General features: G+C 36.2%; 1 protein-coding gene and 1 long non-coding RNA gene across 3 annotated transcripts; one reads left to right on the top strand and one right to left on the bottom strand.

The window, feature by feature from the left end:
* Positions 1 to 6,509: 6,509 nt before the first annotated feature.
* On the bottom strand, positions 6,510 to 7,450 carry LOC149569686 (uncharacterized). Its single transcript, XR_016361762.1, has 3 exons — positions 7,311 to 7,450; positions 7,131 to 7,227; positions 6,510 to 6,576 (listed from the first exon to the last, which is right to left on the bottom strand). It is a non-coding gene; the product is annotated as an uncharacterized LOC149569686 (long non-coding RNA).
* Positions 7,451 to 25,337: 17,887 nt separating this feature from the next.
* Positions 25,338 to 85,181, top strand: LOC149569687 (uncharacterized). Of its 2 annotated transcripts, none has more exons than XM_089822409.1 (4): positions 25,338 to 25,639; positions 83,022 to 83,080; positions 83,751 to 83,994; positions 84,082 to 85,181. In XM_089822409.1, exons 1-4 carry the CDS (start codon positions 25,400 to 25,402, stop codon positions 85,048 to 85,050), a joined length of 1,512 nt encoding a protein of 503 aa, XP_089678535.1. In that variant the 5' UTR covers positions 25,338 to 25,399; the 3' UTR covers positions 85,051 to 85,181. The 2 variants fall into 2 exon arrangements, with proteins under 2 accessions (XP_089678535.1, XP_089678536.1); XM_089822410.1 differs by having other exon boundaries at positions 84,091 to 85,181.
* The last annotated feature ends 58,998 nt before the right edge of the window (positions 85,182 to 144,179 follow it).

A 144,179-nucleotide genomic window follows, 5' to 3' on the forward strand; every position in this document is an offset into this window, starting at 1 on the left:
ATTCATGAAATCTAAATAATATAAAATAACGTTGAAATATACAATTATTTTTATTAAAAATAATTTTAAAATGAAAATATATAAAGAATTTAAAATCTTAAATAAGGGAAATGAGCTAGTTGTTGTCCATGCATGCAATGTCGCCACGTTAACCTTTACCTTTCCCCCTAATCACCACCTAAAAAAAACCTAGTTCCTGCACACAAACATGCCAAAATAAATCACCATGAATGTAATGAACCTTGCTCAAACTAGTCACAAATTACCCTAATTTTCTACTTGTAATAAATTGTTGCAAAATCCACAATGAATATAATTCTTTCTTTCATCTGTTAATGCACTAAGAGAATAGGATGCATCTACAACCAAGACATCTTTACAAGATTTGAATACAAACTAATATCAAATCCAAAACTCTGGTATCATATATATAAATAAATGCTTAATTTTGATAAAGACTGACACCTACAGTAGTAGCATATAATATGCATGAATAAACAAGAGAAACCTAGTTCTTGAAGTTGCTTTGAGTCTCCACTGACAATGCAATCAATATCTCCAAGTATTATGCCCTAATGACAAGGTAATACAGTGTTCCTGCAACGAGCTCCTATAGAAAATGCCCTATTTATACTTCCTCTTCACACCTAGCCCTTGGCCACAAATTCAACACAATGAAGTGGCTATAATACCACCCCCAATTGGCAATAATTCAGGTGATGTTTCACACCCTCAAAATTGCTATCATTGGGAGTTTTCGTTCCCAAAGACAAATTGATTATATGCAGGCCCTTGGCTCCACAAATACACATGCAAATGTTAATAACAAATTTGAATTCCTTCCCATGAGGCTCTCTCCTCTATTTAAATTATTCCTACCCCCCCCCCCCACTAATACATTTGGCATCGATTTGTGACAGCCAAGTGTCAGAATTGCGACTCAAATGTGTCGCCACTACGACGACAGCAGACGTCGTTGTTTTTAGTCGCAAATTATGACGTCTATTCTTGGATGTCGCAATTTTGATGCCTATCCGTCGCAAGCTCAACATTCTAACCCATCATTTCTCCCGTCGCAATGGATGTGGTTCTTGTTGCAATTCTGACATCTTCACCACGCATTGCGACGGGGTGGCATCGGCATCTGCCCGCGGGTTCGCTGAGGCGGGAGCCTTTACAGTTCTTCCGTGGGCGTCGCACTTGCGACGTCCATGGAAACTTGCGACGGTGCTAGCGACACGGTAGCACTGCTGTCGACGCCGCTGGCCATTGCAATGTTTGCGAATGTGTCACAACTGCAACGCAAAATCATCAATTGCGACAGCGTCGCTATGCACGCGACGCTTATTTCGTCGCAATGCACATGCGAATGTCACAATTGCGACGTTCATGGTTAGCAATATGGCGAGGCCGCTGTGGTGACGACGCCAACTGTCGTCGCCACCACAAGCATCATCTTTAGCTGCTAGCTCTAGCAATGTGTTCGCAGTCATGTCAAGCAGTTGTATTGCTCTTTCATCAAATGTGGTTGCCCATAGCTCCCCAGTGTGGTCTTGCAATTATAGGCGGACCATGTAGCTATAATTGCATTCTGTAAATTGCTTGTCGCATTTTTTACCGTATCATTCTTCATTTGCATTTTCAGACAACTTTTTCTTACATTAATTTCCTGCCACTTGGTTGGGGCAAGCCGGGTAGGATAGCTTGTTTGTGTTGACCTCTATAATGGTTGCTTTCACGATGCACTTTATAGCACAAGTAGAACACACAGTTTGACCATGCATGTCATGAATTGTCATTCTCAATACTGCAGGAGGTTGTGGGGCGTAGCTAATCGATGGCTAACCGTTGTCCTTAACATTGTCATTGAACCATGACTTTAACTCCGTTGTCTCTGGAATTTGGAGATTGATCATCAGTTGTGTATTACCTGTGGTGTTGAGTGCTCTTCCATTGAACTCAGTAACACAGCCTCCCTTAACCACTAGAACTATAGTGTCTTGCAAGTAGTAGCTTTGTTGCAATTCACTGCCCACTTGCTCGTCTGCTGAGCCCCAAAGCGTCAGATCAATGGGCCTATGAGTCATATCAAGCAATTGGATGGCGCACCGAGAAACTTCCATTCCATTTGCTCTTCTTATCGTGGAGGTTGGTTGTACACATATTGTTTGTCGGTGCCCTGTTGTTGCTCCCTCGGCTGGTGTTGGAGATGGTAACGACATCCTCTCGATCTTTTGATTCCATTATGCAACTAAATGAAATATATATTCTCGCCTTTTTGCTACCCATGCTTCTAGAATTTATACTTTTTACTATAACATTGTAATTCTCATAAGGTGTAGCTTGCTAAAGAATCACTGGTATGAGGATGAAGCTCCATGGGTTGTGCCAATAGAGATATATACAAGCTTGCTTTAATTTATATCAATAACCAAGTGTCAAATTAAATCATAGTAACAGGAATTAGACATTGAAGTTAGTGAATTACAGGACCATACTATCTTAAACAGAAGAACAGAACACACACATCATTATATGTAAAATCGAGCTTGTTACAATTAAAGAATAAAAATGGAATTTGAATAAGATGATGAGATGTTAATTAATTACAAAACACCTAAAGCAAATTTTACAATGCAAAATATGAAGTTCAATGAAGTGGCTCATACACCTGCCTATGTAGATGTAATTTATCCGAACTTTAATGGATCCTGTCAGAAAGACCCCAGTGTGAAACAATAGCTCGCTTGGAGGTCACGCAATCTGACACAGCCACCAGTAAAGATAGGCAAACTGAATTTCCCAACCATCACAAGCAGCAGTGTGAGGATTTCAGGGCAGAATGGTTTTGGTATAAGTTTTTAGAGGCTGACAACCTCAAGGATCCTGCAGAATAACGATGTAGAAGGGTGGATTGGTAGAACTAAACAATCCAAGAGACCAATACCTACAACAACTAAATTTAGGCCAGTGAAGGCATGGAACAATATTACACAGCCCTAACTGGATATTGTCAATGTTTTCATCATTTGACTGCTCAAGGTTAAAGAGCACAGAAGAGATAAGGAACACAAACTCAATAGTAAAATCAAGACTCCAAATCTATAACAAATTTGTACACCAGTATTAAATAGGGACGAAGGCTAAAAATCCAAATTTCACAACAGAAGAAGCTATCAAACCAAATCAGAACACCATAGAGCATGGAATCGCATAATGGCATTTTGCCTAAATCACCGAAGAGAACTCCAAACACTGTTGTCCACCTCTCCTACCGTTGTCCCAGTTCCTGTAAGAGGTAACAAAGAACGATGTAAGCAAAGTTATTGAGAAGCAGAAAACATGCATTCTTTCCAAACGACAGCAATCACACTTATCTATTCTAAATTTTATTAGTTCTTTAAATCCACTTGTTGCACAATCTTCGCAGAAGCAATTCCGTTTAGTAGTATGGATTGCAAGAACTTGCAATTTCTAAGAGAACTCTTTGGACAGATCCATAAAAATATTTAACATGAGTATGTTTGTGCAGGTTCTGAAGCTGAGTATCCCACAAATTTGATAATTTTTTGAAATGAGCCACTATTACTTTCCAATCAATACACTGCAGAAACCTGCAATGAAATGCAAGTTATCTAAAGCAGAAAAAATTCTTGTGGAAGAGCTACCTTAACAATTCAGACAAAATGGGTATTAGCAAAATTCTGATCCAACCGGAATCCAATACATTAATTACATAGTTACAAGCAAACCATCCAAACAGCCAGATATGTGGTTTTTAATATCCAATCTCAATTGCCAAATTATTTTTTGAGGCAGGTTATTAAGAGATTTAGTTTTCATTAAATCAAAACCAAGCACATGGATGAACTACTCGTTAACCCCAACAATGCACATTGTTATTTATAAATTAAATGTATTTTGTAGTATTTGGGGTTGATAGGCATGTAGCATCTTACATCCTCCCAAAATCAATAGCGTATTGGTTGCCCACATTTATGCTGACATGTCACAGAAACCAACCAATATCAATGTAGAAACAACCAAAGAAAACCATGCCCTTATTGGCACAATTTGTGTGGCAAGTGAAGGAATCGGGGATTAAGCTGCAAAAAATATGGCAAAATAAAAATACAATGTCCATGTAAGATTTGGGGTTTTGATGAAATAGTTCTTATTGCCAGGAGATGGGACCAAACTGACATGGAAGTAGCCATTGATGATGTTGAAAACAATTGTTGTTTAATTTGAGCAGCTGCCAAAGAATGTGGGCATACCAGCCAAAAATAAACTACACCCGACTTATAGATCTTAGACCACAAGAATGGATCCATTCACTGTTGTGATTGGTGGGGCGGAGCAGAATATTGTTGTATGTGTCGAGAGGGCTTCCATTGGTAAAACCTTATTCCGCCTTAGGCATATAGTACACACATTTGTTAGAAGAGTCTCATCCCTTTCGGCGGGGTGGTCTTCTTGGGAAGTTTAGTTGGGCAAACTTTAGAAAATTGCATCCTAAATTGAGCTTGCAGATTGATTAAGGTATGGATAGAGACAATGCTATGAGCCTAGGGCTTACCATAACACAATTTTTGTAATAATTTGAAGCCTGATTAAAAGGCCAGACCATCCAAGTAACATGTCAAACTGCAAGGAAGTGGAGGTTCAAGCTGGAAGGAATCACCAAATGTTTTGAATGGCCTGCAGGGGCAGTATAAGTGTGCCGCTTATAAACTTGAGGACTTGTTTGATCGCCTATATGTCATAATGCTCCAATTGAAGGCTTGGATGAAGATTGAATGGACAATTTTATTTGGCTTTTTTAAGGAAATGGTATTTGAACTCATAAGAAATCAGAGTGGTGATCTCTTATGAAGCGTTGGAGTTTATGAGTGTATCACAACCTATATGGAGAATTAACACACATTCATGTGTTTTGGGGTAGGGTGGTTATTTGAGTATATATCTTATGTTTCTTTTCTCCTCTTGTTTTCTCTTATGTCAACACTCTTCTTAATTTTTATAGATTTGGTTTTGTTGCATTATTATCTTCAACGGTCTAAGGAGGAGTTCATTATATTTTCTTCTAGTATCAATAAGGTAAATATCAAATGTCTTACATGAGGAAGTACAAACAACTTAGATAAGTATTACTTTCAACTAGCTAAAAACTATTGTTAGTGCATTAACAAGTTATAAGTTTTTTTAATGTTGTGATGTTGCTATCAGGATTCAATTGTGTATTTTTCGGTCAAACTCATTGGTCTATGTTTATGAGTAGTGTTTCACAATAACTTCTTTCTCATTAGAATGAATAGAACACTAACTACTCATTGCATCTAGGTTTGCTCATGGAGGTGAAGCATTGGGCTTTCTTGAGATGTTACCCACCCAAGCACCACTCCAACCCAAATGTTCTTAACCATGGAGTTTTTTAAAGGTTAATGTCATGCTCAAAAATCAAGGCTAAAGCACACAATTTTTTTTTAAAAGGTAATAACAAGTATCTTATTGAGCTTCACTTTGTTTCGAGAATAGTTTAATATTCTCTACTAAACAGGGCCAACCACGTGAAGGTGGAAGCTCATTTGGCCCCACCCCCCTCCCCCTAACATCACTCTACATTCCCCGTTAACATCTAACATTCATTCATTCTTTCAACCATTAATAAAATGTAAGATTCAATCAATATCACATGATAACATTCATTAACACATTAGATTCGTTAACATGCAACATTCATCAATATTCTGCATTAACACATAATTCATGAACATTCATTAGCACATAATTAAATTCATTGAGACATAAAATACAGTCATTATCAATTAAGGTATGTAGTGACAATCATTTCTTTTTTTTCTTTCTATTTCTTTTTTCTATGTAAGCTCTAAGAGGAGCATCAGTGTCATCATCAATTCCCCCCTCATCAGTTGTTCCGTTCTCTGTTCTTGATGATCTCAAATTCCTATGCTGTTGCAAAGGGGGGTCCTCTGTAATAACAAATAAAAGAGTTAAATTAAAAATAATTTATTATAATTGTTACAAGTATTTAATTATTTTAAATAACATAATTGTGTCTCTTTACCTAATCTGACCACATCATTTTGTCTGGACTCAACGTCAACACGGTCATGAATATCGACCCCTCGATCCTCTACAGCTGCTATACAAAATGTTACGTTAATCCAAACACCAATTGCAATTACATATAAAAAATTTAATAGCAAATGTATAGCTCCACCACTGGGATGCACATCATGCGAACCTTCAACATCCACATATTGTGTAGAAGGATTGTCAGGCTGCATTCCAACATCCTATGCATTGTTATCATTGCTTGCTTAAAACATATATACTCACTTTATATTGGAACTTAACATCAAATAGACTAATTGGTAAAGTATTCAATTTGAAATAAATTTCATTTAGCTTATTTACCCGTGGCTCAGATGCATCAGTATTAGAACCTTCCACACTAATTTCAGCTCATAGCCGTTCAGCCACGGCTCTATAGCCTTGTTGGAAGCCAATTCTCTTATCGTCTTCTGTGAGGCATCTCTTGAACTCTGAGCCCTGCATTTTTGCGTGGTATGGTGAATTTTACTTGCATTGTTTCATCAACCAATGGAGGGTAGTTAAAATATCAACAACAAATCATCTATATCCATCACAATATAATAGGAGAAAAATCGAGCAGTTTTGATGGAGCAATCTACTATATAAATGTTGCGTGTTTGTATGCTTTGCTTGTACCAACATATTTTCTCCAAATTCTTAAGTTGGGTAAGAGTTAGTTCAGCTCTTTGGAAATAAAAATGGCTGCAAGTGTTGCTGCATTCCCTCATTCTTTCAATCACTACCTTTATTCTCAACTATTGGAGGAAAATTCAGTCAAGGGTGAGATTTTAAATAATGTCATATTAGTGAATCACAAGTTTTCTTCACTAATCTAGATTGGAGAGTCTTGACTTCAATTGTTGAATTGTTTATATTGAATATGAAAATCCACTACTATTATTATATTCTATTGACCTATTTATAATTGATGAGCTAAATAAGGGAGTCATAGCATTTCCCTTCACATTATATAAAAAATTTGATACAATTTTTCATTTACTAATACTTACAACTCTTGCTTGAAGTTTCGAAAAACCACCAGAGCCGAGCTTGTGTGTCCCGTGCTTTTCTAGTCTTGCCTTTGTTGCCTTTGATGTGTCAGGCAATCTATGAAAAGTTTGAAATATGTTAGATAGTATAAATATGGAGGTTAATTAGTACATAATTAGATTCTCAACAGTATCACATACCTTGCTGTACTCTCCACTGGTGTAATATTATTTTTCTTGTCAGCTTTATACTTTCCATCCAAAATCAGAGCCTGCCACTCAGCCTCAGGAACATAGGGTGGACGCTCGTACCTGGGGTTATCCCATAAATTTTTTCAGTACTGGTCCCTAATATACTTCAAACATAAACAGCTTTTTCAAGGAGCTTGTTTCTCTCGAATGCACGAGGTCCAAAGAGTTGGGTCATGCTCTCTATAAGATCATCCTTCAACGGTTTGCGTTGGTGATTCCACCTTTTAAGTAAAAAAAAACATGTTAGACTCATAAATGAAGTGAAGCTACCTTTAATATAGTTCAAGAAATGGACGAAAAGGAAAACTATTATAGCAATGATATGAAATCAAAATAGTGGTTTGGGGTTTTAGTTAGGATATGATGTTCCACCAGGTACGCATGGTGGGCCCAAATATTCGCAAACACTCATCACCAAGTTTTCTCCAAAAAAGATCATTCCCTACAAAACAATCATGGGATCATTAGTTGATGAAGAGTGATCAAAAACTAAATTACTATTATATCACTATAGAATAATAATAACTTTAAAGTACTTGGAACTTTGGCTACTTTTAATGGAATGCCTTCATCGTCGCTTACGATCAATGTGACATCCTTCACCGTTCCCGTACTAGGAACATAGGAACATCCAGGAAATGATGTTGCAGGTCCTATTGCAAAAAGTTTCATAAGTTTCATAATTCTTTGTCATGATTGAAGTATAAAAGAACAAATGATAATTGATGTTATAAAGTTGTAAAAAAGAAACTGTTTGTTGCTGTCATAAGAGAGAAAAAGAGGGATTTGTGTACCAGCAGATGGTGCAACAGTCGATGCATGTAAGCTGTGTGTTGCTGACTCAGCAGTCATAAAGAGATTTGTGGTTGTCCTGGATGGAGGTGGCGTCATCATAGGATTCAATTGATGTGAAGCTGAAGAATAAAATTGTTAGAGCATGCATAAATATAGAACGCGTGGACTAGCATGGACAAGATTGTTAGAGCATTAAAAAAAAGGATTGTTCGAGCATGTATTGTCAATGATTATGATCATTCCTATATATATTCAGTGGAAAACAGAAGTGGGGAATGGAACATGCGATCTACCTGAACCACCTGCAGCACCCTCATCATGGGAACAGGGCTCGAAATCAAGCAAAAAACTCTGTAAAGACAACGCATCCATATTTTAATTAATGCCATAAAAGAGCATAACATAAAAACCATTATTGAACTCTTGTTATAATAAAAAATTTCATTAATACTTACTTTTAAGGACTCAGAGGTGTGCAACAATTCAGATGCCCTATCTTTTATTTGTTGAGTCATAGGCTTTATGGTTGCCAAACGTAGAATTTCTTTGCTAATTTTCTTTAAATTAATTTTAATCGAACCGATCGAGTCATCGGTCTTTGCTAAATCGATATAGAAAGGGTCCTCCTCAGGGGGGGGCTACTGAGGGACTGCAGGTTCCTTTCCCTCCCTCCGACCACTAGCCCTCTGTGACAACAATAGTGTTAGTATTATCAAAATTACTCCAAAACAATAAAGAAAACAACATTAAAAAAAAAACATTTTGCTTCTATCTAGTTTGCACAATTACAAATGAGTTTTACCTGCTCATGTGTAGATGAGCTGGGAGCATCGTCAGCATCCCCTCCGGGTGGTTGCTCCATATTGTGCCCCTATGTCAAAGATGAAGTATAAAAATGTTAGCCAAAAATTTATTGACTAAATGGTATGTTGGAGTCATTGATTAGAAGTTGGTTTAATAGTATGTACCACCCCCATGATAGTAGCCTTGTTTGTATCTATGCAGTTCAAATTGTAATCAATAAGAAGCTCTTCCCCTGCACGTATTGATTTTATCGCACAGATGAATACACGATTTCCCTCGCGCGCCTCAAATATGCAATTGGGTTGCTTTATAGTTGACCCAGGTCGTGTACTATTTATAAAACCCGCAATATTCCCTATTGCTTTTGGCCTTCCATCAATTTATATAGCCACACTTTTACTTTGATTATTGTCTTGTTGTTGTATATAATTTGCCGAGAGGGCATACCTACGCATACTTTTTTTTATATTTAACAATATGCATCCAACTTTTGTAATCGTAACATGGTCCAACATACTCCATCAATTTAGAAACTTTGTTGTAAGACACCTTTATGCCGTCCATAGAAAATAGGCCCAAACCATGTAGTGATGATGGTGCTATGCGATATATCCTCTCATTAACACAAAAATCAGTGTTTATTGGAGGAAGTTCCTTGGGTACCCAATGTTTCTGTAGATGTTGGTACCTCAAGGGCACCTCGATGTCACCTTCCGTCTCATCATCATAAGAACATGACCCCCCTTGAGCAAGGAAAAATTTCATGCGTTTATTGAATTTCCTTCTAGTCCTTTGACCTCTAGTTAATCTCCCTGTTCTAGATAAATTGCATGTCTCACTTTCCTCTTCTATTCCTATATTTCCCTCACTCGAGGAAGACACTTCTGACAAATACCTATTCGCTGGTACCTGCAAATGGGAGAGATCTTAGAAGACATCAATCTTACTATTAATAAGTGTATTAAATAGACTGTCTATAAGGAGTATTGACTTATACCTGTCGATCCACGAGACTGTGCGGGATGCTCCTGAAAGGGGTTCAATTTCCTGCAAATGTAATTCAATTATCGTGAGCATAATCACATCATAATCATAATCATATCCATCATTAGCATCACATAAAACTTAAAAACATTAAAAGGTACACAATAAAACACTTAAATCAGGCTCACATTATAAGCCTACTAGGGAAGTAGGCCTAGTGAAGGGCTAAAACTGGGTTTTTGTATCAGCTGATGAGTTGAGGGCTTAGTCACCTTGGGGACATGCTATTTGAAGTTGTTTGATGTGTGTGGAGGTGGAGGAAACACCTAGACTAAAGCCACTTGCATAACATTTTGAAATTCAGTTAGATATTTTATATTAATTAAGATAACTGTAATTTCTTCCAAAACCCATTATAATAATTTTAAAATGGATTACTGGTTTCTTTTTACTTATCGTGTAAATCCCATAGATCCAAATACATGTACTGAAATAAGTTTTCTAGTTTTAGTCTGTAAATCAACATACTGATACAATGTTATTCCTATTCTAAAATGAAATGTTAGAGATACTTGAATTATTAACCAACAAATTGGGTAAGCACTTATATTATGTTTTACCTATGAATTTTATTCTAGGTACAACTCCCTTTTATAGATATTTAATGAATTCCCTTTTCTAAACTAAACACTTGCAAATGCTTTTGACCTGAAAGAAAATAAGGCTCAATACATTCACGCATCAATATGTGTTTTAAATAGTTTTATTTAATTAATTTAGATTAATAGTTAATTTAGATTAGCAGTATTCTATTTGTAGTTGAAACTTGTAGCTTTTAAATAGATAATGAATAAACTATGTAACCATATATATAAGACAAATATATTTCTATCAAGAAATGAATATTAAATAGATTGAGGATTGATGGCATACCTCTAAATTCCATCATCATCATCCTCGTCGTCGTCATCATCCTCGTCGTCATCATCATCATCGTCCTCGTCATCATCATCGTCGTCGTCATCATCATCCTCCTCGCCATCATCGTCGTCGTCGTCATCATCAACATCATCATCAACATCAACATCATCTTCATCATCATCATCAATAGCAGCATCATCATCATCGTCTTCTTCTTCTTCTTCATGAAAATTTGTGTCAGGAACATCATCCAATAACTGTCGATCGTGATCACCATCTACATCATCTTCTACTTCTTCGGTATCTTCCTCTTCCATCGCATTATACTTTATTGGCCTTTCTCTCGGTTCATGTCTAACAACAAATGACCAACCCGGTTTATGTGGAACCTCTGAGTAAAATACCTGCTCACATTGGCTTGGAAGAACATAAGGCTCATCCCCAACTGGCTCAAACGACCTTGTATTAACCATTGTAAATCCATTATCATGTTCAATAACAGTTCTATCAGGATCATTTGGATTAAGTCATAGCCCGTACCATTTGACAATGAAGAGTACTAATTTGAAGGAACTAAAGTCACACTCAATTATCTCATCCAAAATGCCATAGTATCGATTTTCAGACTCTTGAGGATGTAAGTCGTTTCTAGATGAAATATTAGTCACTTGAAAGACTGCAGTTATTCCTGAATCACAATTTTTCTTCGTGTCATCCAACACTTTGACGCGAAATTTCTGACCATTACAGAACATAGCCTTGTGGTGTTTAACCTACAATAATATGTGAAACATATCAAAATTATTGTATTGTGAGTTGATAAACATACGGGTGATTAATAAATTTGTACGTACCTGGAAATCTCTTGAACCACGTGCTAAATCTATTTCCCTTTGCGTAACATTGGAATCTCCATTACGATGAGCTTCTTTAACCAATGAAGATACACCTTCCCATGTTAATGTGCGACCAGAATGTTGACATCGTTCAATCCATACCGTCATCCAATCAAGATTGTTTGCAATATACAAATGTAGTACATTCCACTCTCGAGCACTTGTACAAAAAAAAAAAAACTTACAACCAATTTATTTTGAAGATTAAGAAATAATTTATTACAATAACATCTTATAATTTATTACCTCTCACTTTCCTCAATGTACCTTTCCCCATCAAGTACTCCCCTTCTATTTTTTTAAAAGGCTCGAGATCCCAAATGGATCTACATGGATATTTGATGCAAACTTAGGAAGATATTCAGTAATTTACACCATAGTCTGGTATACCATATATCCCTCTACCATAGAACCCTCAGGATGTGCTCTTTGTCGAACCAAAGCCTTCAAATATTTCAAATGCCTCTCAACCATCCACATTGACCTAGTGTGTACAGGTCCACACAATTCAATCTCCTCAACTAGGTGTATGAGGTAGTGTTCCTGTGCATTGAAAAAAGTTGGAGGTAGAAACTTTTGCATTTCACACAGTAAATGAGGAATTCTTCTCTTTCAATAGTTTATATCTTCTTTATGGATTTCTTTAGATGACAACCACCTACATTAAGAGATTCAAGTCACAAAATAATATACAATAGATTACATAGCAAGAAAAACAAATCACGAATATAATAAATATATACAACAAATTGAACAGATATTACTGCTTACCTCATATATTTTCCAAGATCATATATCACTTGTTTGATGTTATTGTTGAAGTGCTCTAGGAGAGATAGAGGAAGCACGTACTGCAGTAATTATAAACCAATCATTTCATTGTTTTCTAACATAGCATAACGAACAATTCACGTAGTTTATGAATATATTGTAAATACAGAAGAACATAACTTACCTTGACGAAAGTATGCCAATCATGTGTTTTGAGCCTTGGCTCAAATTCACTTTTTTTTGATATGAGATTGTTTATGTTCGCAACAAATCCTGTGGGAAATCGAATTTTTCGTATGACTTCTTTTATGGCATCACTTTGTTGCTCCGTTAATAACCATGGAAGGGCACTTATATTAATTTGATCTCTGTTGCTATTTGAGTGAATGAAAATTTTCAATGCATGATTGGATTCATGTATGTCATTACAAATTTTGACAATTTTTTCTCTGTCACGCCTTCCATCCAATATTTTCCACAATGTCTCTGTTATATTCTTTCCAATATGCATAGTATCAAACAAATGCACAATTTGTAAGTGCTCGTAGTAGGGCAATCTACTAAATTGTTTGGGATAGCTTTTTAGTCCCTTTGGAAGGTTGTCAGTATTGCCTTGACGACCTTCACGATCATCAATTACACAATTAGTCAACAAAAATCACAATAGAAATATATAAATTACAAACATAAACCATTAGGTGGAACGACATTACCTCGACGATTAATTCTATTATATTCCAACTTCCATAGGCGAGGTGTCATTCTTCGTGGCTTTGATGTAGTCTCTTCTTTCCCATTGAAAAGATATTTTTCCGTACTTTGATACTTATGATTCCTGTGGAGGAAGTGTCTACACTCATCAAACACCTGCTTTCCTAAACTTTTTGAATGACGAGATTTCATCTTTGGACCACAAACTGGACATGCAAATTTTCCCTTTGTTTGAAGACCTACAAGATAATGATGTAATTGGATTATTAAATATGTTGATTTTTATAATTAGAATTATTGTGCGCAACTTGAATTCACTATAACATACCACAAAAATGTGTTAGCCCTGGGGCATCATGTATTGTCCATGCAAGTATTGCATGGAATTGAAATTGTCTTTGTCGTATTGGTCTAGACAAGTCATACATAGTGACACCGTTCCATAACTCCACCAACTCGTCGATAAGAGGCTCAATATATACATTCATATCTTTTACTTGATATTTACCTACTTGAATGAACAATAACATTACATAGTTATTGTGACCGTTTTACTGCAAGATTTGTAAGTACGTGTAAATTAATAACTATCAAATGATAAGATACCTGGAACAATCATTGCCAACATAATGTGCTCCCTCTTTATTGACATCCATGGAGGAATGTTATTGTTGATAACAAAAATAGGCCACACCGAGTAAACAGATCTCATCTCTCCAAATGGATTGACACCGTCTGCTGCTAATGAAAGCCTGAGATTACAAGGTTCTTCTTTGAAGTGTTGCCACTTTTCCTCTATGTGCATAAATGCCGAACCATTTGTAGGGATTCGAATAATGTCATCTCGACTTCTATTGCGTGCATGATAATCCATAAATTGAGCCAAGCTACTACACCTGAATAATTGTCGCATCCGTGGAATAATGGGGATGTAACGAAGAACCTTTTGAGGTACCTTTTTTGTTAGTCGATATGTTCGATATCTACTCGTATGACATACAGGGCATTGTGTTGCAAATTCATGTTCTTTATAATATATAATATGATCATTGGGACAAGCATGTATTGCTTCATACTCCATTCCAATATCTTTCATAACAGCAATTAATTCTCGATATGAGCGAGGTAGAATATTTGATGATGGTAACAGAAACTCGCCTACCAATCTACAACAAAAAATATAAGTTGTTAATATAGACAATATTAGTGGTACATTATTCACCCTTTGTTAACTATAAAGACATATATGACATACCTTAACATACGTGACATTGTTATGTTGGATAAACCATTCATAACCTTCAAGTTCAACAACAACAATACAGCAGAGAGAAGAGTTGTTTGGGAGTCTTTGTATAGGGGCTCGTATGCCTTCTGAAGTAGAGGTACATCGAGGCTATCATCATCATCATGATCAGATACGCTTGGACTAGATGTGTCATGGATCAATGTATTTATACCATCCTCTTCAATTGTGTTTTCTGGCGCATGATCGTCATCTTCCATGGGATCATTATCTTCACCTTGGATATTTGCACCTCCATGTTCCTCCACTTCGAAAACCATATTCTTCAGATTGTTGTGGTTCATATAATGTACTTCCCTAGGAAGATCAACCTATATAAAATTGATTAACATAAATAAACCATGATCATCAACTCATCATCAAGTGATTTCATATGTATATAAATTGTTAAAATGATATAATGAACGACTTACCAGTGGATCATAGTCATGCCCCCCTTCAATGTGACCATTCTCCCTACAATGTCTCTTAACTATTTTGATTAGCAGTCTTCTGCGGTTTAAGCCCTTACAAATATTGCAAGGACAATAACATTTTCCATCACCTTTTCTTTTCAAGTTAGACCACAATCTAGCGATTGTCTCCCTATTTTGTTCTTCACTTATATTATCTGACATGATCGTTCTTTGCAGGAAGCAAAAATCGGGCTATGAAAACTTTGGTCTACAACTTTCAAAAACTAAGTAAAACTGTCGAAAGTACACAAATCTTCTTAGACTTAGCTAAATACTTTAATATTTTAAAAATACTTTCTTTGACTTTATTCCTAAGATTATTTGTAAAACTTTGACCAACCGCTTGAAGGTCTTATTTCAAGAGACCTTACAACATTAAGCCACTAAAAGCAATTTCAAAACATATAAGCTAAAAGTCTAGTTAAAATATACATTAGAATTTAAAAAAAAAACAATTTTCATACCCGAGCGCGCGGCTATAACTCGTGCAACGACCTTCTTGCTTAGCTGTAGAAGCTCTCCAACAATCAAATTATACAAACTACAAGGCCTAACAAAAATTTCAAAACATATAAGCTACAAGTCTAGTTAAAATATACATTAGATTAGATTCAACAATAGCAAGCAATGTTATTCAGAATTAGATTCAACAAACCTTAGCAGTGTAAATAGCCATCTCCTCTAAACTGGACTCCAAACACGAGGGGGCATTCACATACTCTTCCCCTAAAGGTATCCTGAAGAACAAAAGCCACTATTCTTGAGTTTGTGAATTGCACCTCGAGATGAATGAAGCTTAAAAGGAATGAAAATTGTTTTCCTACATTTAAATTAGGATGTAATATTTATTCATAAGTATATACCTTGCAAGCACTTAAAATTGTTGTTATATGTGTTGCGGGAAAAGAAGAATTTTATACTTATGTGTATAGACGCACTTCATGTATGCGATCCAAAGCTCGAATGTTATCAAGTGTGTCCAATGATGGGGAGAGACCTCTGTGCAAGCAGAAGATCTACAATGAAACAAAAGAAAAGAAAATTTTCTTATAGTAAGAACAAGTTTGTTGTGCTGCACAGGGTACCAAAAAAATAGTGTATAATATCTTTTTCTTTACCTGGCTTTCAATTCAGCATGAGAGCCTTTAATAGAAAAGTCAAGTTGATAACATATTTAACAAGAGCTGCAGGGCAGCATAGTTCCTGCGTAAGTCCAAGAAAATGTGTGAGGATTGACATAGATTTGCGTAAGTCCAAGAAGATGTGTGAGCATTGACATAGATTTTGTGAACATTTTCTATGTAATGAAGATTTTACTGCAAATGGAATGAACCTAGGGGTGGATTGGTAAACTGATTATTTGTATCAAATGGTGTAAAATTGAAACTAAAACCATTTCAATTGGCCACGCCACTCATGGACTGTTCCTCCATATGTTATAATACTTTCATCATATATCACAAATATGAAATAGAATATGTAGCACACTGAAATAAAGCATTAAAAGATAGTGTCTAAATGTAATTAAATATATGGAACTGGTTATAAGAATCTGTACAAATCAATCAGAATGGGTTGAAATCAGTGCCCAACTTAAGAAGATCAACACTAATAATATGTCAAATATTTATTGTTAATTTTTGCTCGTAGCTGTAGGGAAATTAGGTAAGCGAGCAACAAAAGAGCTAATAGTTTGTAAGAGTATACCATTTAAACTGTGTATGCTCATTTAACAAGAGAGCCCATAATTTGGCATGAAATACTCAAGACAATATATTTGATATGCATCTTACTTCAGCATTTCATGTAAACGTGCATATCAACTCCAAGTGTCAAATGTCAGCTGTAAGTGCAACAATGCAAGTTTCCATCTGTGTAACTTGTTTTTCTACTACAGTCAATGCTGATACATCTTGCTTTAACATAAATAGATTCAAAAGGAAACATTGTCAACTTAAGAAAAACAGTAAAAATATACAGATGGATAAATGATGCATTTGTTTGGTATATTGTTAACTAGTTGAGCAATAACAGAAGCTACGCTGACTGCTTGAAACTTTTTGTATGGCTTTTCCTGCCCTTGTGAAGAAGATGAAAAAATGCCATAGATAGTAATCAAAAGGAATTAAGCCTACTAACAATAGCATGATTTGCATTGACAGAAAAAACCACAAATCCATACATTTAAAGAATGACTTGAATGATCTTTCAAACAATTTGAAAATGAGCTCTGAACAAATACTTTTAACCATATTTCCTTTTATTATGCTATGTCTCCCTGCAAGAAAAATAAATAGATCTACAAGAAAAATATTACACATGCTCATTTGCATGCCAAACTAAACATGCAATTAAACAAGTGTTACACCATTTGTAGAAATGGGAAGCTCAGGAGCACCCTCTGCAAGAATGATAGGCCCAACACTTTGGTACTTGCTCCCTCATGCCAAAACATGCCAGCAAGCACAGCAACCTTCTGCTCTCTAACATCTAGATGATAGATCATAGAGTGAGATCTGAAACATTGTGATTCAAAAAACATATACAATCTCTTCTAGAAACAACATCAAGTAAAATATTGGATAGCAAAAAAAATTGTTATGTATGATAGAAAGTTGTTTTTAAATAAACTTAAGAAATTTTTAATTTACCAAAGTTTTTGCTAAGCCCACATTTGCCAATTGTGTAAGGAACTTCATATGATGCTGCGAGGAATGTGTTGATGAAGCCAAAAAATGTGATTTTTTTATTAATCACTAATTGCCAACGTTCATGATTATGTAATTCTGAAGGACATGTCTGAATTGTATCTACTCTGATTTACAATCAATTTTCATCCTATCATTGTGAAAAATGGTTGAGAAATGTCAGGATAGCAAAAAAGTGAAAGCCCGACTTGGAAGGGAGACATAGTGGTGCATGTGAGGCTGAGCCCAATAACGATGGAGTGAGAGGTTGTTCTTAAAATTGGTTGATACTCTACCAGTTTTGGAGGCCGGTAAGAGTATTTTTGGGAGATTTAATATGCAAAAGCTGATGTGTAATGAGGGGAGAAACCCGATAGAGGGAGCTCGAGAATGGAAGAATGGAGAGCGGGTATGAAACCCGATAGTGGTAATTAGATAGTAGAAGGTAGTAGAAAACTTCGATAGCAAAGTGGGAGATTGCAGGAGCCCGCAAGCAAGGAGGAACCGAGACTTAGACTGAGGTAAAGAAAAACAAAGGAATATGTGTGATGACAAATTTCCTTACTGGAATTTTGACATTTAAACTAGCATTTCCCATTTTCCCTCCAAAGGAAGAACAAAAAAAAGTAAAATGAACTTAAATTAGTCAATCTACAAGATCAAACTTGGGAAAGGAAAAAAATTTAAAATTGCCATAAGGTGAATGTCTGTTTGTTTGTTTTGCACCTTGCCGATGCGGGTCTGTGCCTGGCCCTTTCAATGCGTCGAGTTCGCCTCGCTCAATGCCCCTCTTTTCCTTTCTGTCGAAGTGATCTCCCGCCTTTCCTTTCCGGAAGAACCCTGTGATCTCTCACGCGATTTCTTTCAAATGAGGGTTTTCGGTTTTCTTTTTCTCTTATATCCCGCGGCCATCGCAATTGCGACGCCTAACGTCGCAATTATGACGGCATCAGGCTAAAATTGAAAAAAAAAAGCCAAAAACACATTATCTTTTCCAACCGTCGCAAATTGACCTCTAATGTATTAGTGCCCCTTTTAGAAGAATCATAAGTGTTATCTTATCGCACTATTCTGGAAGCTTCCTCCTTCCCAACAATAGATGAGCTGTGCTTCTCGACAATTCCCTAATATTAAATTAATTAAATATAAAGTCATCTTTTTAATTTTTAAATTATTTAATGACTTTATAAGAAATCAATTTAATTATTTCCACTTAGCTTTCAAATGACAAAAGGCTAAGAAATCTATTGAGAGGCTAAAGAGATGGGGACATTACAGTCTGCCCCTCTAGAAATTGCTTGTCCCCAAGTAATCTCAGCTCTGGATGTTGCAGAATCTCTTCACTCTCCTATGTAGCATCCTCAATAGGTAGGCTCTTCCATTTAATCAAATATTCTCTAATGACACAACTTCTCAATTTCTTCTCTCTAAAATCTAGTATAGCCTCTGGTATCAAAATCAAATTACCCTCATCATCTAAGGGTGGTAGAACCGTAGAAGGAGCCACATGATGTCCCAATGCCTTCTTGAGGTGTGATACATGGAAAATATTGTGCACTTTGCTATCCATCGGCAACTCTAGCTCGTAGGCCACTTCACCCACACACCTAATGGCCCAAAAGGGTACATAGTATCGTGGCTTGAGCTTCTCTGCACCACTCTTCTTGAGAGTAGACTGTCTATAGGGATGCAACATCAAATACACCATGTCTCCAACCTCAAAAGAGCGTTCCACTCTCTTCTGATCTGCATATTATTTTTGTTGGTTCTATGCCTTCTGAATGTTTTCACGAAGAGCCCTCATGATATCTTGATTTTCGTGTAACATGTCTCCAGCACGGCCAACCTTAAACATCACATACTAAGGAAGAAATTAAGCTTGAAAAAGTAAGTCAAACTTTGACTATTTAACACTTTTGCACTAGGAATCAAGCCTTAATGTGTGATGTTTAAGCCGTTTGCTCCGGCACTAGGCACTCTACTATCACTTATCAACAAATCAAGAAAGCTAGGAGCCTCATAACCATACAAGGCCATGAATGGTGTCATCTGAATAGAAATATGGTAAGTGGTGTTGTAGCAGTACTCACAAAGGTATATCCACTTAACCCATCCTTTTTGCTGCCCAACAATATAATTTCTAAGGTACCCTTCCACCTATTTGTTGACTATCTCCGTCTGTCCATATGTTTAAGCGTGGTAACTAGTACTTAGAGAAAGCTTGGTCCCACACAATCTGAAAAGCTCCTTCTAGAAAATTGCTCATAAATCGACTGTCTCAGTCACTAACAATGTTTCGTGGTAATCCATGCAATCTAAACACGTCATGAAAAAATAGTTCGGCAACCTGTGTGGCTGAATATTAAATAGTGACAGGAAAAAAATGTGCAAACTTGGTCAAGCGATCAACCACCACATAAACACAATCCTTGCCTTGCACCTTTGGCAACCCTGTGATGAAGTCCATAGATATACATTCCCACTTCTTCTTTGGAATTGGAAGTGGCTGTAATAAACTAGTAGGATATGTATGGTTCTATTTGTTATGTTGACAAACAACACATTCTCTAACATATCGTGGAACATCAGATTTTAGACCCTTCCAAGTGAACCTCTCCTAAATCTGTCGATAGGTTTTGAAATACCCGGGATGGCCTGCCAATGGTGAATCATGAAAAGACCTCAATACTATGTTCTTCACTTTGGATCTTGGAGTCAAGAAAATCCTCCCCTTGTAAATGATAAGATCATTCACCACCGTGTACCTATTATCCTGTAGTGACCCATCAATAATACTTGAAGCCCAAGAATCCTTAGCATGTTCAGCCACAATCAAATGACTCCAATCCTCTGAAACCTTAGCCATAGAGCTGAAATGTGGTCGGCGAGACAAGGCATCAACGACTATATTCTGTGAAACTTTGACAAAAGAAATGTCAAAATCATAAGATTGCAACTTGCTTACCCACTTTTGCTAACAATCATTAAGATCTTGCTGCCCAAGGAAATGTCTCAAGCTATTATGGTCTGCTTTAACAATGAACTTACTGCCCACTAAGTATTGCCTGAACTTGGCCAATGCATGCATAATGGCCAACATTTCCTTGTCATATATATTGTAGCTCCTCTCAAGGCCCCTCAACTTCCTGCTTTCATATGCAATTGGATGTTTGTCTTGCATAAGGACAGCTCCAATCCCCTCACTTGAAGCGTCACACTACAACTCAAAGGGTTTAGTGAAATTGGGCAATGCAAGCACTGGGCAAGTAGTCATAAGTCGTTTGAAAATCTCAAAGCATTCATGTGCCTCACGAGTCCAAACAAAAGCCCCTTTCTTAGTCAAATCTATAAGTGGTGCTGCATGGCAAGAATACCCATTGACAAATCTATGATAGAATCCACACAAACCCAAAAATCCTCTAAGTTGTGTCAGATTCGTCGGAGTAGGCCACTCAATAATTGCCTTGACCTTATTTGGATCCATCTGAACTCCTACACTAATGATGTGACCTAAATACAATAATTCTATCATCCCCAAGTCACATTTTGATTCCTTGGCATATAGAGATACCTTACCAAGAATACCCAAAACTATGTCAAGATGTGCAAGATGCTCTTCCCATGTCCGGCTATAAACCAAGATATCATCAAAGAAGACTAACACAAATTGCCTCAACTATGAATGAAATACCCTATTCATAGTAGATTGGAATGTAGCAGGGGCATTGGTTAGCCCAAACGACATAACCACAAACTCAAAATGTCCACAATGGCAACGAATAGCTGTATTCTCAATATCTTATTCTCTCACACGAATTTGGTGGTAATATGATCTTAGATCGATTTTGGGGAAGTACTTGGCACCATGCAATTCATCAATCCTTGGAATGGGGTAAAGGTTCTTAATTGTTCTCTTGTTAAGCATTCTATAATCAATACACATCCGTAGAGTACCATCCTTCTTTTTAACCAATACTACTAATGAAGCAAAAGGTGACTTACTCGGTCTAATATGCCCCATAGCTAGCAACTCCTTCATAGTTTTGTCTATCTCATCTTTAAGCCGCTTGGGGTGCTTGTAGGGAGTGACTATAACAGGCTTAGCACCCTCCTCCAATTCGATGATGTGTTCTATCCCTCTATCTGAAGGTCTACCAGGTGGAATCTCGCTAAAGACCTTATCATGCTTGATCCTCAACTCTTGTATATCAGGATGATAAACATATTTTTGCTGCTCTTCCTATGTTAGCTTCAAAACACAACCTGCTACCCACTCAATCATGTCATGACGCAAGAGATGTTCCATTTTCCTGAGAGAAATAGTCTTTTAACTGGTGTCTCTAAGTGCTTTCAACACATGAGTTTTCCCATCCATCTCAAATCTCATTTCCATCTCACGAAGGTTGAGGGTGAATATTCCTATGTCATGTAACCATGTCATTCCCAAAACCATATCTGTATCTCCCATGCTCACCACGTAAAAATCTGCCTTGAACTCATAGTTATTCAAGCACATGGGCAATTTTGAAATCATTTTGTCACACCTAAGAGTGAAACCATCAGTAACCTTAACTCGAATTCCCTCAAACTTCTCAGTCTGTATACCACGCCTCTCAACAAGCCTAGTATCAATGAAATTGTGTGTCACACTTGTATCAAGAAGAGTAATAATCTTTTGACCAACAAGAACCCCTCGCATCCTAAAGGACCCTTCTTGCTGAATACTCGTGAGATGAGCCTCTTTAAGCTTCACTTCTTCCTCTAATTCTTCATCATGTTCTGATTTTTCTAATTCTAAATCATTAATTTTAGATTGCTGGTCTGAATCATAATCTTCAATTAGTGCCCACATTGCATGATTTGACTTCCCCTTAGGTTTCATAGGGCAGTCATGGTTAATATGATATGGTCCCTTACAATAGAAGCATAGTTTCTTCTTCTTCAAATCACTAAGAGTCTCACGGTCAAGTAGAAAAGTAGACTTATCTTTAGCTTTGTCCTCCTTCTTAGGAAACTTCTTGTTGTCATGATTGGAAAATGTTCCCTTTGATGTAAACTTGCTGGTAGGGGCAGCAAACTCCATGCTTCGTGCCTTCTTCATTGCTTCCTGTAGCGAGGGAGGATTGGAAGCTTTCAACCAATGCTTCAATGGCTCCATCAATCCTTCCATGAATAAGACCACCAATATTATTTCATTGACGTTAGGAACCATGATCGATAAGTGTTGGAAGTCATTCACATAAGTGTCAAGGGAACCATGCTGTTTTAGTTGTGCCAATTCACGAAAACTCACCTCAGGATCGTTGACATCAAACCTTTCAATCAGCCTATTAGTAAACTCCTCATATGTAGTGATAAGGTTGTGTCCAAGAGTGATTAACCCATGATACCACCACTCATGAGCAGCTCCTTCAAGATGTAGTGTGGCAAATCTTATGGCATCCTCTTCAGGCATTGGTCTCAAAGAAAGATAATTATCAAGTTTTTGAACCCAAGACCTAGCTATGCATTTGTTACTTCCATCATAGTGAGGCATAGAAATCTCACCAAGTGTTTGTTGATAGTCATTTCTTGGAGCATAATGATCATTCCTTCCTCCTCTCTTATTCCTTTGATTCATGAATTGATCAAACGTCCATATTTCTCTCATATCAGGAGGAAGAGTGGTATACTCCAAGTAGGCCTGTCTAGCTTCATCTCCAAATGAAATAGATGGAGTAGCATGTGGTTGTTCTTCTCTTGGTATAAAGGTGGGAAAAAGAGGCCCAGAGGCTGTTCCTCTAGTGTCTTCAGCACGATGTATAGACCTTCCCTCATTATCTCCACTATGTTTAGTTGTGTTTTGATTTTGAGTGGTTGTGTTATGATTTTGAGAGGCTTGCTGATCCATTTTTGCTAATAAGCATGACAACATATCAAGCATGGTATCAAATATCCTTTCAACTCTTGCATCCCTATTTTCTTCTTCTGCCATATTTTGAACTGTTTTGCTAGTATCTATTTCTCTTAATGCTTTTGAGGATGTATCCCCTTCAACCTGTGGATTCTGATATTGTTGTTTTCGTTGTTCCCTATTATAACATCTGATTTCTCTCTCACTCATCTGCTGTTTGACTGATCACAGGCTGGCAGGATGAAGGCTCTGATACCATTGTAATGAACCTTGATCGAATTGGTCACAAATTACCCTAATTTTCTACTTGTAATAAATGGTTGCAAAATCTACAATGAATACAATTCTTTCTTTCATTTATTAATGCACTAAGAGAATAGGATGCATCTACAACCAAGACATCTTTACAAGATTTGAATACAAACTAATATCAATTCCAAAACTTTGGTATCATATATATAAATAAATGCTTAATTATGATAAAGACTGACACCTACAGTAGTAGCATATAATATGCATGAATAAACAGGAGAAACCTGGTTCTTGAAGTCGCTTTGAGTCTCCATTGACAATGCAATCAATATCTCTAGGTATTATGCCCTAGTGACAAGGTAATACAATGTTTCTACAACAAGCTCATGTAGCAAATGCCCTACTTATTCTTCCTCTTCACACTTGGCCCTTGGCCACAAATTCGGCACAATGAAGTGACTATAATACCACCTCCAATCGACAATAATTCAAGTGATGTTTCACACCCTCAAAATTGCTATCATTGGGAGTTTTCGTTCCCAAAGACAAATTGATTATCTGTAGGCCCTTGGCTCCACAAATACACATGCAAATGTTAATAACAAATCCGAATGCCTTCCCATGAGGCTCTCTCCTCTATTTAAATTATTCCTGCCCCCCCCCCCCCCCCCCCCTTCTAGAAGAATCATAAGTGTTATCTTATCGCACTATTCTGGAAGCTTCCTCCTTCCCAACAATAGATGAGCTATGCTTCTCGACGATTCCCTAATATTAAATTAATTAAATATAAAGTCATATTTAAATTTTTCAATTATTTAATGACTTTATAAGAAATCAATTTAATTATTTCCACTTAGCCTTTGAAGGACAAAATGTTAAGAAATCTACTGAGAGGCTAAAGAGATGGGGCCATTACAATGAACACCAATAGTCATTCACTTTTTTTCAATTTTTAGTTTTCTTGATTGTTGATTGATCCATTCGTACAAAAAGTATTATAACTGCTATTGGGGGTCTTAGGTGGCGGGTATTGGGCGAATGTTTTAAAATGACACTTTTAGACCACCTCGCACTCTACAAGTTCTACAAAAAGCTCCTTAAATGTGGGAAAGCCAAAAGGTTAGCTTTAAGCTCTTCATTCACCTATGGAGGTTCGCTGAAAAAAGTGGCAAATTTGAACATATGAATTAAGAACCATAAGATTAAAAAAAGAACGACTAGTGGGTCGTTTATCCATAAGGTTAAAAAAATACATTTCCCCTACACCTGAAGGTTTACAAAGTAACATTTGATCAAAGAAATTTGATTCCAAGAGTTTGAAAACTTCCCGGGAAAAAGGTCGAACTGAAAGATAACCATTAAACAGTAAAATATTTAATTAATTGATTGTCAAAACCCAAAAAGCTGCCTTTAGCAGAGAAAGCTACGGCATCGTTCGGAGACTATATGCTCCAGATAAATGAATGTTATTATATCCGTTTGGTTCTAAAAAGTAAAAATCATTCATCAGAGGGAGAGAGATCGCGAGTTCTTTCTTCCGATACAATCGAGAGAAGGAACACGATGCTCCAAATTCGTCTGAGCAGGCCCACGAGCTCGGATGGCGGGGGATCGAAACCCGCGGGTTCAGTTTCGTGCCCCGATTATCTTGTATTGGCGGATCTGCCCGTTGCGAAAACCTTAGGCGGCGTATCCACTGCAAATGCCGTTAAGCTTGTTGGCAGAAGGTCGAGGAGACAGGTCGGCGCTAAAGTTCATTTCTGCGTGCGCTGCAATCTGCCAATTGCTATTTACGGTCGTCTGGTAAGTCTCCCCAAGTTATTTGATACAACCAGCTCGTGTTTTTGTTGGTTTTGAGTGTCTGTCTTTTAATTCGGGGTTTTGAAATACGCCCATTTTGTGATTTTGTGTTTTCCAAACAAATATAGTTTGTAGTTTCATAGTTGCGGAACACATGTATTTTGTAGAGCACACCCATTGTGGGCTTTGTAAGCTCATATTTTTCTCCAACCTGTGAAATGTTTGAGATGCAAATTTCTAGGAACAGGCACGGTTTAGATGTCGAGTTCATGGGTAGTAGACCGAGGGCTAGTTAAATATTGCTCTTCAATTCATACTGCATTGGCCGTGGGACTTCGTTATAGGATGATGAGGATGGCGAGATCCTTGTTTTAAAAATGGATATGTGGTTTTGAGGATCTTTCAGCTGTTTTCTTTAAGTGCTGGAAATTTCTGTATATTTTCGCGAAGTTTCGAACTTAGAGATGCTGTCAAGAAAACTTGTCATGTCTTCTAAAACTCTTGGCAGGATTTGTCGCCCAGAAATATTGTCGGGAAGAGAAAAACGTGTTTAGAGTGATCGGAAGCAGCTTCTTTGTTTTGGAAATTGTTTCCTTGTTTCTTGAGGAGATGGCGGAGGGATTTGTACACATTAACTTCATATTTCATTATAATGGGTATTCTAGCCATTAATTAGCAACTTCTGTAACTCTTATGAATTTTAACTAGATGAGCTTGGATCCGTGACTTGTTAACTTTGCATTATGATTAGGCTCTTGACTCTATGAGATGTCTCTTTTTGTTGTTGAACATAGCCGGGACAAAGAAATGTAATCTCCCGGCTTGCGAGCTTATTTTCCATTGTTTATTTACATGTCGACTTATTTCTGAAAGATTAATTATTTATATTAAGATATAATAGGCCAGTTAATACGGAGCAAGTGAAGCTCGTTAGCAATGTTATATCCTAAAATAAAAGTATAAAAATTGGATATTAGGGTTGATTTGAGGGCTGTTTAAGTTTACTTTCGTTTAGTTCTTGTGTACATGCACAATCTACTCTTTTGGGGTGTAAGTTTTGCTTGCTGTTAGAAATAAATTGAATTTCTGTATGTGGAATTTATTTGTACTGGACCTAAATAATTGTCTAAGTGGGTTTTACATTCTTAATCTTTATTCTAAGCATATGGGACTCCCTAGCTCCACCTCTGATTTTGATTGGCCCCTTTTATTCCAATGATATGCTATGGCATTTATAGTCAGCTAGGTGGATTTCCTTCTCTTGCACTGTTTTAAGGTATCATTATCTCAACTATGGTGGAAAATTTTCTGCTTTCCAAGAAATGTAACCTTAGCATAAAAATATTTGTCTCTCAAATTATTAGCCAAAAGAATCAAAGCTTTGCCAAGTTTTGCTTTTAACAACAAAGTTCACATCATTAATTTATTAGTATTGACAAATTTAAATTAGCAAGAAATGAACATTGCTGTTAGACTTGCCCATTGTTAGTGTGAACAAGGTTATGTTACTAACTAATTCTTTAGTGGGGACCTATTCACATTATAGCTTAGGTTCTATGTGTCTTTCTAGAAGTCTTAGTTGTCAATGGAATTATTTTCAATTTTTTCGCATTCTAGGTCATTTAATATTTGTTTTAAGTTATTTGTCTTATGGTATAAGATAAAGTCACATGTCAACATGATTTTAATTCATAGCTGGAAAACTAGTTCTCGAGCATTTTTCACCAAGCCCTCCCCTCTGCCCCCTTCCTCCCAAACTCAACAACTTTAAAAAAATGCTTTTTTTTTTTCAAAATTAAACAAGGAGATGCATCTAATGAGTCAATAAATGAGTAAACAAAAGAAAGAAGGTGAGTCTAAATATATTTAAATGTCAATTGGGTACAAAACGACATCCTCTTGTGGAATGCTGATGGATGGTAGCGTGAGTGTTTGAAGGAAAACTAAAATAGCAATTTGTCTATGTAGAACTACAAATAAATATAACATCAAAATAGTCTACATAATCCTCTTCCCCTTCCTAGTGGCTCTAGTAAAAGCCAGAGGAGGGGTAGGGAGTCTAATGCTAGGAGTGTGCTGTAGTTGCGCCTCCTCGCTCCGCATAATTGGCTGATTCGAGTTCCATCCTGGATGGAGATGGTATCGATACTGGCAATCACTCCTCATCACATCCTCCTTAATGTCATCTAGTCTTAATCCACCCCCTCCATAGCTTGTCTCTTCAAATCATAGTTCCCATCCTCTATAAATAATGGGCATTGACTCTGTGATGTCCAATCACTATAAGGATCCATGTCATTCAAATCATGAAGACCAGATGGTGTTTCCTCTACCTTCTTTTTGTGCAACCAGAGGTCATATTAGACAACGACAAGGTCATTGAGTCATTTCCATGCTAACTTGTTCCTATTCTTCATGTGGATGGCCTCAAGTAGGCTTCAGTTGTGCTCGCAATTGGATGAACTACAAGGCTGTCATAAGATTCAAAGGGCAGGTTTTTGTGGATTGGGACATTTTCACCTCAATTCCACAACACAACATTTGCAATATAAAATATTGAAGAAAAACATATTTTAATTTTTATCGACTTATCATGCATGTGAAAGACTCCGAAATTCCTAATATTATACCTTGGGTAAGAGTGGTTCTTCCTCTCTTGGCCAAGTCTGTAGAGAATAGCTTGCCCCTTGCATCTAGTAAAGTGTCCAATTTGGACACAATGAGGTCTCTCACCTCAAACTTAGATATTATCCTTTGCATGCATGTTGAGGCCCAAATTGGTTCTTCCTCTCTTGGTCAAGTCTGAAGAGAATAGCTTGCCCCTTGCATATAGGTTAAGTGTCCAATTTTGACACAATGAGGTCTCTCACCTCAACCTTGGGTATTATCCTCGGCATGCATGTCGAGGACCTCCACGACCTCTCCATTGAGATCCAAGTAGGATGGCAATAAGCTAAAACGAGAGTCTAGGAAGTTTCCTACCACATGAATGGGTTGTTGGAGCTGATTGTTTTGCCTCTTATAGATAATTTCCCATATGGGGTCAAATTTGAGGTTGTCACCTATTGTTTTTCTAGGGTTTATGTGATTATTAATGGGCAATAACTCTTATTGCCCTCTTAACCATAAACCATATATTCGTCTCCCCCAAGCTCTATGATATATTGGTTTGCATATTTTTTCAATTGGTATTATTATGTATTGAATGAGATCACACATCTATCTATCTCTATATATATATACATATATGTATACATATATACATATATGTATGTATACATATATCTATCTATATATACATATGTATACATATATACATGTATACATATATCTATATATACATGTATATATGTATACATATATACATATATATGTATACATATATGTATACATATATGTATACTATATGTATACATTTATGTATAACATATGTATATATACATATATATGTATGTATACATATATATGTATGTATACATATGTATACATATGTATATACATAAACGTATACATATATGTATACATATGTACATATGTATACATATATGTATACATATGTACATATGTATACATATATGTATACGTTTATGTATATACATATGTATACATATGTCGTACATATGTATACATATATGTATATACATATGTATACATATGTCTATTTACATATGTATACATATGTATATATGTATGTATACATATATGTATACATATGTATATGTATACATATATGTATACATATGTTATATGTATATATATATGTATACATATATACATACATATATGTATACATATACATATGTTATATGTATATATATATATGTATACATATATACATACATATATGTATACATACATACATATATACATACATACATACATACATATATGTATACATATGTACATATGTATATATGTATGTATACATATATGTATGTATACATACATATATACATATGTACATATGTATACATATATGTATGTATGTATGTATACATGTATGTATACATATATGTATACATGTATATATATATATGTATATACATGTATACATATATATATATGTATACATACATGTATACATGTATGTATACATATATACATATATATATGTATACATATATATATATATGTATATACATATGTATATGTATGTATACATGTATGTATACATGTATGTATACATACATGTATACATGTATGTATACATACATGTATACATACATACATACATATATGTATGTATGTATATATGTATGTATACATATGTATACATATGTATATACATATATATATATGTATATACATATATATATGTATACACATATGTATATATGTATACATATATGTATATATGTATACATATATGTATATACATATATATATGTATACACATATGTATATATGTATACATATATGTATATATGTATACATATATGTATATGTATATATATATGTATACATACATGTATACATACATACATACATATATGTATGTATGTATATATGTATGTATACATATATGTATGTATGTATGTATACATACATACATACATACATACATATATGTATACATACATATATACATATGTATGTATGTATACATATATGTATGTATATATGTATACATATGTATATATACATACATATATACATACATACATATATGTATATATATACATATATGTATGTATACATCTATGAATGTATACATATATGTATATATAGATATATGTATATATACATACATATATACATATATACATACATATATACACATACGCACATATATATACATATATACACACATATATATATACATATACTCACACACACACATATATATACATACACACACATATATACACACACACACACACACACATATGTATACATATATGTGTATATATACATACATACATACATGTGTATATATATGTATATACATATATATATGTATACATGTATACATGTATGTATACATATGTATACATGTATGTATACATATGTATACATGTATATACATACATGTATACATGTATACATATATATATGTATATACATATATATATATGTATATACATATATGTATATGTATATATATGTATACATATATGTATACATACATACATATGTATATATGTATGTATACATATATGTATGTATGTATGTATACATACATACATACATATATGTATACATACATATATACATATGTATGTATGTATACATATATGTATGTATATATGTATACATATGTATATATACATACATATATACATACATATATACATACATATGTACATAGTACATATGTATACATACATATATGTATATATATACATATATGTATGTATACATTTATGTATGTATACATATATGTATATATAGATATATGTATATATACATACATATATACATATATACATACATATATACACATATACGCACATATATACACATATACGCACATATATATACATATATACACACATATATATATACATATACACACACACACATATATATACATACACACACATATATACACACACACACACACACACATATATATGTATACATATATGTGTATATATACATACATACATACATACATACATATATATATATATTTGTGTGTGTGTGAGAGGTGACTTTTCCCCAAGGGGGCACTACTCTTTCAAGTGGCACCAATTAATATATTATATGATAATATAATGATTATTATATTATCATGTTAAAAGACGATTATGTATATGATAATATAGTTATATAATTTCACAATAATAATATAAATATAATCATAACCTATGATGGCTTGTGGAGTCCAACTACAACTACAATAAAATTGACATTCTTCTTGTAAATTTTGACGAAGTCCTTGGCCCTATTAATGGCCTCATAAAGATATCCCATTGGGATTTGATCTCCATCTACCAATTAGAGAACTCTGACTAGGGGTCCCAATACCTACAATTAAAAATACAAAAAAAATTAATCATTAAAGTCACAAATTAATAATAAAAGGCTCGAATACAAAAAATTAAATATTCAATTTTTCAATTTACCTTCACAATCTTTGTAACTCTTTGTGCAAATTGGTTGTCAAAGACAATGTATGCAATACTCCTTTTGTTAGTTTCTTCAAATAACTTCAGTCTAGCCATGCTTGACTCACAAACATTTGCTTCAAAGCCGTCAAAGAAGTAAGAATACTTTGCAACATTAAGAAAATAGCTGCAAACCTTGTGACACCTGTTCTTACCAAGTCCTTCCCTTAGGTGTGTTCCCTCATCAAGCAAAGTATGCTTGCATCCTCCACAATTGGTCTCACCAAATCTAGTTATCTATGTCCTCCAAAAGAAGGTCAAGGACATGTGTAGAACAAGGTGAGCAAAAAGTGTACTATATTTGTCTTGGAAAATCCTACCAGCTGCTGCATTTTCAGTTATGATTTGCACCACATTATTAATTCCCACCTCAATTATGACTTGATCTACCATTAGAGTCAAAGTTTTAGCAGTCTTCACCTTGTCGGAGGCATCCATGGATTTCAAAAACACCACATCATCCTTGCAAGAAATCAAAAAATTAATGATAATATGATTTTTGCCATTTGTCCCTCCATTGGAAAGAATGGTGCAACCAAATTGTTTTCACTACATCATTTTCTATTCCATCATTTTCTTTTGCCCTAATAACTGCATCATGTATGGAGTAAAATTAAAGTTAAGTACATAATTTTCATTAAGAAATTCAACAAAAAAAAAAAATTACTCTAAAAAATAAAGAACATAAATTTAGTCTACACTTAAAAAATCAAAACTCAACATAAGTTATCAAGAATTAAAATCTAAAGTAATCAGTTAATACATTTTAAAACTAGAACAAGTGAACTAATCTCCCACTTAAGTCTACACCAGAAGGCACTTTGTAGCCTTTTCCCGCCACAGTCATTGCAGTAACCAAATTCAACCAATATGGATTTTCTGCCAGATTGAAAGATATGTTGTTGAAGTACCAGAAATCAACACAAGCAATATCTACTTGCTAACACATCCCCCTATTCCACCCAGTTCCTTGTAATATGATTGTGCTCAAGTTTTGTTTTTGTGCACAAAATATCTATCTCTAGACTGTAGCTGTGGCATCTTTCCATTTGTAGTTTTTTCTCTTACTAGGCTGCAAACAAGACATTTATTTCTCTTTTTATTTCACCTAGGGTGTTGTCAGAAGCCTTCACATCATGCTTCATGATGCCTGCAAGGTGGTGTATTCCTCCATATCTAGATGGGCATGTGTTTACCGTGGTATTGGTAGACCCATAAGTTGACTCAATTGTAGAAGAATCTCTATTTTGCCATTATCAATCAAATTTCAACTTACATATCCAAATTGAAATGACAAATTAACTTTTTAATAGAAAATTTAGCAAACAAACTAGTTCAGTTAAAATAATTCTAGACAATTGAAACTTGAAAAAAACAAGAAAAAAGTGTTAAGAGTTTGATTTTTTTGGAAAGTCGTGATTCTTGATTATACAATGAAAAAAAACTGAAAAAGTTGCAAAAAATGTTGTTAAATCTTGTTCATTACACTCAAACAATTTGGATTACTTGGGAAATGCCATTATTGAGTTTCTATAAACCTAGATGTATCAAAGAGGAGATAAAATGTTTTAAAATAAGAAAGAAAATAAATCTAAAAATCTGCTTGAGAATTTGATATTTCTTCAAAATTTTCTTGAATTCCGCTTCAAATCCACTCCAAATCTGCCTAAACCTTTGCAGATCACTGTGCAATACTTTGGAATTTTTTTTGAATTTGACAACAAAATAGAAATCACAAAATGCAAAATGAACTTTTTGTTTGACGTTAAACAACAATATACATTTGGGCAAAAAAGCAATCACAGACTCGCTGATTTCTTGGGAGAAGTTTTGGTGAGAAAGTGTTGCAGTTACTTGTGACTTAAACTTTTTGCGAGGAAATAACTTCTTGCCAAGATTTCTACGAGTATTGTATCTATGGTTTAAACCTATCACTCACTTTGCCTATATAAGTAAGATTATTGTACACTTTCCAACATAAGTCAGAGATCTTAATATCAAACAAGGTCATGTCTTTGATACCAATTGTTAGAAATAGATAATACTGAGAGGGGGGCGGTGTGGTTGAATAAGTATTCTACAAACTTTTGCCCACAACTGGATATTGTTAATTATTTTGCAACATGCATAAGAAAGTAAACCAATAATGTTGAACAATAAATATAATCATACACAAAGAGAACTCATAACACCATTATTTGTTAACTAGGGAAACTCTGGCCAAGGGAAAACCCTAGTGGGGATGGCTCCCACAAAATGATCCACTAAACAAAAGACTCCTATATTAAGGATATTGACCTTGTTAGGAGTCTCTAAATTGCATATAGTGTCTCGGTCCTTGTTAGACGACTAGGCCTTGTTAGGAGTTACTTCAACCTTGTTAAGAGTTGGTACAACATTGTTAGGAGTTAGTACAACAATTACAACTGTATGCAAGAAGAGCCCACTGCCCTAACATGCAATTATACAATATAGTGCCTTTATACAAGAGAGGTAGATAGAAAAACCTCTTAATCGTTGATTGCATTTCTTCACATAGCTTGATTTGACATCAGAATTTGCTTCACAAATCTCTCATATAACTTCGCATGTCATATAGATAGTTTGCATATAAATCATAAACTTCGCATTCGCAGATATATCACATATCGCACAACTCACATACTTCGCATAAAGTAATTCTTTACTTATACCATTTCTTTTCACAAAACTCTTGTGGAGTCGGCTTGATGTAAACATACGTTACACTAACTTGGGGTAAACATTTAGGATATCGTCCCTACAAACATAAGTAATTATTTTGTGACCGAAATAATTTCGTAACACTTCTTTTCCTGCTGTACTTTGTTCTGCTGTACACACTGCCTTTACTGGTGTTTAGTCTGTAACTTTGTCCGTATTGAACTGTGCACTTAGGTATGTCATAATGACACTCTGGTATAGCTTTCCTTAACTTCGCATGTGCTGAATATCTCTGTAGCTTACGTTATACCAAAAACAATCTCTGTACTACTAGTAAAATTGTCTAACACTTAGACAATTTTCTATCTTTGACTATAGAATCTTTGGTAGTATATATTGTCCTTACACCCTAAAATATATGTTGCCATAAATGACAACCCTAACTCATCTTACCTAACCATATTGCCAATAGTGTTCTTGTGGAAAGTTTTCATTGTTTTTGCATGTGATGTTGATGTGTTAAGTTAATTTTCAGTTCTTGGTATTAGAGCCATGGCCTTGTAGAATCCTTCTCAAACAGGTGGCTAGAAGTTAGAACTATTACTAGACAAACAGTCTTGGGTGGATTTTTAGTAAAGTCGAGTATGCTTATCTCTTGCATCAAATGATGATTTAGAGAATTTGAAAAGCTTGAAACAAACACCAGATTTTGGGTTTCGTTGTGGGTTTTATTGCGAGTTCATTTTGGAGCAGATTTGAGTTCACCATTAAGTTTAGGGAGTCAAAGAAAGTTGACTTTGCTTTTTGTTTCATCCAAAATAGGTGGAGGCCAGATTTATAAGGATTTGGAGTTTTTGGGCGGACATTGCCAAATCTAGGAGGTAATTGAATTTTAGGAATACTTGGGCCAAAATAGATTTTGCAAGTGCATTTAGAAGGCTCAATAACTCTAAAGACTGATTGTCAAATTTTCGAAATTGGAGATTTTTGCTCTAGGCTTATAAAGGTTTTTTTGCCCACGGTCAATATTTTCTTACAGTTTACCATTTGTTAATGTTTTAAGGTAGTTGTGACAAACTCTTGTTTATGTACTATGATTCGAATTGTCTTCAATTCATGGTGTTTCTTCAGTCTCATATTTTACCTTCTTATTATCGAGCTATATGGTGGTTGAAGACTATCACACATGTTATTCTTGTTCGTTGCAAGTGCTTATGTGGCACCAATACATGTTATGAAATTGCACATTATGTATTGTTGTTTATTCTATCTTGGTTGCTTACATGGTTCCTTATGTTGTAATTAGAGCATATCATCATTAATGTCTTTAATTGTATTGATGGTTTAATTGCTTAGTCGACGGTTATCATTCTCATTTCTATGATCTTTTAATGGTGGCGTCATTTCATATTTCATGCTGCCATAACAGCTCTCAATTGATATTCTGGAGACCTTTTTGTTGTTGTTGATGTGATGCTTGGTCACATTGTTTTTATACGTCTTCAGGCAAGGTAATTATTGTTGGTGTTTTTCTATGCTCACGGTGCCTACTAAAAATGTGTGTTGTGCATCCTTGTGTGGAATTTTTACCTTACATATGAGATGTGTTTTGAAGTTTCTCATAATGTTGTATCTTCATAATCTATTGAGGTCGCTCAATGAGCTGACATTTGCACCTGATTGGTGCTTTGATCTTTTATAGTTTTGATTTATATTATTCAACAATGTACCATTTTTTTGTGGGTAATTATCACATGGGTAATCATCGCGTTATTGGCTTTATATGCGTTGTCTATGTTTCACATGAAGTGATTCATATTTTGTAAAGATGACCGTTAAGTGATAACAACTTTAGTAAAGAAGTCATCCATTCGATTAAGGTTGCGAGCTCTGTATCAATCTTGATCGTTATTTTTTAATAAAGGAGAATTTCTTTGGTGTGGTTGGGTTTTTCCTCCTAGTAGGAGGGTTTTCCCAAGGTATCTCAAGTGTTCATGTGTTGTTCTTTATTTGCTATTTGTTTTATTTCTATACTGGTCTCTAAAATGTAACACTATTGGCATCATCATTTGTAGTAATTGGTATCATTGGCTAGGCTAGTAGAATTAATAAAGGAATATTTTTTTTAGCAACGTATTTTGGGCTAACAATTTATTGATTATGAAGGTGTTTGTGTAAACCTTGTGTTTGGGATGTTGTTATCTGGAGCCTAATCAGACTTAAACGGTTAATTTTCCCCCACTTCCATTGGTGCGATTTACCCCTAGATTTTTATATGAGGGTTTGGGTGTATTGTCACCATGATGGGGTCAAGGGGCAATGCCCTTCGAGGCCAAAAATGACTTAATTATTGTAAAAGGCGTTAGGAATTATTTTTCTATTAGATGACATATTCTAACCCTAATTTTGAAACCAATATAAGTCTTATAAAATGGCTTAGGGTTTCATATGATGATTTAGTAGCTTCTTGCAATGATATTGAGTTGCAATGGATTGCAGATTGTAATCAGGTTGAATTACTGGATAATATTATTGGACTCCCTGTTTGGTGGACGTAGTCCAAGATTGGGTGCACCATGTTAAATCTTTGTATGTGCTTTATTCCTTTTCAAGGTCACCGGGAGACGGGGAGACTTTGAGGTCTCCGGTACTGGTACTGGTACCGGTACGGCAATTTTCCAAATAGGAGACGGGGGTACTTGGAGACGGCAATTTTTTTTTTTTTTTTTTTTTGTAAAATAAATTTTTAATAGTTTAAACTTAAAGAGTCTAATACTAAAAGTAAATACAAAATTTCAAAATTTCAAAATAGTAATACCGTAAGACTAAAAGACTAAAGTAAATAATAAATTAATAATACTAGTGTTGTCACATTAAAATTTAAAATAGATTCATAGAGTCAAACTGTCAAAGATTATAATAATAATAAGCAGTCAGATACAAAAGTACATTACTGAAATAGATTTTAAAACCTGACAAATTGGCATTGCTACAAAAAATTCGTGAAAATTATTGAATTATTCAACATCAATGCATGCATAGAGACACACTTAGGATTTCTATTTTCTAACTAAGAGTTAGGATTGCTTAGTTTAAAAGGGAGTAAATCATTTTGTAATAGTGTTTTTTTTCCAGTTACACAGATTCAACTAACAAAGATTCCTATATTGGTACTAGGATATTGCCAAAAGCAGATAAACAGGTACGAATAACAAATACGACTTATACATCAAACTGAAACATGATATCCTCTTGAAAAAACAGAAATATGGGACCAAATACATTCATGTTAACATACATAAAACCTCTAGTCTATCACTGTTATCGCTGAGTCTTTATCAGCAAATAGATGCTTGGTTTTCATGAGGAATAATACTATTACCAAGCATTTACATATCAGATTTCTGTAACATACGTAATACTATCTTCTAATGCACTAACAACAGTTTTTGCACCCTAATTCCTCAGCCGCATAAATTTATGTGATTTGGGATCTTTACTGCAATCCTGTACAGCTTCCAATATGTTGTCTTAGACTTGTATCGTGTTCCTGTAGGTCATGTACATCACCAAGCAGTTGTTACGGAATTCATATAGTACCTTAGATTTTTGTATTAAAAACATTTAAATGAGGGCTAAAATATATAAAATTATTTAATATTATATTTTACATTTATATTTTATCAGGAGACTTCGGGGAGACTTCACTTTTTGGATTAGGAGACGGGGAGACTTCAGGAGACTTCGTCATGAAGTCTCCAACCTTTTTTGAGGTCTCCGGAGACGCGAAAAGTCTCCGAGACGCGTCTCGGTCTCCGAGACGCCACTTTTAGGGGGGAGACGGGTCTCCTGGTAACCATGTTCCTTTTGTGTTATTGGTTATATTTACATGTAATTGTTACATTTTTGTCTAATACCCCTAACATGTATGGACTTTATGTAGAGGGGATGTCATAAGGTACAATTGTGTTTTTTTTCTAGATTTTTCATTTATTAAAAAGTTCTTAATTTTTTTTGGGCAATGTTGTTGATTGTGCTAGCCCTTTATGCTCGGTCAGGTGGCCTTGCTTGGAGCTTGAACACTTAGGGGCACATGGAATTGCCATTGGTGCCCAATTGCCATGCCATACACCTGGTGGTGGGTTTTATTTTGTGATTGCAATGTGCTAGATCCCGTGGTGATTGATCACTAGCCTTGAGGAGCCAAAATTTGATCCTTCATAGCCCCTAGTTGGGCATTTTTTCTATAGGCCATAACTTGTCATATTTTTTTTTTTTTTTTTCACAAATGGGATACTGGCTGAAATCTAGTTTTACGTACTTCTCAATGGTGCAAGTGTTTTTGCTTGATTTTGGTGCTAGACTAGATGAGTTTATTCTTAGTTGAAGTCAATTTTTTTGTTCTAGACCTCCAACTTCATTTTTTACTACCATGATCTCCATTGTTCATGATTCACGCAGTGTTGGAAAGGTATCAAGGAGCTCTATCATTGTACACATGGATTTTTTAATATTCAGCATGAGATATATTTTATTCAGTTTTTGGCACCTATGGCATGGTGTAATGCCCCCTTTCCTAGTCTAGTTCAACGTGATGGATTCAATAGCCGTTTAGTTGAATTTCAAGGGCTAGCAATTAAGTTTAGAGAATCTTGGAAGCAGTATCAACTGCAATTTCATATTTTGATAGATGAATCAGCATAATACTTTTTTGGAGCTTTTTTTTAGGTTCATTTTCCTACACTATTTTTTAGTAAGTTAGTTATGGGCATTGACAAAGCCAGTTGACATGCTCGCTATTTTTATTATTGTTGGCGAGTCCAATTTTGATGATCATCTTGAATTTGATATAGTTGAGGGGCTTTAAATTTGATATAGTTAATGAAGTTAATTTTAAAAGTATAACTTTATTTTTTATTTATATTTATTTATTTAATGAAGGAACTGCAAAGACCAAATATTAAAGTAAGTAAATTTTTTAATAGATGGGTCTTGATCAAGGTTGAAAAAATTGGAATCAGAAATATCTTGGCCAAGCCAAATCTTTTGAAAAACTAGGAATTGCCAAAAACTTGACAAAAAAATTGGTACTATTATTGAACATTTGAAAATATATATTTTACACATACACATACACCAAATTTGTAGAATATATATTGATTCGAGATATTCACCATATTTTAATCAAAATTTTGAGTTACATACATAGCAATTAAAATGTAGTAGATTAACATAGAATCATATACCAAAATACAAGTATGACATCTAAATAAAATTAGGTTCAATACACATAGAAGTCAAACTCCATGAAACTAGAAACTTTTGAATGCATACTAAGTTCAAGCTTTAGTATCAATAAAAACTAGAAGTAGAAATCATAAAATGTGTCTATGACTAAAGCTCAAAAGAGATCGTTGTTGTTGTGTGGGCGGTGCTGAAGTAGTTACGATATCCCCAACAAGTGCCTGAATAGGTTCCTCAATAGAAGGCTTTGATAGATGACCAAGCTCATGTTCATTCTCACGTGCTGCCACTTCTGCATCCCAGTCATCTGCGTCCATCTCAAAGTCAGCTAGCTGCTCATCAGTCAAGAAAGGATCTACATGCACATCTATATTATCACCATTTGGAGGAGCAACCCAATCCGCTAAATATGGATCAATTTCATCCAAGTCAAGTGGTTCATATTAAGCCTGTCCTTCTACATTCTTTTTGTGTAATAAAAGGTTGCATCACACATAAACCAAGTCATTCAAACCCTTTTGAGTCAACCTATTGCATTTTTTTTGTGTGTATGTTCTCAAAGACATTCCAGTTTTGCTCACAACAAAGAACACTATAGGGCTGCCATAATATTCAAATGACAAGCTTTTGAAGATTAGGTGTTGTGGCATCGTAATCTTCTCAGCATAGATCTACAAGGGTAAAAGACCCATTTATAATGTGGTAAAAATTCAAATAAATTTAATAAGCAAAATAAATGTTATAATAAAACTAAACACATGTTCTTGTTTACTTGGCTTTAGGGTGTATTTTCTACATTTGCAATCAGGTGAAGACAACGTTGGTCCCTCTTCCCTCTTATAGCTCTTTAACTCATTAAGTATGAGGCCTCGAAGGTCCAAATCGGCAACCCATCTCTGAATATATGTGTCCATGCCAACTTGAACCTCTTTATTTGCTTTGAAAGTGCTTGAGAAGTAAAGTTTGGGGTTCAAGTAGTAGGGAACAACATGAATATGTTGGTGGAGTTGTTGGTTCCATCTATTACAGGTTATGTTCCATGTAGGTCTATATTTGGTCTCATTTGACCCATACAAGTGCTGAATGGCCTTATCCATGGCCTCATATAGGTACCCCATGGGGTTTTTACTCCTAGACATGATTTTTTTAATAGAAATCAGTGAATTGCAATATCTGAAGATTAAATAATAAATCATCAATCAAGGTTCAAAAACTTACATTGATGATCGCTTCCATTAGCTTGCCAAATCTAGCATCATACACGACCTTCACAACCTTCTCTGTTTCAGGCTTTTTGGCATAAGGACTTTCCAACCATTTCACTCTCAGAAATATCCGCCTTAGGTCGGGCAATGTGGCTAATATGCTATGCAAGTTGAGAAAATTAGGAGCCAAGCGTGTGATCCTTGCTTACATGAGATCCTTGCCATTAGTGTGCTCTGTCCTAAGACTTAGGACCCATGTGTGATTGTAGATGTACTTTGTAATATTCCTTCCATCTACAACCACCTTCTCCACCCAACTCAGTTTCCCTGGGCCCTCAAGGAACAAGTCAAGACAATGGGCAGTACACGACCTCCAAAATAATGTGGGATGCCTATCCATCTGAAGTCTACCAGCTGCCACATATGTAGCTGCATCATCGGTCACAATTTGGATGACATTACCTACTCTCCACCACCACCTCATCCACCATGTTGCACAAATTCTCTGCATTTTTCATTTAATCAGAGGCATCAAATGATTATAGAAATACTAACTTTACCCTTGAAGCAAGTAGAAAGTTGATGAGCATCCTATTCTTGCCATCTGTCCACCCATCAGATATAATAGTGTAGCTCTCTATTCCCAAACTCTTCTTTGTTCTTCCATGAGTTGATGAATGGTTTGGAACTTATCCTGTAAAAAATGGTCCACTCACCTCATAATGAGTTGGGGGCTTGAACCCCTTACCAGACACAGTCATTGCAGCAACTAATTGATCCCAATATGTAGACTACATATAGCATTAAAAGGAATATCGTTGTAGTACCAGAATCTTGCAACTGTCACCTTTGTCTTCGTAGGCATCTCTTTTTTTATGCTGCGTCTTGCAATGCATGTTGACCTCTAATTGCTTCACCTCAAGCAATTACAGGTTGGGGTGTTCGAAGATTTCAGTTCCTTCTCAGGTTGTATCTTGTAGTCCCTTCCACTTGATCAAATATTTTGGAAAAGTTATTGTTATGTAATCTCTTCTCCCTCACATCATAATAGATTTAGGTTCAAGGATCAATTTTGTTTCATGAATCTTAGTTCAGCGGTGGTAGCTCCATGGAAGGGTTGGTCTGTTGTTCAAGGGCTTTATTTCAGCATGAAACATGGACAATATTGTGAATCCTACTATCAGGAGGTAATTTCCAACTCATAAGCAATTTGACACAACTTTTTAATCACCCGATGAGGACCATTAAATCATGATTTTAAGTTGTCTTTTCCGCTTCATAGATGATTGTCTAAAAGGCTGCAACCTCAGAAATGCCATATCACCCTCTTCAAACGCTCTTTTTGTTTGAGGTCTATCCGTAAATAACTTCTGCTGACTTTGAGCTTGTTGCAAGGTCTCTTTGGGGACTTTCGGAATATCCTTGCTTTGCTGAATCAAATCCTTAGCATTAGGTACTTTACTAATAGTGAGAATCAGATCCACAATGGAAGTTGCGTCATAGCCATACAATGCTTTAAAGGGCGACATCCCAATCGACACATGGTAAGGTGTATTTTAGTAATATTCCCCAAACTGTAGCCATTTGACCCAAGATGTATGCTGACCTGTTACACAATTCCTTTAAATAAATTTCATTCCACTTGTTCACTATCTCTGTTTGTCCATCTGTTTGCGGATGATAACTGGTGCTGGGTGTCAATTCTGTACCTGTTAAATGAAATAACTCTTGCCAAAACAGGCTGAGAATTTGCTGTCCCTGTCAGTTACAATTGTTTTTGGAAACTCATGTAGTTTAAAGACCTCACTAAAGAAAAGATCTGCCACTTGAGGCTCCTCAAAGTTTGATAATATAGCATAGAAGTCTGCATACTTGGTGAGTTGATCAACCACCATATACAAACAATCCTTGCCTTGTGCCCCTGGCAAACTGCTAATAAATACATAGATATGCTTTCCCATTTTTGGCTGGGTACAGGTAGAGGCTGCATGAAATAGCCCAGTTAGGGGATTGAATTGAAAAAACTCTTGAAATAAAATAGAAAATAAACAAAACCCTTATATAGAACTGAAAACAAGATTATTCCTTATAAATTTCTGAACATGATTAATGGTCTTGAACTTTTACTGAAAGTACTAAAATAACATTAACAATTTTTTAAGACAATATCAATGAATCACAGGACGATCTGTACAATACCCGCACTCTTATTACTGATTTAAAAAGAGAAATTGCATGTGACATGCATGCATTGGCAAGTGGTTGTTTTCCTTCATCCCATTATTGCTGAACCGTTGGCTGAGCTTTACAATTTAATGCACTGTTCTCTGGTCTGAAATCATAGCATACTGAAACATTTGGAAAGCTATTGGTGATTAACCCTGGGTAGGTGTCCAAGGTTGTTTGCTACCATGGATTTTGTCCTGAGCATTTGAACTGAAGGTGGCAATAAGTGGAGTAGACATAAGAAAAATAATAATAATTATAAGCCTTTCTCAAACTCCAAACTCCCAATAAATATTGCCCAACAACCCATCAATAGGCCTATAAATGTCTCCAACCCAGTGACTTGAAAATATGGACCCATGTAAGTGAACATGGACCCACCACTGTATTGAAAACAAACTCCTCTCCTTTCACTAAAATTGTTTAAGTGCCGGAGGAAAGCTACACTTAGCGAATTATTTACCGAGCTTCAGAAAAGCAAGAGTGGGGACATGATAGTCCTCCCTTCTGAAGATTGCTGGTCCACAAGCAATCATAATTTCAGATGTTGCAATATCTCCCCACCTTCCCATGAAGCATCATCATTGGTAACCCTTTCCACTTAATCAGATATTCATGTACAGTCTTATTCCTTAACTTCTTTTCCCTCCAATCTGCAACACCTTCAGGTTCCAACATCTATTTTCCTTACTCATCCAACAGGAGCAACTCAAGTGAGACAACTATTCGTTGACTCAAATCCTTCTTTAAGCAGGAGACATGGAAGACATTATGTAACTTGCTTCCTGTTGAAACTTCAAGTTCGTATGCAACCTCCCCAATCTTCCTGACCACCTTGTATGGCCCACAGAACTTGGACTTCAGCTTCTCTGCCCCATTGCTCTTCAAGGATGACTATTGTTTACTGTATATGGTAAAAGGATACTTATCGCATGTAGAACAGTAAGATATAACATAGAACATGTACTTTATTCATATATGCAATATGCACTCCAAGTACAATGCTTACAATGATAATAATTATGATGATGTTTCAATAGTCCTTACGGATGATGTACATATACTATCTTGAAGGGGTGACTCAACCGTCACGTGCCCTTTCGGAAACAATTCTACCCGTCGGCTCGACAACATCTTCCCCCCAAAAAGTAAAGTCGTCTTTGGTATACAAAATAAAGATAACCCTTACAACAAAACTCAGATTGCAACCAAAACAATCAATTACATCAAGATTTTGACACTAAGAAGAGGGATGTGTCCCCGGTGTAGTAGCTCTCCTTGCTGTAAGTTCGTTCAACTTTGCTCATAGCTTATGCACTTGTGATGTCTGTACTTTCAAATCTGCTTCAGCCTCCATTTGAAGCTCCAGGGCTGACTACATCATTTCAGCAGTCTCTCCAAGCTCCCTCTCCTTCTCTGCTGCCACGTTTTCTTTCTTTGCTTCCACCTTCTCTTTCTCTGTTGCTACTTGTTGTAGCTGACTCTGCCGGGCCAAAAGTACTGCGCGCTCGGATTCCCAGGCTGCCCTTTGCATCTAGTTCCACTTTCATTGTTGCTACCTTGGTAGCTGACTCTTCTTGAGCCCTCTTTGCGACTGCCTGGTCCGCTTGGCTCCTCCAAAGCGTATAATAAGCATCCTTGTGATCCAAACTATTTCCTCAATCAAAGTCTCAATGCAGCTCTCCATACTCGTCTCCCTCATAGTGGCCCAATCTTGACGCATCTCTGCAGTCTCCACACTCGGCCATTTGTGCTCCTCAAAACAAACTGTAAAGGCTACTGGACATCCCACCCTCATAAATGATATAACGTTCTCCAGTTGCAAGCTTTGGGTTTAACTGTGGAGGAAACTCCGTAGTTAAGCGCGCTCAGGCTGGAGTAGTACTGGGATGGGTGACCTCCCGGGAAGTCCCGGTGCTTCACCCCTGTGAGCATCACCTAGATCCAATGAGTGGTAAGTGTTCCATTTATTATCATGAGAGATGGATTCATGTTGAATCACTACTCATGAAACATGGGTCATCGAGTTTGACTCAAAAAATCACACAGTTAAATCCTGATATTCACATCACGACATATTAATTGCTAATTTATCATTAAATGGAAACATTTGGCATCCCCAAGGCATTATTAACTTTCTTTTTGCAATTTTGGTCTAATTGGCAAATTTTAAAAGTAAATTCCATCTTGGCAAAGTTAATATTTGGCTAAGCATTTAATCGGGGGTCAGTTTTGGTGTTCTAATTAATATTTTCTTGCTCCCAAGGTCCCATTCAGCTAGCTAGGAAGTAGAGGCAAGTTGGGTATAAGAGGAAGCTTTTTCCCCTTTTCTCCTCACTTCTCACTCTTCCTCTTCATGGTGTTAGCGATTTTGACTTGGAGCAGCTCTATATCCTTTGGTGATTTCTCTTGGGAGAGCAGATTTTCATTGTTGGGCAATTTTGCTTGCAATTGTAAACATTTTCCGGCCTTGGCGATTTTTTGTGGAGGTAGATTTTGCATTGTTGGGTGATTTTCTTCTTCTATTAGGGCTGCGATTTATGCCCTAGGTGACTTTTGGAGGGCAGATCTGAAACTTTTCATTGTTAGGCAATTTTTGCAAGGTCTGATTTTTGCCCTAATTTGGGTGATATTATTTGGAGTAGGTCATTGTGATCAAAGGTTTGATTTTTTGGGCAAATGGTGGACAATTCTGAGAGCACTAAATTCTGATTTTTTCCAGCTAGGCCTCAAGATTTGCAAGAGATTTGAAATTCTTTAAATCTGATCTTAAATTCCAAAAAGAAGATCCTGCTATTGGTAAAGGTAACTTTAAATCATTTAGAGTTGAAAGGGGTCCTTAAGCTAATTTCTTTCTTTCGTTCTTGTCTAGATATTGTCTCCCTTGGTTCTTCTCGCATTCATCATCCACCACTTCAGTGCAAACAAGAATCCAAAGGGAACAAACACTAAGAAAGACCAAGAGGATATGATGCCCAAAACAACTTTTTTCTTGAAAATAAGGCGAATAACCGATACCAATGTTGGAACAGTGAATATGCTATAGGTAAAGGACAAACTGAAGGAAGGACAATCCCCCTTGGCAAAGAAGATATATAGAAGCGGAATTGTACACGCAGCAGCTTTTCCTCCTACAGTGCCCTGTCCAGAATTGGTTATGGAATGTGCATCTAGGTTTGATTTGATCAGTAAATCCATCATTTTTGATGAAGGGAAGAGGGTGTTGGCCAATAGTGGCGGACAAACGATTGAAGAAGCATTTAACATTCCTTAGTACAAGAGCATGACAGTAGTGATGATGGATTAGGCAGCCAAATCATTTCAGGATAACCAAGAGGCCTATTTCACACATCTAAAACAGGATTGGCTACATGAGGGGAAAAAGGGCATAAATAAGTCATCAAAGCTTATAGTGGCAGACTTCAAATCAAAATATGGAGATCTTATTGTGCTTCTCAGTCGAATCATGGGCCTAGCTCAAGGTATGGAATTCGAAAACTGGATGTACTTCTTTATTGATGAAACTGAAAAAGGAACAAGAAGATTTGATTGGGCTGGGATCATAAGTGAGAATCTAGAGTTGCAACTTAGAACTGTACAAAACCAAAAGCAATTCTACATGGAATCCTATCGGTTTTACCTAATTGCTAGATTGTATAAGAGTCCGAGACTTAAGGCCTTAGGAGAAGTTGGTAGTAGGCCGGGGCAATATCTGGATGTACTTCTTTATTGATGAAACTGAAAAAGGAACAAGAAGATTTGATTGGGCTGGGATCATAAGTGAGAATCTAGAGTTGCAACTTAGAACTGTACAAAACCAAAAGCAATTCTACATGGAATCCTATCGGTTTTACCTAATTGCTAGATTGTATAAGAGTCCGAGACTTAAGGCCTTAGGAGAAGTTGGTAGTAGGCCGGGGCAATATCTGGTGCATGAATGCTGTCCACAGCTTCACTTGCACAACAACAAGGATTACAAAATGTTTTGTGATGCCTTCGCCATGAAGATAGTAAGGGTATTACAAGGGACACCTACTAAGAGACTATCATCAGAAGTAGAAGAAAAGATAAAGAAGTATGGAAGTTGGTTCATACAATTTCCGCAATTCACATACATCGGGAAGCACAGTTTGTCTCAAGAGGCTTCCAAGATACCCACTCGACAAGGTAGTTTTGATGGAATTGGCTAGGCAACTTGAGCATTCTGATAGAATAATGAGAAACGAAAGTAAAACAGGGATTACCTTCTCATTCGGAATTGGCAATGATAGTTGCCCTAATCAGGCTGCCTTTGCAGCTGCGGAGAAGGAATTGGAGTGGTATCATCTAGGATGGTACAAAGCAAGGCAAGGATTTGATCCTAATGGTCTTATCAAGGTATCTCATGGAAATGTATTTAAGAATGTTCCCACTATAGAGGACTTTTGGGCCAATGCCAAGGATGACTTTCATGTGAGAAAGCTAGCTTTCTCAAAGTTGTTGGTGAACATGATGAGAGATATCAAATGGAGAGGCCTTGATATTTCCGATCAATTGGAGGATGATGGAAATGTGTTGAGAGAAGATTATAATATAGTAGAAGGAATAGAGTTGAATCCAATAGATTGGAATGATCATCAAGATCTTTCCTTGGATGCAGTTACACGAGCAGTTGATCTGCATATTGAGTCATGGTATAATGAAAGATTAAAGAAGCTACAAAGTCAAAGGATTCCCCTTACTTATGAGAAGATGAAGCCAAAAGAAGGTCCAACAGAATTAGTCGGACAGAAGGGTGAAGGAAGCAGCCAGCAACAAGAAACAATTAGAAGCAAGAAAAGGGCTTTGGAGGTTGAGAAGAGCAAAGAACATCCAGAACCTCCAGCTAAGAGACAACATATAATTCCATCAAGAGAAATCATAATTGAGGCTAAAAGCCAAGAGGTCAATTCAAGTGAGGAAGGGGCCGCGATAGAGGTGAGCTCTGATTCAGAATCAAGTGGTTACAGTGAGAGCACCGAGTACTCCCTTCTGTCAGAAAACCAACAAGGAGATGATATGGCAGTTACTAATGAAGAAGGAGATGGGCCGATTGATATTGAGGCAATAAGTCAGGCACCTGAGGCTGTTGGTGATGCTTTGTTAGTCAAACCAAATCTAAATTTGGGGAGATGCTATGTCACAAGGTTCGTCGAATTTCTAGCTTAAAGTTCGAAAATCGGCGAACATCTTAAAGCGGTAGAAAATTCGTCAAAAATGCGTATCAAATTCGCATGCAGTCGGGTAGTTTTTTCATCAAGTATTTTTCTAAAGCGTTTCCTTAGATTTTTCAATCTGCTGGTTCAATGGAGGGTTAGCCTACAAATAAAAAGAAGCCTGAAATCGTAGCTTGTTCAGTTGCTGAAACTAGCAACTAGGGCAAAAAAAAATTGCAGCGATTGTTCTTTTTTCAACACGTTTTTCCTTCTGTGTCATGAAAGGAGCAAGTTCAAGCATCAAATTTATCAACCCGTTGGTAACGTTTCACACAAAATTGACTGTCGCTTCATCTTGCACAGTAGCATCGATTCTGTTCAAGTCTTTAAGAGATTTAATCGAAGTCTATAAAAACTTAGTAATTTTAAGTTTTACGATAGGGTATTAAAAATCAATAAAAAACTTAGTAATTTTAAGTTTAACGATAGTGAATTAAAAATCAAATATTATTAATTTTTAGTTTTACGATAGTGAATTAAGAGTATATAAAATTTAAAAATATAAATATTTTATTAGTTTTTTTGACTTATAAAAGTTATGAATATTTTTAAGTTTATTACATATTATTTAAATTAAATAAATTATTTATAAAGTTTTAAGAGTTTTGAATTGTGTTTCTTTATATAGAATGATTTCTTGTGGTTTATATTTTATAAATGTTAATCTATTTGATATTTTTATAGATATATTATTTATATTTTTAAAATATTAAATTTATATAAGGCGAATTTAATGTCGAATTTTTGCCCTTGTCGAACTTCATCCGAATTTTATAGTTGACGAACTCGAACCTTGTGACTTAGGGGAGATGCATCTCACCACTATGGTTAAGGCAAATGCTTATGCCAAGAGGTGAGGTAGTAACTGCCCGAACAGTGGAAGACATCCAAGGATTAATAGAGAAGGTTGATAGCGAGAACCAGAAACAAATGGCAAATATGGTGGTGAAGGTAATCAGGAGCGACAATGATAGCCAAAGGTTCAGGTTGCTATACCAACAATCAATAAGGCAGTGGATGAGATTGCGGCCTAGGAATATGAGATAGTGGAACACAACTTGGGAAGAAACACAGGCGATATGGAATGTGAAGAGATCCAAGAGGTTATAGCTTCAATCAGAGAAAGGTTGAGGAAGGCAAATGAAAGGATCGTAAAGTTGAAAGCCGAGAACAAATAGTGGAGAGATTGCCGGCCTATCCAATAGTTGCACCAGGCAACCCTTCCTCAGGATAGCGGGAGGAACCTAGAAGAGATATCAACTTAGCTACATGAAGTCAAGGATTAGATCCATGATACAATCCAAGATGGGCGAAATTTCTGCCTTCCTTCATCTCGACATTCTAGTGATTGGTGACTATTAGAAACAAGTTCAGAATATTTGAAGAGGAGTGGAAGGATATCCTTCCAGTCAAAGATTTAGCTATTCCCAATCTACAGGTGTTCATTGGGCTTCCAGAGGCATATTTGGAGAGGGCCAAGTTGGTTGATGAAAGAGGATTGAGTACGGTTGAGTCTTGGTTTGTCGCCTTGACTACTAGATTGAGAACACTTAGAGGAGATATAGAAGGCAGTTGCACAACACAGCGCAAGCGTCGACACTTCCATTTTAGCCATGATGAGCAATGTTGGGATGGCACTTGATTTTGAAGACATCAGAGAAGAGGATATCAATGAGACAAGACTTGGATCAAGATTGAATGAGTTAAGAAAGGTTGCTATCAAGAAGAAACATTTGGGCACCCTTTCCTCCTTAAATGCTTTTATTGGATTTGCAAAAGAGTACGAGAAGGACCATGTGAAGACATTACAAGTAGCAATTAGCATGATGAAATCGGCAGAGCTCAAGATAAAGCATACACCTTGTCCTTCTATGGAAGAAGTCAATGAAAGGCTAGCTAGGTTCCTTGCCTTAGCTAAAAGAATGAAAGAAAAAGGGAGAGTTATATTAGAAGATCATTTGATGTAAGCCCAAGTGGCAATTTCTCTTTCATCTATGATAGGACAAGTGTCTAATTCTGATTGGCCACCATTTTGATGCCTTCTCATTGGTTGCCACTTTTCCACTTTTTTCATTGGTCTATTGACGAGGTGGCGTCTTCTCATTGGTTGATGGGGTGGCAACCCTAATTAGGGTTTTTAGGATTCAATTTGGATCGTCGGTTTTGCCTCTTTATCTCTACTGTCGATTGTACATTTTGGCCTCTATATAAGGCCATTTGCTCTCATTTGTAATGGTCAGAGAAAATTGTTGTAAAGATAATGCCAAAATTCGCTATTTCTCTTTCATTGTTGTGACTTGCATGGTGATTAAGAGCCTTTGGTATTATTGCATGGTTTCTACTTCCAAATAGTTAGAGTAAAATTTCCTTTCAAGTTAAAGTTGATTGGATTTCAAGTGGTTAAGTAAGAGTAAAGTAGATGGATAGTTGCATGATAGCATTAGTAGATGTTTGATAGGGATCAATACTAAGCCACTAGCATCCTAGCGGCTTGTTGGGAAGCCTTGTGCGGTAAACTAGTTTATTGTTCCTTTGAATCATTGCATCTATGGAGGTGCAGCCGTTGGTTAACTTCCATTGGATTCGAGCCCCGTCCATCTACTAATCTTCCATCCATAGGAGTAGGAGTAGGATAGCAAGTAGTTTAGGACTTAGAATTTAGAAGAAGAGAGTTAGAAAGATACCAGTTATAAGAACCATTCACCCTCCACCACCATCACTTTCCCCCCCCAACATCATCTAGCATTTACACCAAATCACCATCTCCATCTATCCACTAAAGTCCAAGTCATCCTCAACAATTTGCGTAAGGACGCCTACGTGATTACCAACAAATCACATTGATAAAACTGAGTGAGTATCCACAAGTGTAAGGAACACTAGAGCTATTCTCATATCCTATGAGCATTAACTTTTCAAGAAAGGAATTGTGTGTTTGATACTTCGTATCAGATATTCAATTACTAATATGTTATGTAGTGGTACAAAAACTCACATCAACATTATTTGGTGCTAGAAGGAGGGCCTGAAAATTTGTTTTGAGGATTTGTTGGCATTCGATTATGAAGAAAAATGGTGCTTCCTAGATCAAATCAGCCTAGAGCAATTTGGAGAACACTTCAAGATCTCATTATAGCTAGTTTATGCTCAACTACTTGGGAGGAAAGTGAAAACACTAGAGAGTACCTAGACACCGTTGACGTGCTAAATCAAGAAGAAAGGAAAGCAAGAGCTATCGAAAGGAGAATTCAAAAGAGGTGGGAACGTGAAAAAGAATTGGAGAGGAAGCTCGAAAGAGAAAGGAAAGCACAAAGACAAGCTCAAGCTATTGTTGAAGAAAGCTCGTATTAGAGAATCAATTGATTTGGGATTATTTTCAAGCTGGATAAAAAGATTGAGTCTTTTTCCCCCGAAAGGTTTGAGAAATTGAAAGCTGATAAGAGGCAGAGGATATTGAGAAATACACCACACCAAGAAGAGGACTTATTTGTGTTAGAATTTCACAAGAAATCAAGGAACTGCTGGGTAGTTGATACCTCAAACTTAGCTAGTCCCTCAAGTAGTCAACCAACTCAAGCTCAAGTCAATCAACCGGTTTAGGCCCAAGTCAATCGACCAGTTCAAACTCAAGTCAATCAACCAACGATGGCTCAACCACCATGGATTCAAAACAATGCCTCACCCATTTCATTCCAACAATACCACGATCTACCTAAGAATCCGACAGTATTTTGCTCCAAGTTCTTTGTTAATGACCCTAATCGTACAAAAGAGGAGCATATCAAGGTGTTTGAAGATGCATTGTGCAACAAAAGAATTCAATATGAAGATGTAGCGTGCAGGGTTTTCCCTTATTCATTGGGGGAAGAACCTTATTACTGGTTTGTCAATTTACCAATATCATCAATAATGGGATGGGTTTAGCTCAAAGAAACCTTTGTTGCAAAATTTGGCATGCCCACCACACTATTGGAGTTACATAGAATGTGGACATAAGGAGACATGATAGAGAGTCAATAAGTTCCTTCAATGATCATTTCCATAAGGCTTACACGAGATTGCAAGCCCCTTACACAATGACAAAGGCAGGTGCATTGGAAGCATACTACAGTGCCTTGGACAACCAGACGACTATGCTCACAAGGATGGCAAATCTTGCTCCCACAATGTTGACTGAGGCCTACACTAAAGCAATTGAAATAGGGAAGCAATTGGGCCAACAAGGAATGAAACCCCAACTGCTAGGTATCCAAATAATCCAGTTCCATAGCTTGCATACCAGGTGCCTACAAATCAGTTGGTAGTACATTCGGGGCCTCCGTTGTCTTAGGCTCCGCCATCAATGCAAGTTTATCTACAAAGCGCAAGTTCATCCACAAGAATGCAAGAAGAAAAGGATGAGATGAAAGAGTTGATTGACCAAGTCAAGAAGCTGTCTACGAAAGTCACCTATTTGAGGAACCAAGACAATCAACTCCAAAGTTCCCAAAGAAATAATCAAGGAAATAATTACCAGAATTAAGGTGGAGGTTATCAAGGAGGGTATCAAAGAAATCATCAAGAAGGTGGATAACGAAGGAACTATCAAGATAGAGACTACCAAAGAAATAACCAAGGTGGCGGTTATCAAAGGAACTATCAAAACAATAACTATCAAGGTAACAACCAACCACTAGACCAAGGATACAACAATTTGTCTAACCAGAAGAGGACTTGGAACACAGGCCCAAATAATGGAAATGTGGTGTCGCCACTTGACAATCAAGCTTCGGCAAATGGTAGACTGGTGGATAGGATATTCTTAGCTGAGTCCGCCTTGTCCAAATATTGCAGATTCCATGAGATTGATCAACATTCGGAGTTAGGATGTGCAAAATTCAAGAGGGCATCTAACTTGTTTCAAAACATAATAGATGAGTTGAATAATCAGGAAGATGTCAAAGTTATGGGGTATGAGATTGTCCCATCCCTGGGATATGATCAGTGTCTGACTTTTGAGGAGTTTTCATTTCCTCCAGAGTTTGAAGCATATGAAGAACACCAGGGGAGATTTCCTCTCGAGTCAACAAACGGTCCAGTTGATGAGGTAATGGATCAGAAAGGGTATAACAGTGGGTCAGATTGTTCTTTCCCACCTTTAGGAGACACATTCTAGTTCAAGGAATAGGTGGGAACCAAACATTTCAACAACCGACTAGCAATGCAAGGATTTACCAGAGGAACAACAAGAGAAATGATGGACCCTTCACATCCTCCATACCCCTAAATAATTTCAATACGCCGCCACACCCCAATGTGAGTAATATACCAAATTCTTCAAGGGATGCACTTGAATATAGACATGGGAGTCATAACAATGGGAATGGACAACAGAGTTCTCAACAAAGCACACAACAGAACAATCAAGGTGCTTAAAGAGCGCAGAATGTCCAGTTGACATAAGAAGCAAATAGAGAAAGAACTGGAAACAACGTCGTGAACAATGAAGAGTTGAAAAGATTAGGACAAAGTGTGACAGAGGAGATGAAGAAGGTCAAAATCAATCTCCCTTTGTTCAAATTATTGAAGGTAGCATAGATTAGAGATACATTCCTTGACAATTTGAAAGATAACAGATCACAAGGGTCACACACTCAAGGTGCAACGACACATACTCAAGGGAGGCCTCCTCCTAACTCGGTACATGTGATCCAAGACATTCTAGGAGCAAACATGACAAACTCATCTCATGACATCTCATACAGAGAGGTAGGAAGCTCTACATGAGATTGCATATGGCGATATCAATGAATTCAACAGATAGCCAGGGCCTCAACCAGTTTATGTGGCTCAAGGATCAATGCCGGTGGAACAACAAACTCAAAGGAGTCAAGACCTAGTAAACAATAAGGAAAAAGTGAAGAAAGAAGAGGCAGCTCAACCAACAGATTTCAGGGTAAAGCCAAAACAAGTCCATAAGACATCCGTGGTGTATTATCAAGGGAAAGATGAGCCAGCCCCATTCTTGCTATTAGTAAGGATAGTCGGGAAGTTGCTTTACAATTGTTTGATAGATTCAGGAGCATCAAGTAACGTCATGCCTTTGAACATTTGTAGAAGTTTAGGAATCACACCTTTGGGATCAAACAAAAAGGTTACCTAGTTAGATAAAACAGAAGTGCAGGTAGTGGGTGAACTACACAACATACACATGTAGTTGGCAACAGAATAGAACACATGGTAGATATTTCAGTAGTAGATGTGGCTGATACGGTGTACCTATGGATTGATCCTAGGTAGAGATTGGGCCAGAAGATTGAATGGATACATGGCAATTGACTTCTCTCACATGTGGCTCTTGTGGAAAGGACTGGCCAACCAAATCAGAATTGATAGCACCCCAAGGTTGAGATTGATAGTTATAGAATATGGGGAACCAAATGAAATATTGTTTTTGGAAACAAATATGAGCACCTATAGACCAAAGAAGGCAGAAGTGTTGACAATGAATATCAGAAGTGTAGGAAGGGATTCCACTGAGATCTTGATTGAGTCAGATCCAGATGCTTCATCTGACGAGGGTGAATGCATGTTTGAGAACTTTAAGAACTTTGTGACTAGAATTGTGTAGCAAGGAATGGAGTTGGCTAACTAGACATCAGTGAGAGACTTATTATTGCCCAACTGGTGCAGAATTCACAATGTAGTCTGCTCAGAGTTATCTTGCTCCTTGTGTACAGTTGCCTTAGAACAAGTGGAAAAGAGAATCCTAGGGGCTCTAAAACGAGAAGATCAACATGGCAAGCAGAGGGTTGAGACTCTACAAGTTGATGAAGCAGAAAGTAGCATGAGGGGTGAAACAAAGAACCAAATTACACCACCCAATGTGGAAATAAAAGAAGATGATGAAACAAATGAGTCAAAGAATTTCCAAAAGGAGAAGTATCAAGAAAGCAATGAAGTATGGACTCTAAGGTTCGATGGTTCCAAAACTAAGCAAGGAGCCGGAGTTGGATTTGAGTTAGTTAGCCCAACAGGGGCAACATATTTGGAGGCATACAGATTGCAATTCCCATGCGCCAACAGTATGACAGAATACGAAGCTTTGATTTTAGGCTTGTTGTGTGCTATCAAGAAAGGTGCCAAGATACTCCATGTACTTGGGGATTCATATTTAGTAATTGAGTAGATAAAACAGAAGTTTGCCTGCCATGACAAAAGATTGAAGAGATATAGAAACAGAGTTTGGGATTTGATAGAGGGCTTCGATGCCTTTAATATCAAGTTTAGCTATAGAGCAAACAATCAGGGGGCAAATGCCCTCGCACAGACTGCAAGCTCATTAGCACCAATTAAGTTGGATGGCTTGAAGAAATTTAGAGTTGAGTTGGCATCAGTCCCATCAGTACTAGACAATGTCAAGAATTTCTAGGTGTTTGAAGATGATAGACATATCCTTAAGTTCTTGACTAACTTGGATGTCTTCACTGCACAAATCATTGATGGCGAAGTGGATGAAGCAGAAATTGACGTAGGAGGAGTAATGAGCTTAAAGACAAATACTATTCCAAAGGGAATGATTGAATTGGAAATAATATTCGACATGGACGAATTCCACAAAGCACAATATCAACCTACAGGGGGTGATGAGTATGAAAAAGTTAATTTGGGAAAAGAAGATTGTCCCAAAATTGTCCACATTGGGAAAGTTTGCACACCTAAGGAGAAAGCGGATATATTGAGTTTGATGAGGGAATTTCTTGATGTGATTGCTTGGGGATATGAAGATTTAAAAACATATGATCTCGCCATCATTACACACACAATTCCACTAAAGGAAGGGAGTAAGCCATTCAGGCAGCGACAAAGGCTAGTCAACCCTTTGTTAGAACCATTGATATTTCAAGACGTGAAGAAGTTGCTGGATGCACGGATCATCTTCCCAATGAGACAATCAATGTGGGTTGCCAATCTTGTCCTAGTCAGGAAGAAGAACAAAGAGATAAGGCTATGTGTTTATTTCAGAAATCTGAATAGAGCATCAGAAAAGGACAATTACCTGTTGCCATCACTAGATGAGGTTTTGCAAATTGTAAACATAGCTAAAATGATGTCATTTATGGATGGATACTCGGGGTACAATCAGGTAATTGTCGAAGAAGAAGACAAATTGAAAACGGCCTTCACTACAAAGTGGGGAACTTTTGCATACAGAAGGATGCCTTTTGGCCTGATCAATACAGGCGCAACATTTTAGAGGGCCATGGATTATGCTTTCAAGGACTTAAAAGACAAATGCATTATCATTTACATGGATCACATAACGGTATTTTCAAAGAACAGAGAAGATCACATTGTGGATTTGAAGAAATTTTTCACGAGGTGTAGAAGGTTTGGAGTCTCTTTGAATATGAAGAAATGTATGTTTGGGGTTATCGAAGGAAAACTTTTGGGACATGTGATTTCAGAAAAGGGTATCATGATAGATCCAGAGAGAGTGGAAGTAATTTCCAAACTTGGCATACTAGCTAGCAAGAAAGAGCTCAAATCGCTCTTTGGAAAGATCAACTTTGTCAGGAAGCTCATATCTACATTTGCTGAGATTGTAAAGCCAATGAAAGACATGTTAAAGAAGGATGCAAAAATGGATTGGACCCCAGTTGCGAAGAGGGCATTTGAGGAAATAAAACATGCTATCATCAATGCACCAGTCCTAGTAAGCCCGAATTATGAGAGGCCATTCAATATATATTCTTTCGCGTCTGATCACGCGTGTGTGGCCATCCTAACACAGAAGAATAAGGAAGGGGAAGAGCATCCGATTGCATTCATGAGTGCACCTTTCAGGGAGGCCGAATTGAACTACCCAAATGTGGAGAAACAAGCTTATGCCTTGGTGAAAGCGGTAAAGAAGTTCAGGCATTATATCTTGAGAAGCAAAGTACATGCATTTGTGCCTGACATAGCAGTGAAGACTCTTTTGATGCAAAATGAGCTTGGAGAAAGAAGAGGCAAGTGGGTCACCACTATCCAGGAATATGACATAGAGATTCAACTGATGAAATTGGTGGTTAGAGGACAACAGTTGGCGTAGACCATGGCATCAGAGGGGCTTGGGCTTGTGCAACAAGTTTATGAATTGGAGGATGTACACCACAACGAATGGTACCAAGACATAATCAACTACCTGTTAAATCACCAATGCCCTTCACATTTGAATCCAATACAAAAGCGGGCATTGAGATTCAAGAGCAGAAGATATATGCTACAAGGAGTAGTGTTATACAAGCAAAATCATGAAGGGATATATTTGAGATGCATTGGAAAGGAAGAAGCTAGGAACATTTTGGAACATTTTCATGATAAATGGGGAACAAGACATGGATCAGATTTGGCCACAGCACATTGGATATTAATAGCCAGATACTACTAGCCAACTTTGTTCAAAGACACTCACAAGCATGTAAAGACTTGTCATGTTTGCCAAACTGCGGCGAAGAGAGAAAGGAATCTAGCAATGCCTTTGCGACCAATTATTAAGGTGAGAGCTTTCTTGATGTGGGGACTTGACTTCATTGCTCCTATCAATCCACCTTCCTCAGCACAACACAGGTATATTCTAATCGCAACTGACTATTGTACTCGGTGGTCAGAAGCTCAAGCTTTCAAGAATTGCACTGTTGAGACTGCCATTAAATTCTTAGAGGAAAAGATCACTACTAGGTTTGGGTGTCCTTTTGCTTTTGTATGTGATAATGGTTCTGCTTTCACTTCTTTGAAATTTCATACTTGGGCATTTGCCCACGAGATTATATTAAAATTTTCATCAGGTTACTATCCCCAAGGAAATAACCTAGCAGAATCCACAAATAAGAACCTTTTGATCGTCATTGGAAAACTTTTAGATAGGAACCCAAGTGATTGTTACACACAATTGAGATACGCTTTGTGGACAGATAGAGCAAGAGTTAAAGAGTCCATAGGAATCACACCTTATCATTTGGTGAAGAGTCATCCACCAGGTATCCAGGAGATACTTGACAAGCACACTAAGGTATTTGGCGAGATTCCGCATGGGTTTCCTCCTAACAGGGGGATAGAGCATGTTATTGAGCTCGAGGAGGGAGCCAAACTAGTTATAATTACTCCCTATCGTCATCCTAAGAAACACAAGGATGAGATAGAGAAGGCAATTAAAGAGTTGTTGGAGATGGGGCATATCAGGCCTGATAAGAGCCCCTTTGCTTTAGCAGTAGTGTTAGTAAAGAAGAAGGATCGAATGATGCGCATGTGCATCGATTACAGGGCATTAAATAGGAAGACCATTAAGAACAGATATCCCATCCCATGAATAGATGAGCTGATTGATGAGTTACATGGTGCATGCTTTTTTACAAAGATTGATCTATGGTTAGGGTATCATCGGATTAGGATGAGGGAGGAGGACATTGAGAAGACAACTTTTCGGTGTCACTATGGCCACTTCGAGTTTTTGGTTATGCCATTTGGGCTAACCAATCCCCCTGCTACGTTCCAGAGTTGTATGAATCAGGTATTCAGGGAGCAGCTTAGGAGATTTGCCTTGATTTTCTTTGATGACATTTTAGTCTTCAGTAAGACTTGGGAGGAGCATTTACAACATCTTGAGATGGTGTTGTCCACTTTGGAGAAAGAATCACTATATGCCAAGGAATCTAAGTGCGCGTTTGGGATGACTGAGCTACTATATCTTGGGCATATCATCAACGCAGATGGAGTTCGAGTAGATCTTGAAAAGATTAGGGCTATTGTTGATTGGCCTACTCCTATGAATCTTACACAGCGTAAGGGGTTCCTTTGTCTCTGCGGGTTTTACAAGAGATTTGTTAAAGGATTTTCACAGATCGCTGCACCCTTGATAGACCTGACCAAGAAAGGGGCCTTCGCATGGACAGGGGCAGCTTAGAGAAGCTTTGATCATTTCAAGAAGGTGATGTCATCATGTCTAGTACTAGCTCTACCAGATTTCACGAAGCCATTTGAGCTTCATTGTGATGCGTCAGGAGATGGGATTGTGACAATCTTGATGTAGGAGAAGCATCCCATAGTTTTTGAGATCAGGAAGCTTCGTGGAGTGGAGAGGAGCTATTCCATCTATGATTTGGAGATGTTGGCTATTATGCATGCATTGGCTAAGTCTACCTAGTTGGGCGAAAGTTTGTTATCAAAATTGATCACAATAACATCAAATACTAATGAGCCAGTGTGATTTGAATGATAGACAACAGAAGTGGATTACAAAGTTACAGGCCTATGACTTTGACATTGAATTTGTTAAAGGTAAGAAAAATGTGGTAGTAGATGCTTAATCAAGGAGACCTCATATTTGTGCTCTAGCTGAGATTACAGGAGATTGGAGAAATAAGATCACAATAGAGTATATGAGGGACACTTGGGCTTCTGGAGTGATTGCAGGCACCATATAGGATGATTGTTACGTGGTGATGGATGGATTGATTAAGTTCCAGGGTAGGATATATTTGATTCCTTCATCACAGTTTAGGGAGGTAATACTGAAGGCATTTCACAATGCACCTACAGCTGGACATCCAGGGGTCTTTAAGACCTACAGGTAGATTTGTGAGCGGTTCACATGGAAAGGGCTCAAGGATGATGTTCAGAAGCATGTCAGGGAGAGTGCAGTTTGTCAACAGAATAAGGGAGAACACACATCTTGCAGGGTTGTTACAACCTTTGCCCATTACGGATAGGAAATGGGAAAGTATTTCTATGGACTTCATCGCTGGTTTACCACGAGTACAAGGGAAATATTGCATCTATGTGATAGTTGACCGGCTGACGAAGTTTGCTCACTTTTGCTATTTCATTCACTTACACAGCAACACAAGTGGCTAATCTTTTCTTCAGAGAGATATTCAGGTTACATGGGCTACCTAGTTTTATTGTCAGCGATCGGGATAGTAAATTTATGATTACTTTTTGGCAGGAATTGTTTAGGTTGTGTGGTACAGATCTTACACCTAGCACTAGTTATCATCCACAGACAGATGGGTGGATAGAGATTGTGAATAAATGGGTGGAAGGATATTTGAAGAATTATGTGACTGCACAATAGAGGGCTTGGGTCAAATGACTACATATGGGAGAGTACTGATATAACACCACTTATCATATGTCCATCAAGATGACTCCATTTATGGCACTGTATGGTTATTAAGCACCTAGTTTCATGGCTCTAGTTTTTGGGGATAATAGAGTGCCCAAAGCAAAACGCTTCTTGTAGGATAGTCAGGATATTTTGAGCGTGCTCAAGGAGAATATACAGCAAGCCCAAAATCGGTAGAAATTGTATGCTGACCAGGATCGGATAGAGCGCAGCTTCAAGGTTGGGGATATGGTTTACCTGAGGCTACAACCATACAAATAGTCATCACTCAAGAAGAGCGGAGCAGAGAAGTTGAAGCCTAGGTTTTATGGCCTTTACAGAGTGATTCGCAAGGTGGGTGAGGTTGCTTATGAGATTGAGCTTCCAGAGGGCAATCGGGTGCATAATGTATTTCATGTGTCAAGGCTTAAGAAAGCCATCAGTTAGAGAGTTGTGCCGTTTGCAGAATTGCCACCATTAGATGAGGAGGGAAAGCTCGTATTGACTCGTGAGGCTATTCTGGATACTAGGGAAAAGACTCTGCGAAACAGGTTGATTAAAGAATATTTAGTCAAATGGAGATGCCTGCTAGAGGAAGATGCTACTTGGGAGAGTGAGCAGGTGCTACAACAAACAAGACTGAAATTGCTTGAGGACAAGCAATTTCAAGGAGGGCGGAATGTAATGTCCCCATCTTTTTAGCAACTAAGTGGAGTTCTTAGCCTTCGTGTTCTTCAAAGGCGAAGTGGATAAATAAGGGGAAATTGATTAAATTAATTTTTTATAGTCATTAAATAAATTAAAATTAAAAGGTGACTTTATATTTAATTAATTAAATTAATTATTATATTACAAGGGAGAAGCTTTTAGAGAATGCATTAATTATTGAGGGGGAAGCCTCTAGTAATTTAATTTTTGAGAAGCACAATTAATTATTGTATTGCAAGGGAGGAGTTTCTAGAAGAGTGCATTAATTATTGGAAGGGGGAAGCTTCTAGTAAATACAATTAATTAATATTTTATTTCTTTCTAGAAGGGTGTAGGGAAAGTATAAATAGAGGTGGGAGCTTCATTGTTTAGCATCGGTTGATGGTGAATTGCATGTGATAGGAACTTGGATGTACAATTCTGTTCTTGGCATTACAGGACGCCCATCCTCTCTTGTGACATTCTAGACGTCATTCCCTTGGGGTTTGGCATTTGGAATTCATTGCTATCAACTCATTAATAGGCAGCTTGGACACATTTCTAGCTATAGGCAGATTGGGTGTAATTAGTGAGTTGAACAATTTGTTATGTATTTGATGATGCTGGAGTAATTAGTGAGTTGCTATGTATTTAATTTTATTTGTTGGAGAACTAATATTATTTCAGCAGTAGTTCAATTTTCAGTTTGCATGAATTCCTTTTTGTTAATGTTATGTGGTTTAAATCTATGCAAAGACATCACAATCTCTTTCAGCAATTGGTTTAGTTCTTGGGCATTTCAAGGGTGCCCATTACATTGCAATTTGCAGTGTCCTGTCTCCAAAAGGGCCGTATGATATATAGTCTTTTCTCTCGAAGTATCCTCTATCCCCTGTTTGGAATGCTTGATTCGTTCTCCTAGACCGTACGTGGGCTCGCTCTCTCTCTCTCTGTTTGTGTGAAGGCCGTACAATGCCCAAGTACTTATTGATGGTTTCCTTTGCCTTCCTTGTATGGATCATACAGTTGGATAATTTATGCTTACTCGTACGGTGTGAAATTGCTTGCTCTTCTTGTACTTTATCGTACGGTGCACCTATTAGTTTGTATTGCCTTTCCTAAGGCCGTATGATATTCACCAAGGTTGTACGATTCACCATTTCTCGCTATAGCCATACAGTGTGCCTCGTACAGTGTTTTGTATGGTTGCTCCTGCAGACTGTAAGGTGTCTACAATCTCCTGTAGATAGGTTCTTCTTGATCGTACGATACCTTATATAGCCTTCAACTTATATTTTATCGTTGCTCCAATACATATTATAATTTTCTCTTTTAGCTTCTAATTTTGTACATATTTATTAATTACGCTTGTTTACTTATTTACATATATACATTACTACTTTTTATTCCTTCTTATACTGTCTTTGAATTGTTCATCAACACAGGCTTGTTATTTCTTTCATGATAGATTTTTAGCTTTGACCCATTTACTGCATCGGCCACTTCCTTTCCGTCGAGCGTCCATAATTTGATTGCTCCATTATCACCAACTTCGTGGATCTTGTATGGTCCGACCTATTTAACTTTAAATTTGCCTGGTTTGATCTCGTTATGCCCATTATACTTTAAAACTAATTGGCCTGGTTGAAACTTATTCAATTTTAAATGCTTGTCATGCCATACTTTTCGCTTGTTCAGTGTAACCTCCGTGGCCCATTATGCCTGCAATCGGCCCTCATCAAGTTTATTTAAGCTATACAGTCTTTCCCTTAGGCTTTCCATATCTCTAAGTTTGTTTTTGATCGCGATCCTTAAACTTGGTACCATGAATTTTGTTGGTACCACAGCTTCTTGCCCATATATCAATTGAAACAGAGTGTCCCGTGGTAACTTTATATGAAGTATGGTACGCCCATAAGGTTGATGGTAGCTTTTCTTCCCAATCTTCTCCCTTAACTACACAAGACTTATAAATCACTCTGACTAAGATCTTATTAGTAGCTTCTGCTTGTCCATTGGCTCTTAGGTAGTAGGGGCTCAACAGGGAATGGTAAATTTTGAACTTTGTGGTAAGCAGCGGGATGACGTGATTCACAAAGTGTCCCCCATGGTCGCTTGTCAACTACAGCCGGATCCCATACATTGTGATAATTTGCTTACAAATAAATTTCGTTGTGCTTACCGCAGAGTTGTTTGGTAGGGCCTGCGCTTCCACCCACTTGGTAAGGTATTCTGTCAACACTACGATGTACTTGCATCTTCTAGTTTTACTTACCTCGAGGCGTATGACAAAGTCCAACCCCCATCTTCAAATAACTCTTGTGTGTGTGAAGGATTCATAGGCATGAAGTCTCTCTTTAGTGGTTTTCTAGTGCTTTGACATGTATCGCAGGCAACAACCCACTCCTTGGTTTTGTTGTGCACGGGTGGTCACCATGACGCATAGTTGTATCCTACCCCATGTGTCCTGCTGGTCCTTCATGCACTTCTTTCAACACTTTTGGTATTTCCTCCTCTAGAACACAACGCTGCAGAATTTGGTCAGGTCCCATTTTATACAATAACCCATTGATCAATTGTAATGTCCGACTCCTGGGCACCAATTTCCTCCTCTCGTTCGGAGACATTTCGCTAGGAAACTCTCATCGAGAGATACTCCCCGATATGCATGTACTAGGATGATAGTACAACAATTTGAAATAGCTGTGCATCAAGGAAATCATCGTTGACCCCCTCCAATGGCTCTCTCAATTTTATCCTCGATAAGTGATCCGCGCTTACATGATGCTTTCCCGACCGTACCACAATCTTGAAAGTAAACTCCTGTAATAGTAATAGCCATCTACTTATCCTTCCCTAGATGATCGGCTTTTTTACGAGATATAGCAGTGCTTGATGATCTACATAAAATACAAATGGCGTCACCAATAAATAATGTCTAAATTTTTGTATTGCGTACACCATCTTGAGTGCCTCTCGCTCTGTTGTGCTGTAATTTTTCTCTACTTTAGATAACAGTCTACTCGCAAAGTACATTGGATGATCCAATCCGTGGTCACCTGTCTGCACTAGTGTTGCTCCAATCGTGTAGTTCGATGCATCAACATGAACATGAAACTCCTTATCCCAGTTTGGATAAGCCAGGATAGGTGCTGTAGCTAATCTCATTTTTAGCCCATCGAAAGCTTCATTCTGCTCCGCTTCCCATTTGTTAGGTTCGCCTTTGTAGGTGAGTTTGTTTAGCCTGTAGGGTATTTTCGCAAAGTTCTTGATGAACCTTCGATAATATCCATATGTTCGAGGAGCGATTTTACCTTTGTCACATCTGTCGACGGTGGCATTTTCAAGATTACCCAAACTTTGTCAGGATTTGTCTTCAACCTTGATTTGCATACTATGTGCCCTAATAGCTTTCCCTGCGGTACCATGAATCTACACTTCTTTGGATTCAGTGCCAGTTTCGCCCGCTTGCATCTTTCCATGCATTATCTAAGTGTAGTTATATGCTTGTCCTCCGCGCTAAAAATTGACCAATCATCCATAAATGCCTTGAAATTACCTACTGACATTTTATCAAATATGCGCAATATAATTCTCTGGAATGTTGTTGGAGCATTACATGGTTCGAGCAACATCCTGTTGTAGGCATATACTCCATCTTCAATGATGAACGTTGTTTTAAGCCCATCTTCTTTAGCGATGGATATCTGGTTGTGTCCAGACAATCCATTCATAAATGAATAAATTTCGTGCCCCGCAACTTCTTCCAGAATGGTATCGGTGAATGGTATCGGCGATGGATTTTTGATCGTTACAACATTTAGGCATCGAAAGCCCACACATATTATTATCTAAGTGGTGTCCTTCAGAGATATCACAATCGGTGATACCCACTCACTTGTCTACATCCTAAAAATAATTTTTGCTTCTAGCATTCGGTCAATCTCATCAATGACCTGTGTGGCATAATTTATTGTTCATTCGGTACAGCTGTTTCTGTACAGGTACTGCTTCTATCAGCAGTATCCAATGGACACGTAACTTTGGCAATACTCCTTTCAAATCCTTATATGTCCATGCGAACACATCCTTGTACTCCATAAATATTTTGAGCGTTGCCGCTTTCAGGACTCGGTTCTAGTCATCTCTTGCGAAGATATTCTTCGGATTGGCTTCATCTCCTAAGTTCATTGTCTTTACAGTGGGCTCTTTGTACTTTATAGGGTTGTCTTCACTAAATGTATGCGCAGGCGTTTCATCTATATGTGCTTCTCCCTCCTTCACTTCGCTATACTCCTTCAAAAACTCGTTCCCTTCTTTTCCCTCTTCGACCCCTAACATGTTATAGCTCAGAAAGAGCTCGTAGTCCTCCATTTGCCAAAGGAGTAAGCCGTTCACCAGGTCTAGGTAGTCATCGTTCGACCCTCCTAATCTCAATATTCCCTCTTCATCAGGATGCATTCTTTTCTTCCCCTCGTCATCACCATCGCCTTCGATTTTGGAGTTCGACAGCATTGCCTTCTCACCTACCATAATCTCTGACCTCTGCCTCCCATGGACAGGGTATTTCGCTTCCAATCATGTTTCACCTTCGCCTGCACCAGCTAGCCCCGTTTGAGGATGGTGTCATACCCTTTTCTTTTTAACGAGATGACCATGAAATCCAATAAGAATGGCTGTGTTCCTATGGTTACAAGTTGCGCCATTAGGGTCCCTAAAGGCTTGATCCCGTGCTGATTGATAGTGAGTAGTTGAAATGTAGGTGGCCACAACGTAGGTTGTCCCAACTTCTTCTATACATCTTTTGGTAATACATTCACTTTTGACTCTCCATCGACGATTGTGTTTGTGAGTACGGTTCTTAGGATTCCCATCTCTACTACTGCAGGATGTCTTCCCGTTGTGAGTGCCTATAGCATTGGGTTTGCTGCAGTCGCTCTGCTGCCATCCTTTCCTGTCTCTTACGTTGCTTTCGGGAGTGGTGTCATGTTCAGTATTGTCGTTCGTAATTGAGGCATTGTAAGAAGGTCATTTAGTTTCATAGGAACTGCCATTTGCATTACTTGCATTATAATATTTTGTTCTGCCAGGTTCCTCTTTGAGGTGCCGGCAATGTCTTTTGTTTGTAATTTTTCTGCTTCCATATATTTTTCCAACTCTGTTCATGCTTGCTACAACCTCTTATTTTCTTCCTTTGCATCTGGGTACATTGCCTTCTTTGTTTGTTCGTGAGTGATGGCTAGTATCTCCTCATCACACGTTTCGATGCTTAACAAGTTCACCCCTTGCTTAGGGTATTTCGAATCCTCGTGGTCTCCCGGACTACACCATCTGCACAATTGTGGCGTTTCCTTCGTGGTACAGTCTTTGGCGAAGTGCACCTAGAGGTTGCACGCACGACATTGTATCATCGGTTGTCCACTCGAGTCGTACTATATCCAACTTCAGCGCCCATTATTGTTATTATTATTATTGTTACCACCTCGTACATATCGATTATTGTTACGGTATCCTTTTGAGGTTGTGTCATTGTTTGTGTTCGTTCATGCTCCTATGGTGGACACTTCTTGCGTCAGTAACACTTGTTGGTGTCCCTTCGTCTTCATATTGAACGGACATTCCTTGGTGGAATGTCTCGCGATCTAGTAGATATCGCAAAATTGTTTTTTCGGGCAAGAGCCCTTTGTGTGGCCCTCCTCCTTACAGTCTGTACACCACAATTCCCCTTTCACCGAGTTAGGATTCTTTTTTAAATTTTTAAACTCCATCATTCGTAACATATCCTTCTATAACGCTCAAATTTTCTTACTTGATTCTTTGTGGCTGCTACTACTTTTGGAAGATGAATCGTCTGAGTCTGATGATTTGTGTTTATTCTTTTTTCTCGTTTTTTGTTCACTTTCCAGAGCCATCACTAGATTATACGCATCTATGTACGATGTTGGAGGTATAATTTTCATCTTTTTCTTTAGTGTCGGTTGTAGCCCTTCAACAAACCATCTTTTCTTTAATCTGTTTGTTGGTTGGCTCTCCATTTTCCCCACCAGCTCCTTTAGCCTTCTTGCATATACTTGGATTGGTTCGTTCTTCCCCTGGTTCCTATTGTATATTTTCGTTGCTATTTCGTTATCATCGCTCAGTGGTTGGAATTTTGCTATGAATTCTTTCTTAACGTTCGGCCATGTAGTTAATTCATGAGGATTGACATGCGAAAACCAATCAATCGCTACACCTCGTAGGGTCATCGAAAACTGTTGGATCTAGTCATCTTGGTGCATTATACTGTTCGCCATCAATATCATTTCATATATTTTATAATGTCTGATTGGATCGGCCGTCCCATCACCATTGAACTTTGACAATTTTTCCTTTGGTCCTACCATTGCTACTTTCTTCTTATTCTGTGGTACTTGTTGTGTACCCGCGCGGTTTTGAGTACTCGCGCTATTTTGAGCACTTGCGTTGTTCTACACAACTGTGCTATTTCGGACAATCGCCCTACTTTGGACAATCATGTTACTCGGTGTGAAAAGTTCTTCCTCAAGCGAACTTGTTCGATTCTTTGCTTGTATCTATTCGTCCGATGTATTGGGAACGAAGAGTTCACTCCACATTCATGCCCCTTCAGCACTTCGAGCCATGCGAGTTACTTCCCTTCTCTTTGGATTCTCTACCCTTGACGTATACAAGTTAAGAAACTTCTCTCTTGTCTTTTCCATCAGATTCAATCATTGTTAAGTGTCTTCTAGCAATTCCTCGACACTCCTCGGTCTGCTAGGTGAATGCACTCTCTCCGTCTGTGCTCCTTCACTCCCTCGTTGTCTGTTGGTAAGCTGCTGAAGCTTTTGTTTGCGCTCCGCCTGTTGTGCTAAAATTAATACTTCCTGTGCTGTGCGTATCTCATTCTTATCTTTTATCTTATTCCTATCTTTATTAAGCAGATTCGGCATTAATCTTCATAACACTTCCTTTGTTCCAGGTTCGACTGGCAATGACGCCAAATGTTTACTGTACAAGGTAAAAGGATACTTATCGCATGTAGTACAGTAAGATATAACACATAATAGATACTTTATTCATATACACAATATGCACTCCAAGTACACTTCTTACAATGATAATGATTATGATGATGTCTCAATAATCCCTACAGACGATGTACATATCCTTTCCCAAATGGGTGACTCATCCCTCACGCGCCCTTTTGGATACAATTCTACCTGTTGGCTACAATATAGAATTTACAGACAACAACTATCTGTAAGGTTGTAGACACAAGAAAACCAAGTTTCACACCTGAAAAACCGTCTCAACTCTATTTCTATTTGCATAAATCTTCTGCTGATTCTTGGCTTGTAAGATATTATCTTCTAATGCCTTACATCTTGGTAACTCTATGGTTTGCTTTGCTCAGGGAACCTTACTATGATCAAATGCTAAGTCAATGAATGACAACACCTCATACCCATACACATCTCTAAATGGTGACATTCCGATCATTATATGGTAGGGAGTATTGTAACAATAATCACCTAAGTACAATCATGTGAACCATGCATGCTGCTGCCTGGAAACATAGTTCTTGAGGTAGCCTTCAACTCATTTGTTTACTATTCCAGTCTGCCCATCTGTCTGAGGATGATAATTGGTATTGGGTGCTAATTCTGTCCTTGCCAAACAAAACTACTTCTGGCAAAACATGCTCATAAATCTACTGTCTGTATCGCTGACAATGTTCTTTGGCAATCTGTGTAATCTGAATACTTCTTGGAAAAACATGACAGTAATTTGTAGTAATAGCAAAGTAATGGGAGTATTTAGTCAGTCTATCTACACCTACGATTATGCAATCCTTCCCTTGTACTCTTGGGAGCCCCGTGATGGAATCCATTGAAATACTCTCCTACTTTTGTTCGGGAATGAGCAGGAGTTTTAGAAGACCTGCAAGAAAGGTATGTTTTGCCTTATTTTTCTGTCAAGTTAAGCACTCACAAACATGTTGCAGCACCTCATCCTTAAGTCCTTTCCAAGAAAATCTTTCTGTAATTTGGCTGTAAGTTTTAAAGGATCCTGGATGCCTTGCCAATGGAGCTTCGCGTAAAACTTTTAAGATATTTTGCTTCAACTTGGACCATGGCACAAGTTAGGTTCTACCCTTATAGTATATTACTTCTTCTAGCATAGTATACTTGTCATCTTTCAATTTTCCGTCCAGTATATCACAAGCAAAAGAATCCTTAGCATATTCTGTCAGCAACTGATATTTCTGATCAGCTAAAACTTCTCTAAGTGAATAAAGAGTAGGCCTCCTAGAGAGTGCATCAGTCACCGTATTTTTTTTCCCTTTAATGTGTTCCACATCAAAATTATATACCTGAATCTTGCTTACCCATTTTTGCTGCCTTTTATTAAGATCCCACCATTCCAAAAGATATTTTAGACTATCATGATCAGTCCTAATAGTAAATTTAGCTGCCATCAACTACTCTCGGAATTTGACTAAAGCATGCATGATAGCCAACACTTGTTTATCATAGGTAGAATACAATTTTTCTAGATCTCTGAGCTTCTTGCTCTTAGACACAGGAGGATGTCTATCATACATTAACACTGCTCTAATTTGTGCCTTTGCAAACCACTGAAAAGGCCCTTTCTTCATATGACTAGTCAATGGTGAAGCTAGTTTGGAAAAGTCTCGTACAAACCTTCGGTAATAGCAACATGATCCCCCAAAACCCTTTAGGTCAGAAATATTTTTAGGAATTGGTCAATCCTTGATCGTCTGAATCTTCTCTTGATGCACCTTTACCCTTTGAATGCTAATCACCTGTCCTAGACAGAGAATCTTTGACATTGCAAACTCACACTTCAGAGCTCTAGCGAACAAGGATTGCTGTCTTGTAATAGTTAGAACAATTTCTAAAGGTTGCAAATGTTCTTCCCGCATTTTATTGTATATTAGTATGTCATCAAAAAATGCCCATTCAAACTTACTCAAGTGTTCATAAAAAGCGTGATTCATGTAAGATTAAAAAGTAGCTGGAGCATTGGTAAGACCAAAGGGCATAACTAGGAATTCAAAGTGCCCATAGTGACAATGGAATGTTGTTTTTGTATGTCTTCTTTTCTTCCCACTAAGATCTACCTTGATGAGGACCTCACAAAATTACATATTGTGAAGTTGAAACATCGTCGAGGCCTTGTAGTTGGGGGCTAGGCGCAATGGGAAGTGGGTTATCACTAGGGACCTCAGGGCTGTTATTTGAGATTCTTTCCCCATCAGGTGGAATCTAGGCTGGCCGCTAAAGCCAAATGATGATCAAAGAGGCATTTGGGCATGAGGGGGCTCTTCGGTTGTTCTCGACATGTCAATTTTTGAAACGAAAATGGTACTTTGTGCTCCATGCTTGATCCTCTTCATGATGCTATGGATTTTGTTGACATTCTCTTGGTTACGAAGATGCACGAGAACCCTGCTGGTACTCTATTAGGGGTTATTGGCTTTCAGGGATGAGGTCACATGGTTGGGTGGGGTCAGAGGATTTGGTGGGTTGCTTGTTTGGTTAGGGATCACTTGTTTAGCATGACTTTAGTGGCATATTTTGATAGCTCAACTTGATTTTTGGTTCTAGATTAGTCAGTCGATTGCACATGCTAGGGACATCTTCACTGCTCTTTGCTACTTCTTGCTTGCCTGCTATGCACAATGATCAAGATGAGGATCCTTTTGGGGATTTGGATGATTGTATCGCTCATTTCTCGACCATTGGTGACATCATTTTGGGGGACTATTATGCATGGATCAGAGATCATTAGACCCCCCCTCAACGATTGGGTGACAAATCCACCTTGGGCTTGCAACGTTCTTCAAAGGATATAGGGGCCCTTTTTTTCGAGATATGGTCGTCACCTACTCCAGATGTGTAAGTCATCAAGCTTGGTGATCCTAAGTGGCCTCTTTTGCCTTCTCGATTTTGTATTTTGTACAATTCACTTGTTGGCTTTATTGTGGTGGTGCAAGCGTTGTGGACTATGCCCCCTCCAACCAACTCACCATCTCCTACATTCCTTTAGGCAACCACACCCTCTTCAGAATTACCTCAAGGTTTCTCCACCCCCCGCTTTTCCTTCCCCTCCCTATTCGCCTCTTAGAGTCGCCTCCCACTTGCACCTTTATCTCCTTTGACAACAAACACTAGGACCACTTCATCCTCCACTTCAGACTACTCCCTCTTGGCCCCTCCTTGGCCACTAGGTGTACTTTTTCTCTATTTGATTGCCTTGCCACTGCGCTTTGGGAGTTTGCTGTCCTCTCCTTCCTGCACCATTCGACCTCATTCTCTCGTAGTCCTAAGTGTCAGAGCTCCTGCCCCATAAATCATTGGTACAATGAGGACTCCAAGTCCTTCCCCTCGATGAAGATCTCCTACCGCCTCCTCCTCCAATGTAAAATGTTGTTGTTCCTAGTCTTGTAGTGTAGATCCCTTGGCACCTCGCTTTTGTAGTCCTCCAAGTCTTGGCAAACCCTTTTTCCCTAGCATTCGCCTCCCCCTTCCATGTTGGTCCCCGAATCCTTGGCTACGCACACTTCCACCTATTACGACATTCGCAACCAACCCCCCATCCTCCTCACCGCCTGTCCCATGACCATCTTTTCATCGTCTTCAACATTTGTGAGGCTATTGGATCTATCAACAACAACAAAGTTGTGGATGAGGAAGGGTTCCAAGCAGAACTCTCCAGGGCATCATAGTTTTGGGCCCCTAGCTCTCTACACTCTTGAACAAGATGGTGTGTTCTAGTTTCCCCTTCTTGGTCACGACATATCATTCACCTAATTCAGAAGGTCGGGCCAACCTCAGACCCCGACAACTATACGACCATTATGGTTGGGCACACATTCTCTGAGCTATATGCTATAGTGTTGCACATTATTCTTTCCAGGGAGCTGGATCGACTCCATCTTAGGGCAAGGGGACAAGCAGGTTTTAGGGCAGACTTTCAAACCATGGACCACATCTTGACTTTACGAGCTATCCTTGAGGAAGCTAGCACCATCCTATGAAACTCTACTATTGCTTTGTGGACTTTTGTAAAGCGTTTGACTCCGTTCGGGCGTCCTTGTTTCAGAGACTTAGGGACATTTGGATTTTAAAGTTTCTTTTGATGACCATCATGAGGTTGTATCAGAGTGTTGTGGGCAGATTTAGGACTTGACAGGGCTTCTTGGATCCTATATCAAGCACCATTGAGTGAAGCAGGGTTGTCCCCTTCCCGCTAACTTAGTTGGCACATATATTGACAAGTTGGAGAGGCTTTTCTTCGAGAGCATTCGCTCTCGGAGGATGACTGTCTCTTACATTTGACCTTGATCTCCATTTTGTTCTTCATGAACGATGTGGTTCTCGTAGCATCCTCCTTGGGGGGTCTTCAACAATGGCTTGATGGCTTAGCCTCCTTTTTTGACTCGTGACAACTAGTGGTTAACTTGGGCAAAACCTAGGTGATGGTCTTCAATTGCTTGAAGACCTCTCATCTCCGCTTCTTCTTGGATGTGGAGATTGAGATGTCTTCCTCCTACACATATCTGGGGGTCAAGTTTTGTGGACCTTATTTTAGCAGAAGACTTGCCATGCAACCCCACATCAATAAGCGGTATGACCCTTTAGCCTTGCTTGAGCGTTAGTGCTTTTGACTTTATTTTCAGGATGCCACTCCAAGATGGCTCTCTTGGACACTCTGATTAGACTAACAATGCTCTACGGTTTTGTGGTCTAGGGGACGTCTCTCTTGGAGTCTAATTGGGCTCCGATGGAGAGGGTCAAGACCCTTCTTCTCAGACGTATCATTAGATATCACTAGTTTGCTCTTCATAGTATTATTTTGGCTGAGTTTGGAGTATGCCCTCTCAGACTCGATGCTATTGACCTTGTTTGATTCCTCCATTGTCTTCAATGCTTTGGGGATTCGGTTGAGGGGAGACATAGATACTCTTACTTGGCCTATTGCTCCTTGGAGGCGATTGCAAGTGTTGGCTCCACTGCTTGAACTCATATTGGTTTGCCTAGGTTTTTGCTTTACCGAGGTTGGTAGGGATTGAGTTGGACTGCCTTCCTCCTTTCGAGTTCTTGAATGCGCTCGCTCACCTCCCTTCTCATCAGGAATAGAACGACCACATTAGGATGGACATTTACAGACAATATATCTATATGACTTTGGTTGACCCTTTATGGGAGGAGGAGGGGGGGGGGGTTGCGACCGACTATGGCCTCCTATGCAGAGCAATTTCTTGATTTCCAGGATGGAGTGGTTGTGTGACTTTCATACCTCTCCTGGTGTTGGACACATGCGCTACACATTTCCTGAGGGTCTTTCAAGGTGGGCATTGACCAACTTCATATTGAGACAGATCACCAGATTGATAGGGAGGATGGGATTTGCTGACTTTGTGACATGGGGGAGTCCAAGACAGACACACTTTTTCTGTTGCCTTTTTTACTACGTGATTAGAGAGCAATTTCTTAGTCTTTTCAAGGGGTGTTGGTCTCTCTTCTCTTTCGAGTAATCAACGATGCTTGACCCTTTACCTCCTGGAGATCACAAGGCTTTGGGACCACTCCATGCAGATTTAGTCTCCTTTGAGACAGAACACGGATCATCACGTCCTCCTTCTAGGTGGTGTCTTCAGCTCAAGGTACCAAGCGATCACTTGGTCTCCCTGCCTCTAAGCACACTAGGTTTGTGAGGCCTCGTAGGAGTTATTCACAACAATAGTTCTCCACTTCCAGTGGTCCTCAGTGACACCACAAGACTTCCTCTCACCTTGGACTCTATCCCTCAGTTCTGGATTTCTTTGCTGTGGAGGGCAAGCCTAGCTTGTGGCTAACGGCTGTCCTCAATTCTTGGTTCTTGTTTGTAGTTGTTTCTGCTTCTCCCTGGCACGGTTTGGTGTTCCTGCTATTAGTTGGCTTCTCTTGTTGTGTTCTAGCAGTCCCTTTGACCCTCTTTGTGGTCTCTTGTCAGACATTAATAAAATTGTCTTATTTTATCTTATCTCACACTTAATTGATGATAACCAGAACGTAGATCAGTCTTGGAAAAGAACTTTGAGCCATGTAATTCATCCAACAATTCATGTATTCCAAGAATAGGATACTTGTTCTTAATAGTCCTTTTATTTAGGGCCCTATAGTCTATACACATTTGTAATGTGCCATCCTTCTTCTTGACCAACACTATTGAAGAAGCAAACACACTAGAACTTGGGTGGATATGACCCATTCTCAACAACTCATTAACTGTCTATTCAACTTCCTCTTTGCAATGATGAGGATGCTTGTAAGGAGTGGCTATTACTGGTTTGAAGCCTTCTTCCAGCTCAATGACATGCTCAAGTTTTCTATCATGAAGATGTCCAGGTGGGATATCTCCATACACAACACTGTGCTTGTCCAACAAAGACTCTACATTGACATTGTAGGCTGGTGCTTCTAAAATAACATTATTAGAATCAAAATGTTGGGCTGCCCTGCTCACTCAATGTCATCATGATTTTGGCAGAGACTACTCTAGGACTGCCATCTGCCATGGCCTTCAACACTGTTTTCTTACCCTCAACCATAAACTCCAACTGCATTTGTTTGAAGCTTTGAACATACCTTTTTAAGGATTCAAGCAATTGAAGACCCAAGATAGCATCCACATAATTGAGAACCAAGAGCGCAGAAGTCTCTTGTTAATGTATAGTCTCCCATACAAATTTTCAGCTGGGATATGACGTGGTTACAATTCGCGAAACCCATCTGCAACAATCACTTTAAACTCAGGGAATTCTTCTGCCTGAAGTCCCCATCCACTGACAAGATTCTCATTAATAAAATTATGAGTAGCTCCATTGTCCACTAAACACACTATTTTTTGCTCCTTAATGAATCCTCTCAACCGAATAGGTCTACCTCTTAGGATTCTTGATAGAGTAGCTATATGTGGATTTTTTCTAACAACAGTATGTTCCAGTTCAAACTTTTAGGCCTGACTTTCTTGCTCAACATCCTATTCAATGTTGTCCGCTTGCTCATCCTCTCTCGGATGGACCTCGATCAAATGAAGCTCGTCCTTTCCCATGCAACTATGTCCTAGCATCCATGGCTCTTTGCAAGTGAAACATGATTTTCTTCTTCTTAATTCATTTCTAAATTCTTGTTTAACTTGAGAAGGTATGGTCTTCCATTGTTGGAAATTCATATTTCTTTGAGGAGTGGATTTTCTCTTCATATTTCTTTGAGGAGTGGATTTTCTCTAACAACAATATCTTCCAATTCAGCCTATTGAGCCTAAATTTCTTACTCAACATCCTCCTCAATGTTGTCCTCTTGCTCATCCTGATCATCCTCTCCTTGATGGACCTCGATCAAATGAAGCTTGCCCTTTCCCGTGCAACTATGCACTGGCACCCATGTCTCTTTGCAAGCAAAACACAATTATTTTCTTCTTAATTAATTTCTAGATTCTTGTTCAACTCGAGAAGGTATGGTCTTCCATTGATTGGAATTCATATATTTTTGTTGATTAAATTTTTTCTTATCAATTAGCTAAAATCTTTTTTAGTGTGACTAAGATGAAGGTGTAATATCTAAACCATAAGGTTTAACTAATAAATCATTAAGCTAACCCAATAGCATCATCTAGTGAACTAGGCCTGTGAGACTTAACCAATTATTTTAACTTTTTGCTTAATCCTTCCACAAAGAGCATGATGGCTCTTTTTTTGCGGCATATGTGGAACCATCACAAAAATCTTTTGAAATTCATTCATATAAGTTTCTAAATGTCTAATCTGTTTTAAGTTTTCTTTTTTATCAAAGCAAGTGACCAGCCTTTTAACAAGTTCTTCATATCTTCATATAAGTGAATTATGGGATGATCCTGGGCAACTAATCCATGATGCCACAAATCACATTCTACTCTTTGCAAGTATATTGTAGCAAATTATATTGCTTTATCCTCTTTCAGGGGCTTAAGTGTCAAAAAAAAAGAAGTATCCGACTTATAGACCCACGACCTTGCTGCTATTCATGGAAGAATTTGAAATCTCCGCTCTCTTCCCGTTCCCCTCACACCAAAGTGGTGGAAACTCTATGTGGATGGCATCAATAGTTTGACCCCTTGCATCTCTTTCACCATAGAAATTGATTCGGACTTTAAGCTTTCTTTGCTTGAAATCTTGCTTACCAAGAAACTTGATGGTACCTTAGTTCGTACTGTTTATCACAAAGCCATGCATACCGACCCCTACCTTCACCCCTCTTTCCACCACCACCCAGCCCAAAAAGGCAACATTCTTAAAACCTTGACCACTAGAGTTGTGCGCATTTGTGACATGGATAACCTAAACCAAGAATTAGACTACCTTCTAAATGACCACAGCAACAAGCAAATCTCCAGAACTTTCAATTGTTCGCTATCCAAAGTTGTCCCAAAGCCCAACCCTGACGCTCCTCTCACTCGTCCCTCTGCCACCCTCCTTCAAAATCCTTCTTAGGAAGGCCATCCACTTTGCTTTCAAACCGTTATCCACACTGAGAAACCAAATTCCTTCTCTCAAAGATCCTAAGGATGATTTCCTCGATTCTGGAGTCTACAAAGATCTTTGTTCTCATGGCACCCATACATAGGGGAAATTGGTCGCTCGTTTAAATCTAGAATTTTAAGAGCATTGTGCTGACATCAAACATGAGCATGTCCTCAAATCTGCGTTAGCTGATCACTCCTCAACCAAGCACCGTATTTTTCTTGAGCATACTCAAATTCTTTCTTAAGAAAACTTTTTCAAAAGGAAGCTCAGGGGGGCCATTGAAATCAACAACCATCCCTCGAACCTCAACCGAGATGAGGGATGGATACTAAGTTCATCTTGGCAACCTCTCTTAACCTATATCAAAACTCGGGTCTCACCCCATACCTTAGCCTTCTCTTCCCTTGTTCCTTCTTCATCTTCTCCCGTGATTCCCTCTGCTTGATCCCCGACTCTCTCTCTCATCCTCCTCTCCCCCTTTCTCTCTTTTTGGCACCGCTACCCGCTCTTTGTCCATGTGGACAAAGATCCTGAACTTCTATTGAAAGTTCTAAAATAGCATTAACAGTGTCTTAAGACAATATCAATGAAACATAGGATGATATGTAGAATACTCACACTATTATTACTGATTAAAAAAGAGAAATCACAGGTGACATGTATGCATAGGTGAGTGTTTGTTTTCCTTTATCCCATTACCACTGAACCTTTGGATGAACCTTACAATTTAATGCACTGTTCTCCGGTCTGAAATCATAGCATACTGAAGATTTGGAAAGCTGTCAGTAATTAACCTGGGGCAAGTATCCAAGGTTGTTTGCCACCAGGGGTTTCATCCTGAGCCCTTGAACTGAAGGTGACAACAAGTGGACCAGAAGTAAGAAAAATAATAATAATTGTAACTTGCTTTTCTCAAACTCCAAATTCCCAATAGATATTGCCCAACAACCCTAAAGCTTCTACTCCATCAAAAGGTCTATAAATCAGGCGAAATTCTAAGAAATAAATTCAGTCATCAGTATCCAGCAATAAGGAGAGAATATACTTAAAGAATAATAAATCTGAGTGTAAATGGCCCCGACCCAATGACTGAAAAATAGGGACACACTTAAGTGAACATGGACCCGCCATCTTATTGTAAACAAACTCCTTGTTCACTGAAATCGTCAACATGCTGGAGGAAAACTACACTTTACGAATGATTCACTGAACTTGAGCAGAACTAGAGAGGGTACATTACATTGCAGTAACCTTGCTAGAAAACCATGTTCTGCTTTGTTCTGTTGACATTCCTTACATTCCCTTACATGCTGCATCACATCCTTCTTTAATGCTTTCCATGTGAAATACTCCCAAACCTGTTTCTAAGTTTTGTAGAACCCTGGTTGGTCAGCCAAGGGAGTGTCATGTCATGCCTTTAAGATTTTTTTTCCTTCATTTTAGATTTAGGCATATTGTATACTTGCCTGTTGTAGAGAATTAACTCATTTTCTGTTTTGAACCTGTCATCTTGTACCTTGCCCTCCACTATATCACTAGTGAATGAATTTTTAATTTTTTTACACATTTGATTGTAATCAACACTCTCCAATCAGTGGATATATCAGAAATAGAATGCAGATTAGGCTTCCACACCACTTTATTGCTCTTTCTTTTCACATACTCAATATTAAAATCATAAGCTTGGATTTTGCTGACCACTTTTGCTGTCCATCATTCAATTCTCGCTGTTTATGGAAATACTTTAAGCTATAATGATAAGTTTTTAGCACTTTTTTTTTTGCAAACTATATACTGTCTAAAGTCAGTCAATGCATGCATTATTGCTAGCATTTTCTTATCATAAATTGAGCACTTGCATTCAGCCTCCATAAGCTTCCAACTCTAAAATGCTATAGGGTGTTTATTTTTGCATCATAACAACCCTTAAATATTTTGCATCATAACAACCCTTATTTATTTTGCATAAGCACAACCCCTATTCCTTCTCCAAATGCATCACAGTCCAAAATAAAAGGGACTAAAAAGTCTGGAACTGCTAAGACAGGGCCCAAACTTATTATCTCTTTAAGCTTATCAAAAGCTTGTTAGGCTAATGTTGTCCATATAAATGCTCCTTACTTGGTTAGATTTGTTAAGGGGGCTGCCAACTGTGAAAATCCGCCAACAAACTTTTGGTAGTAGCTGCATAGTCCCATGAATCCCCAACTGTGTCGAGTTGTTGGGTCTGATCTGGAAACCTAAATGTAGGATTTCTTGTAACCCAAACTCACACTTGGATGGTCTGGCATAAAAGGGCTGCTGCTCTAATTTTCACAACAACTTATCGAAGTGTTTTAGATGATCCTCCCAAGATTTGATAGAAACTAAGATGCCATAAAAAAGCAAGAACAAACAAACTTAACTGTCAGATAAATACCTGGATCATGCATGATTGAAAGGTTGTTGGAGCATTTTTCAAACCAAAGGGCATTACCAAGAATTCATGGTGTTGATGGTGACATCGGAATGTTATCTTGAGCACATCTTCATCCTGAACCTTGATACGATGATATCCTGAACGCAAATCAGTTTTGGAGAAGTTGTTAGCTTCTTGTAACTCATCAATGCATTTATGAATGTGTGGTATTGGATAGCAATTCTTTAGTCTTCTTATTGACAGCTTGGCAATCAGTATACACTGTCATGGTTCCATCTTTCTTCTTGACCTGCACTACAAAAGATGCAAAAGGGCTGGAACTAGGCCTTATATGCTTCATGTTGAGTAGTTCCTTAATTTCCTTCTCAATTTCTTATTTGTAAACATTCAGATGGTGATATGGAGTGGTCATCACTGGTTCTACCCCCTTTTCAAGTACAATGATGTGCTGGAAATCCTGACTAGGAGGTAACTCGGGGTTATGTCTTTGAAGACTTTATTATGCTTATCCAAAATAATTTGTATCTGCATGCTGTTAGCACCTTCTTTCTTTGCATCGTTTGTATTAGTATTAAGGCATTCTGCTGCCCAGCCTACCTGTTTCTTATGAAATACCCACTCCATCCTTTTGACTGATATTTTCATTGTTTTGTTCGATATTCCCTGGAGAATTATCTTTTTCCTGTCTTGTAGGAAAGCCATCTCCACAATGGCTAATCTCGTATTTATCATTTGCATGCAGCTACTGACAGCCTAAAACTTCTTCCATATCTATGGTTCTTACAGAAAAATTGTCCTTCAGTTTATATTCCCCATAGATAATTCCATTCCGGGAGCCTTTGTGGTGCAAGAGAGGGTAGTGCAACTGACTGCCTTTATTCCCAACCCTTCAATTGGAGCTGTGTTCAGACTCATTACTTCCTCATTTACATAGTTATAGGTGGCTCCACTGTCAATGGGAATGATTGCTGGCTGGCTCTTCAAATCACTGAATGCACTATAATGTGGTTATCTGTTAAGAATTGCTAGTGTACTGCCTTTAGGCCCCTTGATTGTGTCCCTTGATTGTGTCTATCTCATTTTTATTATCATCTCCTTCACTTTTTGATTCGTTATCGGAGATCATCTCAAAATAATGTATTTGTTGTTTACCTAAGCATTGATGCCTTGGTTGCCATGGTTCTTTGCATGTAAAACACAACTTACGTCTCAGCTCATATCTATGGACTTCCGCTTGATCGGGTCTTGCTAGAAGAGGTATAGAATTGTTTTGAAAACTTTTCTTGAACTGTATGGGTGGGGCCGTCTTCTTACTGCTGAAAGCATCCTTGACCACCTAATCCTCTAGGTTGTGGGTTGATTTAATGGCATCTGGAAATATTGTCAGATTTATGGCTTTAAGCAACCCTTTTAGTGGCTTAGCTAATCCTTCTGCAAAGAGTACTATCAGCCTCCTATTGGGCACATCAGACACCATTATTGCAAGTTTCTGAAATCTTGATACATAATCTTCTACTCTACCTTCTTGCTTTAGTAGGTCTAAGTTCCAGCAATAAAGGGTTGGTTCTATGAAATTTTTCAATCGGCCTTAGACTTAAGTCTTCTATGGTGGAGATTGAATCATGTCCTTGAGTTAGGAGTCCATGGTACCACCACTCGTGAGCTGCTCCTTACAAGTGTACTTCAAGGCTGCTTCTTCTGTCATTGGGTTTAATGAGTGATAAGTATCCAACTTCTATAACTATGATCTCACTATGGTGCTACCCAAGTGGTGCTAAATGCCTTTTCTTTCATTGTACTCCTTCCTCTGTCCACTTTTGGGTTTCAGTTCATCAGGGTAAGACTTGTTATTTAACTGCCCTGCTCAACATACTATACTACACAAAAAGGCAGTCCATTTCACCAGTCTGATCTGGTTGTTCCATCTCTGCCTCATTTTTTGACAAATTTTTTGCCCTAAATGTTTTAGCTGAATTCCTCTCACCACCGTGCACAAACCTTTCTTCACTGACATTGCTTCCTTCACACTGATTGCCTCTATTAGCAGTGCTCACTTCATCACTCTCATTGGCAGAGTTTCCACTATCTTTGTTCAGCTTAAGCCCTCTCAAGTCTCAGCAATTGGGCGACTTCCTGTTATGTTCCTGCCTGCTAAGCCAAGTTGTAGGCCTTCAGAATGTTTAAAGAAGGCCTTTGCCTCTTCATCATTGTCACCCATGTTAGAAAAACTCTTATTTTACTCATAACATGAACCCACAGCTGGCAGGACTGAGGCTCTGATAGACTGATACCACTGTAAAGACCTCAAGGTCTGTATGACATAAACCTGTTTTTTCATTAAGTATTAAATTCTAAAACAGACTGATTACACAATATAGATTCAGGAGAAGAAAATTTCACTGAAAGAGTCTCCAAATAGCTTATAGATCATTCAGATAGTTAATAGTGCTTACACAGATTCAGAGGATCAATAAACAAGTTTAATATAGAAGCTGCAAATTCAGGAATCAAAACGTACATAGAACTGACATAAAATCTCTAACAGCGACATTTCAAGCTTACAGATTACATAGATAGGATTACACATATCTCTTGGGGTTTTTGTCCCAAGATCCAACATGCTCAAAGGCAAAAACAAAAAAATTCAGCATATCAAAGAAGTAAAAAACAAGGCAGTCTTCAATATATTACCCACTTGGAGTGGCACATTAACTTGCAGGCAAGTAAACAATCTGGTTGTATTTGGTGAAGCAATGCCAGTCTGTAAAGAGGCAAACCACAGTTAGCAGAGAGTTGGCTGAAGTTGGTAAAATCTTCCAGTTTCCAAACAGTGGCAGACAGTTGGCGCATAGTTTTGCTGAAGAGAATCGAATCTGACTCTTCCCTCAACTCTCACTGACAAAAGCATATCTAATTTAGCCCTCTTTGAGAAATCGATTGTCACTAGAAGACAAAAAAACAAAACCCGACTTTTTCACAGAAAGACAAGAATGTGAAAGTGGCAGCCAGCTCTCCTGTCCAGATCAGGTAAATCCATTTCATTGTTTCATCACACTTTATTATAGGCCTCACTTCCTTTGATCAAGTTCCTGACCATTTCCCATGCCTTTGAGTACTTGAACACATAGAGCCAAAGGCTGATATGTAAAACCTTTTCAAAGTGCTTTACTGGAATCTAGCATGCTTAGGAGCATAGAACTGTATATTATTTCTCACAAGAATCTTCCAGGGTTCATTTCCACTGAATGATTTACTGATCCATCTAACTGGCAGAAAAATACCTTTTAGATTGTTTTGCTTCAAAAAAAGAATGTTTAGTTCATTTTGGATGTGAATTATGCACCTTTAATTTTTGGCATCAACTGATTATGGATTATAAGAAAAAGGTCTAGCTTTGATCTCCAAAAAGGCCTACTGTTGTTGAACTCCTCATATTAAGGAAGACATAGTAATAGTCTTTTTAACAGCGATCATTTGTCCTGTCCTATTTCTTATCTCAATCACTCTTTCTGTTAATTCTACTTCGTTAGGTATTAATCAGCTAGCAAATTTTGGGATCATTCCATGTTGAATTATGCTTATTTTTCATATACGATCGGTTATGGTGGATGAAAACATAATCTGAGTTAGGTGTGTCATATGAAGTAGATATCTGACATTGCTTTCTGTTCAATTGTTCATGTTGGAAGTTGTTAAACTTTGTGTGAATAAAGCTTATTACTCTTGGGTTTTGCCTTTAAAGGGATGGGGCTGTTATTTGGTTTATTTTTCAAATGCACCGTAATTAAATAATTAAATGAATTATTTGGAAGTGTTCTTTTGTTATTGTTGACTCATGTAACACTTCTCATGGTTTATATCATTCTTCCTTTGTTGACAGAGTCCTTGTGAGCACGCCTTTTGCTTGACATGTGCAAGGAGTGATTCCAGCTGTTATCTGTAAGCTTATGTTTCTCTAAAGAATTTATGATATCTAATTGCTGAATCAAGCAACAGAAACAGACAGGATATTAATGCAGTTGTTTCCAGATATGTTTATTGTAGTCAGGAAAAAAACACATCAGAGTGTATGGAAACTAGGTAAAGCAGAATTGCATCTTAATCTACAAATATAGTTTCAAAATTTTAAACATTTTCTTCAAAAATGTTTGTCAAAGATCAGAGAACAAATATAATCTATCATAATTTCTGAAGAATGTTTCTGCAGTATGAGCTCAAGTTCAGATTGAGCAATGGAATGCTGGTCTGTAAATTTGTTGCTTTCTAAAAGTAGGGCCAGAATCTGTCTATCATTATAAATTACTATGGCTATAAAAAAATGGAACAATGGAAAGGAAATCCCCAATGGAAAGGAAACCTATTAAATTTGTAGCTGCATTAAAATAGTGCAAAATGTTTTGTCATTATCATGAAGTTCAGTGATTACCAAGAAATGGTAACAAATCCTCTTTACTTTGATGCCTCTCTGAATTTGTTCTCTTCAATATGAAACAAATTTGAAAACAATAACCACTATCAATATTTCACGAGACTCATAATTTTCTCACAAAAGAATGGATCCTCTATCATTATTTTTATCAATATACGATCCTGTTTTCCTTTGCTTCAGGTGTGATGAAAGGATTCAAAAGATACAATCCATAAAAATGCTGGAGGGAATATTTATTTGTGCAGCTCCACACTGTCTAAAGTCATTTTTAAAGAGGAGGGAGTTCGAATTGCATTTAATAGAGATACATTCGGATTTACTTCAGTGTATTGCTGAAAAAGATGAGTTAAATGAGAAGGATGTTACAAAAGCAAGGCCAGTGTCATCAGATCCTCAGCCTAAGAAAATCTCTTCACAAGCACAGGTATTGGTCCCCTCTTCATCCCTCCGATTTTGAAATGTTTTACAAAAGCTGCATTATATATCAGAAGCTAATGCTTTATCATCTCAGCGTGATCAGTCTAAAGCATCATCTGGCTCACAGCAGCAAGAACAAGAACAAATGTCGAGGCTACAAACACAACACAAACAATTTAATTATAATCTGCAACCCCAGGGACAACAGGATTATCAAGGTAACTCAGGTGATAATTCACAATTATATCAAGAGAAGCAACGGGAGTTCGAAAGATCACACCATCAATCACATCAAGAAAAACGTCAAAAACATACACATGGTGAAAAACATCGTAAACATCACGACAAACGCCATGAACAGCATGCAGATAAGCAATATCAACTAGTAGAAGGGTCACGTCACAAGGACATCCATCAAATGGATGCAGAACATCAGAATGTGCATGTACGACAAGCTCAAAAACAACAAACACCAAAATCTGAAAGTCCACGAGTGTTGCCTCCGTCCTTCCCAATACAGCAGCCATTGCAATATCCCTACCATCTTCATGTGGAGGGGTTCCAGCAGCACTACAATCCCCACTATGATCAAACACAATCAATTACTTTCCTGGAAGGAATGCCTATGCAGACTGGAATGCAAAATTTCCAGACTGGCAATCAAGGGATCCCTATACATGCTCCACCTATTCAAGGGTATCAAGAAAATCACTTCCATCCATGGCACACTGGCACAACAGGCACGCCTCATGGAGATACGACAGCAGTTCATGCAATGCAAGAGGGTGGAATGGCACCAAACACACAGGGTCAATTCTCCAACTTTGCAATTGATTATGTGCCAGGCCCACCAACTATGCCATTACCTCCACCATTACCTGGCATGGGGATGAGTCTGGATCAGCCTATACACTACCAAGACTCTAATTATGGACCACCAGTGTCAACCCCACATAAACGGGATAAGTACATGAATATGCATACTCAGGGGGAGGATGCACGAGAGGTACATAACCATGGAGGGCGAGGTGGGAGATCCAGTTTTGGTCCTAACCATGGATAAGCTTTTGCTTGTAAATTCTTTGTATATGAAGTTATGACAATGTGCTAATAAATAATTTCCTAACTGATGTATATTAGTAGAGCTTCATTCCTGTTGATGTTGGTTGCTGCAATGCAAGCCTTTTTGGTGAATGCTTTGTTCCTTATTTGCTTTTGTTTTATCTAGAAGTGGATATTTTATGCTATCAAATTTCAATGATGTGAGGTGCATAGCTGTCTTAAAAAGTTGAAGAGATAGGAAACTAAAAGGAGTGCAACTAACTTGCTTATTTGTTACAGAAACTATCAAGGTCAGAGCTTGTTGCTTGGCAAAACAGATGGAAATGTTCCATGTTATGTATTCCTTGTATCCTATAGATGACACTGATCCCATGAGCAATCGTGGGTAAAGGGGGTCGAGGGATGTATATGCACTCAAATTTCAGAGTTTAGTGTGCTATCATTGAAGTTAATACAAAACTATCATTAAAGTACAGAAAAAGGAAAAGGAAAAGCTGACATTACCAAACAATGTAGCCCACAAGAAACATTCATAAGTCTAAAATATGGAAGAAAAGTTTTAGATATACAAAAAATATATTGTCAAGAACTGTAATCTGATTTGTTTCGACCTATGTTCCATGGAAACGGTTTAGGGGATCAGATGTGTTTCTGGTATGGGTACAGTTCGGGGCCAATTTTTAGGGGATGACTATTAAAAAATTAGGGAAATTTTTAATGAGAGAAATTTCATACAAACATATCAGAACAGTGATAAAGTACTCATCGTAAACATTTTAGAAGCTTGAATACATAGTATTAGACTTAGAATTGAGATTTCACATGTGAATGGATAAGCAAATCAACGTAATTCAAATGTTTTTACATCAATAGATGGCATACATATAGTATAAATACCCAAATTCAACCAATTTTAACCATGAGTAGCATAAAATATTAAAATTTAAATACTATAACTAAACTACTAAACTACTAAACATGGAAGTTTGTAATAATATATAACTGTCCATAATTAGTGGATGGTAGGTCTAAGAGTCTAAATCAAGTAGATTTGATGCTCTAACCTTCCCTTTCAACTGCTGTTCACTCCTCGACCAGTTGCTCCTCTTGCTGCTCTTTTACTTTGTGAATGTGAAAATGAATTTCTGTCTTCTATTTGCTTATTTGATGCCTAGATTAAGTTTTGGACCTTTGGTATTGTGAAATGTGGGCCAACCAACCTTTCTTCCAATTTAAGAAATGCCTTGATTTTTTAACACCGGGAGTCCAAAAATGGCTTGGGACAGAGAGGATGGCCAAATGTCCCTGGGACGGGTAGGGGACTTATATAGCTTTCCTGGGGACTTCTAGACATTCCAAGGACTTCTAGCCATACTCTTGTACCCTGCTGTTCACAAAATGTTTTGGGGACAGTTGTATTTTGAGGCTTTTTTGGAATGCCACTTCTTGTGTTCCCGTACTGTACTAGGGACAAGGGCAGGCCTAAAAGCCTGGGGAGACGTCCCCATGGAGCATAGGTTTTAATACATTAATGACATATCTCGGTGTGAATATTAGTGTGGTGCTTGAGCTATATTAATAATTAATATCTGAGAAATATGTTCTGTAGAACATTTTACTCAAGTGCAGAGATAGGTGTGTCTGGACGGCTGTATTCTTGTAGAAGAATGAAGTGGTATCATAGGGTGGGTTGCATTCCATGAGCCTTGAGATAGAAAGGCTAGGTTGTGTTCATAGGAGTCCATGTTTACATGTAGTCCCCTCTACATCTATTCCATACGAGTGTTGTAGTTAAAAAGACAAGTGTTGTAGTTAAAAAGATGGTAAATGATAATGGTTGGTTTTGTGATGATGATTCCTATTTTGTTTGCTATTTATTAGGCAGTTATTGAATAAGTGGTTGCAGGAATTTAATCAATCATTGGTCATGTCACTTTGCAATGAGGTAACTGAACTTGTTGATATGTTGGCAATAGTACTGAAATTTGTCTTAGTTGTCGAGAAAATTCGGGCCAGGATACTTCCCCAAATCATAGGAAGGATCCCCTGAAATTTCTAGGTGGAGCAAAGGAAGTTGCACAAAATTTCTTGTCTCGTTTTGCCACTTGGATTAATAGATCATTGGAATGGGCACTATAGCCTTCCTCTATTTTGAAACTATTGGAAATGTGCGATGGGTACAAAATATTTTGTGAAGGAATATTTTATGCTTTTATGCACTCATTTCATTAAGTCAGTGCACGACAACTATTGCTAAAAGACGACATACATGTTTGTTTGATTCCGATTCTACCTGCAACTAATTTAGTTGCTTATATATATTTTTTCTTCAAAGGTTGTTTGGCTATATTGAAAATAATGCATTTGATACACATTCACCTTAGGTCTTTTTTCTTATCTCTTAATGTTGAGTTTGAGATGCTATTTCTTTATTGTCGGGATAATCTGAGTTAGGGCACATTTGACTCCTCAATCTTTGAGGTAAAACAAAGCAAGTTACATTGATGCAGGGGCATCTTGGGTGCAAGGGCGATCTTGCATCACTCAAAAATATTTCCAATGCCTTTTTAAATAAGAGCTATCTTAGTGTAGACTTGCTATTTGTAGAAGCTTACAATTTTTAGCACGTTGGTCGTTTGAACGTAAAATATTCTGATTTCTTCCTAGGAGGTTCATTTTAGATATATCAGTTTGTCAATAAATTTTCATTGCAATATCAAGTCTATTTGTGTAGTTATTGAAAATTTCCGGTACTAACAACAAAGTACAAAATTTTTGAACTTATTTTAAAAGGCTTTGTGGGTTCCAAAAAGGGGTCAAACCTCTACTTATTGGAGTTTGTGCAAGAATAGACGTAGAGTAGATTGTGAAATTTTTGAAATGGGGCCATAATAGTCTATCAAAGCAGTTGGTGATGAGTTATGGTCTTCGGAAGTTAGATCGCTTGAAATGGGCAAAAATAAAATTTATAAAAAATGTCTTTTGAGTTCCAAAAGTTGAGGGGGCCTACTCTAATATAATAAAACATGAATAATAATAATATTTAGGGTTGATCGACCTTAGGGTCTAGGTTGATATTTCTAGAACCTTCTTGGGTGGGGGAAAATTCCCTGTATGAAGAAGGTTCGTAGGGTTGTTTACAACAATCCTGGGATGTTAGTGGGGGTTCTGGCTTATAGAATATTGTAAGGAAAATGCCCACATGGCTTTGCATGTTTTATTTCCAAATTTGAATTTCATACTTCTGGAGATAATAAGAAGCCAATTTTTTGTTCTTGCAACTTGATGTTATTTCTCTATTCTTGTTATGTGTGTGTGTTATTAAGGGTAGTAGCCTTCATCAATTGGTATCAGAGTAGATGTTCCATAAGTGTATAGATATATCACCATCTGTGAGACAATTTGCATCGAGATCGTGGTTATGGGTTTGAGCAATAACTTACAAAATGGCTCCACGAAGAATTGTGGTAGAGGTGTGTCATAAGAGGGCTCGCCCTCAAGAGACAAGTGCAAACATTGCAAGGGGAGATTCGTAGAGGAATGAATATTCCGGCAAGAGATTAAAGTGAGGATTAATTTGGAGGATACGTTGAACATGAAAGAGAAAAAATAGAAAAAGATCCTAAGGAGGAGATATTTTTCAGAGCCATTTTTAGGATTGGAAAAGATCCAAGATTGAAGTCTCCACATACTTGAGAATTCTTTAACCTAGAGGTCTTTATTGACTGGATCAATAATCTAGAAGAATATTTTGAGCATGAGGAAATTGAAGATGCCGAGAGGGTCAACTTTGCGAAGGTCAAATTGAAAGGCCATGCTAAAATTTGGTGGTAGGAGATTTAGTTAGGGCGAAATAGAAGGGGAAAGGAGAAAATGACAAGATGGGATTGAATGTTGGAGAAATTGAAGAGACAATTCATTCTTATTGATTAAGAGCTCGATTTGTTGAAGAAAATGCAAGGATTGAAACAAGTGGGAAGATCTCTTCAGGAATATACAAAAGAGTTCTATTGAGGTCTCATCAGAATAAGCCATGTGAAAGCTAACAAGGGGAAAGTTGTTTGTTTCCTTAATGGGTTGAGGCCAAGTATTCATGAGGAGTTGAGTTTGGTTAGAATGACCAATATTGAAGAGACATATCGATTTTCTTTAAGGGTGGAAGAAAAAGTGAACAAGAAGTTTGAAAGCAAGCAAGATGGAAGAGGTCGTGGCAGAAGATCCAACAAACAATCTTATGAAGGACACAATGAAGATAAAAAAAAGAGTGATGAGACTAGTTGTAGTTAGAATTAGAGGCAAAATAATTTCAACAATGTCCATGATCAAAATAACAAGGATTAAAGAGGAAGAGGAAGAGGTTAAGGACTAGGAAGATGAGGTTTTCATGGGACATGTTTCCATCGTGGAGGACATAAAACTTATGAGTGTCCCTAACATCAAGGGAGAACCAATAAAAGATCTGAGGGAAATGCATGAGTTGGACATGTAAATGAAGATGCCAAATCATTACATTTTAAAGGTGCTGAAAGAAAAGAGGCCATGGTTTTTAGAAGAGCCTTGTTGAGCGATGAGAATGAACTTGAACAAAGGAATAATTTGTTCCACACTAGGTGCAAATGTAATGGTAAGGTATGCAAGGTCATTATTGATGGTGGTAGCACAAATAATTTTGTTTATGAGGAAATGGTTAATAAGTTGAAGTTAGAAAGAAAGAAGCACCTGAATTCCTTTTAGATTGCTTGGTTACAAAAGGGTCATAAGGCTTTGGTTAGTGAACACTGTTTGGTAAAGTTCAAGATTGCGAACTATTATGATGAAGTGTTGTGTGATATTATGTCTATGGATGTTTTTCATTTTCTGCTAGGGAGAATTTGATAGTATGATTTTCATACAATACATGATAAGTTTGCAAATACCTATTCTTTGACAAGGATGAAGTTCAACACAAAGTAAAACTTTTGAAGGAAAATGAAGAAAAGGTATGTAGTAATGTCATAATATGTTTAGTTGAAGGAAGGGAGTTTCTAGAAGATATGAAGCATTAACATATGTATTTTTGTTTAATTATAAAAGTTGGTAAGAGTAAGTAGAAGATGTACCTATATAAGTTATAGATTTGTTGGATAAGTTTCAAAATATTCTATCCGACAATGTGCTTGATGAATTACCACCAGTAAGAAAGATCAATCATCAGATGGATCTAATTTTAGGAGCCAATTTTCCAAATAAGGTAGCTCACATAATAACTCCAACAGAAACTGAAGAATTGAATAGACAAGTATAAGAGTTATGGTTGAAGGGGTTGATTAATGAGAGTTTTGAGTCCATTTTCTCTACTAACAATATTAACACAAAAGACAAATGGAGAATAGAGGATGTGCACAAATTCTAGAGCTATTAATAAGTTCACAATCAAGTACATATTTCCCTTGTCAAGGATGAATGATATTATGGTCTGTTCAAGTGGATCTGTGTATTTCACAAAGATAGATATGAAAAATGGATATCACCAAATTTGGATTAGTGAAGGAGATGAATGAACGACAACTTTCAAAACAAAGGAGGAACTTTATGAGTGGTTAGTCATGCCTTTTGGGCTAACCAATGCAACAAGCACATTTACGTGACATTGAAAGAATTTCAGGGTAAATTTGTCATTGTTTATTTGGATGATGAACGAGGCATTGAAAGAATTTCAGGGTAAATTTGTCATTGTTTATTTGGATGATATTTTAATTTTTAGTAAGACATTGAGGAACATATAATGTATATTTGTAGGATGTTTGAGAGGCTAAGGGAAGAAAAAATGTTGATTAATATAAAAAAATATAGTTTTGTTAGTGTATCTAAGATTTGTAGTCTCAATAAAAGGACTAAAATTGGACCCAAAGAAAATGAAGGCTATCCTCGAATGGCCTACTCCAAGAAGTGTGAGCGAGGAAAGATCTTTTCATGGTTTTGCTATCTTTAACAAAATGTTTATCAAAAGTTTTAGCATCAATTGTGGACCCTTGACTAAAAGAATGAGAGGGGATATGAATGAGTTTAAGTGGACTATAAGAGCGCACAAGAGTTTTGAATTTTTGAGATAAAAAGTTATAGAACAACTTGTTTTAGCACTTCCAAATTTTAATAAGGTGTTTCAAGTAGGCTGTGATGTTAGAGGTCATGCAATTGAAGTGTTTTGATTCAAGAAGGTAGACCCTTTGTTTATTTCAGTGAATTTAAATGATACCAAAAGATTTTTATTTATTTATTTATGGTCATGAGTTTTATGTGATAGTTCAAACATTGAAGAAGTGAAGACATTATATTCTTCCTAAAGAGTTTTTTAATATACTGACCATCAAACTTTCGAATATTTGAATAGTCATATAAAATTGAATCAAAGGCATTTGAACTGGGTTGGAATTTTGTAGAGTTACACATATATTTTGAAACACAAGAGTGAGAAGCTAATAGGGTTGCAAAAGCCCTTAACATGAGACATATTTTATTAACAAAGATGTAGGTTGAGGTTGTTGACTTCAAGGAACTAAAGAGCTTGTATTTAAAGGATCTTGATTTTGGTGAAGTTTGAAAAACTTGTACAAAACTATTATGCTAGAGAAAACTAAGTGGTTGGATTTTATCATCCATATTGTATGCTATTTAGATGAAGTTAATTGTACATTTCGAGGAGCTCTATTAGGGAAAATCTTATTAAGGAGAAGCATAATGGAGGGTTGGCTGGGCATTTTGGTTCTAATAAAACCATTGCTTTGGTTAGTGAGAATTTGACTAGAGTTACAATTAGATGTCAAGAAATTTGTACAAAATTGCAAAGTATGTCAGATGACTAAATGAGCAAAATAAATTATAGGGTTATATCATCCATTACATGTACCAAAGAAGCTTTGTGAGGATATTAATATAGACTTTGTTCTTGGTTTAGCAAGGACTCAACAAGAGTATGATTCAATTTTTGTGGTGGTTGACAAGTTTTCAAAGATGACTCATTTCTTTCCTTGCAAGAAGACTAGTTATGTTGTTCATGTGTCAACGATTTTTTTTTTTGAGAAGTGGTGAGACTACATGGTCTACCAAAGATCATAGTTTCAGATCGAGACATCAAGTTTGTTGTGTACTTTTGGCAAATATTGTGAAATAAGTTAAAGACAAATTTTAAGTTTAGCTCATCACATCATCAACAAACTAACAGACACACATAAATGGTAAATAGGAGTTTGGAAAACCTATTGAGTTGTTTGGTTGGAGATATGTCAAAAGGATGAGATTTGTATTCAAAATTTTCATATAATAATTCTATCAATAGGAGCATTGACTAATCATCATTCTAGATAGTATTTGGAAGTAGTCCTAGAAATGCTTTTGAATTGAGGAAATTGGACAAAGGGGAGACAATAGTACTAAAGCTAAAGACTTTGCAGAAGACTTGAATAACTTGCACGAGGAAGTGATGAATCACATTACTAAAATGAATACATATTATAAGTCTAAAACAAATGAGAAAACAAGGCATATGGTATTTCAAATTGGAGATGAAATCATGGTTCATTTGAGAAAGGAGTGATTTCCAATGAAAACATATAATAAGTTGAAGATGAAAAAGTTTGGACCATGCAAAATACCAAAGAAGTATGATTCAAGAAATGCTTGTTAAGTAGAGTTTGCCAGTGAACTGGATATTTCACTAGTATTTAACATTTTAGATTTGACAAAGTATCATGGAGGAATTGATGATGAGGCCGTAGACACACAATGAAATATTCTAACAAGTACTTCAATTACAAAAGAAATTGAGGATATATTGGACAACCATTTTGGTAGAAGGACAAGAAACAAGGCATGAAGAATATCTATTCAAATAAAATGGAAGACCTATTGAAGATTCTTCATGGTTGATAATGGAGAAGGTTAATCATCTTGGTTTTCCTCTAACCACTCAAGACATGTCAAGATCACTTCTCCAATTACCCTAGGTGTCTAATGTAGGATCATTTTGGGTGTAAGGGTAATCTTGCATCACCCAAAAGTAGTTCTATTTTTTCTTTTTCAATAAGGGCTATCTTAGTGCAAAGTTTCTATTTCTGGAAGCTTAATATTTTTAGTAAGTTGGCTGTTTGAGTTGATAATGTTTTGATCTCTTCCCTAGAGGTTAATCTAGATATACCAGTGTACTAGTAAAGTTTCATTTCAATATCAAGCCTATTTGTGCAGTTATTGAAAATTTATGGTATTGGCAACAAGGTATAAAAATTGAAAACTTAGTTTTAGAGGATTTAAAGGCTCAGAAAAGGGGTCAAACTGTAGCTGGATAGAGCTTTCCCAAGATAAGTGTTGTCAATAAGTTCATGGCACTTCTGAAATGGGGTTGAGGTAACTGGTGTTAAGTTATGGTCTTTGGAAGTTGTGCCACCTTAAATGGGTGAGCATGGAATTCCTTAAAAATTTCTTTTGAGTTTTGAAAGTTGTTGGGGCCTACTCTAATGTACTAAAACATGAATAATAATAATATTTTAGGGTTGGTCGACCTCAGTGAATAGGGTTAGTATTTGTTGAACCTTCTTAGGTAGTAGAAAATTATTGTTATAAAGAAGGTTCGTAGGGTTATTTAGGAAAGCTCTAGGACTTTGGTGGGGGCTCTAGCTTACAAAATATTGTAAGGAAAATGCCCTTTGGGATTCACATGTTTTATTTTTGAATTTATAATTCCATACTTTTGGAGATAATAAGAAGCTAATTTAATATTTTTGCAACTTGCTGTTATTTCTCTATTTTTTCAATTATGTTTTTGTGTTATTAAGAAGAGTACCCTTCAACATACATAAACTGTTATGAGTTGAGGTTTCATGTAGATTAATATACCACTAAGATGGACACTGCTAACTTTTTCTATTTAAACAAAACATGGAAATGTTCAATGATCAGAAGGCTTTTAATATTAGCATGTGAATGGAGTCAAATCTAAATAAAGTAGGGAAGCATTCAATAAAGAGTTGGCTAATAAGTCTTTTGGGGAAGTGATTGCCAAATGGCGTCCAAATGCAATTGATTAGTGTTGAAGCAACCCTTATAATGCACATTGAAAGGGAGCATGACTCTCAAATGGAAGATATAAAAGATAATATATTTCATTTTTAGAAGTCAAGATTGAATTATTGATTCAAAACATAGATCAATAGATAAATTATAGAACACAAAACATAGATCAATTGAGTAATAATATAATTTAGAAATCAAGGAAATTTGGACATAAGACATCCATTTGGAATAAATATTGGTTGCAAAAAAGAATAATATTCAGAAATCAAATTGAATAATAAATATAGGATAAAATTATAATTATAGAATAAGTTATTACAACTATTTGTGAGTAAATCTATCAATTTATTGAGAGGTATTCAATTGATACGAATATATAAGATTCCTTGAAAAATCATGTCTTGGGTTTGTGAGGTGACTAGCAAATAGGAAGGATGACCAACCTTTTGAGCTCGCAAGAGGTGAAGACCGACTAACATACATGCTACTATCAAGTAGGCCACCTCCAAATTGGAATGGACAACTTTCCTTTCATGCTCATGGACTACTTCCATCAAGCATGTCCAAAGCCACCAAGATATGCTTGGCCATAACACCTTGTGGGGACAAGCTCATTACTGAACCACTAGTTGATTTCAACTTGTAGAGGTGGAAAAACACAAAAATTAATAATTACTATGTATTAGTAACTCACATGGCCATTAGCCCACAAGATCAAAAAAATATTGGATTTTTTCGATTAATGACAAAGCTTGATAAAGAATATGATTATATTTTCCCTCTTTCTATAGCCAATTTATCCACTTATGATATGACAATGAGTCTATTATTTATTGCTCAATCTTGTGTCATGTTATTCACTACCTAAAAAAATAAAGTAATAAAAGATGCCATAAATTCCCTCCAATTATACTGAAGAAAGAAGTCCTTGTTGGCTAAATAAGTATTGAAATGGGTTAGACAATGGACATGCATTACAGATTATACCATAATTTTTGAGAATATCAAAGTAATGTTGCTTTACACAAAAATTTATTTTATTTTATTTTATTTTGAGTACATGATTTAGGTTGCTCCCCTTAATACCATAAATTCATAACAAAAACAAAGAAACAACAAGTATGAGGATAGAATATGGACTTCTTATTTGTGCCGCAAATGTGGAATTACAAAATTCATAAGTACAATATGCTAACCCACATGGGTGCCTTCAGTATAATAAATTGCAAGACAAGTTGCAAACTATCACCCAAAGCTGTCCTAGACAATGTTTGGGCCTTTCTTAAATAGGCAGTTTTATGCTGCCCGAGAAGGTTCTAGATGCTCAAACTTAATAGCTAGGGCCGACAGACCCTAACAAAACATATAGAGTCGGCCAAGTACATCTTTGACAATTATTTTAGAAATTTCGAGTAGCCCAACTTCAGAAAGCCATAACTCACGAATCGTTGCTCCAATTGGTTGTTATAACCACTTTTCAGAAACACCAGCTCCTAATTTACAGGCTCAAAATGACATTAGTGCCCTTCTAGCTAATTTTTGGACCTCATCCAAGCACTCTAAGGTCTCCAACGGTGAGCTTGAATATTTTTCTACAAATTTTTCCACCGAAAATCCACAATAACTTCTCTGATACTTAAGTTGGAGCAATGAGATTTTTATGGTAGGATTATATCTCTAAAATCAACCTTCATGTAGAAAATGAGAAAATTCTGAGCTCATATGACAAACTTACTAAAAATAGCAAACTTCCATAAATACTAACCACCCTATCTACTAGTCCTTATTAAAATAGAAAAGACTGAAAATAAAATATTTTTGGGTGATGCAAGATTGCCCTTACTCTCATGATGCTCCTGCATCAGACACCAAGGGTAATTTGAGAAGTGATCCCGTCACATCTCAGGTGTTCAGAGGAAAACCAAGATGGTTAACCTCCCTCTTTGCTAGCCATGATGAATCCTCAACTGGCATCTCTTTCCATTTGACTAGATATTCCTCATAAGTTCTGTTTCTGCTACTTTTTACAACACGACTATCCAGTATCTCCTCAATCTCCTTTGTAGCTGAACTAGCTGCTGGAATGCTCTACTGCACTTCTGCAACTTCATCTCCATCACCTCCTTCATAATACTCTGTCAAATCTAAAATATTAAATGCCGGCAAAATATTTAACTCAACAGGAAATTCCACTTCATACAAATTTCTAAAATCATGCCTTTTCACTACCTTGCATGGTCCAAACTTCATCTTCAACTTATTATATCTACCCACTGGAAAATGCTCCTTTCTCAAATGAACCATGAGTTCATCTCCAATATGAAATTCCTTATATCTCCTTTTCACATTTGCCTTAGCCTTATACTATGTATTCATCTTTATGATGTGCTTCCTCACCTCCTTATGGATGTTCTTCAAATGTTCAGCAAAATCTTTTGCTTAAACACTACTTATCTCTCCTTAATCCAACTACCTCAATTCATAAGCATTTCTGGGACTACTCCCATATACAATTTAGAATGGTGATTTACTAGTAGAATTATTATATGCAAATCCTTCCTGTGGTAAAATCATATCCCATCCTTTTGGTTTATCTCTAACCAAGCATCTCAACAAGTTTTCCAAACTTCGGTTCACAGCTTCTGTCTGTCCATCAGTCTATGGATGATGTGATGAACTAAACTTCAAATCTGTCTTCTACTTCTTCCACAATGTATGCCAGAAATACCCAACAAATTTGGTATCTCTATCTGAAACCATACTCTTTGGCAGACCATGTAATCTCACCACTTCTTTGAAAAAAAACTTTGCGACATGAACAACATCACTAGTCTTCTTGCAAGGAATAAAATGTGCCATCTTTGAAAATCTATCAACCACCACAAAATAGAATCATGCTTGCATTGTGTCCTTGGTAATCGAAGAACAAAATCCATGCTAACATCCTCCCACGACTTCTCTGGTATAGGTAATGGCTGATATAACCCTGTATTCTGTTTCACTCCTTTCGCCATTTGAAAAACTCTGCAACTTTGTACAAACTTTGTCACATTTTGTTGCAACCATGGCCTGTAATAATTTTCAGGAACCAAAGTTATGGTTTTATCTCTACCAAAATGTCCAACCAATCCTCTAATATGCTTCTCCTTGATGAGATTCTCTCTCATTGAACTTCTGGGAATGCATAATTGGCTTCCTTTGAACAACATATTATCCTAGATCATAAAATCCAACCACTTTGTCTTGTCAAGTGTAATAGGCTCTGTACAAGCCTTCCACGGTTCACCAAAATCAGGATCATTTGGATACAAAGTACTGAGTTCCTTGAATCCAACCACCTCTATCTACATTTCTGTTAGCAAAAGTTGTCTTCTACTAAGAGCATCTGCAACTTTGTTAGACTTCCCACTCCTATGTTTCAAAACAAATGTATAACTCTACAAAAACTCAACCCACTTTAAATGCCTTTGGTTCAATTTTTCTTGACTATTCAAATATTTCAAAGCTTGATGATCAGTATACAAAACAAACTCCTTAGGAAGAAGATAGTGTCTCCACTTCTTCAGTGCTTTAACTATAGCATAAAATTCTTGATCATAAACATAATATTTTCATTTTGCATCATTCAATTTCTTATTGAAATAAGCAACAGGTCTACCTTCTTGGCCCAAAACAACTCCTATTGCAATACCACTAGCATCATAGTCTACTTGGAACACCTTGTTAAAATCAAGGAGTGCTAAAATCGACTGCTTAGTAACTTTTTGTTTCAACAGATTAAAACTCTTATCTGCTCCTATAGTCCACTTAAACTCTTTCCTATCTCCTCTCATTATTTCACTCAAGGGTCCACAAATACTGCTAAAACCTTTTATGAAATTTCTATAAAATGTAGCCAATCCATGAAAAGATCTTACCTCTGTTGCACTCCTTGGAGTAGGCCCTTCGAGGATAGTGTTCACTTTCTCTGGGTCTATTTTTAGACAATCTACTGAGACTACAAATCCTAGGTACACCAACTCCTTTACAAAACTGCACTTCTTTAGGTTTATCAACAACTTTTCTTCCCTCAACTTATCAAACACCTTGCGAATATGAATCAAATGCTCCTCCAATGTCTTACTAAAGATTCAATATATCATCTAGGTAAACAATGACAAACTTTCCTAGAAACTCCTTCAATACCTCATTCACGAGCCTCATGAAAGTGCTTAGTGTATTGGTGAGCCCAAAAGGCATGACTAACCACTCATACAGTCCTTCCCTTGTCTTGAAAGCAATATTCCACTCTCACCTTCTCTGATATGAATCTGATGGTACCCACTCTTCAAATATATCTTTGTGAAATACTCAGCTCCACTCAAACAATCCATAATATCATCCATCCTTGGTAATGGAAATCTATAATTTATTGTGATCTTGTTGATAGAGTGAGAATCTATGCACATCCTCCATTCTCCATTTTTCTTTGGTGCTAATACTGTTGGTACAACACATGAACTCAGACTCTCTCAAATCAACCCCTTCTGCAACAACTCATCAACTTGCCTGTTCAACTCTTCACTTTCTGCTGGTGTAATTCTGTGCACTGCCTTGTTTGGCAAACTAGATCTTGGAACCAAATCCATTTGGTGACTAATCTTCCTCATGGGGGCAACCCATTTGGTACATTATTTGATACAATATCAGAAAACTCTCCCAACATATCTGCAACTTCTACAGGTACCTCCTCTACTTCTTCTTTACTATCTTTAGGAATCATAGCAAAACACATACATTCATGCTTCAAACCTTTAAGAAACTCTTTTCCATCAAAAAAACATATTTTGGCAGCTTTTCTTGTTTATCCTTCAATGACTTCAACTTATGTTTGACTACATCCTTAGTTAGAGTGTAGGTATTTGCTTGCCCATCGTGTACAACATGCCTGTCAAACTGCCATGGCCTCTCCAACAACATATGACATATGTCCATAGGTATGATATTACATAATACCTCATCCTGGTAGCTTCCAATCTTGAACTTCACTGAGCACTGCTCATTGACCATGACCTTGTGGTCATCTTACACCCAAGCAATACAATATGGATGCGGGTGTTTCTGCCTCTTCAACTTCAACTTGGTGACCATTATTTTTGATGCCAAAATGTTAGTACTTCCACCATCAATGATTGCATCATAACACTTATCTTCACATTTGTACCTTGTGTGAAACAAGCTCCTTCTTTGCTTAGGTTCATTCTCACCACTCAGTAGGACTCTTCGGTTAACTAGGACTTCTCCTTTTTTAGCATTTTCAAAATGTGGAGATTTGGCATTTTCATCAACATGTGCAACTCTGGCTTGGCCTTGTGTTCTTCGATTTTCCCTTCCTTGGCGCTGGGTATGTTCAAATGCTCTATGCCCTTCTTTTTTGTAGTGAAAATATTTCCAACGGAAGCCTTCTCTTCCAAATCCTTGTCCTCTGCCTCTTCCTCTATGATCTCTATTGCTCAATTCATGGAAATGATTGGAATTGTTTCCCCTCTGGTTCTGATTGCTACTTCTAGTCTCATCCTTGTTCTTTTGATCATCATTACGACCACCATAAGATCATCCACTAGATCTTCCACCATGACCTCTTCCACTATTCTTATTGTCAAACTTCTTGCTCAGTTTCTCCTCAACTCTTAGGGCAAACTAGTATGCCTCCTTAATACTACTCATTTGAACTAGACTAAGCTCGTCCTTAATGCTTGGCCTTAACCCATTAAGATAATGGGTGACTTTTTCCTTATCAACTTCTACATGGCCGGTTCTAATGAGAACTTGGCAGAACTCTTCGATATACTCTTGAATAAATTTTTCTACTTGCTTCAACCCTTGCATTTTCTCCAACAGATCAAGTTCATAATCCATAAGAATGAATTTTCGCTTTAGTTTAGTTACTATCCATTCCCATCTATTGATTTTGTCTGTTCCCTTTCTATTTCGCTCCAACTGAACCTCCTACCACTAGATCTTTGCACGTCCCTTCAATTTTTCCTTCGCAGACTTGACCCTATCAAGATCTTCAATATCTTCATATTCAAAGTACTCCTCTAGTTCATTGATCCAATCGATCAACTCCTTTGGATTAAGATTTTTCAAAAATATGGGAACTTCAAACTTAGGTCTTTTTTCAATATTGGAGATGGCCCTAAAAAGCCTCTCTTCCTCTGGGTTTAGAACTGCCTTTGCTCTGACATTTTCTTCTACTTTGTCCTCATCCTTGTTTTCATCTCTTATAGAAAGATATATTCCTCTATGCATTTGTTCTTCCAATGCTTGCATCTATCTTTGGAGGGGTCTAAAATCCTCAAGTGTAACTCCTACAACTCTTCCACCACACTCTCTTTGTGGAGGCATTTTTTTTCGCGCTTCCACTGAAATCCTAGTGAAAACTACCTCACAATCGATGATCTGTCTACACGCTCCGCCCAAACCATGATCCTGGTGTGAACTACCTCACAGTCGACAATCTGTACACAGACTCAAGAATTCTAGCTCTAATACTACTTGATGTAGGGTGCTCCCCTTAATACCATAAACTCATAACAGAAAAAAGAAACAACAAGTGTGAGGATAGAATATGGAATTCTTATTTGCACTGCAAATGCAGAATTATAGAATTCATAAGTACAATATGCTAACCCACATGGTTGCCTTTAGTACAATAATTTGCAAGACAAGTTGCGAACTATCACCTAGAGCTGTCCTAGACAATGCTCAAGCCTTTCTTAAATAGGCAGTTTTATGCTGCCTAAGAAGGTTCTAGATGCTCAAACTTAATACCTAGGGCTAATAGACCCCAAAAAAATATATAGAGTTGGCCAACTACATCTTTGACAATTATTTTAGAAATTTTGGGCAGTTCAACTTCAAAAAGCTATAACTCATGAATCGTTGCTCCGATTGGCTATTATAACCACTTTTCGAAAACACCAGCTCCCGATCTACAAGATCGAAACTATGCTAGTGCCCTTCCATCGAGTTTTTAGACCTCATCTGGGCACTCTAAGGCCTCCAACGGTGAGCCTGAAGATTTTTCTGCAAATTTTCCCACCGAAAATCTGCAATAACTTCTCTGGCACTTAAGCTGGAGCAATGAGATTTTTATGGTAGGCTTATATCTCTAAAATGAACCTTCTTGTAGAAAATGAGAATATTTCGAGCCATATGAAAAACTTACTAAAAATAACAAGTTCTCATAAATAGTAATCACTCTGTCTACCAGTCCTTGTTAAAATAGAAAATACTAAAAATAAAATATTTTTGGGTGATGCAAGATTTCCCTTACACCTAGGATGCTCCTACATTAGTGTATGTGGTATTAAAAAAATTACATAGTCATTGGTAAGTAGATTTGTCATTGCAATCATTTCTCCAAAATCAACCTTGTTTGCACAAAATAACAATCTTGGAAACAATTGGAGAGATTGTGGTAATATCAAACTTTTCTCTATGTTTGAGAAGGGCAACTCCTTTGTATAATGGGTGATTTTTACAATTTTCACATACTTTTAGCCTAAGAGTACTAAAAAGAGGATATACCAAAATAACCCAACAATAGACATAAATACCATTTGATATCCATAATGTTTAATTATTACAAAGGGGATTTTAACACAAAATAAATTTTGATATGTAGCAATGGAAGAAGGATAATTTTTTTGAACATAACATCACAATATAATATATTTTTGCCTACTCTACATTTGAAATACCCACTTGCTCTATGTTTGAAACTCTCACTTGCCATGTGTTTGAAATTCCCACTTGTTGCAATGGTCCTACAACTCCCTCACTGTCCACTGTAGTTGTTGCTTCTAAAGGGGCTTCCACTTGGGGGAGAGTCTTCCAATTGTTTTTTTTTGTGGGGAGACACAAGGCTTCTTTCCCTAGTCCCTTCAACTCTTCTTTACCTAGGTTGGATGCCACTATTGTCGTTCCTAAAACTGGAGGTGGAGAGGTTTCTACCTTTGGGGCTATTAGGGATAGGGTCCTGCCCAACCCTCCAAATCTATTACTATTGGGGGATGGAGTGATGCCCATGCTGCTAAATGTGCCACTATTATTCCTCTAAAGATGAATGATCAACTTATCACATGTGCTGATACCTCTTGTTGTGATGTGTGGCCATAATATTGGTTTCATCCAGAATTATGGGTTGGTCTACAAATTCTCTAATCTCTAGCCTTCTCTTCTAAATCTCCATCACCAAGTAACATGTTTTGACAATCAAGTAACATTGAGATTTTAGCTTGTGCAAAGGGGTTTTTGACTAGTATATTTCTTCTTCTAAAGTCTATGATTTGGTGCCAAGAAAGTTGTGGATTTGGGGGAATATCTCTCTTTTTACCAAACTTTGGATAGTCTCCTCTAACCCTCATATTGAACCACTTAATTTGCACTTAGTATAGATTCATGTTTCCAATATTCCACCCCACTTTTGGGAGATTTATTTCTCTGAAGCCATTGGAACTTCTATTGGTTGTTTCTTGAGGTGGATGAGGCTACAACATCATTATGCTTATCTACTTTTTCTCACATTTTGGTTGACATGGATATCTCTACACCACTTTTGGGGGATGTGCTACTCATGTTTGGGTAGAGGCATTGTATTTAATCGGTGGATTATGGGGGCCTCCCCTTTCAATGTCAATGGTGCTTCTCTATTATTAATTTGGCTATAAACTATTCTTCTTTGTATTGTGAAGGTTCTACTAGTTAGTGGAAGGATGAAAATGACAATCATTTGACTATTCGAGTCTCTGATTCTACCTCTGAGGAATTGTTCACAAGTTCACAAGCCACCCCCCCCCCCCCAAAGGATGATACTTTTTCTGACCTGACCTCCTTTGACCCGGTGGAGCTAGCTCCACCTCTTGCTGCTAATATGGTCCCTTTTGGTCATACAAAAGCTTTTTACTCCAACCTTTGACAGTTGTTGTATAGTGTTGCCAACACTTGGCTTCTGATGCTAATTGTACCAGATCAAGGGTTCCATTACTAAATTATGGGGATTTGGTTGACATTTTCACTTGGACTATTGTATATTGGTAAAGGACGGATCACTCTTCACTCTCTCCTTCTCCTCTCCCAATGGTGAGTGAGTTGGCTTATCACTCTTAATGTGAGCTGTTAGTTGTGCTAGTAGTGTGTTGTTAATGGTCTATTCTTGATCATATAGTAATTCCTTCACTTGAGAACCTTTGCTAATATGTTGTTGGTTTTTTAACACATTATAGGCTCAACTCCCTTGCTAGGCCGCTAAATTTAATAAATAGTCTCAAGATATGAAGATTTTTTTATCTTATCACATATAATCCAAGATGCCGAGTATGAATTTGTTCAAAATTAAATACATTATTTGAATAAAAAATCTATGAATTACCCATATACGCAAGGGAATGCCAACTTAACATACAAGAAGGGTAAAAGTGCAAACTCATGTCATCCTTTTGTAAAGGAAAATGACAATAGAATACAAACTATTCAACATTAACGGTACACAAGTGGCATTTCTATTTAGAATTTGAAGATAATGTAAATTGATGAAATGTGTAAAATTGGATGAAGTTAATGTTTATAGTTTTAATTTTTTGTAGCATGAAGTTATGTATTTTTTAAATATTTGAAGTCCTTTTTTCAATTGCTAAAAATATGAGGTGTAGTTTCCATCAAACAAGTATATGCAAACAATTTTTTCTGTTCTAATTTCAAAATATATTATAGATGACATGTATAACTAGTGTAGAAAAAAAGAAATATTGGTTTTTGGTGTATATTTTCTCTATTACAAGTACTCAAAGTCAAACTTATAAAATATCAATAGTTTTTTTCTCCCGCAAAACTTCCCCTTCAAATCCACACCTTTTAATTTTTTTTACATATTCCTGAAGAGTACTCTCCCCCCCAGTACTAAATATAAATTTTAAATTTCTTTGATACGATTTACTATTTTTTCTTTTTCTTTTTTGAAGTAGCATGTTCTTGAATGTTAAAATACATACTTGCAATATTTTGAAATGATTACATATTATAACTAATTGAAACACTATGAACTCTGAGGTTTATAAAAGACTATTTTTTTTAAGAGAGTCAAGTTTTGATAGAGAAATGATATTTGACCAAAATAGATTCAACTTTCCTCTAAAATGGCATATTTGTACTTTTACCCAAAAATTAATAATATCTCAGTAACATGTTTAGACAAACAAACTGAAACTATTATTCATTATTCTTTAGAAATCATACAAGTTAGAAAACCCTTAAGTACAAAAATTCTTCTGAATTTCTATATAGTAAGAATTCCCTTTTACAATGTTAAAGACATGTATTTATAAGTCTCCATCAATAACTACTTTCTAACTAGATAGTCATAAACTCTTCCAATATTAAAGTCATGTATTTATAGGTCTATGTCAATAACTACTTTCTAACTTGGTAGCTAGTATCCAATAACTACCTTTTGCAACACGTCTTAACTAGTTAAAATATATACCATATTTCTAGAAATTAGGTTCCTTTCCTAAACTTTAATTACACTAAATGAATTAAATTATTTTTTACCAAAATGACTTAAACAAATTCTTAAAATTATAAATTGCCAAGGTACTTTTCTTTCTCACCTGCTCTATTTTGTTCTTGTTTTGTAAAAATATTACATACCATTGAAATTTTCACCCCATCAACATGTCTAGAACCCAATGATAACATATTATCTTGTGTACTTAGCTAAAACGATTCATTGCTGCATTACAATTGTGGCCTTTTCCAATTAGCACTTCTGATTAACTTGGAGTAAAGTGCTATTTCCCCACATTATGTTTGATGTCTTCTTACTTTTTCCTTCACGTTTTGAAACTCAAATTTATTCAATTCTATAGAACTTTGACTACCAAATGCACTCCACTCTTTGTTTATGTCTAATTTTTCTAGGATGTCCATAATTCTTGAAAGTTTGAATAAGCAAATTTTACTAATCATAGGAAATCATTTAGTGATTTTTTTATCAATAATGTTGTGGCACTTAGTATGACAAATAGCTTATAGGAAGCTATGTTCTAGTCCAAGCTAACAACAAGAATATAAATACCTTAATAATGTGGTCATTGTCATCTTGAATTAAATATTCTTGAATCTACAATAATAATAAGTGTCATGAAGTGGCTAAGTACTTTCCTTTAGTAGAAGTACTAATTATCCTTTTAAGTATTAAATATATTAGTGTTTTAATTATTCTTATACATTGTTGCACCTGGGATAACATTTCACAAGGATTTATTTTCAATATTATATTCCATAATTTTCTAGATCCTAAATTTATGTTCCAAAAAAGAACTTCACGCTTCAAGCATCAACCAATCCATAAAAATGAAACATGAATGAAAACCCTTTGCACATTGTATTGGACACTAAAGACACCATGATCATTCAACAACTATAATCATCCACATTCTTGCTACTCAAAAGAAACAACTTCCATTGAAGCATGCTTTGCTCTTCATAGGATCAACAACCAATAAACATCAACAAAAAATTCATTTATACAACCCTTCTGTGGAAGACATCAAAGAACCCTAGCCATAACTGAAAAGCCAAATACCTCTGGAAAAGTTTCAAAGATCATAGACAAAAACCACACTGTCGCATGCCAACCAACCACCACCACCACCCATAAAAACCATCAATATTTCAACAAATTTACACAAACACCAAACTCACGATCCCTTTATCAAAACTCATGATTACATTTTCAAAATCCAAATTAATATCAACTAAAATGTAACTTCCCCCTTAAATAAAATGAGAGGATTTACCAAAATCTTGAAGTCCACACAAATCTCCAAACAAATGCTTACTAGTTTTGATGAAAAGAAAAGAAACTAGTAAGTGATAAAATTCTAGAAACCTCATGTTAGAGAAACAAAGCACACCACCCAAAATTACCTTCCTTATTTAAGGACACAAGACATTATTCCACAAATTCTTTCATCCATTTCTTCATTAATTCTCCACTCAAGTCATGAAACCTCTTTCCTTTAGGTGTAAGGGTTTTGTTCCTTTACCAACTTCATCTACAAGAACCCTGTTTTCTAAGTCTTTCAATTTTCTTATGTCCTCATCATAAACATCTTCCATAATTAGTAGTTTGATTAAGTACCATCCCACTCTTTCTTGGCTAAAAAATTCATGGCATTGGTGCTTTGGGAATCACCACACAATATGAGTGACCATTTTTCTCTCAATTCTCTCAATCCTTGTGTCATTCTCCTGCAATAACACACCCACCTTTGGAGTGGAGAAATTTAAGATTTCTTCAATCCCTCCTAGATTTCTTTGGCACTAGTCTCTCCATAAAAAACATTACTTTGGGTTTTGATTCTCCCAGCTACATACCCCATGCCATGGTCATAGAATATATGTCCATGTTTGTCCTATAACATTTTTTCACTTTGAAAAAAAATCTCACCTAGTAGCTGTTCAATCACTTCCTAAAGATGTTCATGTTTAATTTCAAACAACTAATCACATCATTTTTTTGTTTTGATTTCTCATAGAATTGATTTTGTTGATTTCCACAAGTTAGTGAAAATGAGGATTCCATTCTATTTTGTCAATGTCTAGACAATGTTACTTTGCACACTTTAGTTCCTCACAACTTGAAATTAAAACCTATCAAGCTGTTGTACTTCAAGATGCAATAATGAACCACCCACACCTTATTTAAAGAGACACACATCAAAAAATTTAAACTCGTACTCTTTCCTCCCTTAAAAACATGCATTTTATTGAAAATCATTAATTTTGCCCCTTCCAGTATGTTTAATGCTTAAATTTTTTAAATCATGGCTGTCCTAACTTTAAAGACAAGGTTCAATTTGACTACTCTGACATTTCCACTCAAAATGAAGGTTCCATGCAAAGTTGAACTTTTTTCCAATTGGTGAATTCCTTTTAGGCCATCTCCTGTAGGTAAAACTAACTTTGTAAATGTTTCTACCACTACTTCAATAATGTAAAAAGTTAGAGCCCAGTTGGACATTCAATCAACTTCTTCATTTCCCATCCTTTTGATGTGTGTGACTGTGAAACCCTCTAGAGTGGAAAGTTCTTTTCTAATGTTTAGGATGGAATTTTGTAGATACCAAGCATCTAGTGAACCTTTAATTACTACATTGATGATGATCATAGAGTCCCCTTCCACATGAAGCTTGTTCACCCCTAGTTTCTTGGATGCTCTAATGGCTAATAAGGTTTCTTCTTCTCTATCCACATTATTTCTTCCATCTCATAATCTTTTCCCTCCTAGAGTAATTAAGTCTCCCATTGCATCTCTAATGATAAAATCCAATTCTGAGGGTCTAGGGTTACCTTTTAAGGCCCCATCAAAGTTACATTTCCACCATCCCCTCAATGGTTTTCCCAAACTACATCCTCCTTAGGACCATTAGAATAAGTGAGATCAACCCTAATGTGACCATTCACATGCCTAAAGAGAATACCTGGCCACTCTAATTATATTATTTGATCAACACTTTTGGACAAATTCTTGATAGAATCAAATCTTGACACTGTTGCACTTGTTATTTCCTGAATGGCTTGGTTGATCCTAAGAAGGAGTTTTCCAAAAGATTCTAATTTTCCTTGGAAAATTCTCCTATTTAGTTCTTTCCAAATTTCCTAGATCACTATTGAGGGACTTAAATTCCAAATGAAATGGAAAGTGGATCTTGTTGGAGCAGATGCCAAGCTTGAAAGTGTTCCTTTAAATTATTATGAAGTGGGCCATGCCACATAATTTTTGGTTGTAGCATAGTCCAAAAATTCCATGCTATGGTGTAATTCACTAGCATATGATCCACTATTTCTTTTGTACATTCATATAAGACACACTTTGAGGGACCTAGGAAGCCCAACTACTATCACCTCTCTTCTATAAGAATCCTACCTTTGAAGGCTAACCATGCAAAGTATCCCATCTTTTGGAGGCATTCCTTTCCCCAAAAAATATGGGTACGCTATTTGTTTGACTCTACATCATTTTTTAGAAGATTAAACCCAATTTTCATAGAGTACATACCTTTCTGTGCTGCCACCCAAACAATTTTATTAGGTCTACTACTCTACACTATGGGTCTAGACTCAAAGAGTTCATGGAGTTTAGCTTGGATATGAGATGGTACATTAGAGCCATACTGGTTATTCTAGGATCTTGTCCTTCGTGAAGAATCTTCTTCAAATTCTATGTAATGAATTAATGTTTCACCCCAATTTGTTGTGCATGAATCTCTATTTTATGCCCAATCATCATTTGCATGTATGTTCTCATAGCCATTCCAAGAGTCTTTTGAGGAAGAAGTAGTTTCTCCATTTCCAACTTGCCAAGTCAAATGATCAATTAGAGATCATAAAATGCCAAATAGTTGAACGTTTAGGGGGATTTCTAACTATTAGAATTCTATCACTACTATTTGTATCTAAGTACTTAGATTTCAAAATTATCACCCATACCTATGTAGGTTGATTAAACATGTTCCAAATCAATTTTACACCTAGGGATTCATTTAATAGATTCAAGTTCCCAAGTGCCACCCCACCAACTTATTTGTTAGTGAAAACTTTATCCCATGCTAGAAGTGGGAGTTTATCTTGATCTTGAGCCATTCTAAAATAAAATCCTCATTTTTTGCTTAATTTGTTGAAGAATTTTTTTGGAAATTTTAAAACACATCATTGAGTAAACAAGAATTACTGAGATAACTACTTTGAACATCAAATTAGTTCCTGCAAAGGATAACCATCTGCTCTTCCAACTATCCATTCTATCATAATAATTACTAACTAGGTTCTTCCATAATGAAGATTCACTTGCCTCACCAAATAGTGGTATACCAAGGTAGTTTCCATATAATTTCACCAATATGATGTTGAGGATTCTCCCTATATCTCTTTGTTTATGCCCTGAGTTATGAAAGAAGAAAACTGCCGATTTATGCTATTTTTTGTTGTTGTCTTGATACCTTGTTGTATAAGTCTAGTGTTTGTTGCATCAATCTAGCTTCTTAGAGAAGAAACTCCAAACATAAGAGTGTCATCTATAAATTGGAGATGAGAGATCTACTCTACATTTATGGCTAGTCTGATGCCTTTCTAAACCCCTAGATTTTTCTTGTGAGAGATCAAATGGCCTAGAGCTTCAACCATAATAAAAAATAAAAAGAATGAAAAAGGGTCGCCTTTTTTGATACCTTTCATTCCTTCAAAAAACCTTTCAGACTACCATTGAACAAGAGAGGGAATCTTGGTGTGATGACACAAGACTCAATCCATCCAATCCATATTGAGTCAAAACCTAGCTTATGTAGGAAAAAAAGAAAAAAGATCTGATTAACCTCATCATAATCCCTTTTAATGTCTATTTTGACCAACATCCTCTTAATTTTAGCTTGCTGGATGGAGTAAACGATTTCATGGGAAACTATCACTCCTTTAGAGATAGATCTATTTGGAGCAAAACCACTTCGTTCCCTTGAAATGACTGAGTGGAGCACCATTTTAAGCCCATTTGCAATAACTTTGGAGAACACTTTATAAATAATGTTTCATAAAGCTTTACTCCTAAAATCCTTAAAGAGTGCGAATCTTTCTTCTTGGGGATCGAATCTATGAAGGGTTTATTCAAATCCTTGAGGATAAAACCCCCACATCTAGACTCCTCAACTACTTCAAAAATTCCCTATGCTATAGACTCCAAAGTTTTTGAAGAAACATGGTAGGATATCCATTCGTGCTAGGAGCTTTATCCACTCCCATGTTAAAAACATCAATTTTGACTTCTTACTTCCTCCATCAAAATTTTATTTTGAGCTTCATTGACACATGGAGTACTGAGGTTAAGAACATCATCTAGATCTTGAGGATCAAACAAGCCCACCTTATAGCCCTCCTAAAGGAAATGAACACCCTCTCTATTGATAGCCCTAGATTATGTGAGCACAATCCCTCCTGAATCTTTGGTGTAATAAATAGTGTTTTTCGAGCACCTAGCTTTGATAGTGTCATGAAATAATTTTGTATTTATGTCCCCCTCCTATAGACAATTTTCTCAGGATTTTCTCCTCCAAAAGGTTTATTCTTTTTTCAGAAGCTCCAAGTATTCATTTTTAAGTTTTCTCTCAAGATCAAAGTCAATACGAGTTATACCATCTTTAATAATTTATCATATAAAACCTTAACATCACCTTCCACTTTCTCCTTTTCTAAAAAAATATTTTTGAACACTACGCTATTCTTTTGTTTAAGATGCTCCTTCAAGAATTGCAAAATTTTAAAGAAAATAAAAGTTTTATTACCTTCCCATTGTAGAGTAGAGAGCCACCAATATTTAACAAAATCCTTCAAGATAGCAACCTGGAACCACATTTTCTCAAATTTGAAGGGGGATCTATCAAGGGTAGCATCCTTCTAAAGTCTTGAGCTAATAGGAAAGCATTCCAAACTTGTGATAGGTAGAATGTCTGCTGATAGGTCTTAGTGTAATGCAACCCAATTATCAAGCAATAAAAATATGTCAAGTTTCACTGCAATGTTGAAGAAGCTATGTGTCCTTTTAGTTCAATTGCAATCACAAGATTGAAAGTGAATCTCACACATGTTGTTACTAGTAACAGAATATTGGAAATGGTGAATTTTAAATGGTTCCTGCTCCTGCCCACGCTCCCGCCCATGGGTGAATTCAAACTTCAGCTCCTACCATTCATTCTGTGACTGCTCCTGTCATGGTCCCTTTGGTTAGGGATGTTTCTACACCGGTTGTGGTAGGGGATGTTCCTATTGGATCTAGTGCCTCTCCTGTGGTCAAGATCACTCCAGCTTCTGCTCCTATGATTTCTCCTGCCCATCCTTTGACTTCTCTTGCACAAGTTACTGGGGCTTCTATGAAGGCTCTACCTACCCATGGAGCTTCTCAGACCTCTATTCCTACGATGGTTGCGGTTAGGTTTCCTCCTGTGGTGTCTATTGTGGCTAGGAGTGCTCCTAGTGTTCATGCTTCTCCTGCTGCGAAGGGTTCTCCTATTCGTTTTGCTCTTTCTTATGCAGATGTGGCCACATATGAGGCAACTATTTCTAATCCTATGAGGAAGGGGCTCTGGTCATTTGATCCTTTAGTCAGTCATTTGGCTGTACCTATCCCAGTTAGTAATCCCCTTGTGCTTCATTTTGAACAAGATGTAGTTGAGGAGATCAACTCATATGTGGAGGATTACTCCAATATAGTTGCAATTTTTTGTTTTCAGGGTTTTTGGCCCTCTCTTTTAGATATTCATGCTTGGATTTCCAAATTTTGGGAACCAACCATTTCGGATGAAATGCAGATATACCCTATGGCATGGGGTTTTTTTATTGTGAAATTTGCTAATGTTGATGAAAAAAATGCCATCCTGGGTCATGGTTTCTCTTGGGAGGAAAGGTTCCCCCTGATGGTCAAACCTTGGTTTCTAGCATTTAATCTGACTACTGAAACCTTTAATAAGATTCCTCTATGGGTGAGGTTACCGAATCTTCCCCTTCATTTCTGGCAAGATTCTATCCTGGAGGCTATTGGGGATGCTCTTGGGGATTTGATATTAGTTGATTCAATTTCTTCCAATGTCTATAGGACTACATTTGCTCACATCCTGGTGGAGATGGATACCTCCAAGGGGCTTCTAGAAATGTTGAAGTTGGCTTCTCCAACTGGTTCTAGGATTTAGCTACTTAATTATGAGGGTATTCCTTTCAGATGCAGGAAATGCCATAAGACTGGCCATCTTTCTGCGAGTTGCTCCTTTGACAAGGCTCGATCGAAGAAATCACCTTCTTGGTGGTCAGGGGTTTCAGATGATCACTACACAGTTCATAAGGTTTCTTCGGAGGTGGATGGCTTAGATACCTCTTCGCATATTGATCTCTCTTTGGTCGATGATTTTGTTGTTGTTTCTGGTGATTCCAAGGTTGTCTCTATGACGGTTTTGAATCAGAATGTTGTTGCTAACTCGTCACATGCTATTATCTCTTCGATGGTTTTGAATCAGAATGTTATTTCTGACTCATTTCCTACCATTGTCTTTGTTGATTCGACTGCTATCCCTTTGCTGGCTTTGGATCGTAATGTTGTTGTTGTCCCTTTTTCTGTTGTTGACTCTATTTGATGAAGGGTTGTTGGGGGTCAGTTGGGACTAACAGAAGGCTGCTGGGAAGGTAGAGGATGGTTGGACATCAGTCAAAGGAAAAAAAGGCAAATCCTCTGTTCTTTCTTTTGACATGTCTTTACACTCTCATAAAACTGGACCAAAATGTAAATTTTGATGGTCTTTTACTTCTTGGGTTGTTTGCCCTCTTGTTGGGAACTTTGGTGTGGCCCTCTGATTTGCAGGTTTGTTTTCCACAGTTGTATTTTGATCCTCATTGTTATATCTTTATGGCCTTTTGTTAAAAGGTTTTGGGTCCTTTCAAAACCTGTTTTTACTTAATCAAAATAGAATATTGGAAATGTTGTTGGTTGAAGATTTCTTACCCTTTACCACCCAATTTATCTACTAGATGAAGGACATAATTGAAATCACCACCCAAATCAAATTTCTACCACATAGCAACCTTAGAGCCTGTGAGATTTGTGCCCAAAGCTCCTAAAGATAATTAGCATTTGTAAGACCATACACATTAAGGAGGTCAAAGCTCCAATTTAGCTATTTTGAGTCAACTTGTACTAGCTACCAAGAATCACTTGAAGTCAACATAGTGATGTTTACCATATCCCAATTCCACAAGACCCAACCCCCTAAGGTGCTACACACATCAGCAAAGGAGTACTCTCATCTTCTAAAATTATTTCTAAAACTACTAACATCTTTACCACTAAGTTTAGTTTCTTGTAAAAGGAAAATTTTAGGTCATGTTTGATCAAGGGATTGCTTGATCAATTGAACCTTGTTAGGGGCATTGCAACCCTTTAAATTCCATTAGATGATCTTCATTTCTTATGGGATAAGGAGATCAAATCCTTTCCTAACCTAACTTTGGTTTTCCTCACAGAAAAAACAATGTCCAACTTGGCTTTGATATTTTTCCTTCCTTTCTTACCCTTCTCACCTCCATTTATGTATCCACTCCCAAAGATTCATCCTAAACCCATTTCTCATCTGAAAAACTATCACAAGTCTCATTATCACTTGTTGTCTAATCTAATGTCGAGGAAAAAGCATCATCCAAATTCCTTTTTTTGTGAGCTTTGAATATCTTTGAAAGTTGGGGTAATCAATATCCTCAAATCTGGAGTTAGGATGCGATCCTATTGTAATCACCTAAAAATGGTCATCTAGACTATTAGCCCCCTTCTCAACATTTTGGCTATTAATTAATTATCTTCCTAGGTCAAATTGCTAAAAATCAATTAATTTAATTATAATCTATGGTTTGACCACTTTATCCTAAGTTCATACATGTTCTTTTAATTAAATAAAATTCTTCACTCATCTCTTATCCTAATTTGCACACACAAAAGTATTTCCCTTATTTAAAATTAAAAGAAAAGACATTTTTGGTCCACATGGGGGACAAAATTCAACTCTTCATCATGATTGGTGGAAATGCTTGTGCACATGGATCACTACCACTTTCAAACTCCACCCTTGATTGCATGCATCTTGCTTCATGATCTCTATTGTCCATTTTTCTTTAAAAGGGAGGACTCTCTCCTCATTCAAGGATCTTAGTCTCTAATGCTATTGTTATGCTACAAGTTTTCTTGGTGATTTTGGAGACTTGGAGCATTCTTGCATTTTTGCATTTTAGCTTGGCTCTCATTCTACTTACATTATGGCATAATTTTAAGCTTAGTTTCCTTTATTTGTTAGCTTAGTTCTCTTTGTTAGCTTTCATTTCATTTAGAATAGATTACATTTGAATTGCTTTTTATTCTAGGTTCTTGGATATTGGCACTCTTGCCTCTACTCTTTGAATCTCTCATTCTATGTGCACCTTCCAAGGGTTGTGTAGTTTGGTTAATTTGAGGGCCATCTCATAACCATTGCACGTCATAGATAGAGAGCTATAAACCACCTATTCAAATGCACTCTTTCATGGGTATTCTCAAGAATAATGGTTTATAGAAGTGTGACACTTTTTGTACGCATACTTATAAGTCCAAAAAGTTAAAAGAACCACTTGATAGATTTTTGGATCTAATTTGACATAGATCCTATGGTAAGCTAAATGGGGCCTTGTGATTAGTGCATGAATCTATTTGCATCTAAGACCACCTTAGTTAAATAAGACCATCATGAGAGTCCAAATATTTTGTGCACCTATGATTTTCCGTTGTGGTCCACTCAGGGTGGGTATGCTTCCTAGGTTCCTCATCAGTAGCTGAGTTTGCATGTGGTTAGTACAAACAAGACCCCTTATGAATTATGGTTTGGACATGCACCATTAGTAAAGTATTTTAGAATATTTGGAAGTAAGTTCTACATAAAGAGAGATGATGATATTGGTAATTTTGATCTAAGAATCGATGAAGGTATGTTCCTTGGTTATTCATTGAAAAACAAAGCTTATAGATGTTTTAATTAGAGAACTAAGACAATTTTTGAGTGTGCAAATGTGAAAGTGGATGAAAAGGTTGGAGTTAAAGAAAGAATGCTAGATTATATTTCTAATGAAGAAGAAAATAATCTTAAACCTATTAAAGAAAATATTGAAGTTTTCTTTGAGACTAATAATGATTTGCAGAATGATCAAATTGTTGAAAAAGAGATGAACAAAGATCAGAATCAAGAGAAGAGATAAGAGTTAAGGTAGCAACTCCTACACCAAACAAGAATTTGATAAAGAATCACCATGTTGAATAGATCATTGGAAGTAAAGACAAAGGAGTGATAACAAGAAACATAGTACATGAGGAATTATGTTTGATTTCTCAAGTTGAACCAAAAAGAGTAGATGAGACATACAAGGATGACCATTAGATTCAAGCAATGAAGGAAGAACTAGATAAAATTGTGAAGATTGAGACATGGGAGTTGGTTCCTAGACCTAAAGAAAAAATGTTATAGGAAATAAATGGGTATTTAGAAATAATATCAATAAACAAGGCGAAGTTGTGAGGAATAAATCAAGATTGGTATGCAAAAATATTCGTAACAAGAAAGTATATTTTATGAAGAGACATTGATAGAATGGAAGCAATAAGAATGTTCCTAGCTTATGCATCAAATAAGAAGTTTAAAGTGTATTAGATGGATGTAAACTCAACATTTTTGAATGGAGAACTTGAAGAAGAATTTTAGATTAAGAAGCTTGAAAGATTTCCTTTGATAGAAGAAAAGGAAATGGTATGTAGTTTGACGAAAGCATTGTATGGCCTAAAGCAAGCACTAAGAACCTGGTATTCAAGATTGGACAAATGTTTGGAAAAGTTGGGATTTTCTAAAGGTAGGAAAGATAGTAACCTATATTTGAAAGAAATTAAGAAAGGATTATTTATCATTGCAATATTTTTTGATGAAATAATCTTTGGAGGTAATGATGAATCAAGTCATAATTTTGCTGATAAAATGAAGAATGAGTTTGAGATGAGTATGATTAGTGAGATGAACTTTTTCTTGGGTTTATAGATTGTACAAAACAATGATGGTATTTTCTTATCATGAGCTAAGTATTTAAAAGACTTTTTGAAAAGATTTGGTTTAGAAAATTGTAACCATATTGGTACGCCTATAATAAGTGGTCACAAGCTATCTAGCATAGATGAGACACCTACAATTCAATAAAAGAAGCATAGATCTATGATTGGAGGCTTGCAATATCTAATTCACACATACCAAATATAGAAAATGGAGTTGGGATAGTAACACTATTTCATGCTGATCCTAAGGAATCTCATTATGTAGCAGTAAAAAGGATATTTAGATATCTAAAGGGTACACCTAGTTTTGGATTATGGTATGATAGATCAAGAAATTTCACTTTGTGTGCTTATAGTGATGCAGATTGGCTAGACAATATGGATGGTAGAAAGAGCACTAGTGGTGGAGCAATTTTACTTGTAGGAAGATTAATTTCTTGGCTAAGCAAGAAACATGATTGTGTTTCACAAAGTACAATAAAAGTAGAGTATATAGCAATAACAAAAAATTTCAATTAGATTATGTGGATGAAGCAAATGCTGGAGGACATTAGATAGGATTTTTAGAACCTATTATACATTGTGATAACATAAGTACAATGAGTATTTCTAAGAATATTGTGTTGCATTCTAAGACTACACATATATCAATTAAGTATCATGTTTTGAGAGAGAAAGGTGCAGAGAAAGAGATCAGATTGGAGTATTTAAGTATAAAAGAGCAGATTGTAGATATATTTTCAAAACCCTTTCCTAAAAATATATTTGAGTATTTGTGAAATATGCTTGGGATTATGTGTTGGAAACATGAATGATGATGATACTTATATGGGAGAGTATTGTAGAAACATGATTAGATAATTATCATGATGATATGTTACATTCATGACTGTGTTTCTCATTTATGTCAACATAGTAGTTTTTTGTGGTATCTAACAGAAGAACAAAAAAAAGATCAAGTTGGTATAGATAGATCATTGATTACATTCACTAAATGAGGTTAAAGGGAGATACTACTAAGTGTCTAGTATATGAAGTTAGACTCATGAGCATAAGATATTAATTCTGGAAGAAGTTTATGCAAGTTTCCGTGAAGACTGTTCTGAGATAGAATTTACAGAGGCATGTTCTAGTAAACTTGTTATGTCTCTTAGTATATTTGTTATTCTAAGAAGCCAAAGTTAAAGATGGGAAGAAGACATTCTAGAGATGACATAGCTAATCTTGCTTGTCATAATGTTACATGCATGAAAAGTTATTCAAGTTACAATGCAAAAGATTAATGTTATTTAATTACGAAGGTGTAATAGTCGACTCAGGGAATTGTTGTATGGATTCAGTATAAAGGAAGGACATTTTCCTTTATCATGTATGAAGATAAGTGAATGATTGTAAGAAACATGAAGAGTAGAATGCAAAGATAAGGAGAGAAGAGTGAAGGTGAAGGAAAAATTTATTTCCAAGGTTTTATTGTGTGATCCAAAGTTTGATACTTGGATCTGAGGTTTGTGACCTGGTCTACAAGGTCTAACAATGATTGGTCTAGCTGACAAGATAAAGGAAAGAAGTTAAACAACAGTAAAAATAATGATCTTACAAGGAATGGTTGAGAGATCAGTTGGATAGTGAGTTCAGTTGTCTTGCCCAAGAAGTTGTTTGGACAGTGGGTCCTTCTATCTTCTACAACTCCTAACAGGGTTGGCACAACTCCTAATAGGGTTGGAATCTTCTAACAAGGATTCAAAGTTTCCTAATAGGGACTCATATGTACTAAATATTGTAATTTACTCCTAATAGGGTCCATCCTCTAACAAGGAATATTTATATTAGTACATCATCTTGTGGGTATCATTCCCACCAGGGTTTTCCCTCTGATAAAGCATTTCCCTAGTTAACATATCTGGTGTAATTGTGTATGTGCATCTTGTTATGATTGTTGCTTACTTTGGTTGAATGGTTAAGATTATTTAAGGTGGATAAATATTTTAATTATTGGATAACTAATTCACACCCCCCCACTCTCAGTTATCTTGGTGGACTATTTTTTCTAACATTATGCCCTTGCCTACATCTAAGAAAATGACAAAGAGAATGCATCGATCTAGTGGTACAAAGCATTATTGTTTGATCGGACGCTGATGCTTCTTGTATGGGGAATATGTGAGATGAGTAGAGTCATCAAGGGCTCTTGATAGATGGTTTTGAACAATGTCTTTGAACACTTGAGCTGGTTGAAGACTTGGATCAGATGATTGACATAATGAAGCCTCTGTCATTGATGTCAATGGGGGAGAAGTATGTTAGAAACAATAGTCCACCAAGATAACTAGGAGGGAGGGGGGTGGGGTTGAATTAGTTATCTGACAATTAAAACATTTATCTTCTTTAAATGAACTTAACTAATAAACCAAAGTAAATTACAACCATAATAAGATGCACATAGATAATTATACTAGATACGTTAACTACCCTTGATTAGAGGGAAAACCCTAGTGGGGATGATGCCCACAAGATGATGTACTAATATAAATATTCCTTGTTAGAGGATGGACCCTTTTAGGAGTCTATTACAACATTCAGTACATATGAGTCCCTTTTAGGAACCTTGAATCCCTGTCAGGAGATTCCAACCCTGTTAGGAGTTGTTGTACGATGTATGCAAGATGAGCCCATTGTCAAAACATGCAATTTCAACTACAAGAAGAGCTCACTACTCAAACATGCAATTTACTATTATGTTCTTCTTTCCTTTATTCTATCAACCGAACCAATCACTTTCAAACCTTGTAGACCAAGTCATGAACCTCAGATCCAAATATCAAACCTTGGATCACTCAACAAAACCTTGGCAATGAAGTTTCCTTCACTTTCGCTTTGCTCAACTCAACTTCACATTCCATTGTCTTTGCTGCTTACAATTCCATTCAATAGTGTTGGTGTAAATAAGTATTCACTATTTACACTTTACACTTAAGTTTACTTAGGTCAATGCATTATTTTATCATTTATTAGGTTGACAGTTAGGAGTTTGCATACTTTTATGAGTTGTCATGTTGACAACACAGAAGTAAGCAACTCTAATTCAACACATGGTGTCTACAACATTGGAGTTACTGAGTTGTCATATAGACAACACAATTATTTGCACTCTTATTTTATCACATGGTGTCTGCAATATTAATTTTTATGCTACACCTTTGTAGGTTTATCCTCTCATCATCACACTTACTCCTCTGCTTAATAGAGGATAATCCACTCTTAGTGGACATGTGCTTGGTTGTAAGACTTATCAGTGTGCTAACTTCTAGAAATTCTAGAAGCATTCCAGAGGCCTTTATAAACAAGCACTCCTAGTGTACTTGGACATTGAATTGAATACTATATTATTATTCTGATCATACTCTTCTGGTCTATTCTTGTACTTATGCTTGAGTTCCTTGATCTTGGGTGAATTTTTCCCTAAGAAAAATTCTTACAAATAACATACTACATGATAAAGGAAAATGTTCTTCTTTTATACCAAGTCCATAAAACAATTCCTTGAGTCAGCTATTAGACCTTCTCAATTAATCATTATAGGAATACATTAAGAACACATTACATTTAGTGATACCATTAATCTTCCACCTTACAACTCAAATATCCTTCTATACACATAATATTATGATAAGTGAACTTAGCCACATCATCACCAATATGTCTTCTTCACATCCTCAACCTCGATTCTTAGAATAACAACTCTACTAAGAGATATAACAAGTTTAGTAGAACATGCCTCTATAAATTCTTTCTCAGAATAGACATCACCAAACTTACATAACTTCTTCCAAACTTATCATTTTTCTTTCAATGTTAGTTGCATATACCAAATACTCAGAAGTATCTCCCATAACCATAGATAGTTAGAATACTCAACTAGTTGTCTGTACCAACTTGATCTTTCTGCTGTCCTTCTGTCAGATATTGCAAAATACTGCTATGTTGACATCAATTCAAATTGAGTCATGAATGTAACATATCATCATAGTAACATATCTACAATACTCTCCCATAGGAACATCATCAACATTCATGCTTCCAACAATCTCTCAATAAAGTATACATGAAAAATAATCCTATAAATGGGAGAAGTATTATAATGGAGTAGAAGTGTTACAATAAGAGTGATTGATGTCAATAGGGAGAAATGTTAAATGGGGGAGAAATGTGGAAATTGATGACCATCCATGGAAGATGAGAGTTTTCCTTGAGAGTTAGAGTGTGAATAACTGATGTCGATCCTAAGAATGAGAAAGCACACATAGAGAAATGATCCATTGGATTTAAAATTTGACCGATGCAGAGAATTTGAAAAGAAGAAAACAACAATAGTAGCATTTGAGTTTTGATTTGGTATTCTTGGAACTTAGATGTTTTTCATCTATGTTTCCATCAATACCAAAGGGGGAGACTTTTAGCATGAATGATGATGGTATTCCTTTAGGGGAGTATCATAAGAATTTCTAGAGAACTTATGCAGATTGTTAATGTTGCATTCATGACCATGTTTGTCATTGATGTCAACATAGTATTTTTTATGTAAAGACTGGCTCAGTAACATATAGAGAATGAGGTTGTACAAAATTATTATTGATGATTAGGTAGAGCATAGTTGAGGATGTATTCTACATTGTGACCTAATGAAGTGGAAAAGAGCACATTCAGAGAATCAAAGACATGAAGGAGATATTCTTGATTTATAAAGGACGATATATAGACAAAGCACATGAGAAGAAATTTTTGATGTTTGGATTGTATCTCCTAATAGAGATAGAGTATCAATATCCAAAGTTGGATAGTGATAGTAGACATCCTAATGAGGATGTTAGTGAGTGCTCAACATCAGAGGCTTCACATGTGAGAAGTTGTAAAGACCGTAAGTTGATAGTGTTGTGTAATTGTAAAATAATTGATTATCTTAAAGAGGTCCTATTATAATTAATTGGGAAATCCTCAAGGCCAACTCAAAGAATTATTTTGAGGTTATGGCATAAAGGAAGGTTGTTTTCCTTATGGTGAAGTGTATGATTGATGTGTTCGAGTGTGTGATTTGTGAAGTATTTGGTAAAAGTGGGTAAGAAATCCAAGGGATTGTTGGATGTGAAGTTGGTGATCTAGTATCAATATCAAAAGAGGTTGGGTCTCATCAAAGGACAAAAAGTAAGCTATAAATTTCTATTATTCTAAAAGGAAAAATATAAAGATCAGTTGAACAATGAGTTTGGTGGTCTTTTCCCTAAAGCTATTTGGATGGTGGGTCCATCTGCCTTCTACAACTCCTAATAGTGTTGGCATAACTCCTAATATGGTTAGAACCTCTCAATAGGGATAAAAAGTCTCTTAACAAGGAACATTTATATTAGTACATTATTTTGTGGGTACCATCCCCACTGGGATTTTCCCTCTGATCAAGGGTTTTCCTAATTAACATATATGGTGTTACTGTGTATATCTTCTTATGGTTGCTAATTATTTTATTCACATGCTTAAGGAATAATAAGGTTGATAAGTGTTTTAATAGTTGGATAACTGATTCACCCCCCAATCTCTCAGTTATCTTGGTGGACTTTACTTTCTAACAGGTCAATCCTCTTTCTCTGTGCACCCTCCTTTTATGTTGTTGCCCTTTGAAGTCTACTCCTTCCTTGGGATCAATGGTGGCTATTATCCTTTGAACAAAGGGTGTGTGATTTTTTTCAAAGTCCCTTCACGTCAAATTGTTGCATGTGATTTTTAAAAAGTTTAGCACACTTTGTGAAAGGATAGTGGAGCTTTTTTGGCCATTGAATAGTGCAAGAGTTATGAAGCACATGTATTAGCCATTGGATAAGGACACTTAGACTGTGTAGAAACCTAGAGGTCCATTAACTTTGCCAGTCCTCTCTCTTCTCATTGAAGTCAAGAGTTATATGCATGCAACCAAACTTTCTTCCAAGTGCATGTGCTCTTTTACCAAGCCCCATGCATGATGTTAGCACTAAGCCCCATGCTCTAGTGTTGGGCATGAGTTTTTTTTTAGAGGAAGTTTTTGATTGGTGAAAAAGCCTGTCATGTGTTCGTTGGGCCACATTTTTGGATAAAGTCAATTTTTTTAAATGTTATTGGTGCCAATCTTTGACATGCATTTATTCTTTGCATGTGTCCCCATAAATTTCACATTAGCAGTTTGATGAGGCTTTTAGTAGGTTCATAATCCCTTTTTCCAACATTTTTTGGGCTATACTAGTGGTTGTAGCTCATAGTGATAGTTTAAATTTTTTATGGGGGAGTCATCAGATTAGCCTCCAGTTATGGGCTAGTCCTCACGGGCACTTAGCTTCCAATGATGGGTCACCTCAAATCACAGGCACCTCTTTTGATAAATGCAACATTCTTTTATTAAAAATTATAATTTTTTTGGTGAGTTTTTGCCTTTGAGATCTTGTGGGAGTTGTGTAGGTTTTGCAACATTTGTGCCCACCATTTTTGGATTCTCTTTGTTTTGCTAGCCCCCTCGCTTTGTTCTTACCTTATTTCATTAGCATTTTTGTCTTAGTTCATAGGAAAATTATTCACTTTCGTGATTTTTCAGCCTTTATGAGTGCTCAAAGATCATTTTCAAACTTTTTTGACACTAGAACATGTGAAAATTTGCTTGGCCATCAGGCTTGTTTCAAGCATTGACCATGATGCTTTTTTGGCTTTCTTTTTCTAGGCATATTGTCTCTTTTTGAAAGTGATTTTTTTCAGCATTAGGGGACATTTTCATGCATTTTTTTGCCTCGATAGTCAAAAGGTCATCAAATTTATGCCCACCATTTGTTGATGTTAGCATCATGTTAGCACTCCATCAACACACCCTATTTGTGCTCCTGGCTCAGTTTGGACCTACCTTTATGTTTTTGCTCATATCCTAAGCATACATACTCCATTTGTTATGACTAACCTTAGACATAAATAATAGTTACATCCAAATATAACCAATATCATAAAATAATAGATTACACTGAAAAGAACACAAAACACCAGGATTTAATGTGGTTCACCCAATCCTTGGGCTATGTCCACCAACATCAAGTCTAATATTATTATTATCCAGTGATTATAGTCCAAAATCTCTTACAACTCAATACCTCCACAAGAAGCTACAATATCACCATTACATTATGAAATCTCTAATCCTAAGCCTTTTTATACAAGATTTTTACTACTTACAAAATTGGGGCTAGAGTAAGTCATCCAATAGAAACATAGCAGCCAACACATTTTACAATATAAGATCATTTTTAGCTTTGGAGGCATTGCCCCAAAAAACCACCATGAGGGAGTTTCCCTTTGACCCCACCCTATATTGCGATAGGGAGTGCACCTGAGGTACTGCCCTAGGACCTCATAGGGGTGTTGCCCTTTGATCCTATCTTGGAAGTGCTACCCTCAAACCCCCATAGAAATAATAGGGGGAGAAAATTGTGCCAAATAAGCCTCTGAGTCTAATTAGGCTCCACATCACAATAATCTCCTTCTTGGAGACTGATTAGACTCCACAATAATAACCTCCCACTTGGAGACTGATCATAGCACTACTAAACCTATAGCTCCCATTGGAATATCAAACTACCTTGGACTCTACTGCTCTTGTATTATATTCAGTCTAAAAGACCAACCAAAGCTGAAGAGAAATTCAACTTCTCCCTTCTTACTACCTTGGAAAACATATCTACTGGATTATCATCTATATGTATCTTCTCTAGATATAACTATCCATCATCCAAAATTGACCGAATGAAATGGTATTGTAACGATATGTGTTTTGTCTTTGAATGGAGAGCTAAATTCTTGGCAAGATGAATGATACTCTAGCCATTTGTGAACAAATAATTATCCTTCTATGGATGTCCCAACTCTTCCATGAAGAACTAAAACCATATCATCTCCTTGGCTACCTCTGTAGCAATAACATACTTTGCCTTTGTAGTGGATAAAGCATTAACCTTCTGCAACCTAGAAACCCATCTCATTGCTACTCCACTAATAATAAATACATAACCTATAGTACTACACTTGGTATCAATATCCCCTGCCAAATATTAGTCAACATAGACTTGTAAATTGGTAGTAGAGCTCCAAAAATGTAAACACTTATTGGATGTTTCTCTCAAATATCCAAGAATCCATTTAACTGTATTCCAATGTTCAATTCCTAGATGACTCATATACCTACTTACGACTCCCATCGCATGTGCAATATCTGGCCTTGTACATACCATAGCATACATCAAGCTTCCTACAACTGAAGCATAAGGTACCTTGAACAATTTATCCTCCTCTTCTTATGTCTTTGGACACATCTCCTTAGTCAACTTCAAATGATCAAGTAAAGGTTTGCTGACAGCTTTAAAATTCTCCATAGAGAAATGTTGCAACAACCTCATAATATAATCATCTTGAGATAATGTTAGTGTCCCGTTCTTCCTATCTTTGCAAATCTTCATATGAAGGATTTGTTTTTCTACCCCCAAATCCTTCATAGAAAATGAATTTGCTAATTGTTCCTTTAACCCCTTAATGTGATCCATGTTAGACCTAGCTACAAGTATACCATCAACATATAAACATAAAATAATGTAGCTATTATCATCCAACCTCTTAAATTAAACACAATGATCTAAATGACACCTACTATATCCATGCTTATGCATAAAAATCTCAAATTTTAGATACCATTGCCATGGTGGTTGCTTCGAGCCATATAAACTTTTCTTCAATCTGCACACTAAGTTCTTCTTACCTTTGACCTCAAATCCCTATGGCTATACCATATATATCTCTTCATCCAAATCACTATGAAGAAAGCCTATTTTAACATCAAGCTACTCCAAATGAAAATCTTTAGTAGCCACAATACTTAAAACAATGCAAATAGAAGTCATTTTAGCAACATGAGAAAATATCTCATCAAAATTAATGCCCTTTTTATGTGCAAATCCTTTTACCACTAACCTAGCTTTAAATTATTTCTTACATCCATCCTCTTCTTTTAACTTGTAAACCCATTTATTCTATAAAGCCCTTTTTCCTACAAGCAACTTGCATAAATCCCATGTCTTATTTTTTAGCAGAGAGTCAACTTCTTCTTTCATTGTAGAATCCCACTAAATCTTTGTATTCACCTATACAACTTCATCATAACATTCAAGTCCACCAACATCAGTAAGTAAAATAGAGTACAAAGAAGGAGAAAATATTTTTGGAGGTCTATTTAGCCTTGTTGACCATCTAACATTCACTGGGGCATGTGGTATTAGTTATTACGGTTGTTACAGATCATGAGGAATTGTTGGAACATCATCTTTTGGAGTATCATCCGACTCTACATAATCATTTTCTTTCTTCTCATGCTACTGCAACAAATCTTTGTACAACACTTTCTCATTGAATATGACATCCCTGCTTCTTCCAATTTTATAATTTTCAAAATCCCAAGGCCTATAACCAAATTCATCAATGCCATATCCAAGAAATACACATTTATTTGACTTAGCTTCTAGCTTGGTTCTTTTTTTAGAATCTATACAAGCAAATGCTTCACCACCAAAGGTTTTGAGAAAAGAATAACTCACTTTCTTACCAGTCAATGCTTCTTCAAGAATACCACAACCCAGAGGAGTAGAAGGACCTCTATTAATCAAATATATAACAATATTGATAGTCTCTACCAACATGTTTAAGGACAACCCTGCATGCAACCTCTTGCTTCTTGCATGCTCCGTTATAGTCCTATTCATGCGTTCAACCACTCCATTTTTCTGTGGAGTCCTTGGAATTGTTTTCTATCTACAAATACCATTAGTAGAGCAATAATCTTCAAATTCATGACTGCAATACTCACCACCATTATCAGATCTAAGAAATTTTAATTTCTTTCCAGTCTCATTTTCAACAAAGCTTTTCCATTTCTTAAAAGTTTTAAATACACTAGATTTCTATTTAAGGAAATAAACCCATACTTTTCTAGTTGCATCATCAATAAATGTAACATAATAATGAGAGCCACCAAGGGAAGATACCTGAGCTTATCCCCATACACATGTATGCACAAGATCTAATCTCTCACTTTTCTTTTCCTTCCCACTCTTTACAAAACTCACTCTCTTTTGTTTTCCATACACACAACTTTCACAAAAATTGATATTAACACATTTCAGCCTTGGAAAAATTTTCTTTGAATGAAGTAATTTCATACCTTTCTCACTCACGTGCCCAAGTCTATGGTGCCATCACACTATATCAAAATCTACAACATCTGTTTGTTCTCCCCGCTCAACTACAACAACTGGTCTTGAACATTCATTTTTTCTGAAACAATTAAAGTAGAAGGAACAATATGAACTATATAAAGATAATAGGTGCCCACTTTCACATCTTTTTCTACTACAAGGGAACCTTTTTAAACCTTTCACATTTTATCATTAAAAGTAACTACATAACCCTCATCACCGAGTTGTCCTACTAAAATTAAATTTGTACTCAACCTTGGATCATGTCTTACCTTGTGTAGTAGCCAATGATTTCCATTCTGTAACTTAATATTAACTTTTCCCTTTCCAAAAATCTAATAGGGTTCATTATCCCCCAAATAAACAAACCCAAAATCCTTTTGGACATAATCAATAAAATAACCTATATGAGGTATAACATGAAATGAAGCACCAGAATCTAAAACCCATGAATCATCAACACTTTCTAGAGAAAGAAGCAAATCATCCTCTTCAAATTTGTTACTTACCACATTTGCCTCCTTGTTCCCTTCTAGTTTATCTCCTTCATTGTTCTTTTGAGTCCAACAATCTTTCTTCTTATGCCCTAATTTCCCACAATACCAATAATCTCTTGGCCCTCTAGATTGAGACCTCTTCTTTTGACTTTCCTCTTGATTTCTCACAATTTCTAGGATTATTTCCTCTCTCAATCATTCTACCTCTGCTTTGTGTGTTCAAAGCACTTCCTAATGTAGATCCACCTAAAGTTTTCCTACAAGTTTCCTCACTTAGAATAACACCAATCACATCATCAAATTTTAGAGTATTAGATTGAGAAACATAATTACGCACAACCATTAACAAGCCATTCTAGCTTTTAGGCAAAGAACACAAAATGAAGAACCCTGATTTCTTCATCAAAATTAATATCCATAGAAGCCAACTGACTAGTAATAGTATTAAACTCATTTAAATAATCTAAAATAGATCCACCTTTTGTCATCTTCATATTAAATAAACGCTTCATGAGATATACCTTGTTTGAAGTGGAGGGCTTTTTATATAGTTTCTCTAGGGTTTGCATCAACTCTTCCATCGCCTTTGCTTTTTAATGTTAAATATCAGTGATGGTGCCAAGCATAATCAAATTCTTCCAAGTGACTTTCTATCTAAAATTTCCTATTCCTCATTTTTCATACTTCCTTGTTTCTTTTCTTTTCCTTTCAATTTCTTCCATAAGTCCTTCTGATAAAGATAGTCCTCCATTTACATCTTCCATAACTAAAAGTTCTGGCCATTAAACTTCTTAACCATTAGCTTACCATCATCTGCCATAGCTTCCACTCAACTATGAGACTCCCACTCAACCATGAGACTCCAACTCAATCGTGAGACCTTCCTATAGAGGATCGCTAAAAAAAATGATGATAGTTTGGCTAAAAAAAATGATGACCATCTAGCTTTGATATTATTTATTAGGATTAAACTCAGACATAAATAATAGTTACATGCAAATATAACCAATATCAAAAAATAATAGATCATACCAAAGAGAACACAAGACATCGAGATTTAACATGGTTCACCCAATCCCTAGGCTATGTCCACCAACAACAAGTCTAATACTATTATTATCCAATGATTATAATATGCAATCCCTTATAGCTTAAATCCACCACAAGAAGCTACAATATCACCATTATATTATGAAATTCCTAACCCTAAGCCTTTATATACAAGCTTTTTACCACATACAAAATTATGACTAGAATATGTTGTCTAATAGAAAAATAGCAGTCGAACCTTTTACAATATAAGGTCATTTTTAGCTTTGAGGGTGTTTCCCTCAAAAACACCCATGGGGGAGTTGCCCCTTGACCCACCTTGCAGTGTGACAGGGATCGCACCTAGGGTGCTACCTTAGGACCCCGCAGGGGTCTTGCCCCTTGACCTCATCTTGGGGTCCCCAAACCCCCATAGAAATAACATGGGGAGAAAATCACATCGGATAGACCTCTGAGTCTGATTAGGCTCCACATCAGAATGCCATTTTCCACAGACAAGATATCACCATAAAATTGGTTATGAGCCCATTGGAATGGTATAGGTATTTTATAGTTTTGATGATTATTTGATGACTTTTTGCTGTCAAAGTAAGGAGTTCTTTTTTGCACTCTGTGAGACATATCTTGAGCATCTAATCTCAAATTTGAGAATTCTTTATATCATTGAAAAATTCTTTTTGAACTCTTTCTAGTGAAGCCATTTGTTTTTCTAGATACTTCTCCAGGCACATTTTATTAAGTTTTTTTCATTTTTCATTCTGGTGGATATCTTGGTTGTTTTAATTTTGGGTATCAATTTCATTGCTTCAAATGGATTTCATGGGTTGTACTATCTATTGTATCATCCTTATGTCTCTTCTAGTCTATTTACACATCATTTGTATGCATTATTATAAACACACTGAGATAAAGTGCCATATTGCATATGTATTTTTGTTTCAATCATTTTGCCTTGTTCTACCTTATGATTTGAGTAGTGTTATGTGAGGAAACTCATGTAGATTACTGTATTTTTAGGATTCACCATATCTTTTTCCTTATTTTACATGCTCTACTCTAATTAAAGTTCCATGGCAGGTTGACATTTTTCATATTTTTTCCATCTTCCTTTATTTAGTGAGTTTTCCTTCTATGACATTAGCCTCATTATATGTCTTATATTGATCATCTTAGTACACACATATGTATTCTTTTGTGCAGTTAGATCATGATTCCTTTACATGCAGTTCTTCTGACCCACTTTTCCAATTGTCTGTCACCTCACCCTTGTCTACATTGGGTGGGGGGGGGGGGGGGGGGGTTCATATGTTGTTTATCATGCTGCCTTGGTTTGATTGAGTGAGCCATGTATTTAGTATTTGATGCAAGAGGATCCAGTCATGTAAAGACAATCTTGTGTCATCCAAAAATATGCTTAGATTTTGTTTAATGTGTTTTTATTTTTGGATACCCATTTGTGTCAAATAGAGATTTCAATTCTCATAGTTCCACTATTGGTTTTCTAGGTTAGAGTTTTTGAGCACCTTGGGATACATGCCATGTAGAAAATAGGTTATTTTGTAATTGAGCCATAATTATGATCATTTGAAGGGTGTATAAAAACATTCTAGAAAAAGAATTAGGTCAAAAGGCTTTACAGTTTGAAAGTTATTGTAGTTTTAAGTTGCTTAGAGACCCCCTAAGAGTGCTTCAAAGTCAGATTTGAGGCACTAAATGGCCTCGTACAGGCCCAAAAAATTGGGGATGAGACAAGCTCATCCATAGGGCCATAAAGAACTTTGAGAGATTTTTGGAAATGTAAACAATTCGTCAGTTAGAGTCTTAGATCAAAAGTTATGCCTCCCAAAAGTTGGGCTGCCATTTCTAGATTCTTCTAATTTTACATTGACTTCTGATGTGTTTTCTAGAACCTTCTATTTTGGTGGTGGATGCCAAATGACATATTCTAAAAAAACCCTAAACCTAATTTGGGTTACTTAAGGACATTTTTGGCATTGTAAATGTAGTTTTGGTGGAGTTTGGGAGAAGGTATTGTGAGAAAGGTTTTTCTCTTGAATCTGATAACATTTTAAGGCATGGGGCATGTCATTGAGTCTATTTTCATTATATTAAATGTAATAACATATCACTTTTGATAATGATATTCCCATTTTCTTGTTGTGTTCATTTTCGTCTTGGATTGTGCCCTCATCAAGTGGTATTAGAGTGCACCCTCATTAGTATTTGTTTTTATGTACTAGGTAGATGCAGTGGCTGGGTACCTATTCATTATAGTGAGATGAATCATTTACTATATATACACTCTTCATTTCATTCCTACTTTGGATGACAACCTTCCATGTTCTATTGATCAACTCTCAAGTCTTTGGTGTTTCATGCCATTTTTATCTTCGAGTTTAGTTGTTTGCCTTTGTGTGTCTCTTGATTTGAGTAGTGTGCTCTAAGAGAATGCATGTAGATTATAGGCTTCTCTACCTAGTTAGGTTCTATTTTAGTGGAAGTTCTTTGGATCAGCAATTACTTTTCAACAAAGCTTTGTAGCTTCTACATGCTTCATTAATGTTCTACATGATCATCTTTTTTGTTCTTATCTTTTGGGATATTATCTAGTTTGGAGGCTTCTTCAGTCCTCACTAGTCCTTTTCAACATTATTTACAACTCTTTTTGGAGTAGGATTTTTTCCATCTAGTTTTCTCTATTTCTTCTCTTTACAAAGATTTGGTTGTGCTTGGGTACCTTATCAGACCTTGTTGCTAGGACCCAATTCTACTTTCAGTAGTAGTTTCTATGTTTCTAGCTACTCCTTAAGATAAACTTAAGGAGGGGTGTTAGAGTAATTATATATTTTCTAATTCTCTCCATTCTACTTAAGCTAACCTTTAGGCATATAATAATTAATTATTTTATTAATCATTATTATGCAACCTAGGTTTTACCTTTGAGGATTTTGATCTCTTTTATAATGATGATCTCTATTTGTAATCTAATTCATTCAATAGAGTTTGTAATTATTTTTTGCACATTAGGAATGTCTCATCTTTTGTGGATCTTTGAATTCAAGCTTCCATAGCTTTTCTCCTCTCTTTTTGTGACAAGTGTTTGCATGCAGTGATTCTTGGGAGTTATGGAGTTGATATTTCACCGATTTCAACACTTTAAATACTTAGTTTGTGATAAGAAAATATCATCACTATTTTGCACAATTTGCAAACCCAAGAAATACTTCATCTCACCAATCATGCTCATCTTGAATTGCTTCTTCATTTTACACACAATTTTCTCACTTTATTCATCATTACCTCCAAAGATTATATCATCCAAAAACACTTCAATAATCAGTAAACTATTCTTAGAATCATAATCAAGTATTCATTCTCGAATTCCAAAATTCTCATATACTCTAACATTTGCACTCTCTACAATAGTCTTAGTTCTTTGATTAAAACATCTGTATTCTTTGCTCTTCAATGAATAACCAAAAAATATACCTTCATCACTTGTTATATCAAAATTACCAATGCCATCTTCTCTCTTAATGTTAACACTTACTTCCCAAAAATTCTACAATACTTAACTGAGGGTGCATGTCCAAATTAAAGCTCATAAGGGTTCTTACTAGTACTATATCTAATCTGAACTCTATTCACTGTATATAATTCTTTGTTAACTGTCTCCAAAATGTCTTTGAGACATTATTCTCAAACATTAGATCTCTTGTTGCCTTAGTTACTGATCTTTTTATTCTTTCTTCTATACCATTCTGCTTAGGTGTCTTAGGGGCTAAAAGTTGTCTTTAATGTCATTCACTTCATAAAAACTGTTAAAATCATTTGAAGTAAACTCTCAACCTCTATCAGATCTTAAACACTTAACATTTAATCCAAATTAATTTTCAACTCTATTCTTGAACACTTTAAACTTCTCAAATGCTTCAGATTTCTCTCTATGAAATACTAACCACATCATCCTAGTAAAATCATCAACAAGAATAATGAAGTACCATTCACCGTAGAATGATCTTGTCTTTGTAGGACCACTGAAGTCTATGTGTACTATCTCCAAATTTTTTGATGTAGTAAACTTCTTTCTTGGAAAGGACCTTTTCTGCTACTTTTCCATAACACATTCCTTGCATACCATGTTAGTAGACTTCACCATTTTAGGAAAATATCTAAAAACAAGTCTAGTGCTTACATTCACAATGTTACCAAAATTAATATGACAAATTTTTTTGTTTCATAACCAATTTTTATCAAATTTAGTAACCAAACATGTCATCTTTGTAGGGTTCAACTAAAAAACATTACGTCTTAATATTGTGTTGTACCAATAAGCTTACCATGTTTATCCTTGATAATACATGTCCTTTCTATACACTAAAAATGATATTCCTTGTCAACCAACTATCCAACAATTAGAAGATTATGTTTTAGACCATCAACAAAATAAACATCATCAATGTTGGTTCTACCATCAAGAGTAATAGATCTTATTCCCTTTATATAAAAAGCTGCATCGTTTCCAACTCTAACAATACCTCCATCACAACTATTGAAATCAAAAAAATTATTCACATCACCAATAATATGATGTGAACAACCACTTTCTATGATCCAATCATATTTCTTCTCTTCACCTTGTGACCCTAACGCCTTTTCTTCTCTAACTTCTTCTTTTTTAGGACTTTCTTCTTTAATTGTAACAAATCCTCGTTCATCACTTTAATTATCATTTTCACTCAAAAATCTTCCCACACTAGCTTCAAGATCTTCATCATTTGCATAAAGACATTCTCTAGGCTTGCTAGGCTTGAAATTCCTCTTATACTTCTTTACTTTCTTAGGGAATTTAGAAGTAAAACATATTCATTAAAAGTCCAACATTTAAAGATTTTCTTACCTTTAGGTTCTCTTTTTATAGGTAGGGAAATTCCTTCTTCAATCATTCTATCTTCTTCTACTACTGCTAGCATAATCTCCAATAGAATTCACACTCCTTCTCAATGTAGGTCATACACTTAATATATTGAATATTGTCTCGATTCTAGAAAAATCTCCACTTTGTCTTAGGCTTATCTCCACTACTTCCAATCTTCCAAGAATTGTCTCTCTTGTAAAATTCTCTATGTAAGGTATAACTTGTTATGTTCTATTTGTTTACATGCAGATGTTAAGGTTTTCAAGATCTTTCATAAAATTTGTTCTTCATCCTCTTTCCCACCACATGCCTTAATTCGTACAACAATTTATAATATTCTACCAAAAAAGATTCTTAGAGATTTATCTTCCATCATTTTAACTTCTTTATCCAACTCTACAATCTTACCTTCTTAGCATACTTATCACCTTCATAAATATACTGCAAAGTTCTCCAAATTTCATGTGATAATTGTACATAGTATATTTATGTATTCATGAAACCTTAATGCAGAGTGCAGATAAAATGACAATGAACTAGACTAAACCAAAGAAATCATTGTCAAAATGCAAACTCTATGAACGTCTCATGTTTCTCTAACTACAACCACTAAGAATGCTCACAGAATAGCATCTCAGTGACAATTCTAGAATGAGAAGTATGCTTCAAATGCAAATCTACCAGTCTGTATGCAAGATCTAAGATGAAAATGTAGATTACATGTGAGTAAAAAATCTTAGAATACTATCAAAATGAATGTGCAATGATCTAAACATGTGTTAAGATGATACTAAATAACATGAAAACATAGCTAAAATGCTATCAAAATGACATAAACTTGCTAGAATAACAATGCTAATATGCGCAATATGACAACTCTGAATATGCTTGTAATGCAGATGCCTAAAACTTGGGTCTCTTTACTCTTGAATTCTTCTTCTATTTATAGGATTTTAGAAGGGGTTGGGGTAGGAATTTGGGTTTTACCTTTAACTAGTGGATAGAAGTGAAATTGAAAATGTCTCATAAGAGACAAGAGGAGGAGCCCAAAAGTCTTCATTTGAGGATAAATGTGAGTTTTATTTCAACTAAAATGTCTCATAAAAGACAAGAGGAGGAGCCCAAAAGTCTTGATTTGAGGCTAAATGTGTATTTCTTTTCAACTAAAATGTCACATAAGAGACAAGAGGAGGAGCCCAAAAGTCTTGATTTGAGGCTAAATGTGGATTTTTCTTTTCAACTAAAATGTCTCATAAGAGACAAGAGGAGGAACTCAAAAGTCTTGATTTGAGGCTAACTGTGGATTTTTCTCAATTCTTTATAATATAAAAGGAGGATTTTCATTTTGTGAGGATAAATGGAGTTATTGATTTAATAAAAGTTCCATTTATTTTCAAAAGTTTGTCTTTTTCCCTCTCCCTTTTGAATTTGATTTTATGATTTTGAATTGTTTTTCTCCTCTTCTGAAGTTGATTTAGGTCTTATTAATTTGATAGATGATTTAATCAATTAATGACCTAATGTAATCCTTAATTTTAAAGTTTTTTGCTTTTCTCTAATTTCCTCCTTAATTGTGTTGATTGACCAAAATTGCGTAATTCAGGTCTTTGCCAATATTTGGGGTTTCTACAATAATCTTAAAGATTTTACCTGACTATAGTCAAAAGTGCTTCTCTAGAAAGCATGTTACACATAAACACATCTCTCTATCTTTTAGTATACTCTTCAAGTTTTTATTCTTCAATAACTTCTTTCTCATTCTTTGTAATCAACCAATATCCTGGACTAATGCTTAGAAAATGTTTCTTCTTCATATTCTCTTTCCAACTGTTATAGTTGGTTACATCAAACTTTAGACTACCCTTTCTAAAATGACTTGCTATAGATCTCCTTAAGCTATTAAGATTTTCCTTCAAGGACACGAGGCTCTAATACCAATTGTTAGAAAGTAAAGTTCACCAAGATAACTGGGGGGAGGGGGGGTTGAATTAGTTATTCCATGAAAAAATCTTTTTTTAAAACCCTATTAAATTTGAAACATTTAATCAACAAGTGCAATAACCATAAGAAGATAAACATACACAATAACACTAGATTTGTTAACTAGGGAACCCCTTGATCAGAGGAAAAACCTTGGTGGGGATGGTACCCAAAAAATGATGTACTAATATATAAGTTCCTCACAAAATGATGGACCATATTAGGAGCCAATGAAATAAATTCAGTATATATCAATCCATGTTAGGAGAATTTGTATCCCTATGAGGAGATTCCAACCCTATTAGGAGTTGTGCCCATCCTATTAGGAGTTGTGGAAGGCATAAGGACCCACTGTCTAAGAAACTTTAGGGGAAACACTACTAAACTCACTCTTCAACTATCCACTAGCACTCTTTGAAAAATATAATTACATCGCTCTTTTAGTATGCCATTGCTATACCAAACATTCTAAGATCTCAATATTATATCTGAAAATTAACATCACATAAATCCCTTAGATTGCTTACTCAAATGTAATTCACACTTACAATTTGTTTACATTCACTTTCTTGGTTACACACACAATAAAAAAAAAATAAATTTCCTTTATACCAAGTCATCAGATTGATTTTTTGAGTTATACTTGAGGCTTTCTCAATTCACAATTACAATAGGATCACGTTAAGATAAAACATTATATGCTGCATTACATCTTTTCATAGTTACATAATACTGTTGGCTCATAGTTTTCACTAATCTTCACATGTGCAACCTCAAAATTTGTACACTCCACCACATCGTCAACATGATTTCTTCTACCTCTGCTTAATGATTTTTAGTATATGTCTATATACTATCTTTTGTTAATCTCAAATAACTATCACTAGTCTTTGAATTTATGTTTGCAATCTTAACCATGACATCAAGTCACTCTATAAAGTATGCCTTTAACTGTGCTTGACCTTATCTTTAATCCTTTAATCATACAATCTCAATCTCTATCTACTTCTTTGTTAGTCTTCATAGAAGAACTAGTATGTTGACATCAATGACAAACACTTCTATGAATGCAACATATGATCATACTTATAATCTCCCAAATGCTTCAGTAATGCTAGGATACTCCCCCATAGGAAAATAATCAAAATTCATGCAAACATGAGGAAGAGGGAATCCTCTATCTAAAGTGAGCCCTCTTTATCTATGGTGATGCTTTGTAGCATTTCCCTTTCAATACCTTTATCTCTACTCAAATTCAATATCGAGTACTCATTTTCCAAATCTACATCTACATCATAGTGTTCAATAGATTAAATAATATTTTCAACTTTAAGTGGTTTAAACCATACTTTACCATGTGAATGAGTTCAATCATTTTAGGAAGAAGGTGTGCTTCCAACCACATGATACAAATCTTTGCATACATACTAAAATATTTAGATTCTACAACTTGATCCATCCTCACAAATATTCCCAACATATTCCTAATGACTTTAAGAGTGTCTTCATGCCAATACTCATGATGGATATTACAAAGCCTTGTCCAAATAGGTATTGCATCCATGTTGTCTATTTTGGGGTTGAAATTTGGAGTCTAGTGCTTGAGCAAGTAAACTTTACCTTTGATTAGGTAAGGTCCGTGAGCTAAGATGTCAACCTTATTTGAGGGGAGATTGAAAATAACTAGGTAAACCCCATTAGGGAGGTTTTTACTATTTTTCCTTCACCCCATTGATACCCTACCTAGTTTTTAATCAGTTTGAGCACATGCTAGGGTCCACTATATTTTTTAAAGGAGGCCCTCACTTTTAGCTCCGCTATATTTCCATGCTACTCCTAGTTTTCTATGAGGATTTTCACCACTGTGGACTCAATAATGCTTGAGATTTGGCTACAATTCTCCCCTACTGATGTCGATGTCTTTGGCCTCCAAAACCTTTTTTTTAAATCTTCTTGAGACCAAAGGGCGTTCACTGAAACTAGTTAGCATAGACCCAATAAGGCCTCTAGTTAGTCTTCTTTTGAGAATGCATTTCTTAGTGTGGGTAAACTTTCATGTTGTTCAAGTAGGTCCTTGGATCCTAGAGAGGCTGTTGCTATAGAGGCCTATGTTAAGACTAGGATGGGGGTTTTGAGCCCTAATGGTTGAAGGGATAGAACTATTGAAAGCACCATTGTATTTTTGGTTCACGTAAGGAATGAAGGAGATTCCATGACATCAATTGGGGGCCATGAGTTGTAGGGCTCAATTGTTTTGTTTTTTTGCAATAACCAATGCTAGTTTTAAAGGGTTTGGGGTAACTGACATGAAGAATGAAGTGAGACTTAAACTAAGGTTGATGCATAGTACTAGGATCATATGCCTAATACTACACCTCACAACACACCTTCACACCAACTTGCCTACTTCCATGCTCTTTATAGTGCAAATTATTATATATTTTAAAAATATTATAATATTCCAAAATACATTTTATATTAAATATATTAAATGACACATACATTATTGTTTATTTAATTCTAAAAGTCTAATATATATATATGTATGTATGCATGTATGTTTGTATGTATGTATATTGTCAAAGTAAGTTCAAGTTTTGTCATTGATTTCAAACTGACTAAGGAAAGTGTTACTATTTATATCACTAACACAAGTTACGAGGACTACTATCAAATATGTAGAAGTTACCATCAAAGAAGGATTATCAAAGAAGTGATATTATCATAAACTGGAGGGAGTGAACCTAAGCTCTATGGTCAAGATTATGTTTAGGGTTATAAAAAATGCAATGATATCAGGAGCAAGGAAAGAATGAGAGGAATGAGAGAGATGAATGAAAAGAAGAAAAATGGAGAAGACCGATAGTGAGCATTTCAGTGAAATGGTAGATAAATAAGTTGATCTAACAAGCTTGAGGAGAATCATTGAATAGATAAAGTTATCTTGTATAATACTTAATCAATTTTTAAAAGCTTTGCAAAGTCTTTTGTAGGACTATTAAGTTCATCTAGGAACTTTTGTTAAAACCTCTAACAAGGTGAATGCCTAGACAAGCAGGATCAAATATCTTAGCAAAGTAGTCTTAATAGGCCAAAGATATAATTAACACTATATTATTCACTCCTGAAAGAGTGAGTTTCTCAAAAGGAAATATCATTGTATGCCTAATTGGAAAACCTTTTTGACTGTAGCAAAAAATTTATGGGTTCCATTCCCATCGCAATTTTCCCCTCAAACCAAGGGTTTTTCATGATACCAAAATCATTGTGTTATGTGTGTGAATTTATTTCACGAATTTTTATTTATTTTCATGAATATAGATTATTGATGGTTAAGTATTTATGCTATTGGTAAGATGCAAGTTATCAAGATAATGTTGAAATAGACTACAGATTAAATAGTGGAAAAATGAAAATGTTACTTAAGTACTGATTCACCCCCCCTCTTAATACGTAACCTTTCCTACCTATAATTAATATACATAAACACATATAAAAAAAAGAAATAGCCTATAAATAATTTAAATATAAATTGAATACATAAGAAAAATGATCTAACAACCATTAAGTTCATTAATGAAATCAAACAATTAACCTAGTTGCAGACTAAAGAAAAGAAATCCTAAAGAATATGAGAAAACAAAATTGGTATGACATTGCATGCAAAGTGCCAAATACCAATCTAGAGACTGATAGATTACATAATGTATATAACTATCTATCAAAGTAAAATATCATAGGAAGAATTGAACTCACAAAAGTTGAATATAAGCATAGTAATTCCATATTGAATGGGGCAAAACCAATTACAAACACCCATAAATGTTGTAAACATCACAATTCTCTCAAAATGGAAACATTAATAAACCAAATCTATAAATCTATGATATTAGTGACAAGATTGACAAACACATGCATATGGTGAAGCAACATGAGGAGAAGCCCTGACATCATGGTTATGTTCCTCAAGTGAAAATGACACACTTAAATTATCTTTTTCAATCTTGATCAAAGACCTCCCAAATTCATCACCATAAGCTGAGATACCTTATTTAGGAACCTAAAATCCAACATTTCCAAAGTACACCTAATTGCATCATACATTGAATCAAATGAGAGACCTTTACCTAGTGATTCCACATAAAATATTTGACTAACTAGAGCTGAAATATACCATATCCAATAAATTTCCTATTAGAATGTTTAGAATGACTAAGAGGGGGGGTGAATTAGTTAGTCAAGGTCCATTAGTACGAATTGAACAAATACATAATTAAACACTTTTCTAACTTTCTTATCCTGTTACAATTTGGTCTCTACTAAAATCTCTATAGCAATATTAATAGTAGTTCAATGTCCTAATATAAAAGACTTGCTGAATGTAAACATTGGAAATGTAAAATACCATAAAAAATTCAACACAAGTTTGAGACTAGGATTTAATGTGGAAACCCAATTTGGGAAAAACCACTAGCAACATGTCACCACTTTTCCACTCTTATGAAGTGAGCTCTAGTAGGATCTAACCCTGTTAAAGGTTACAATACACACTATTAAATATGACCTTGTTAAAGGATTTAACCACCCTGTTAGGAGTGGCCTTTTCAGAGAACTTTAGAACATTCCATTAAAATGTCACCCAGTTAAAGGATTTACATATACTCTTAAGTCCTTAATGATTGTTAGGTCAACCTTTGATTAAAAGGATTTCAATACAAACTATTTACAATGATTAGAAAGAAATTAGTAGGGTTTGATCTATATGATTATAACTCACTTTTGCAATTTCAAATCTCTATTTAGTTCATGTGTTGAATTCTTGATAAGCCTTCCTTGTCATCTCTATCCTTGATTTACTTGGTAGTCCTTCAAGAATTCACCCTTCTATTCATAAAAATCTTAATCCTTCTACTTAGATTAGCCTTAGATTAGCTTATCAACCTTAGCAACTTTATTCCATCTTACTTGAAATCTCTCAAATTCGCACAAGTTCTCTATTTTTCCTCTTCTTTTCATATCTATCTTTCAATAAATTCTCCTCTTTTCATTAAAGTTTTTCTCTATGCCTCCTTAAATAGGTAAGTATGGTCCTTTTCCATGTTTGATAATCACCGTAGATGTTAGGGTTTGCTATTTGATCTGTTAGGTTCATTGTTTCTGTTCATCTGCTTTTCTAGAAACTTCTCATTGAATTCATTCATTAGGTATCTTACCTAATCATCTCCTTGAGATAAATGATTCATCATGTCAATCCTTATCTTCAATACACTTTCCATATCCCAAGAAATCAATTGAGTCGACTGGAATTTATGATTTCTCATAAGCATTCAAAATATTGTCACTTGGACATTACTAGGGTTTGTCTCTTGGTCATCACTAATATACTTGATCACTATTAGAGCTTCTAGGTTGGTATCAATACTGTCACTTGGTTGATACTAATGCTCGGTCAACACTAAGCTTGCATAGCACTGATTGTGGCTTGGGTGACACTAGCATAACTTGGCATAAACTTCAAGTTTCTTAATCTTCTATTGTATTCCTTGGTCAAGCTTAAGCAATCTATTAGTCTCTTCTCATGTCTTCATAATGTAAACAATCAAATTATTTTGTCAAAGCCTAACTAATCAAATGTGTTTTGTAGCTTCCTTTCTACAACTCATCCTTTCTTCTAGATACTTTTGTTATGAGAAACTTCTCAAATCCTCTTCATCAATAAAATAGATATGACATTTAGATTAGATAGCAAAATGTCTCATTATTATATTTGATATCAATGACAACATAACAATTATTTCAATTGAAGTTTCCTACAATCTTCCTCTTTGGCATTGATGGCAACATCTCAAATATTTTCTTATATGAATACAATCTCCCTTTTTGTTACCATGCAATCCAAAATATTTCACTTCCATGAGTAACTGATATCCTTAGTTTCATTCTGATTCTTATCCATGAAAATTCAAAAACTCCCTCTAAATTTTACAAATTCTCCATCTAGCATTTTAAACATCAATCTCTCTATCTTTTATATTTCTATTCAATTTCTTCCTCTTACATCTTAAATACACACTCTCCCTCTTTGACAACAATTCCAAAGACACTAGCTCTCTTGGCTTTATTTTCTTCATACATCTTGATTATGCAGGTAATTACATGTCAGACTAAATTTTGTCATCTGTCGTCTGTATATGACTGATCCATTTTTTGGTTCTTATGTATCACTTTACTTGATTACCTTAGGCACATCCTAATGTTAGTTTGAAATCTATCATCTGTTGTCTATATATGACTAATCTATTTTTGCTATTCTTATGCTTCACTTTACTTGACTGCCTTAGGCAAATCCTAAAGTAGAATTGTCTACATCAATGTGTAAGGTATTCTGATTAACACATTTGATGCAATGCCTCTTTGTAGCTTAAGTAGCTTTTCTTAGGGGAATCACCCCCAGTTTACCTCTAAGATATTCTTGAGCATCTTTAGGTAAGGCTTTAGTGAATATGTTAGAAATTTTTTCTTTGGTGTTACATATTCTAACTTCACTTCTTTGTCATGAATACTTATCTCAAGTAGTGATACTTGATAGCAATGCACTTAGTTTTTGTGTGCATCAAAAGATTATTTGATATGTTGATAACACTTGTGTTATCACAATTGATAACCACTAGATCTAAAATCTCTTCCTTCATTCATTTTAGTAATTGCATGATCCTCATAAAGTTTTAACTATTTACTACAACTACCACATGCTCGACTTTGACTATTGATTGGGAAATGCAATTTTGTTTCTTATTTGTCCATGAAACCAATCTCTTTCCTAGAAAGAATATAACTCTACTAGATCTTTTTCTATCATCAATTTTTCTTGCCCAATTAGAGTCAGTGAATACCTCTAGTTAAAATCTATCACTCCTCTTGTAATACAATCTATAGTCTTTTATTCCTTTTAGATATCTCAATATCCTTTTCACTGCCATCATATAGTTCTCCTTAGGATTTCCTGAAAATCTAAAAACTATCCCAACAACTAATGCAATATCAGGTCTACTATGAACAATATATTGCAATTTTCTAATTATTAATCTATATAGTGTTTAGTTCACATCAATAGATTCATCACTTTTGGATAGCTTATGCCATGTAGACATAGGTGTGCTCACTAGTCTTGATTCTTCCATTCTAAAATTTTCTAGTATCTCCTTGATATATTTGGACTAGGTAATGAAAATACCAAATTTCATTAGATATACTTGCAAACCAACAAAGAATTTGATTTCACCAAACATTAACATTTCAGATTCCTTCTTCATTTCATCAGCAAATGATTTACATAATTTTTTTCCTCCAAATATAATGTCATCAATAAAGATTCTAGATAGTAGTAACTCATTGTTCTTACCAGTCTTCAAATATAGATTACTATTATCATATGTCCTTTCAAAACCAATCTTGTTTCAATCCATATAGAGATTTTTTAAATTTACATACCATATTCTTCTTGTCTAGGTCCACAAATCCTTCAATTTATTATATATACATTTCTTCCTCAAGTATATGATTAAGAATTGCAGATTTGATATCCATTTGATAAAACCTTATAGTTTTTGTAGGTTGAATATGCAAGCAGAGTTCTGACTCCTTTAAGTCTTGCTATAGGAGCAATTTTTTTCATAGTCAACCCCTTCTTCTTGAACATATCCTTTGCATACTATTCTATCCTTATTCCTTGTAACTTCACCTTTTTCATTTAGCTTATTCTTGAAAACCCACTTTTTTCCAATAATATTTTTGTCCTTTGGTCTAGGTACTAAGGTCAAAGTGTTGTTCTTCTTAATTTGTTCAATTTCTTCATTCATTTTCTAGATCCAATCTTCATTATCTAGAGCATCTTTCACTGATGTGGGTTCAAATTCACAAAGTAAGCTTGTATCATTTATGAGTCTCTTTCTGGTCATAACACTAGATTATACATCTCAAATAATTTGTTCAAGTTTATGATATCTTCTTACATGCTTAGCTAGCACAAGTGATCTCCTTCTTTGTTCTTCAATGGGTTCATCTTGATAAATATTCTTAGGCTCATATCTCTTTCTTGTTCAGGTTTGGGTTCTAGTTCTACATGCTCAACATTGTCTACTTGATGGTTGACATTACTTGTCTGTGACTCAAAACCTACTATCTATTTCTTGGCACCCATTATCTGCTACTCAACAACATGTTGTTGCACCTTGAAATTCCTTGTCTATTGGAAAACTACAACTTTTTTTTCTTGCTTAGTAGGAGTTCTAGGAGCACCATCATGCATGTACATAAATCTACTATAGTCTTTGGGTTCTTTCTTACATTTAACATTATTTCTTTTTGTACATTGATCAACTTTCACATTTTCACTTTCCATAACTTTGTTAGTGTTAGATTTTAAACACTTATAAGATTTAATCTTGGTTGAATATGCTAGGAATATGCCTTCATCACTCTTAGCATCAAGTTTTCCATTCCTATTATCTTTAAATATGTAACATTTTCTTCCAAAGATTTTAAAATATTTCAAATTAGGAGCATAACCATACCATACTTCAAAAGGTGTAGCATTTGTACCTCTCTTGAATTGTACTCTATTTAAGATATAGACAACAATACTGATAGCTTCTCTCCAATATTTTTGTGATACATTCTTCTCCGTCATCAATGTTCTAGCATAGTCCACTATTGATCTATTTCTCCTTTCAGCTATCCCATTCTAAGGAGGGGTCCTTGGTGCTGGCATCTATCTTTTAATTCCACTATCATTGAAAATGTGTTGAACTCATTGGAAATGAATTCAACACCTTTGTCAGATCTAGACACTTTAAACTCTTCCCTATTTCTTTTTCAACTCTATCCAAATACCACTTAAATAACTGAAAAGCATCAGATTTAGCTTTGAGAAACATCACAATCATCATCCTAGAGTAATCATCAACAAATAGAATGAAATAATTATCTCCACAATAGCTTTGAACATCAATAGGTCCACATAGGTATATATGAACCAATTCCAAAATTTCATTATATGTGAACTTTTTGCTCTTGAAACAAGATTTTGTCATTTTTCCCAATTAACATTGCTTACATATAGCATTGTCATGCTTCTTTAGTTTTGGAAACCCTCTTACTTTATTCATTTTACTAATGTTCACCAAATTTTCAAATTTTACATGACATCATCTTTTGTTCCATAACCAAACATCTTGTTGTGAAAATAAACATGTCTTGTTAGATATATCTAGATAGAACAAGTTACCTCTTGTCTGATCACCACTTCCAATGAGAAACACCATCTATCTTGCCCTTTCTATGATGGAATTCAACTTTGTACCCTAATTTATTCAACTATGAAACACTCAATAGATTATAGTTAAGTCCTTCCACCTAGTAAACATTATTATAGTTTATTTTGTCAGTCAATTGAATAGTCCCTTTACCTTTCACAATACATAGAATATCATCACCAAATTTAAAAAAACCAACCTTGTATGGTCCAATGTCCTCAACTATATTTCTATCACTAGTCATATGATTAGAGTATCTACTATAAATTATTCATCTGTCACTTTTGTTCACATATGAAACTAGTGCAATTTTCTCATCTTCATTAGAATCTTCTTTCAT

This window comes from Cupressus sempervirens, chromosome 3 (genome assembly GCF_028749045.1).
Source record: "Cupressus sempervirens isolate cs-2001-9-10 chromosome 3, ASM2874904v1, whole genome shotgun sequence".
Classification (NCBI taxonomy): Eukaryota; Viridiplantae; Streptophyta; class Pinopsida; order Cupressales; family Cupressaceae; genus Cupressus; species Cupressus sempervirens.

Bases quoted from the DNA above. Each gene is read 5' to 3' on its own strand.
- LOC149569687 (XM_089822409.1), top strand. From the start codon at position 25,400: ATGCTCCAAATTCGTCTGAGCAGGCCCACGAGCTCGGATGGCGGGGGA. The intron at 25,640-83,021 runs GTAAGTCTCCCC...CTTTGTTGACAG, and splicing joins TTGCTATTTACGGTCGTCTG to AGTCCTTGTGAGCACGCCTT. The intron at 83,081-83,750 runs GTAAGCTTATGT...CCTTTGCTTCAG, and splicing joins AGTGATTCCAGCTGTTATCT to GTGTGATGAAAGGATTCAAA.